At 36.7% G+C, this 144,179-nt stretch overlaps 4 protein-coding genes across 5 annotated transcripts; 2 read left to right on the forward strand and 2 right to left on the reverse strand.

Annotated features, from left to right (window-relative positions):
- Positions 1-14,897: 14,897 nt before the first annotated feature.
- On the forward strand, positions 14,898-16,442 carry LOC128856294 (proteasome activator complex subunit 3). The gene is made up of 3 exons (XM_054091591.1): positions 14,898-15,087; positions 15,157-15,523; positions 15,598-16,442. Exons 1-3 carry the CDS (start codon positions 15,064-15,066, stop codon positions 15,963-15,965), a joined length of 759 nt encoding a protein of 252 aa, XP_053947566.1. The 5' UTR covers positions 14,898-15,063; the 3' UTR covers positions 15,966-16,442.
- A 244-nt stretch (positions 16,443-16,686) lies between these two features.
- Positions 16,687-18,942, forward strand: LOC128857083 (piggyBac transposable element-derived protein 4-like). Of its 2 annotated transcripts, XM_054092651.1 has the most exons (3): positions 16,687-16,823; positions 16,895-16,939; positions 17,001-18,942. In XM_054092651.1, exons 1-3 carry the CDS (start codon positions 16,698-16,700, stop codon positions 17,946-17,948), a joined length of 1,119 nt encoding a protein of 372 aa, XP_053948626.1. In that variant the 5' UTR covers positions 16,687-16,697; the 3' UTR covers positions 17,949-18,942. The 2 variants fall into 2 exon arrangements, with proteins under 2 accessions (XP_053948626.1, XP_053948627.1); XM_054092652.1 differs by lacking the exon at positions 16,895-16,939.
- Positions 18,943-23,181: 4,239 nt separating this feature from the next.
- On the reverse strand, positions 23,182-24,162 carry LOC128856580 (tigger transposable element-derived protein 6-like). The gene has a single exon (XM_054091888.1). It carries the CDS (start codon positions 24,160-24,162, stop codon positions 23,182-23,184), a length of 981 nt encoding a protein of 326 aa, XP_053947863.1.
- Positions 24,163-27,950: 3,788 nt separating this feature from the next.
- LOC128856581 (integrin alpha-PS1) lies at positions 27,951-103,204 on the reverse strand (the record flags this gene model as incomplete). Its single annotated transcript, XM_054091890.1, has 10 exons — positions 27,951-31,493; positions 31,570-32,277; positions 43,456-43,800; positions 43,886-44,028; positions 44,100-45,278; positions 49,887-50,098; positions 62,303-62,436; positions 67,211-67,317; positions 99,641-99,664; positions 103,072-103,204. Coding segments are annotated over 10 exons (3,228 nt in total), but the record flags the coding sequence as incomplete, so codon positions are not given.
- Positions 103,205-144,179: the final 40,975 nt, after the last annotated feature.

Raw genomic sequence — 144,179 nt, forward strand, 5'->3', positions numbered from 1 at the left:
TGATTTTGATGACCTATCGGTTATTCTATTGTAATTAAAAGTTTCCTGCTTTGTCTACATCTTTAAAGCACATTTTCAACACGTCACTTTCTGCCGGCGCTTTATTGCTATATTACTTGAGGAGTGCCAGACCGGAACTTCAACCATTTCACCTATTGTTTCTAAATTATTTGAGGGTATAGCTAAAAACAAATTATACTTTGCTGTTAAACATTTGTTATGTCCCAATCAACATGGGCTTGTTCCGGTAAGATCTTCGTTAACGAATTTAGTTGTTGTTATGGAGAATTGATTGGATACTTTCCAAAGGGATTGTCAATTGGTTGCCATCTATATAGATTTCTGTAAGGCTTTTGATAGGATATCTCACCCAATATTAATAGCTAAACTTGAAGGGTTTCGGCTTTCACTCTCAATTTCTTAAGTGGTTCATTTACTATGTATCTTAAAATAGACACTGTGTCGTTCGACTCGATAATGTATCGTCTTAATCTTTTGTTGATTCGCGTGGTGTCCCCCAAGGTAGTGTACTAGGTCCATTACTATTTTTCCTCTTCAATAATGATATTTTCTCCTTTTTTTCGACGTGTAATTTTCTTCTATACGCGGATGGTCTGAAAACCTATTATGAAATAAAACGTCCAGAAGAAACATCCATTCTCCAGAGCGTGAGTTGAATAACTCATGCGTAATCCTTTGATTCTTTCTTCTTTTCTTTCTTTGGTCAGATTTGAGGTTTATGGCTTTTTTGATGCACCCATTATGTAGCCATTTCTACGTGAGTAGATAATTCAACAGAAGCAAAATATCTACCTTGTGCGTGACTTTCAACCGATCAATTCACTTACGACTGAACGGTACAAATGTGTGACCAAAGCAACATGTCAATCATTGAGTTTAAGCGATAAAAGGGCGAGGTGGCAACTAAGTTTATATGTGTATGAATATGTGTATATATATTAACGAGTATATGTATATACCTATGTATGGTATATATTACAGTAGGGCGCCTCACCAAAAAAGAGTTGAAAGTGGTATGTTTATATCCTTAGCTTCTTTATTTAATCTTTCCAGACACTAAAATTACTGATAAATAGATAGATAATATTTGTGGTCAGCAGTTCATCAGCGGAAATCTTTTGTATCCAGGTAATACGTTACCAGCTCTGGCACCCCAAAGTAGATGGATTTGTTTTTCTTGCTAACGTTGGCCACACACAAAATACATTAGAGCGTCCCATGGTCATCAAAACAAACTGGCCATCGCTATGATGATGATGTATAATTCGTGGACTGGTACCACAAATAGGTTAGGTTAGGTTAGCTAGGTTGGCATTAAGCCATGCATAGACCTTTTAGACCCTAGCGATGCCAGGTGGGGACCTACCTCTATGAATACTGAAAGTAGGCATCATGGTAGGATGTCAACGCATTTGGCGAATCTAAACAGAGCTTGGAGATCCGCTTTTGAGAGGTCCTCCAGACCTTCAAGCAGTAGGGCTCCCAGGCATTTTAAAGGCGTTTTAATAATGCCGAACAAACGCACTGAAGGTGTGCTAAAGGTTCCTCAACATCCTCTGTGCATTTCCTGTCTTTGTCCGTGTTAGCAATACCTATTTTGAGACCATGTAGTAGCTCTGCAGTCCTTTCGTGAGAGCGTAAGCACGAATTGAGTCAGTTTTTCGCACTTTGCTCCACACATGACTTTTGCTGCTTTGCATGTGGTCAGATTAGTCCACCTAGCTTCCACTCGCTTTTTCATGTAGTCGTCCATTTCGTTGTGTACCATATTTAGCGGTTTGAGTATGTCGTTCTCTTGCTCAAAAGGTAGTCAAACGCACCTTTTGCTATCTCATCCACTATTTCGTTTCCCATAATGCCTTTGTGACCAGGTACCCAGTAGATATGCAGCCTACTGTTTGCAGCTAGCCTTTCTATGGCCTCCCTGCTCCGTCGAACATTTTTGGACTTAATACAATATGAGCTTATTGCTCTTATTACTGCTTGACTGTCCACGTATATATTAATTGTTGAGTTCTTTCTTGTTCTATAGTAGGCTAGCTCCGCGGCCTTCCCCACAGCAAAAACTTCCGCTTGGAAAATACTGCTGTGGTCTGGCAGCTTGATAGGCTGTCTTAGCAGTACATACCCGCTCCCACTCCGTCCAAAGTTTTAAAGCCGTCTGTGTAGATGTGAGAAGTCTTATGGCCAGGCTTCATGCCTTCGCGACATCCCTCCTCTTCAATTGTAGTGCGAAACCTTCTCTCCCAACTAAAGTACGGAGTCATGTAGTCCGTGCAACCTGAACTCCTCTTTCCTATTGAGCTATATCCGAAGTTTCTACAGGTGAATACTCCAGCAGCCACTAACCTTCCCGCGGATTTCGCTACCAGATTTTCCGCCATAAGATCAATAGGTGTCATGCTGAGCATCATTTCCAGTGCCGCCGTTGGAGTGGTTTTCATCGCTCCTGTTCAGCACAGAGCAGCGAGTCGCTGAATCCTTTCCAGTGGCATTAAGTATGTCAGTTTTCTTGTCGCATTCCTCCATCTGTATTAAGGCCCATACAACAATATCGGTCTAGCTACTGCCGTGTAGCACCAATGCATCAGAGAGCGTGATATACCCCAAGTAACGCCCAGCATTCTTTTACATGCGTACAACGCATTACTGGCCTTTTTCACCCTTTCCTCAACATTGCGCTTCCACACCAATTTACTGTCCAGTATTACTTCGAGGTACCTCGCATGATCTTTGAGAAGTAGTTCGTTGTTACCTAGCTTCGGGAGGTTCCACGCCGGGACCTTATACTTCCTGGTAAAAAATATCCTGTCCGTTTTTTCTGCGTTTATCCCCAGCTCTGCGCGAAATGTCCATTGGTGTACAGTTTTAAGTGTGTTGTTCATCACATTACTAATGATACTACAAATAACTGTGAATAATTAATACTCTTGCGCTTTCTTTTGACTCTTGAGCTTTGTTTTTAATGAACAACTCACAATCGCTGGCATTTATTGGAGAAGTATCTCCGTTCTGTGAAACGAAGAATCCAGACTAGCACATGATTCATATCGCTGACCAAGCGCTCCTCCTACGATTTCCAAGCCATCTAAATCTCAATCAGACGAAGCATAACTGTCGTGTAAAACAAATGAGGTTAGGTCGAGCTCCATGAAATCGGAGCCTTATGAGGATCGTTCTACTGAAGCACGTGTACCTTATCCAATTAAAGGTGAAGATTTATTCATACAAATGTTATGCAACGCAGTTTTAATATCCTAGCCACATTTCTCTTGAATAAATAAGTCAAAAATGGATGAGCCAATATTTTTTGCATTGCCTGTGAGATGCTTTAGTGTAATCACGAAGTTATGTATGTTGACATTGGTGAGTTGAACTTTGAACTGTACTTAACTGAATTGCTGACAACGTTGACCCCAACGTGCGTGCACTGGACTTAATTTGTCAATAGAACCAACAAACAAACAAACAAATAGACAAATTCGAAAGGTGTTTGCGTGTTCGTAGGTGGGTTGCCATTGCAGACGAGTTGCGCCAGTGTATTAGTATTTTGGGATAAGCTTTGAAACGTGATGGGAAGCATTGCACGAATATAATTCAGTGTGTGCGAATAGTTTGAGGAGTTGTGCCGGCTGTTTACTTTATAAACTCATACGCAAATGCAATTATGCTGATCAAATTAGGGTAAAATTTGTTGCTGATACGCGTTTACACAAAAAATTAAAATATTGCAAAAGTTTAGATGGCAGAGCACTTTGTTAGTGCCTTAAATTGATAGTTCATTACATATTTTGGAACAATCAAATTTAGTAAAGAGTTTTGAAAACTATCAAACTATTTAAGTGGGCGTTTAATTACGAACATATAACTGGCACAAATTTTGGCGGATTAATTTTTTGTTTGTTTTTTTTTTGTCGGGATAACTAGCGAGTACTGCATTAAAACAACACTAAGCCCATTGTACTGCACTCGGGTTCCCTTTTTTATTTTCTTTAAATCTACCTGACCTAAGAAGAAATCTGAGTAGATCTTATGGTGAAAAGAAGCCAAGGTGGTCGCTTCTTAACACTTCAGTGTCAAAGTCTTGAAGTCCGATTCCAGCGAAGGCCGGGTAGACCACAGAAAGGGGTCCGCCGCCTCATCCTCCTCTCCACACGGTGGGTAGAATGCACTGTCTGAGATGCCTACCTTTTCCATGGGCTTCGCCCATAGAAAGTGGCCCGTCATCAGTCCAGCCAACTGTCTACAGTCCATTCTGCTTAATGACAGGAGGACCTGCGACAGCCGGTCGGCCATGACCAGCCTGCCAAGCTCGCTTGTGAGTTGCAGTAACCCATTTGCTAACCGTGGCTTTGATAACTACAGATGGGAGTGGCAGAACGAGATACGGGCCAAAGAAATTGGCCTTAGAGCTCATCCTAGCTGAAAAGTCAGAGATCTCGTTACCCGCGATTACCACGTGTCTCCGGACCCTCGTTAGTGTCAAGATATTGAAATTGAAATTTGAAAAGGTCTAGCCAAGGAGCACCAGGAGAGTTAGTGGCTCCTAAAACTTCTTCTTCTTAATTGGCGCGATAACCGCTTACGCAATTTTGGCCGAGCTTAACAAAGCGCGCCAGTCGTTTCTTTCTCGTGCTAACCGGCTCCAATTGGACACACCAAGTGAAGCCAAGTCCCTCTCCACCTGATCTTTTCAACGCAGAGGAGGCCGCCCTCTTCCTCTGCTACCACCAGCTGGTACCGCATCGAATACTTTCAAAGCCGGAGCGTTTGTATCCATTCGGACGACATGACCCAGCCAAGGATGCCGCTGGATCTTTATTCGCTGCGCTATGTCGCCGTAAAGCTCATACAGCTCATCGTTCCATCGCCTGCGATATTCGCCGTTGCCAACGTGCAAAGGTCCAAAAATCTTACGCAGAATCTTTCTCTCGAGCACTCCAAGCGTTGCTTCATCGGATGTTGTCATCGTCCAAGCTTCTGCGCCATACGTTAGGACGGGCATGATGAGAGTCTTGTAGAGTGTTAGTTTTGTTCGTCGAGAGAGGACTTTACTGCTCAGTTGCCTACTTAGTCCAAAGTAGCACTTGTTAGCAAGAGAGATTCTACGTTGGATTTCAAGACTGACATTGTTGCTGGTTCCTAAATAAACGAAGTCTTTTACAACCTCAAAATTATAACTGTCAACAGTGACGTGGGTGCTGATACGCGAGTGCGCCGACTGTTTGTTTGAAGACAGGAGGTACTTCGTTTTGTCCTCGTTCACCACCAAACCCATTCGCTTTGCCTCTTTATCCAGTTTGGAGAAGGCAGAACTAACAGCGCGGTTGTTAAGGCCGATGATGTCAATATCATCGGCATACGCCAGCAATTGTACGCTCTTATAAAAAATTGTGCCTGAGCGATTAAGTTCTGCGGATCGCACGATGCTCTCCAACATCAGGTTAAAGAAGTCACACGACAGCGAGTCACCCTGTCTGAAACCTCGTTTGGTATCAAACGGCTCGGAGAGGTCCTTCCCAATTCTGACGGCGCTGCTGGTGTTGAGCAACGTCATCTTACATAGCCGTATTAGTTTTGCGGGGATACCAAATTCAGACATAGCGGCATACTGGTAACTCCTTTCCGTACTGTCGAATACAGCTTTGAAGTCGACGAAAAGATGGTGTGTGTCGATTCTCCTTTCATGGGTATTTTCCAAGATTTGGTCGATGGTAGACTTTCCAGGTCTGAAGCCACACTGATAAGGTCCAATTAGTTGGTTGACGGTGGGCTTCAGCCTTTCACACAATACGCTCGCTAGAACCTTTTAGGCGATATTTAGAAGACTAATCCCGCGGTAATTGGCACAAATTGCAGGATCGCCCTTCTTATGGATTGGGCAGAGCACACTTAAATTCCAATCGGCAGGCATGCTTTCATCCGACCATATTTTGCATAGGAGCTGATGCATGCACCTTACCAGCTCCTCGCCGCCTTGTTTGAATAGCTCAGCCGGCAGTCTGTCGGCGCCCGCGGCTTTGTTGTTCTTTAGCCGTGATATTGCTATTCTCACCTCGTCATGGTCGGGTAACGGAACGATAATTCCGTCATCAACGATTGGGGTATCGGGATCTTCACATTCTCTATGACATGCGCAGCTGTCACTGTTTAACAGGTTCGAGAAGTGTTCCCTCCATAATTTAAGATTGCTGTGCACGTCAGTCACCAGATCGCCGTCTTTATTCTTACAGGAAAACGCCCCGGTCTTAAAACCTTCTGTAAGCCGCCGAACTTTCTGGTAGAATTTTCGGGCGTTGTTCCTATTGGCCAGCATCTCAAGCTCCTCGCACTCACGTATTTCGGCCTCTCGTTTCTTCTGTCGGATAATACGTCTCTCTTCGTTTTTCAGCTCTCTGTAGCGATCCCACATGGCTCGCGTTGCGCCCGATCGCAGCGTGGCTCTATAGGCGGCATCTTTTCTTTCGGCGGCAGCATGACATTCCTCGTCGTACCAATTGTTTTTTTCGGGCTCGCCGGAATCCGATTTCTTCTTCGGCGGCGGTACGTAGGGAACGAGAAATGTTGCTCCATTGCTCGCGCATGCCGGTGTGTTGGGCAGTGCTCCCCGAGAGCAGGATTGAGAGTCGAGTGGCGAATCTTCTGGCTGTCTGTTGTGATTGCAGCTTTTCGATGTCGAACATTCTTTGCGTAGGTAGATGTACGTTTTTTGCAGCAGGCGTGTGCGCAGTTTGGCTGCAACAAGGTAATGATCCGAGTCGATGTTGGCTCCTCGGATCGTACGTACATCTAATACACTAGAAGCGTGTCTTCCATCTATCACAACATGATCGATCTGGTTTCGCGTTTTTCGATCAGGAGACAGCCAGGTAGCTTGGTGTATCTTTTTATGCTGGAATCTGGTGCTGCAGACTACCATGTTTCGGGCCCCGGCGAAGTCGGTCAGCCTCTGTCCGTTACCGGATGTTTCGTTGTGCAGGCTGAATTTTCCGACTGTGGGACCAAAAATTCCCTCCATGACCACCCTGGCGTTGAAGTCACCAAGCACGATTTTTATGTCGTGGCGGGGGCAGCGCTCATAGGACCGTTCCAAGCGCTCATAGAAGGAATCTTTGGTTGCATCGTCCTTCTCTTCCGTCGGGGCGTGGGCGCAAATTAGCGAGATGTTAAAAAATGGCGCTTTGATGCGGATTGTTGCGAGACGCTCGTCCACCGGAGTGAACGACAGTACTTGGCGACGAAGTCTCTCTCCCACAACAAATCCGACACCGAATTTGCGCTCCTTTACATGGCAGCTGTAGTAGACGTCGCAAGGTCCTATGGTTTTCTTACCTTGCCCCGTCCATCGCATCTCTTGGATGGCAGTGGTGTCAGCCTTTCTCTCACGAGGACATCAACCAGCCGGGCAGAGGCACCTTCCCCATTAAGGGACCGGACATTCCAGGTGCATGCCCTCAAATCGTATTCCTTATTTCGTTTGCAGGGGTCGTCATCAGTGATGGAAATTCTCATCCGAGGCTTTGTTGCTGTTTTCATTGGGGGGGGCTTTTTAAGTGGCGGGTCCCAAACCCAGCGCACAACCAGCTATGCTGAGATGCTTCGCCTTCTCACGTTAGCTCACTCCCGAACGGGTGTTCGGAAGCTAACCAGAGGATACGTGGGCTAATCCCGGACGTTGTGAGCTGCTTGCACCATATGTAGACGAATCGTCCTGGCCACTCCCAAGTGAATGGCGATCAGTAACTTTCCCCACTTGCGTGGACTTCTACACATGGAACCATCCTCCTAAAACACTCAGTCTAAAAAGCCCATTGTATTTAGAGCTCTGGAAAGAGGGTAGATAGTTAAGGAGGGAAGAAGAAAAGTACCAGAGAAAGAGATAGGAAGGAATAGAGACAGAGATAAAGATAGTTAGTCTTCTGAGAATTTTCCAGATTCTTTGGCAAATCTTTAAATATCCTCCAGTTTCAGAAGAAATGTTACCCATTCTCACGACATCGGAACCCAAAGCTCGTAGCCGTGATCTAGCAAAGGCAGGACATTCACAGAGAAAGTGTTCAGTGCTATCCGCCTCCTCCAAGCACGACAGGCACATTGGGTCCTCAATAATCCCAATAGTGGTCATGTGCTGACTCCATGTGTTGTGTCCCGTAATAATACCTACCATCAAGCGAACGTCTTTCCTTCCAAGTTTTAGTAGAAAGTTTGACAGTTTTCTGTTCGGACTTGTCACAAAACACTTTGCAGTTCTGCAGCGTTCTGGACCGGACCATCGCTCTTTATGTAGATTGCCTACATAATCGCTGATCCAATTCATGATTCCTGCGGAACTGATTCCGATTATTGGCTCTGGTCCTTGTAGGGGCACCGCTGATCCACGGTTGGTCAATTCATCGGCAAATTCGTTTCCTTGAACACTGGAGTGTCCTGGAACCCACATAAGTAGAGGGATTTTTTGCCTTGCGACAGAATTACGCTTCTTCTCACATTCTTGAACATTCTTTGAGGTTTGCTACGCGTTCGTAAACTTCTGTTCGGTTTTTGGCCGAGCACTTCCTTCTATTTCTGGCGTGCGTCGTGATGTTGTTCCACAAATGGAGACAAGAGACTTATATAAAATGCTTCACATAGTCGAAGGGCAAATACACACGGGCTGAGAATGACGACGAATCTACACTTCGGAGTATTCTTTCATTTTTAGGGGCGGACTTGCCTGTGTGAGGGTTAAGTTAACTTCAAGGCCGCAAATTTTAAAAGAAGCTATTTTTAATGAATACGAAGTTAATAAGAAAATTAATATTGACCAAAGTATTATTATTATTATTTTTTCAATACAAACTTATATTTGGGGGTTTTTTGGGACGAATAATTTATTTTTGATACCTTTTTTTTTTTAAATAACCCCATGCTAGCCCTACAAATAATATATCTTTGACTGTATTTAATTTTGTTTTTTACATGAGATTCACATAAAAACTTGCAAGAAAACCGAAGACAATTAAATTTCCCAATATTTAAAATTTAAGCGACTCGAAATTGGCATTAGATCCATACTCTGACAGACTTTTTCCTAGAATTTAATTTAGAGCCCGAATCTGCTTGGAACGATGTCGAGTAATACACTTAAAATATACGGCCGCCGCTGTAGCCGAATGTTTTGGAGCGTAACTATCGATCAAAGGAAAGTGCGTAGGTTCGAATCTCCGTGCTCCAAATGATAGAAATAGTGTTTTCTAATAGCGGTCGGGCCTCGGCAAGCAATGGCAAATCTCCGAGTGTATTTCTGCTACGAAAAAGCTCTTCATAAAAAACTATTTGCCGTTTAGCTTGTGTAAAAAAATTCTTAATTCTTCTTAAAAAATCCTCTAAAAATCTCAGCCGGTTTTGTAAAATCGCTTGGTAAGGAATCCTCAAGGAAATACTAGAAGTAATCGATGACAGAAATTGAATTAAAAACTTTTTTTCGAAAACGACTAGAACATTTTATTAACTCTGAATGGTTAAATGATGAGTTGCAGATGAAATGAAATATCGTCAAAATGTAAAGCAATTTCGTTTAGTTCAACGCCACAGAATGCGAGGAAAGGCAAATTTGTTAACACATCTTAAGTTCGACGTCTAACTATGAAACCATATAGGTCTGAAAATCCATTCCGAAGCCGGATGCTCTTGATTGGAACACAAGACTTGGAGGTCAGGATACAAGCTCTCGAAACCAATTGAAAATATGAACCCTCCATTGGGCACTCGGGTCGAGCCAGACTGGTTTTTTCGGCTTTGGACGTGAATTTAGCATACCCTAGGATCAGAAGGTACTGGAAATGTTTAAATAAAACAAAACAGAGTTAAATTTCAGGCACATTTCTTTTATCTCCTTCAAAATATGACCCGTCTGAAGCAAAACATATGTGCCAACGCTGAACCCAGTATTCCATGCACCACTGGTAAGCCGACGAAGGGATGGCCTTCAGCTCCCTCGTCGCATTCTCTTTGATCTCCTCTATAGACTGAAATCTCCTTCCACGAAGTGGTAACTTCAACTTGGGAAACAAAAAGAAGTGGCACGGGGCCATATCAGGTGAATCCAAGAATTGCTTGGCCACATTTCCGGCCGTTTGTGAAGTACAGCATCTCTCAAACGCTTCAAAACGGATAAGTAATATTTTTTATTGACTGTCTGGCCCGATGAAAGGTACTCATGGTGCACTACTCCTTGGCAATCGAATAAAACAGTTAACATCACCTTCCCGGTAGTTTTTGATCAAAGGGTGTTTGTATTAACGCTAATGACTTGTGCTTCCAGGTAGCTTCCTAAAATTCAATTTTCTATCGATTTATGGATACAACTTTTTAAAAACTATCCTCGAACAGCACGAAAAAAGGCCATATCCAGGTGCCCAACCGAAGGTTTTTTAAAGGGTGTCCAACGGAGGGTTAATGAGGTATTGCATGCTTATTAAAATTATGGCAGTGGGTGTGCGTCTTAAAGTCATTCCTCAAAAGGAGGGACCTACTGGATTTGTCTGTCGTTTGAACAGCTAATCTCGTCTCAGAACAGCCAATGGATTTTTATGGGATGCTTTTTCTTTGCAAAAATCCACTCCAGGGGTTTGCTTTGGTCTGCCTAGGAGTGACCGCTATTAGAAAAACCATTTCCTAACATTTGATATTTCATGCCCAAAATAAGGTTAGAGATCGAAGCTTACCGAATGGCAGTCACGCACAAGCCTCTTCCACTACGGCGGCCGCAGTTCGCTATACAGTGTCTAAAAAGTTTGAGCAAGTTTTCAAATGAATGAAATAAATTAATTCAAATAAAAATGAAGGCGCACGACAATATTTATTACAAGAAGAATTATTTAATATAAGAAAGCGGAGCCCAGCTTAACAATTAAAATGTGCACTAATTTAATTAATTTAAAAATCTTTTGTTACCCTGTAGTAAAATGATGAGGGTAAAAGGCAACAGCACCAACAAAACAAAATGAACTTGTTTAAAAGGAATTAGCGCACACACATAATCCCGACGGACAACACCGCCCACAACCTCCTCAGTTGGGTAAAACGGGCATACAGCTCGTTTTTTAATCGTCCTTGCCCCTAACCGCCCCCAGCTAACTGGCATCGCTAATGATGTAACAGGAAATACAACTCACAAAGCTCCGCTGTCAACACCCTCGTTGGCTTTGTTGTGCATTTTACATAAAATGAGAGGATGTGCAGGTTTTGTTTTTAGGGAGTATAGTGCCAGAGAATTTGGGAAATGAAACAATTGCATGCAGCAGCAGCGACCAACAGGAAGAAGAAGAACAACAAATTAAGTTTATTTCACAAACTAACCGAAACTTCGATTGACTAAAATGGGGATGTGTTGAAGGGATGATGTTGGGATGTTTAAGCAGGGATATGTGCATGAACCTGTAATGACTTTTGTTGTAATACGACTCGAGTGATTGAAAACAACAGGAAGAGGTCAAGGACACAGAAAAGTATTTAGCAGTGTACACTTAAGTACATTTCCACTTTCTCAAAAATACGAATCTTCAAAAAATAGAAATAACCCGTCAATTTGGTATTTCAAATGAGAACTATCGATATATTAGGCTTGTTCATGAATCAAATGATTTGTAACAATTGTTCAACATTATCACGTTTTGGTGCTCATGTAACCAAAAAACTTGCAAAGTAGGGGAAAGTGTGAGAGCAAAATGGCATTTCATTTTAAGCGGAAGTTGCAAGTTCTACTGTATATTTTGTATACTTTTTACTTGTAAGAGTTTGCTAATTAGAAAAAATAGCTGATCGCAAATGTTGATTAAAATGGAGAATGTAAGTAATTATATTTTAGATAAAGTCTATTTGAAGTCATATATTAAACAGTAATCGGTCAATGATATAGAGATAAGGCTATGGATATAGCCTCCCGTCACCCTTGCTGCAGTTTCCGAGACACAAGTGCAAAGCATTAAAGGTATCTTTTATGTTTTATGCTTGTACTTCTTGGTTATTATCTAATTTGATAATATATTGTATATATGCACGGTAGGGGATTTTCATCGGCCGATAACTCTCCTTTCCCCAGTAGTGAAGACTCTTGAATCCCTTCTACTCCCACTCTACCCGAACCACCTGACCCCAGCCTCACACCAGCATGGCTTCCGAAGAGTGCACAGCACTCACCGTCATTAACACTCAGATAAACCAAGGGCTCAAACAAAACCGTAGCATTGCACCTAAAGAAGGCTTTCGACACTGTCAGCCACGCCATGCTACTAGATGATCGTTTCCACGGTAGTCGGGTCTACGTTACCGAAACGATCCGGATTTACATCCGGCCAAGGTTGCCACTCCAGCAGGATTCCCCGTATGTAAATATGAGGAATGTTTATGCTGCTACAACAACAACAGCTAGGTGATATTTTACAGTCGACGCTCCCGCCATTGCTGAAGAGGTGGACCGCGAACTACCTGAGTGGTCGTCATTCGTTGGTGCTATTTCGAGACCAAATCTCTAAACAGAGGAAAATAAAGCAAGGAGTTCCGCAGGGTGGTGTCCTTTCACCATTGCTTTTTAACTTCTATATCTCGAAACTCTTTTAGCCCCCAGAGGGACTCTCCCTGGTCTGCGACGCCGATAATGGCGTCGGGCAATGACATTGATACCCGGCGCCCCAAGGTAAACGACTACCTCGCCTGCCTTTCTCGCGTCTTCACTGCGAGGAACCTACAACTTTCTCCCACGAACCCTCACCCCCACGACGACCCTCTTCACCACCTGAACAAAGGAGGTTTAACTGTAACTTAAGGTAAAAGTCGACGACACACCAATTCCAACTGTCAACAACAAATCTTGGGAGTTACTTTCGACAGTTTGCTCTCCTTCTCAGCGCATACTGCCTCTATTGCCATTAAAGTTCAAAATCGCAACAAGGTCCTCAAATCGCTTGCCGGCAGCACTTGGGGCAAAGTCAAAGAAATGTTGCTACCAACATTTAAGGCAATTTAAACTGTCTCGTCGCCTGGAACCAGTGATTCGTAGTGGACGAATCACCACTCATCTAACACCCTTCTCCCTCTGGATCCAACCTGTCGAAACTGCAAGTTTCCTGGACTACCGTTAGATGAGCTAGACAAAACACTACACTGACAGGGCAAAGTTCCTGCTACAACAACAACAACAACAGGATGCTACTGAATATTTCTAAAAGCGATTGAACCTCGCTGGGCAATGGCAAGCCTCCTAGTGCATTTCCGTCAGAAAAATGTTAATGATAAATACGACGAAGTTGACTACTTTGAAGAAGTCGCTAGTAATTTTTCTTTTTCGTCAATAAAGATTGGCTTATCGATGGGTCAAATACATAAGGGAATATGTGATGGGCTCACTTTATGAATGAACGAGCTTTGCTTTGAAAGATTTGCACTTGCGTTTATTAATGAAATAGTTTTTGTTGTAGATCATTTTGGAATGCTTGGCAGCAACGGGACCATCGATTTTGATTGATTTTGTTCCTTTGTTTGTTTTTGTACGAACAATATTTGAAATTTCAACTGGATCTCATCTGTTCACATTTCATTAACATTCTTTGCTAACAGATTTTCAGTTTAGAACTCGGCAAAATGTTATTTAACATTTACGCGCTATCATTTCATTAACATCTCTGTTCTCATATTATTAACATTCTGCGGTTTAGTTAGCACACCAAGTAACGTCAACAGAGGTCGCATACTGTTTAGCAAATACACATACCTGCAAAGAGTATACAGGAATACCAAATACTTTATTCCATAAGTAGACATAACCATGTAAGGAGGTCCCTGTAATTTGGTTTGTAAATTTCAGTAAATTTACCATTTATTTCTACCGGAGGATTTTACCGGTTTAAGTTACCGGAACAACAAGTTCATATCCTGCCGTGAACTGTAACTTCAGCAACATTCAAAAATATTTACTGGAATGATTTGCTGCTAAAACAGCAGCAATTGGAGAACTTCGTTATTTGGTCACATGATACACCCTATTGTTTGCTTTATCACATATTTCTCTGCTACTTTATTGTTAATATTACCATTATGTTTAAATCAACGTTGTCTTCCAATATTGCAATTGTAATGTTAATAAAAATTATTTTGTGTAATAATTTACCTGCAACATAAAGCGGCCTCCAGCATTTGTACATATTTCATTCTTTTTTTGGAGTGATGGAATAATATAAATTGAATGCGGAGTAACTATGTTCCGTTATAACGCCGAAAGCGGATGTCGCCATAGCTATGTATGTACATACATATATTAATCAAAATCGAACGGTATTAATAAATTTTCCATTATTTTGAAATTTTCAACACTTGTTTCTATTTTGAATGTTATAAATATATAAAAAATGTTGTATTTCATAATTAAATAGCTTTCAATTTCACTTTAAATTGTGGTAAAGTAGGAGGTACGCGACGCTGCCTGCACTGATAACTAAATGTTGACTTGTTTCACTTTACATTTTTATATTCACGTTATAACTAAAACCGATGCAATACCGCCTTTGCATTTATAGTAATTTTCTCTTATTTTTACTTCAAGTTGTGCTAAATTCGAGCATTCAAAAATTTACGCCTTAACAATACGAAAGTTACACGGAATGGAATAGCGGGAACAAATTTTTAAGTATAACAACCTCTTCGCATTTACACGTATGTACATATCCATATGCAACTGGCGATGACTACCAATGTGACCGATGTCCTAATTTTTTGCTACATCAGGCACCAGCAACAAAAACTGCACAATAGCAATGTTACAATTTCCAAAAGAACTGATTTTCATTTTAACAACCCCTGTCGTCGTGGGCACAGAGAATTTACGTTCTCTGGTGGGCACATGAGTCAGCCTGTACCGTTCAGCAACGTGCTTTGTTTCGCTACAACAATTTAGAAGCATCTTTTGCACCTTTCGACTGGCTAATCTAATACCAATTGTAGAAACTTCCACGAGGACCGTTTAAACTAAATTAATATAGCAAGTAAATAATTTAAAAACCAGCGAAAATGCCAGCCGACACCACAACCAAGGTAAGTACGCTTTTTTTTTGTGTAGTACAGGCATTCTTATAACATATTCTTACACGTTTCATTTTGCAGCAAGTTCAGGATTACAAAGACTCGCTAATCAAGAAAGCCGAACAGCTTATTATTCAGGGCTTTCCAGAGAAAATTGTCGAATTAAATGAACTTCTCGCCACGCCTATGTTCAGTGAGCGCAACTTCAATGAGGTGCATCAAGACCTTAACATTCCAACGCCAGATCCTATTTTAGTAAACAACCACGCCGACTCGCCTGGCGACGGTGGTGACGCGGACCAGCCGGCGGCAAAGCGACCACGTATCGATCACTTTGTGCCTGGCACCAAAGTTATGTGCTTGCCTACCGGTTCGGTACCTTGCAATGAACCACTCTGCGAGATGATCAAAATCGTGAAACCCATCATACGCAAGCTTGTAGAAGATTGTAAGTAATGCCAACGCCAATGAGTGCCGTTCAGATGAAACTAATTAAAATATTTTGCAATTAATTTTCCACAGCCAACTTATTAAAAATGTGGATCTCATTTTTAATACCAAAAATCGAGGACGGCAACAACTTTGGTGTTTCCGTACAAGAAGATACGCTTGCCGAAATACAAGCAGTGGAATCGGAAGCTGCTGCATTCTTCGATCAGATTTCGCGCTATTTTCTGTCGCGTGCCAAAGTCGTGTCGAAAGTGGCCAAATATCCACATATCGAAGATTATCGACGTGCTGTGGTGGAGTTAGATGAGAAAGAGTACTTGAGCTTATGGCTGGTTGTATGTGAAGTGCGAAACCGTTATTCATCTTTGCATGACATAGTCATTAAGAATTTAGAGAAACTGAAGAAACCACGTTCATCCAATGCTGATAGCTTATACTAATAAGAAGCAAACGAAAACAAGATAAACCGTATTACAACCACAACAAAAACAAAACACAAGCATGGAGGCATGCGTAATAGTAAAAGAGTTGCGGTCAGGATTGAAAGTGTGTCACTCTGCGGCATTGGATAATAGAAAATTCAGAAAAATTCAATGGACTGCAAAAAGTTAGGAGAAAGCAGTTAAGCAGAAAAACAATTAATCAGTGACACCACTTAAGATACCTGGTGAACGTAACCCAAAACAACTCTATAAACAGTTTATAATCTTAATGCTTGAATTTAGTTATGTAAAATATGAAATGAGACGTTAAAATATTAGCAAAACCCGTATATTTTGATTGTACTATACAATTTTTTCCCCCCATTTTTTTTTTGTTGTGTAAATTTTGCCGTCATTTTGCATAAACTAAAAATAAGGTACGCGTACCGTACACACAGAAGAAAAGATATGAGTAAATAAAAAAAAATCGAATTTTATCAAATTTGTATTATTAATTCGGTAAATGCTGACTTGCGATTTTTTTACCACGCGCGATATGTAATTACAATTTTTTGAAGGTTTAACCCTTCGTTGCATCGTGATGGATATTTCTATCAAACCATTCGAAAGGAAAAAATGCACCCAAAACAGGCCTCCTGTCATGGTTTTTTGCCTCTGGCAACTTTTAAAAACATTTAAGAATGAAACGGAACGCACCTAATAAAAAAAAAAGCAAACGTCAACTGTCACATGACAATCAAAATTTGGTCAAGGTTATGTTATGTGTTTTGTTCTAACGGTGCATATAATTATCAAGTTTTTTTATGGTTTTGTCCAAAGAAGTCGTACAAAATATTTACTATGCATAGAAATAGGGTAAGTAATTCGGAAACTGCTATTATTTGTGAAGAAAACATGTAAAATATTACTAAAATAACGTCAAATAGGTATGGTGTAAATTTACATCATTATGCAGTATTGTCATCTGTGAAGTATGGAGAAATTTTGGTTCACATAATTCCAGTTTGTTTACCAATTTTTGTGTTCTTTCAGAATATTTTGACAGATAAAGCCATAGAAGAATATCTAACACAGCTGGAGGATGGTTGGCTGTCGGAAGACGGAATGGAGGCTGAAGATTCTGACGATGATAACTTACCTGATCCTCACTATACAAGAGACGAACCTCTAAGTATATTAGATGATGTAAATGATGATGAAGACTGGCAGGATGTTAATGAAAATGACCCTCCTCTTGTTGAAGAAATGGTGGAAGAACAAGAAAGCCAAAGCAGAGTTCCTTGTGGTGCTATTTTCAGCACATTATTGGACAAAAGAAAACTGATTTGGAAAAAGAGAAACATGGAATTTGATGAGGATAAAATTACATTCTTAGGCAGGTCAGCCTTTCCTATAGAAATATCCCAGCTTGAAACTCCATACCAATGTTTCAAATATTTTTTGGATGATGATTTTATTCAGAAAATTGTTGATCAAACTAATTTATATATCATGCAAAAAGATACCAACAGCAAAATAACTTATACTGCGTTAGATATCAAGAAGTTTTTTGGGATATTATTATTCATGTCTGTGCAAAGATTTCCAAATACCAGATCATATTGGTCTCCTGCCTTTGGTTATGGTCCAGTTTTATCCACTATGCCAGTCAACAAATTTGAAAGAATGAAGCTCTCATTGCACTTTCAAAATAATGATGATCACAAACCTGTTGGCCATCCCAATCATGACAGGTTATTTAAAATACGTCCAGTTATTGAGCACCTCAGAGCAAAATTTTCTACTGTACCAATGGAGCAAAGATTATCAGTCGATGAGCAGATGTGTGCCACAAAAGTGGCTCATTTTTTGAAACAATATCTGCCTAATAAACCCCACAAATGGGGGTTTAAATTGTATGTACTGTGTGATTTATCAGGATATGCTCATACATTTGAATTGTATTCAGGACGGGAAGACCAGAAGGAGAGCCTGATATAGGAGCCACAGGGAATGTAGCCATTCGTTTGCTAAGAGGCGTGCCAAGATATCAAAATCACATAATTTACTTTGACAATTTTTACACATCATTGCCCCTGGTTCATTATTTAGCCAAGCAAGGAATTCTATCAGTGGGTACTGTACAACAAAATCGGATACCTAACTCAAAATTACCAGACAAAAGGGAGTTTATGAAAAAGTCTGTACCACGAGGAAGTCATGTCGAAAGAACATCTACATTTGATGGTGTTGATATGTCTTGTGTCACCTGGAAAGACAACAAAATGGTGACACTTTTATCAACATATGTGGGGTCAACACCAATATCTAGTGTCACTAGGTATGACAAGACAAAGAAGGAAAAGGTTGAAATTCCATATCCAAAAATTGTTTTAGAATACAACAAACATATGGGGGGAGTTGATTTAATGGACAGTTTTTTGGGGAGGTTCCATATTCCTTTGAGGTCGAAAAAATGGTATTTACGCATATTCTTTCATCTACTTGATCTTACAGTCATAAATTCTTGGATTATTTACAAAAAAAATGCAATCATTCGAAATATACCAAAAAAGGATATACTTTCCATGGGACAATTTCGTAATGAATTAGCTCAAGTTTTGTGCTCAATAGGATCCAGCACAGAGGTCAGAAGAGGACGTCCTAGTTCCAGCTTTGTGGAAAATGAAATCCAGGCAAAAAAGAAGAGAGGACCTGCAGTTGTTCCTCCACCAAAAGACCTAAGAATGGATGGCAGTGACCATTGGCCACAAGTTGGCATTTCTCTGCGAAGCAAATACCCACATTGTAAAGGCTATTCAACAATAAGCTGTATCAAATATAAGGTTAACTTATGCCTGAACAAAAACAATAACTGTTTTGTTCATTTTCACCAAAATTGAAGGTATAAATGAAAGGTATTAGTGACTTAATTTATTATTTCAATTTTGTACTAAGTTCATATGTTCATTCTGCATAATGATGGAAGTTTACATCAAACCATTTTTAATAAAAAAAAATACTTCTATAAATCAAAGATTTTTTTAATTATTTTTCCCATTACCTAGAGGTCTAATAACATGTGTATGTTTTTTTTTACAAAGAAATATTAAATTATGCAATGAAGGGTTAAGTAGCTGAGGCAGTAATGTATTTCACAATATAATGAAATTATACGTATGAGTAAAAAATTATGCTCATATGAATGCTTCATATGAATTTCCGTTCTCTGACTTCAGCAGTGTTCGCCAAAACCAGAGAGGATGTTTAATAGAGAGGACTGCGTTTCCACGACAGTCGATTCTACGTTACCGAAACGATTCGGATTTATATCCGGCCAAGGACTGTCACTCCAGCAGCATTCTCCGTATGTAAGTATGGGGAATGTTTATGCTGCTACAACAAGAACAACAGGATGTTTAATACTGTTAAACAACATCGCGGATTTGTACTTGGAAAATTTGCTAATAAAAATAGCATGCCGTTACGACGACTGCAACTTCTAACTGTTTCATAAATTATGTGATAACATATCTACAGGGGTTTACGGAACACCTTAGGTGAAATGGTTGAAGTGCCAGTCTGGCACTCCTCAAGTAGCACTAAAGCCCCTTAGACACCTTAATTGCACAATCTTCACACCGCCTGCAGAATGCATCGTGTAACGTACATAGGTGCGCGGCCGCCGTAGCCTAATGGGATGGTGCGTGACTATCATTCTGAAACACCAAATGTTAGTAAAGGTTTTTGCTAGTGGTGATCGCCCCTCGGCAGACAATGGCAAATCTCCGAGCGCATTTCAGTCATGAAAAGGTGGTATATTCGGAGGCGGCCCAAAATTGTAAGCGCCTCCATTTGTGGAACACCATCAAGACGCACACCACGAATGGGAGGAGGAGCTCGGGTAAACGCCCAATAAAGCGTGTAAGCACCTAAGCATATAAGATAGGTAAAATTTGTATGCCTGCTGGATCGACTGAAGAGACTGTGTTCCGGTTATCGTGGGTTCTACGTCACCGGAGCGATGATTGACACTTGGTGCTGTGCTATCGGCAAACCCCACCAAAATTGAAAAAAAAAAATGAGAAATAAGTTTTTTAAGAAGTTCAAGTTAACTAACGAAACCCGCTATTACGAGTTTTTTATCCTCCGCAGGAATAAATTTCGTACTCTAAATACGGCTTTGTATAAGGAATACATTCACAAATTTGAACTTAATATAAAAAGTAATCCGAAGAATTGTTGGCGATATATTAAATCGATTAAAAAGGCCTCTTCTATTCCTATTTCTGTTTTTTATAGGGACGTTATTGGCGGCTCTGTCAGTGAGGCAGCGAATTTTTTTGCCGATTTCTTTTCATTAATCTTTGTGTCTGATGAAGATATTCAGGAAGTACATTTGGCAGCCATTCGCCATAATTTCTTGATGAAAGTGTCTTCTTCAGTAGACTTCGGTACACTTGTTGTATCAGATGATGATGTCATTGAGGGATTGTTAAAGATTAAAAACTCTGCTCATTCGGATGTAGATGGGATTTCGGTAACTTTGCTTGAAAAATTTCGCTCTTTGGTACAACCTCGAAAGCTAATTTTTAACAAATCTTTGGCTGAAGGAATATTTATTGATCATTGGAAGCGGACTTCAGTCACTCCTATTTTCAAAAGCGGTAATAAAAGCGATATTGCAAATTATAGACCAATTTCTAAATTATCTGCTGTATCTAAACTTTTTGAATGCATTGTTAAAGACAAGTTATATAATATTTTAGCGTTAAACATCTAATTAGTCCTCGACAGCATGGTTTTGTTGCTGCAAGATCTACGTTATCTAACTTATCCGTTTTTACCGATGATTGTCACACATGCTTCCAGAATGGTTTCCAAACTGACGTGATTTACATAGATTTCTCTAAAGCCTTTGATAAAATCTCCCATACGATTTTAGTAACGAAATTGGCTTGTCTCGGTATTCATTCTACGTTCCTTGATTGAATTCGATCCTATTTAATAAAGAGATGTTGTACTGTAGTTATCGATGGAGTTTCTTCGAAACAGTACACTACCACCTCTGGTGTACCTCAGAGTAGTATTTATTTTAGGACCTTTGTTATTTGTTTTGTTTATTAATGATATAATGTTTGTTCGTGCTTTTCCTTCGCTAATTTTGTTCTCTATGCTGATGACCTAAAAGTGTGCGCTGAAATAAGAAATTCTAGTGATTCAGCCGCCCTACAGTCCGAGTTGAATAATTTATTTTCCTGGTGCCTTATGAATCGTGTATTTCTTAATATTGAAAAATGTCATAAAATCTCATTTTCTAAGCTTCAAAACCCCCTCTATACCTCTTATCATATCAATTACACATATCTTGCTTCGTCTGATGTGATAAAAGATTTAGGGGTCTTCTTTGATTCTAAACTTAATTTTATCGCGCACCTAAATTATGCCATTTCCAATTCACTTGCTATGCTCGCTTTTGTTAGACGTCACTCATCGCACTTCACTCTTATATACTCTTAAGATTTTATACTCTGCGTTTGTGCGGTCCAAATGAGAGTATGCTTCTTTTATTTGGAGACCTTATCATGCAGTCCATATAAATCGAGTGGAGAGGGTTAAAAAAATTTGTGTGCGTTTCGCGCTACATTCACTCAATTTCTCAGACCCCAAACCATCATACGTCTCACGCTGTCCTTTGATTAGTCTCTGTCCATTAAGTGACAGAGGTACGTTTCAGGCTGCTTCTTTTATCTTCGATCTCGTTAATGGACAAATTGACTGCCCGTTTCTTCTAGAAAGAATACATTTTAATGTTCCTTGCAGGAATTTTCGCCGTTGCAAAATTTTTCATGTTGGCAAACTTGAAAAAAGGGAAGACGTTATTCGACATTATAAAAAGGGCAGAAAGCCAACGAAAAATTGCACAAATAAAATACTTAATGATGCAGATAAGAGGTGGATTGTTTGCAAAGTAAAAGAAAAACCCGATTTAAGCGCTCCAAAATTAACCAACGGAGTCGAAAAATACTTAGGCAAAATCTTCAACCCTAAAACTGTTCGTAGAGTTCTGTGCGAAGAAAATTTTTATGGAGGGACTGCACAAAATAAGCCGATGATTAATGTTCGTAATTGAAAACAAAGAACAGAGTTTTGCAGACAACATTTGAACAAAGACATTTCGTTCGGGCATTCATTGTTTTTGCGGATGAAAGCAAATTTAACATTTCCAGGTCTGATGTGAAGTCCTGCGTTTGGAGAAAACCAAACACCGCGCTTCAACCATGTAATTTGCGCTCTACAGTTAAACACTGCGTGGGCAGTGTGATGGTATGGGTTGGCTGTCCGATTAGGCGTCGGAAATTTAACATTTATCGATTAGAACAGAAATAAAGAGATGGATTCTGGATCTGCTAAAAGATAATTTAGTACAAAGTGCGGATAAAATGGGTACGTTTAGGTTCTACCAAGACAACGATCCCAAGCATACGTCTGGCATTGTAAAAGCTTGGCTTATCTGGAAAACTTGGCATATGTAAATAGTACAGACACCTGCACAGAGTCCAGATCTCAACGTTATTGAGAATTTGTGGTCAGTGCTCGAAAATAAAATAAGAAACCACAATATTTTTAATGCTTCTGATCTGAAACGGGCGCTACAGGAAGAATGGGATAAAATTAGTTCTGATTATACAGCAAAACTTGTAGAATCTATGACTTCCCGATTAAAAGCTGCTTTGAATTAAAAGGGATACCCCACTAAGTAACCATGAAATCGAAATATTAATGTGTTTATGTTTTTTGAATACTTTTAATTTAGTGCATCATTTAAGCTGTGACCTCAAAACTGTAACTGAATTACAGTGAAATTCCTTATAACCGGACACTCACCGTCGCATTGTTTTTGTCCGGCTATGGGAGATGTCCGCTTATAAGGGATGAGGTCACAAAATATATACCACACATATAAATTGTATTGTACATAGTTTATTTAAGAAATTTTTGGAAGTAAAGAATATTTGCATACTTTAGTATTACATATAAATACATATATGTACATACATCGATTAAGTACATTGTACAAGTCTTTACATTTCAATACTAAATAGTTTGATTGAAAAAATTCGGTAATGCTTGATTGCTTAAACATTCATTGCTTTAATTTGAAATATTCATATTCAAAGTGGCTCTAGATATTTTTAATGTGCTGAAAAGCTACATAGTCATTTTTTGCAAATTATTTCAAGCCCGCAACAAGTTTTAAAACCTCATCATATGATGTTATAGGCTCACTTATTTCTTCTGAAAATTCATCTTCTGAATCACTTATGTCCATAGTATCATCTTCTTGGTCAAATTGAATTTCTATATTGTTGTCCTCAGTGAAAACATTTTGATCCATTTGGAGAAAACCTTCCAAATCATTTGCCAAGTCTAGTCTTTCCTGAAGCCTAGTATAGATTGCCAGTGGAATATCATCTTCAGAATCAAAATCTGGAGGATCCTCATAAGTTTCCAAAAATCCTGCTTTACGGAAGCAATTTCGGACGGTTGTGGCTTCCACTTTATCCCAAGATGCTTTGATGAAATACACAGCTTCCTTTGGGTGAGAAGCCGCGTTATCTAAAAACAAGATAATTTTTCGATTCTGGGCTTTCATTCTTCGATTGAACTGCTGCAGCCATTCACTCATTACTTCTCGAGTCATCCATGCTTTTTTATTACACTTCCAATCCACTGGCAGTTTTGCGATTGGATCATGTTTAAAAGATCGAGGACGGGCTGTTTTACCTATAACCAAAAGCAGCTCCTTATCTCCAGCCATGTTAGCACAGAACAAAATTGTGAGTCTTTCCTTTGATAGTGTACCGCCCACGCATTTTGCGGATTTAAGAGCGAGGGTTTTCTCAGGTAAGGCACGAAAAAGAAGCCCACTTTCGTCTGCGTTGTAAATGTCTTGAGGCTTGTAACCGGTCAACAGAGATGGCAGTTTTGTCCTAAGCTGTTCGACACCATCCTGTTTTATATCTGCAGCTTCACCAGATACGCATTTGAAAGAAACATTATTCCTTATTCGCCTTTTGCTTAACCATCCATCTGAAGCATTAAAATTAGGTACACCCAGTTTGCCTGCAATTTCCATTGCCTTTGCTTTCAAAATGGGACCAGAAATCGGAATGTTTTGACTTCTAGCCTTAGCGAACCAATTAAAACACATCTTGTCTATTTCAGAGCCGCCTTCTTTAAGAAAGCTTCGCTTTTGATGAACATTAACTCCAGTCTCCCATTTAGAACGAATTTTTTCTTTATTTTTATTGATTTCAGCAGCTTGCGTTTTGCCAATATTGAACCTTTCAAAGCAAAAGAAACGTGTACCTACCATACAATTTTTGGGCTCACTATACTTTACCTTTTTGCGCCATATTGTTACGAACTTTGAACGCATGCAACTGACTTAACAAACTGAATGGAAAACTACTCTTAATTTAGAACACAGGGCTTGAATGTGGCCATACATGTTAAAAGGGGAATCACCTATTTCATTTTTATAATGAACAACAAAGCTTGCTTGTGATATTTTTGAATTTTGTCCGTTTATGAGAAATTTTTTTATGAAAATGGTTTGAAATACTTTGTCCGCGTCCGGTTATTAGAGTGTCCGTTTATTAGGATGATATTTGTATGAAAAAATGAATGAAAAATCTGTGTGCCCAAAATTTGTCCGGTTATTGGAGCTGTCCGGTTATAAGGACTGTCCGTAATGGGGAATTTCACTGTATTTGAATTTCCCATATCTTTCTTATGAAGAAACATTTTTTGTTATTTTTTGTTATTAAATAAAATAAGTTATTTAACAATAAAAAAATATATAATATTTCTGTAATGGAAATACCATAAAATATATTTGATATTTTAATATCTTTTTTTTTTTTTGGCTGCATCAAATAAGCAGTGAGTCACTGTATTTCAAAATTGATGGCCTCTAGTAAGGCAAAACCCGCAACTAGGTTAGCGGGTGTGGACATGCGCGTACAGTGCGAGTTAAGGCGTAAAATGTACATATTTTTCTGTAAACAAAAAAAAAAAAAAAATTGCATACCCCATCTCCATTAAAGAAACCACATTTTTAGACATATTTACAAATATATATATTTTTTTAGACAAACACATTTCACAACTCTGGTCACAATTTCAATCGCAGTTGTTGAAAAAATTTGCATTAAAAAATTGATTACACAAAATAGTAACTAATAAAAAATAAATTAGGTGTATCTTAAAATTTAATAGTTAAAAATATTTATATGAACTTAAATACAAAATAGAAAAAAATCTGCGCGCACGGCTTAAAGCAGATTTTCACTTATTACTTATATATTTTCATATATATTATATATACATACATATAGGGTAACTACATACATACCTACATTTTGCAATAATTCTTCACTGCTTCGCTATAAAAAAAAAGAAAGAAGTTCGAGCTCGTTTTTCCAATTGCTTAAAATATACAGGGTCGCTGGGGCAATTAATGCTAAATATAAATTTACAAATGTTGCACACTCTTCTGTATTTACAATTTGTTGAATATTTTGTTACTTTTCTTCTTCTTCTTCTTCTTCTTTTTTTTTTTTGAATGTTTTATTTAGTCGTTTTTCTACAATAAGCTTTTATTCTATCCCTATTTCACATATAAATTTATTAATTAAGCAAATTTGTATGCTTTTAATTTAGTTCTTAATTTTATTTCACTGCACAAAGTAAACATTTTCACGGCCCATCCACTTTATATGAAGCGTCATCGTTATCTAGATGTATTTTATAAATACGTATGCATGTATTTGTGTGTGTATATTTAAAATTCGAAACGACGTGTTTTAGCTGTGCAGTAGCTTAAACCTACAAATCGTTGCCTAACTTACTGAAATTCTATATTCAATTCGCTACATCAACTTTTATGCACTTCTAAAACAACAACTGCCCTGCAATGCTCTGAAAACCGTAGCGTCCAAGGACGGCATCGTCTATGCGTGCGTGTGCAATAAATAATATGTGCAGTTATTTTGTTGCGTGGAACCACTTCTGACCGTTGCCTACTTTTCGGCAGTGTTTCGTTTTTAATAGTATTGCAAGGCAGTTGTTGCTTTCGGGAACGGTTATGAGCTCTTAAGCTAAAGTAATTCACTCAGGAAATTTACAACAAATACTAGTGAAAACAAATTTGTAGATTGGCAGTTTGTTCATCTAAAGTTAACGCTAAACTAAGTTAAGAAGGTTTGCTTCGTGAGACTCTACTGAAGTTTTTTGTTACCGATTGTATTGACATTTGAGAAAACTTTAGGCAATGGATAGTTGAGAACAAAACAAAGTAAAAAAAAATAAAATAAAAATTAAAAAAAAATTGCACAAACCAAAAAAAAAAAAATCAAAAAGAAAATATAAAAAATAATAAAAAAGAAATAATTTACAAAAAAACAAAAAAATATTATAAAATAAAAAAATATAAAATAATAAATAAAAAGAAGAAAATATAAACAAAAATAAAAAAGACAATATAAAAAAAAATAAACTAAAAATATAAAAGAAATACATTACAAAAAATAAATTATAAAAACAAAATAATTTTAAATAAAACAAAAAAAAAAAATAAAAAAAATTTTTAAAATTAATAAAAAAAAAACAATAAAACAAAAGAATTCGAAAAAAATAAAAACATATATATGTAAATGGAGAAAATACATATTTTTCCCAGCACTCAAAAAACAACTAATTTAAGTCAAATAATAGTAAAAAATTGAACGAAATAAACGAAAAAAATATAAATATATTGAAAACAAAATTATAAAACAGTAAAATAAAGAAAAAAAAAAATAGTAATTATAATATAAAAAAATTTCAATAATTTATTTGCCAATAAATAATTTGAGAAATGAATAAAAAATTTATAAACACTTTTAAAACTCTCAATAATCAACTAATTGAACTGAAATGATCGTAAGTAATGGAACAAAGCTAAAAAATAAAATAAAAAATAGTAATAAAATAATATCAATCAATCAAATGTATAAAAAATAAAATAAAAATCACATAAAATAAAAAAAAAATGAAAAACGTGAAATAAAATTTTTATTTTATTTTATTAAATTTATATAACAAAACTAATTTTATTACATAAATATCAAAACACAGCTCTGGCTACGAGGCCTTCAGCCGCCGTGAAATAAAATAAAATAAAATAAAATAAAATAAAATAAAATAAAATAAAATAAAATAAAATAAAATAAAATAAAATAAAATAAGATAAAATAAAATAAAATAAAATAAAATAAAATAAAATAAATAAAATAAACCAAATAAAATTAAAGAAAAACAAATAAAATAAATTTAATGGGTATAAAAAGGTAAAGATAATAAGAAAATCGAAATAAAATATAATCAAAATAAAATCAAAGAAAATAATAAAATCAATAAAAAAAAAATAAAAAAAAAACTTACAAAAAAATGAATAAAGTAAAATAAAGCAAAAAATAAAAATTAAATAAAAAATTAAAAAGAAAACTGGTATTATTTTAATTACCAATAAATAATTTGAGATGTCTATAAAAAATACGTAGATATTTTTGAAACCCTCAATAATCAACTAATTTAAGTTATGCGATAGTAAATAATAGGACAAAATTATCAATTACAAAAGGAAAATAAAATCAAAACAAAATAAATCAAAAATAATAGAAAATAAAAAATTGAAAAAGTAAAATAACATAAAATTAAAGTAAAATAAAACAAAATAAATTTAAAGAAAGTATAATGTAAAAATGCAACAAAAAATGTAGAAGAAATTTAAAATAAACTAAAAAATGGACAAATATATTAAAATAATTTAAAAAAAATAAACTTAAAAAAAAAATATTTAATAAAAAAATCTAATTTAATTAAGGAAAATACAGAAAAAATAAAATAAAAATAATAATATACAAAAACAAATTAAAACAAAGTAAACGTAAAAAAAAAAATAAAAAAAATTAAATTAAAATAAAGAAAAATAATAATAATAATATAAAATAAAAAAAATTAAGAAAATAATTGGCATTATTTTATTTATATATAGGTATATACACCCTTTTTGTGTGTTTGGCCGAGCTCCTCCTGCTATTTGTGGTGTGCGTCTTGATGTTCTTCCACAAATGGAGGGACCTACAGTTTCAAGCCGACTCCGAATGGCAGATATTTTTATGAACAGCTTTTTCATGGCAGAAATACACTCAGAGGTTTGCCATTGCCAACCGAGGGCCGACCGCTATTAGAAAAAACTTTTTCTTCATTTTGGTCTTTCACCGAGATTCGAACCGACGTTCTCTCTGTGAATTGCGAATGGTAGTCACGCACCAACCCATTCGGCTACGGCGGCCATTATTTTATTTACCAACAAATAATTTGAGAATGAAAAATAATTGATAAAATAAAAAATAAATACTCGTAAATTAAAAAAATTAAAAAAGAATTAAATCAAAATAAACTAAAAAAAATTAATACAAAAACCTAAAATAATCGTCCAGACAGCTTGTGCAGAAAGGGCTTGACGCAATGCCAAGCCTCACCGCATGGACACCAGACCGTGCCCATCCGCTGAGGATACCAACCAAAATCGATAGCAGCGTCTTTGTTAGCTTTAGAAGTTATCTCGAACGCCCCCGATTTACCCGCGGCCACAAGAACCTCGCGACTTTGCACCATTGCGCACTAGCCCAGCGCTGGCTGAGTTGACGCAAGGCCCATCTTTCCAGTAGTTGACCACAGGTTCTTAAGGGAACTCCATTCCTCTCACATTGCGATGAAGTCACCTCAAGAGTTCCTTGTCTAGCCAGCTCATCAGCCCAGCAGTTTTCTTCTACGCCGCTATGACCGGTAACCCAAATGAGCCTAGTATCGAAGTATTCCGATGCAATCGAGAGGGAAGTTTGAACACCTAAACCTTCTACAAATGTTTGTATTTAACAAATGATCGCGCGTTTTGCGCTATCTGCTCCACTACTCATTTGTTCAAGTTCAGAGTAGCGGCGAGAGCAAAAATGAAAACTGGGAAGTAGCGAAGCAATTTCAATCAATCTTTTCAAGTAATCTTTTCTTCATATTATCGCGAGTGTATTGTGTGCGAATGAAGGTTGGTTAATTCCAGAGTAAAACCCCTAAACAGGCTACAGAGAAGTGTGTGCTTGGCTATCACAGGTGCTATGAGACCGACATCTGGTGATGCCCTTAATGCCATTCTGAACCAGTCACCTCTAGATCTTCAAATTCGAAAGGAAGCAATGAAGGCGGCGTACATACTCAAGTTAAACGGAGTCTGGGGAAATGAAGAAAGCACTGGCCACTGTCAGATATACCACCAGTTGTCGGAGCTCTGCACACTATTCTCGATGCCAATGGACAAACGGGTGGCTTTCGATAGCTTCTGTAGGAAGTATGATGTTTTGATTTCAGATAGAGGTCAACGGCTAAGCACAGATAACCTATTAGCGGGATATCAGCACACTTTCTACACCGAAGGATTCAAAATCAATGATGATAGCGGATCTGGATGGTACTTAGACGAAGGCACTAAGCACTCCTATGCCACAGGACAGATGGCCACGGTATTCTTTACAGAAGTCTATGTCATCTTGAACGTGGCATACTGAATAATTGAGAAAAATTACGGCGGTTTAGCAGTATTGGATTTTGCAGGGACAGTCAAGATGCACTGAGAGACCTTGCTAACCCTGGCTGCTCTTCGAAGTTAGTCGGTGTAAGACAAAACTGAACAGTGTTGCAAAAGACAACAAAGTTAGTCTTATTTGGGTGCCTGGACATTGTGGTATTACAGGAAACGAGTTAGCTGATAAACTGGCTAGTGAAGGCTCTGCAAGTATGCCACTAGGCGCTGAACCCTTTCTTGGTGTCAATTCTGCATAGATTCAACTATGGATTGACGACTTCATGAGGTCTGGTTGGTTAACCATAGAGGACGTTGGTCTGGGTTCAACTCATGCAGAGTAGCCAAGTGCTTTGTGAAAGAACCAAACAGGAAAACAGCGACCTTTCTTCTAAAACTCAGCAGAAAGGACCTGAGAGTGTAATGGGTGGGTGTAATCACAGGGCACAACGTCTGTGGTCAGCATATGGCTACCAAGAGGATCATCGACAGCCCGATGTGCCTATCCTGTCTTGTGAATGACGACACTGCAGAGCATTTTCTCTGTAGCTGTCCGGTGTTTTCCAGAATCAGAGTTGGGATATAGGGTTGCGATATACTGAGTATGGACAAAGTTCATACTCTTTCTCTTCCGGATCTCTTAAAATTCATCAATGAATCCCAGAGATTTGTGGAAGAGTGACCTCAAACTAGTTTATCCGTTTTTACCATCCACTTTTTATCTTTTCTATCTCTATTCTTTCTACTGATATCTATCCGGGTGTAGTACAATGGACTACTGACTGAGTGCTTGGACTTGTCCAACCCAAATCTAATCTAATCACTGTGCCGTACATAAAAAACAAAAAAAAATTAAAAAAAAAACAAAAAAAAAAAAATAAAAAAAAAGATAAAAAATAAAAATTAACAAAAATAACAAATAGAGTTGCTTAAATTTTCAACTATTCACACCAAGCGAGTCTCAACAAAAACAAATCACCTTCACAGATTCCTACAAATTTACATCTTACGCAAACAAGGTTTGAAATCTTACAACTAAGTATAAACAATTTTTTTGTTGCGCATTGAATGCCAATTTTACTGCCACTTGCTGCTTGCCCACTTGCCAATCGGCGAAAAGCAGCATTTTTATATAGTTACTAGTTTTATATTTACTTATGAATCTCCCCTTAAGAATCCTGCAATGCAATTTATTCTATGCCTACGTTAAGTAAAATGGCACAGACATTTACCACCCAAGAAAAAAAATATTTTATATGTAAAGCGCGACACCTCAATTTGCAACTTAACCAACTCCGACTTCCTCGCGACGATATCGTCGCCAACAATCGCGCCTTTTACCAATGCGACCCCCAATCAATGACGGCTGCATCTGTGTGACCACTACTGCTCCAAGTGTGCTTATAGCTTTCACTGCCATAGCCATTTGTGTTGCAGTTGTAGTTGTAGTTGTTGTCGATGGCACTATTGTTATTGTTGCAGTAAATGCTATTGTTGTTGGCAGCAGTGGCGGCGTTCGCAATAATTGCAGGTTCCGTGCTTTGTGTTAGACAGCAAGTCCGTTGCGCTTTAGGCGGCGCCCGTTGCGCGAGATCCCACCCGACAGTCCCCTCTTGTTAGAAGCCACGACCATTACTCGTCGCATCATTGAGGAATGGCTTCTCTTCGCTCTTCTTTACCAAGTTGCCGCTTAGCGTTGGATCGGGTCGTCGTCGCTTGAAGAAGCCGATGTGCCATAGTACGAGCACGACCACAGCCAGCACGATCAGACCGCAAATGATGGCAACAATGTAGATCCATATGGATGTGGGTTGCTCGCGTTGCTGATCAAGCAATTCGGGATAGGCGCGTGTCTCCACCTTCAAAAACAAAAGAGCACGTTAACGATAGTTTAAAATACTTCAAAAAAAAAAAGTTAAAAGCACCGCTACTCACCAGTATGTGCGCTTCCGTTTGCTCCACCGAGTACTCGAGCGGAATTTTGACTTGCGCTCTCGACATAATGCGCACCAAATCGGCGCGTGGATACTCCGAAACTAGCGTGGAGTTCCACAGACGCGCTCTTATATGAACATACGCTTCCGTCTTGGCGGGCATATTGTAGATGTCGCATTGAATTTTTATACAAGACGCCGTCGCTTTATTGCAGTCCAACTCCACAATGTCCCGCTTGCGGTTTGTATGCTCGCCGCCAAGGTCCATGAAACGTTCAGGTCGTATGATACGTTCGAATGTGTTGCGCCGTACGCGATTCAAGTAACGCTCCTGGCTGTCATCATCGTCCTCATCGTCGTGTAGGCCCGGCCGCTGTGTGGCTTTTTGCTTTGTGTACATACTTTTCTCATTGTAAGTGCTGTAGCGGCTTATGTATTGCGTCTTGTTGGTGGGTCGCATCATATAGGGTGCTGGTGCCATTAGCAGTGTGTCGAATAGCTCGTTGGATTTGGTTTTTGAGGCGAGCTTGAGCGGATTCACATGTTCCGGTGCGACAAAACATTCGCTCAGCTCTACGTTCTCCACAATAGGCATGGCTTCGATGTAGAGCAGCCATTTGTCTTTTTTGCTCTTCTCGCTGGTCAACTGATGCGGCCAATATATGGTGAGTACGACCTTTGGCGCCTTCCAGGGGCCATCGTTGTATATCTAGGGAGAGGGGGAGTTAATTGAATAACTTTCTACTAAATTATTTTTATATTCTACTAATATTTTATTTTATTTCACATTTCGCTAATTTTATTTTATGTTTTTTGGACTCTTTTTTTAACTTTTTTGTTCCAGTTTTTTTAATTTAATTATGGTTTATTTTGTATTCTTTTTTATTATTTTATATTATTTCACTTTGTTTAATACAACAAATTAATACAAAATTCTTTTCCTGCCTTGGTTGGTTGGTTGGTTTAAGGGTGACCCCGCATCGGAGTGCCACATAGACCGCAAGTTGCGTCCGTTGTGTTGCCCTAGAGCTCATTATGTTATATGATTTCCCCACCTAACCGAGATTTTTATTGTAGATTTTGGTCAAAGATATTAATTCGCTTCGAGAATTTGATGAGAGATTCGATTTTCAGGTTCGAGAGTACTGAAAGATTGTCAATTGTTGGAGAGCCAAGAAGAGCGAGTCGACTTCTGGCTAGACCTGGACAACTGCACAACAAATGCCTGCTCGATACTTCCTCATCTTCGTCCTCGCAGTATCTGCACAGGTCGTTTTGAGGAACCCCGAGCCGACGTGCGTGAGTGCCCAAAAGGCAGTGACCGGTGATGAGAGATATTATATGCCTTAGTTCGTGTTTCGAAAGACTTATAAGGGTTTTTGTCTGTTTCAGATTGTAGGATGGCCAGATTTGTCTGGTCGTAACGCAGGTAGTTTCCACTCGCCACCTCCGATCAGCAATGCTGTGAAATTCTCGATCAATAAGCAATTTACATGTTGAGAGCGGAATGTGGATTGTGGGTAAGTTATTAACATTTGATTGCGCAGCTCCAGCTCTTGCGAGCTCATCAGCTTTGCAGTTACCTTCGAATCCACTGTGACCCGGTATCCAGATAACTTGGACAGAATTCTGAACACTTATCTCGTTAAGAGATAAGAGACAGGATCGAACCACATCTGAGTGGGTATAAGAGGAGCTGAGTGCTCAAACGGCCGCTTGACTGTCGGTGAAAAGCGGATATCCTCTAGTGATATTCTATTTTCTAAGAGAGTTTTCGCAGCATACCAGATAGCGCATACTTCCGCTTGGAATACGCTACAGTAGTCGGGTAATCTAAATGATAGATTGATGTGAGGGGAATTGGAAAAGATTCCAAATCCCACTTTGCCGTCCTGTTTTGAACCATCTGTATATATAATCAGAGGGCCATCGATTTCGGTTAGATTTGTCTTCCATTCTTCCCTAGTTGGGAGTGAACAGGAGAATAGCAAGAGCCTTAGAGCCTTAGTAGGTGTTGTACTTAAGCATCCTGTTATCAGGAGGCAGGCTGTTCTTTGGACTCGATCAATTGTGGCTACTCTACACCGTTTTTCGAGTGCTGTCCTCCATACAACCACACCGTAGAAGAGTATCGGTTTGATGATCGAGGTATACAGTAGCGTGCAATAGTGAGCACATGTTGGGCGATTTAACTTTAAAGTCTTTGAAAAAATCTAAGTGCACAACTTAATGAAACAAAACTTTCAGCATTTATTCGTTGCTCAATTCTTAAAATAACGGCATAAAACAAAACAAAAAATACAAATGTAGGAATGAGAAGGAGGCAATAATATAAAAAAGTACGTATTTACTCAGTTTTGCACGTTTTGTTTATCTAAACCGAAAGAAGCTGTAACATTTAGTACAGTTGTAATTATATACCGTTATAGTTTTTGTTTCAAGTTACTATGTTTTTACTTTTGTTATTAGTAGTAGAAAGGTGTTCGAAGTTAGACAATCGCTTTCTGATTAATATTAATATCAATTATGAAGAAAATAAGTGTGGAGCTCGAAAACAGCGTCGTGGTTTTGACTAATAGTGGAAATTCCTCAAGAAAAATTGCTGAAATATTAAATATTAGCCAACGCACAGTTATTAATGTACAGAAGCGAAGAAATGTAGCGCATGCACCGAATGTTGGAGGTCGACCACAACTTCTTTCGCACTCAGACGCACGCCTTATGGTACAAGAAGTACGCAAAAACAGTTTTGTGACACCAAAGAAGGCTGCAGCAATGTTAAATAAGAACGTTAGCGAGTGGACCGCGCGTAGAGCATTCCATAGAATCGGGTATAAATCAGCTGTAAAGAAGAAAAAGCCGGCGTTGGTTGGTTGGTTGGTTAGAGTGGTGATTCATCCAGAATCCAACTAGCGCTTCCGCACCATTTTGTTGCCACATCCTCGTTACCAAATTGTTTAACAGTTATTTGCAGCAGGACTATATCCAGTCTGTGCGGTTTAGGAACCTTATTAGGTTGTTGACGTCTACGCCAGACAGTTGCTCGAGACTCTCGAACAGCGGTTTGCCCAGGGTTAACATTCTGTCCTTCCATAGGGCAGGGCATTCACAGAGGAAATGGAAGATTGTTTCTTTTTCCTCCGGTTGTTTACAACTATGACAGTATGTGTTATGAGGGATGCCCATTTTGGCGGCTTGTTCTCCGATAGACCAGAAGCCAGTTATGACTGCCGTAAGTCTGCAGGTGTCCCGTCGTTTCATGTTTATTAATGTCAACGATTGCTTGAGGTTGTAGGTGGGCCATAACGTTCTGCTGATTTTGCATTTCGTTTGGTCTTTCCATCTACAATCTGCAATTCGAAGGTATTTTAGGGAAATTGCATTCTTGACCGCACCTAGTGGAGTGAATACTGGTACTGCAAGAGCGCTATTCATGGCAGATCCCCCTCTTGCCAGTTCATCAGCTTTTTCGTTACCTTCTATCTTCCGGTGTCCCGGGACCCAAATCAAGGTTACTCTATGGTTTTCACTCAAGTTGGTGAGGCTATTCCTACTTTGCTCCACCACTTTAGAGGTTGTTCTAGTCGCGTCCAGCGCCTGGATTGCGGCTTGGCTATCCGAAAGAATAGCGATATTGCCCTTAAAAGAAAAATCTGCAATTAGTAACCTACAGGCTTCCCCAATTGCTAGTACTTCCGCTTGGAAGACGCTGCTGGTATTAGGGAGACGCACAGATTTTTCAATTCCAAGTTTATGAGAATATATACCAGCTCCGACACCACAATCCATTTTACTGCCATCTGTATAGACTGTGGTATCGAAGTTGTTTAGAGAGAATCCCTTCTTCCATTCTTTTTTAGATGGAAAGAGTGTGGCAAAATTCCTATTGAACGTTACCATCGGGACGATGTAGTCAGTCCTCTCCGAGGTTAACTGAGTTTGTCGCAATAATAGACTAGCGTGACCATAAGTTTTTCCTTTCCAGCGACCCGCTTCATTTAACCTAAATGCACTTATGGTTGCCGTCTTCTTTATGTGTAGGTCTATTGGAATAACGTGTGTCAGTGCATTGAGAGCCTCTCTAGGGCATGATCTGATTGCACCGACCGTTATTGCACAGGCTGATCTTTGTATTCTGCCGAGTAGTTTGGTATTGTACTCTCTCCCTAGAGCTTTCCACCAAACTACCGAACCATACGATAAAATGGGTCGTATAACCGCCTTATACAGCCATAATGTATGCTTAGGTTGAAGACCCCAACTTCTTCCAAGCATACGTTTGCAGGCATATAAAGCAATTTCTGCTTTCCTTACCCGTTCTTCGACGTTTAACTTCCAGCTAAGTTTGGAGTCCAAAATTACCCCTAAGTACTTTGCACTGGTTGATAAAGCCAGAGTTTGTCCGTTGATATTTGGTAGGGTAAAAGTTGGTACCTTGTATCTGGTGGTAAAAAGCATAAGTTCTGTTTTACGCGGGTTTAAACTTAGCCCACATCCTGTGGCCCAAGAGTTAAGCTCGCCTAAAGCCCTTTGGATGATCCCACTGATCGTATTTGGACACAGTCCTGACACCATTAACACCACATCATCAGCGTACGCCACCACTTTTACCCCACCTCCGTCAAGTTTTGTTAAGATTTTGCTGATCACACATAGCCAAAGAAGTGGAGATAATACTCCCCCTTGTGGAGTGCCCCCGTGGACCTTCTTGGTTATGTTGATATTACCCATATTAGCTTTGATGATCCTCGTTTCTAGCATGGAGATGACCCAGTTACTAATGCAACTGTCCACCTCCAGGTCTATCAACGCCCGTTGGATGGCATCTGTGCTAACATTGTTAAAGGCGCCTTCGATATCCAAGAATGCCGCCATGGTATAATGTTTGCTCTCTAGAGAGCCCTCTATTGTTCCGATAACCTCGTGAAGCGCCGTCTCCGTAGATTTGCCTTTAAGGTATGCGTGTTGTGCAGTTGATATACCAGAGCTCTCCAAAGAGCTTCTGAGGTGCGTATCCAAAAGTCTTTCAAAAGTTTTTAACAGGAAAGACGAAAGACTGATTGGCCTGAAGTCTTTCGCTGATTCATGTCCTCTTCTACCTACTTTTGGTATGAAGACGACCTTGACTAGTTTCCAGCTGTCTGGAATATGGCCTAAGTTTAAACACGCTTTAAAAATTTCCTCTAGCCATGGTAGGATACAGTCCAAGGTTTCCTGTAACATCTTTGGAATGATCCCATCTGGCCCCGGAGATTTAAAGGGTGAGAAAGATTTGATTGCCCATGCAACTTTTTCTTTGGTAATGATTTCATTTGCAAGATGCTGTGGATTATATTGGCTCCGCCTAATGTTTTCCCTCTCCCTTTCGTAAGGGCTGCATCCCGGAAAATGCGTGTTTAGCAGAAGCTCTAGCGATTCTTCTGCTGTAGCAGTCCAAGTTCCATCAGGTTTCTTGACCCAAGAAGCCATAGAGTGGTCTTTGGAAAGAACCCGGCTAAGCCTAGCAGAATCCCTAGTGGATTCGATTGACGAACAAAATTCCCTCCAGCTCTCTTTTTTGGCGGCCCTGATTGCCTTCTTGTACTGTCTCCGACTTTCTCTATACAATTCCCAATTTCCCGTCGAGTAGCTGAGGTTAAACGTTGATCTAGATTTTTCCCTTAGTTCTAAGAGCTCACTGCTCCACCAAGGAGGGTGAGTTTTTTTGCTAAATTTTATGGGGCAGGACGTTTTGTAGGCCCTACTAAATGCCTTTTCCAGTGTTATGACCCTACTCTCAAGGTTTTCCGTGAGAGTGATTTGAGGGATAGGAGTCCCTCCTATCCTCTTGTTTACTGCATTTTTGAACCTCTTCCAGTTGGTTCTTAAAGGATTTCGATACGGTAGGGGTGGATCTACCTTAAGATCCAAATCGTAGAGAATCCAACTATGATCAGAAAAGGACCTTTTATTGGATACCCTCCAATTATCTACCCTTACTAAGCTATTTTCAGACAGTAGAGTAACATCAATCACTTCCTCCCATCCTCTGAAGTACTCCGTACTAGGAAAGGTGAAAGTGGGAGTGTTACCCCTGTTACATACCGATAAGTTAGTATTAATAATAAAATTATATAAAGACTCACCTCGGTCGTTTGTCTCGGAACTTCCCCACAACGCATGCCTCGCGTTGGCATCGCATCCGAGCAGCAGGTTCTTGTTTCTGGCTTCACACACCAGCCGACGAGCCTCCTCGGGTGGTGCTGGCCGATCATGTGCCATGTAGATGGAAGCCAGTATGATGCCGACACCGTCAGCGGCTTCTACCTCCACAGCCGTCACATCCTGTGAACAATATGATGGGATTAAAAATATGTTCAAATGTTTCTTAGCTACAATACAAGATCTGGGGTTACCTTCAGTCCGTTTGTAGAAAAGGTTGTGGTTGTTCCCAGTGAACCCCTTCACCTCGGTGCTCCGCACCCAGGGCTCCTGGATTAAAGCGATGTCGACATCCTCCTCCGACAGGAGAACGGTTAGGTTGTCCGTTGCAGTCCGCGAGTGCTGCAGGTTTATTTGGACAACCTTGAGACCCATGCTGCTGGTCGCTTTACAATTTGACGGCGTCGCTAAGCTGCACTCCCGGGTGCTGCTCATTAGCGCCATCGTTTTTGGTAGACGCGGCGTCGTCAAGTTGCATGCCTGTGAGCAACTCGTTGGCGCCGTCAACCTCGTCCTGTTCATCCTCCGGATTAGCAGATCGGAATATCTTCAGTTGCGTTTTCCTGACGCCGAACCGAAGTTTATTGTCCACTTTCCCGAGTGGCTCGATACTCTCCTCCGATATTTGGAGAAGGAAGGACACACTGTTCTTTTGCGGAGCCTCCGCTTTGATGATGCTCCACTCATCCATCGGAACAGTGCGGTTGTGTGCCTGCAAGTATGGAATAAGTTGCTTAGCTTCGAATTCCATGTTCGGGATCCAGATGCGAGCCCTCGGCCGTCGAGGGATTTCGCTGGCCGGGATTAGTTTGAGCCTCAAACCTTCCCAGTCGTTCTGGATCTTGCCCACAACTGTTTGCAGGAAGTTAAGGGAGAGTTGATCATCGCACTTGATCACCCTGTATCCGCGGACCACCTCCATTGAATCAAATCCTGGCACATGACCCTCCGGGTTTGCCATGACGTGATCGACGACAATGCGGGACAGCCGTGCCTCGATTTCGGACCACTTATCCGATGCAGGTTTACCGCGGTTTGTTATTTCATCAACCAACGCTATTTGCAGGTGATCCCGTGCCACCTCATTAAATGAGCGTTTGGTTGGTTTTGGTATTGAAGCGGTGTGAACCGACACTTTGTGCTTCTTCGTTGGTTTGTCGCTTTCGTCCTGCGAACGATTGCGTTTTACGGCTTCTGCCTTCTGGGTGGCCTGGAACGCCAGGTACTCATCGACCACCTTTTGGCACCTTGCCTTATCGGCCGCGTCCTTGGGATGAGTTTTACCTTCAGCCTCATTTTTATTTATTCTTCCGAGAATAGTCAGAGACCTCTGGTAAAGCTTATACCTGGACGGGCCTTTTTTAACGTTTTGGCGCTTTTGCCCCTTGGCATCAGCGGATGTGGATGGTTGATTAGATGTTGATGGCGTGCTGTGGCCCACAGCTTTGCCATCAACCGTCTCTTGGCTGGAGGCCAAGAGTTCGTCCTCTGAGGAAGTTCCCAACTTCCTCAGTTCGTTGGTGTCGGTCCGAGTTGTCCATTTGTCCGTCTGTTGTGTCAATGGGTGCGTCCGTTTATCCGTTCGTTTTGGGTCTGTGTCCGTCCGTTTGTCCGTCTTCTTTATAACCTTATCCGAAATTTTTTGTTTTTGTTGTTCGTTCATTCTGTTTCGTACGGTCACCTGCCCTTCCAGAAGGCTGCACATGTCGCCATGTGCGGTGACCAATGAGGATTTAGGGGAAATAAACAGTCCGCCATGGCAGCGCCCCATACCATGGTAAGGCCACCGTTACAACCTGAGGCGGCCTGGTGTCAGGAGGGCTCCGTTAAAAGACAGCCTAGTTTTATCCCCCGGCTGCCAAACCCACCCAGTAGGCACGGGTCGCGTTACACCTTGGGTTGAGGGAGTTTTTTAACGAAGTTTACGTCTTCGACCTGTGTGGTTCGCGGGAGACCTACTCTCCTACCTTCCATATCTGGGAGGCGTTCCCCTATCCACCACCTGGGGACGCGCCCTATAGGGATAACAGGTTCCCCCAAGGGACGGCGTTATCGCTCAAAAATATTAAGGCCCGTCGAGCATTTGCTCGAAAATACAGAAATTGGAATGTTGAAGACTGGAAACGGGTAATTTGGTCGGATGAAGTGAAAATTAATCGTTTTCAGTCCGACGGAATAAGCTATTGCTGGCGCCGACCTACAGAAAGGATTCAAAGCCATCACGTGAAGCCAACTGTTAAACATGGCGGTGGTAATTTGATGGTGTGGGGTTGCTTCACTTGGTGGCACATCGGACCACTCGTTAAAATTAATGGTATTATGAAAAAAGAAGATTACGTACATATATTGCAGACTAATTTGCCAGAATTTGTTGATATGAGCGCTTACCCAGAAGAGGAAGTTATCTTCCAACAAGACGGCGATCCCAAACATACCGCCAAAATTGTTAAAGAATGGCTGTCGCAACAAAATTTTCAGGTAATAGATTGGCCTGCACAAAGCCCGGATCTAAATCCAATTGAAAATTTGTGGGCAATAACCAAACAGCGGCTGGGAAAATATCGCAGGGCTCCTGAGAACATGACAGAGCTATGGGACCGGGTACAGCAGGAGTGGAACCAAATTCCGCGCACATTTATCGAGAATCTTGTCGAAAGTATGCCCAAACGCATTAAAAGTCTAAGAAAAAATAAAGGCCTATGGATTAACTATTAAAATATATTAGTTTTTAGCCATGAGTGCCAGACGTGCAAAACTGAGTAAATATGTACATTTTTATATTATTGCCTCCTTCTCATTCCTACATTTGTATTTGATGTTTTTATTTAAGCCGTTATTTTAAGAATTAAGCAACGAATAAATGCTGAAAGTTTTGTTTCATTAAGTTGTGCATTTTGATTTTTTCAGAGACTTTAAAGTTAAATCGCCCAACATGTGCTCACTATTGCACGCTACTGTATATCCAATAAATGATCCGAGGTGAAAAACCCCAGGTTTTGCCTATAGCTTTCTTACAAGTATAGAGAGCTATGAAAGCTGTTTTACATCTGTTTTCGATGTTCAATTTCCAACTCAACTTCCTATCTAGAATAACTCCTAGATATTTAGCTGAATCAGATAGGAGTAATGATTCCCCTTTTAAAGTTATTGTGTGCAGTGGAGGAGATTGTTTTTCCTATTGAAGAGAACAAGATCTGTCTTTGCTGGATTTGCATTTAGTCCGCATTCGGTGCACTATTTTGACAGAATATTGATTGAGCGTTGCATGAGCTCAGTGAGGGTATTCAGGTGTTTGCCTGACACGCAGAGAGCAATATCATCTGCATAGGCTACAACCTTGCAGCCTGCTTTTTCGAGATTTCGAAGCAAACTGCTTACAGCGAGATTCCAGAGAAGTGGTGAAAGTACTCCGCCTTGAGGAGTGCCTTTGACGGCGTACATTCTCATGCGGCTTAACCCAAGCTCTGAAGTGATTATTCTATTTTGGAGCATTTGTTCGATCATCTTTCGGATGGAGTAATTAATACCCAATTTGGCAATTTCAGACAAAATTTTTTTAATTAAAATAATTTTTTTTATTTAATTTAAATTTATTGTACTTTATTTTATTTTACTCTACTTTTTATTTCATAATTTTTTTTATTTTATTTAATTTATTGTAATTTTATTTTATTTTATTTTAACCGAAAAAAAGTTTAATCGTATTGAGTTTACTTATTATGATTTATATTATTTTATACTATTTTATTTATTTATTTTTAACTTTTATTTCGTAATTTTTTTCTTTAATTTTATACTTAATTTAAATTGATTTATTTTATTTTATATTAGTTTACTTTTTTAAATTTAATTTTGTTCTTCTCCTTTTTTATTTTATATATTTTATTTTATTTAGGTTTTAATTTATATTAAATATATTTTCTTATTTCATTTTTTTTTATTTCGATTGAGTTAATTTTGTAATTGAATTTAATTTATTTATTTTCCTTGATTTAATTTTAACTTAATTTAATTTATTGAGTTTTATTTTATTTTTATAATTTTCACAAAACCCATTTTCAAATTTTTATAACTTCACTTGACTTTGTTTTATTTTACTTTTTCCTTTTTTTAAATTTAATATATTTTTTTAACTTTTTTTATTTTTTATTTATTTTATTATTTGAAATTATTTGGCTGTATTCTTCTACTTTAATTAAATTAAATGTACTTTATACAAAATACTTCTTTTATTTTTTTACTTTAATTTTAATTTAGTTTAATTATATTTTTAATTATGCTTCATTTTATTTAATATTATTCGTTTTATTTTTTTATTTTTTTTATTTTATATTATATTTTTGATTTTTTTACTTTAATTTTAATTTAGTTAAATTTTATTTTTTATTATTTTTGATTTTAGTTTATTTAATTTATTTTATTTAAATTTTCTCTAAGTTTTACTTTATTTTTAATTTAAATGAATTTTATTTTGAAAATTGTTTTATTTAGTTTAATTTTGTTTTTACTTTATTTTATTCAATCTCAGTCAATTTTGTTTTATTCGTTTAGTTTTTTTTTAAGTTTTAATTTTAATTTAATTTTGATGTATTTTGTTTAGCTTTTTTTGTATTTTGTGTTTTATTTAATTTAATTTAATTTTATTTTATTTGAGCTTAATCCATCTCGGCTATTGCCGGAGATTACACATCCCGGATAAAATTTTCAGGGGATTGTGCTCTGGTGGGGCATATTTATTTTATTTTAATTTATTTTCTTTTATTTTATTTAATATCAGTTAATTTTTTTTGATTTGTTTAATTTTTTTTTAATTTTAATTTAATTTCAATACATTTCGTTTTCTTACAATAATTTTACTTTAATTAGTTTTATGTAAATTTTCTGTATTTTTTTACTTTAATTTAAATTTAATTTTATTTTATTGTTTTATTTGAACTTTCTAAATTTAATTTGTTTAATTCATATATTTTAGTTTATTTTGGTTGGTTGGTTGGTATAAGGTTAAGGTTAGTTTATTTTACTTTAATTTATTTTATTTAAATTTTCTCTATTTTTTTACTTTATTCTTAATTTGATTGAATTTTGTTTTATACATTTTTTTTATTTCATTTAATTTTGTTGTATTTTGGTTTTTATTTTATTTCATTTCAGTTAATTTTTTTGATGCGTTTATTTAATTTTATTTTTAATTTGAATTTAATTTCAAATTAAAAAAATTTTTTTTTAATGTTACTTCAAATACTTTTATTTAAATTTTCTGTATTTTTTTTAGTCGAATCTTAATTCAATTTAATTTAATTTTATTAATTTATTTTAAATTATTAAATTTAATTTTTTTAATTCATTTATTTTTACTTCATTTTATTTTAATTTATTTTATTTAATTCTGTTCTTATTTTATTCGTTAATAAAGCATTTCATCTTATTTTATGTAATTTTCTTTTAATTTAATACAATTGGATTTTTTTTTATTTAATTTAATTTTATTTTCGTCCACTTTATTTATTATTTGTTTTATATGTAGTTCATTTTATTTCATTCCTTTTTTATTTAATTTATTTTAATTTTCATTTCTTTTACTTTTATTTCCCTTCATTTTATTTTATTTCCTTTTATTTAATTTAATCCCATTTTCATTTATTTAATTTTTAATTTTATTCCTTCCGCTTAATTCTAATTCCCTCACCTGGTACGTGTGCATCAGTGGCGAGCCGACGTCCTCCATTTGCATTACTTTGCTGTCTTTTTTCACCTCGCCACTGTAAAAACTTTGTTCGGGCTTGGCCCAACCTTGCAAACTCAGTTCAGCCCGTTTCACCACGCGCACTTCCAGCTCAGTTTCGGGTTTCACGTCTCCAATAAGGCGGGACGTTGTGTTGGCAAAGACGTGAAAACTTAGCTTGCGTTCGTTCACCTCCAAACCGCTGGGATCGAATCGCAGTGAGACATAAACAGCTGAATTTCGGCGCATAGGATTGCCCAGGCTACAGGCGACCACAGTGTCATTGAAGCGATTGCAGATCACAGAGTTCTAGAAGAATTTGTATGTATGAAGAAGAGAAAAACACGAAAAATAGTAAAGTTCATAGGTCAATCAATCAAATTATTTGGCTTACCGTTTTTTTAGCTGCAATATACGAGACACTCTTCTGATGCACCACAAACAACTGTGTCTCGTATGCTGAATCGGCTTTGTTCAATACATTCACATTCACACGCATCTCATCCTTCTCGCCCAGTATCAAAGCGTAATTATCATCTGAATGAATATCAAAAGTATTAGAATATTCTCCTCATCATTCGCCTCTTTGAATCATTTATCGCACTTACCCTCCATATTCAAGTCTAGTTCGGCATTCAATATCAGATTACTTTCGCAAATATCATCATCGCCGCAATCCTTTTGGAATGTGCCTTCGAACTCAACAAACGCCTGCGTTTGATCCAAAATCGGATTTAATAGTTCCAAACCCGAACGCGGCAGTCTTGGCTCCACAATCGTATAATTCAAGCGGAACTTTATGGGACTCTGTATATCTTTGGTGTTCTCCTTGATATACCCGGTCACCTGTTGACATGCCATACGTCCATTGGTGCGCACTGTCACTTCACGCTTCACCACATTGCTACGTTTATTCTCGCGATCGAAAAGCACACGTGAGAACTTCTTATTGCCAGCAAAAGTCTCTGCTTCGACTGTGTACAATAAACGCAAGTCTTTATTCGCGGAAGATGGCTCGTAGGGATCGATGGAACAGCAAGCTTCAAAGGTGAAACAGGTTAAATTCGTTGAGGCATCATGTAGACAACCCGATTTAGCGGGATCAATATTCCTCAGCTCATTGCTGCGCGCCGTGGTTTGTATATTAATGATTGGTCGTGAGAGCAACGCAACCACAGCCGAGGAATTGTATGCGCCAACAACTATATCCGGGTACGAATTACCGTCCAAATCAGTGCCACCACTTATCGAACTACCAAAGGTGAGTAACGGATGTGGCAGCAAGCCGAGATCGGCGGCTTGTATACGCTGCGCGGGCTTACTAACCAGACCGGTACGTGAACCCAAATAAATATAAACCACACCGTCCCCTTCATAAGGCGCTCCCACCGCCAGATCCTCGCAGTTATCCTTGTTGATGTCGCCAATGTTGGCGAGCGCAAGTCCGAAATGGCTTTCCACCGTGCCGGTCAGCTTCAGTGTCGGTTTCTCTGGCAACATGTCCTTGTCGTTTTGGTAAATGTACACTGCACCGCCTTCGGATTTGTTGAAATAGAATGGCGCGGCAACGATAAGATCTGGCTTTGAATCGCCATTTATGTCGGCAGTGGTGAGTTCATAGCCAAAACTGGAACCAAATTGTTCGCCTTCGAGTATCATTTTGACGGGTATGGGATTCGTATTGGCTTTGTTAAAGATCACAACTTGTCCGTGCCCGTTTGAGCGCGGCGCACCCGAGGCATACGACATATGATCACCAAAGTAACGACCACCGGTAACGGCCATGCCTGCAGAGAAATGTATTTGGAATTGAAGTGAAAAGTCAAAATGGGTTAGGTTAACGGTTTAATGATAAACACTTTAGGTAATGGACAAAAGTCTGTTTAACCAAAAAGAACTTTGATATATCAAATTAAATTGAAAATTTGTGGATTGATACAGAAATTAATACAGTTTCTGACGACTTCTTACAGTGTTGTATTGCCTCTCTACACACCTAAGTTGGAGTCTTCGTCACGTATCCACAGTTCAAGATTCAGTAGCGATTTCATATGAGTACTATATATGACGGAACGGAATTAATCACTGGCTGAGAAAACGCGTCAAGATAGACCCCCTACTTCCGAACTTTTTTTATGCTCACGAAATGGTAGAGTCGCCGACACGTTCCCACAGAGGAAACTGACCGATAAGTTACGTCTGGTTGGACCTCCGAAGGTCATCGTGAGCACTACGAAACGATCTAAATTATTCATCATAGGACCTCTAGTACCACTAGAGACCTCGGTTACGTATGCTGGATCATGTCGTCCGAATGGTAACAAATTCTTCAGATCTGAAAGTATTCTGGTATGAGGTACCAGTTGGTGGTAACAGAAGAAGTATAAGGCCTTCTTTGTGTTGGAAAGATCAGGGGGAAAAGGCTTGGCTGATGTGCCCAACTGGCTCCGGGTGTCGCGAAAAGAAAAGTTAAACTCGGCTAAATTCGCGTAAGCGGTTATCGCGTCAATTAAGAAGAAGAAGAGGGCTCTAGAGATCCATCTCTAAAGCTAGAACAAGTTTTTCATTGAGGATTTTTTTAGGAATGTAAAGTCAATCAAGTCTTCTTTAACTGTAGAAGCTGAAAGGTTAAGCTAACTAATGGAACTGCTTCTATGGATACAGATGATTTTGTGTCGAGTACAAAAGCAGTACATTAAAATAGTAGGGTAGATTGTTGTTGTTGCAACAGTTGTCCAATCCCTATTAAGCGTGGTGAAGCCGCTGTCAGGTCCATTCTGGATAGGTAGGAGTTTACCTGGTCCCTTAACAGGAACGTAATTGTGTCAAGGTAACGCGGGGCTCACGACACAGCTGAAGCTCCTCATCAGACTATGTATATTCGGGGAGGGGGAGTTCTTAAAGGTAATGAAGGACTCCTAATGAATAACGTTTGTTGCCCACCTGTATACGGGTAGGTCCCGTGACTGTTGAGTGTAGTCATAGATATCGTTAGTCAAGCGAAACAGATGCCTCATGACGTACCTAAGAGGTACCTCGGCCCCCCAGAAAATGAATGTAGACGCAGTTTCTACAATAGCACTCCAGTAGATACTTCTTTCTGAGCATAATATTGTGTTCTCTAACTGGGAGCATAGATGCCTTACTATGTAGGTGTTTAATGGGAAAGATCAGGAGACATCCTGTAACCGTACTGATTGCAGTTTATTTTGATAGGCTTACAGTTTCTTCCAATGTGAATGTATCAGATGGGGTGGGCGCTACATAGTTTAAAACCAGTCGGCCGATTACATTAAATTTCGTCAGTAACTTTTCTCTGTCTTTGCTCTAAGTGCTACCGGCTAGCGATTTGAGGACCATCTTGCGGTTTTCAACTTTAGTGGCAATTGCGCGTGCATGCGCCGCGAAAAAGAGCCAACTATTAAAGGTGACACCTAGTAATTTGAAGCTATTAACAGTCGATATTGAGTAATCGGTTGTGATATTTACTTGTAGTTTGACCACCTCCGTCCAGGTCATAAATAGGATAACCAATAATTTATTGTGGAAAGTTGTAGGTTCCTTGCAGTGAAGAACATAAGCCATCAATGTTATTGCCGGTCGCCGATTTCGAACGTATTGTCAGCGTATGAGATCGAATAGGTTATCTTCCTTTATGTGGAAATACCAGTATTGGCAACGACTGTATACCCAGCCCTTGAAGGAAAAGTAAATGTGGAGTTCTGCCATTACAGGTTAATTTGGCTCCCTAAGTAATGGTATTAGCGAATAAAGATCCAGTGGGTACGGTGGCTGGGTTATGTCGTCCGAATGGATGCATACGCTCCGGCTCTGAAAGTATTGGATGCGGTACCATCTGGTGGTAGAGAGGAAGAGGAAAGCCTCCTCTAAGTTGGAAAGATCAGATCCTATGGTAGACTTGGCTTCACTTGGTATTCCAACTGGCGCCGGTTGCACAAGAAAGAAATGACTGGCGCGATTTTTAAAACTCGGTCAAAATCGCTTAAGCGGTTATCGCGCCAATCAAGAAGGCTGAGGATTGATGCACGAAGGTCAAGGTGCAGCTTTCTTTCGGCATAGAAGACATCAAAAATAGTGATAAAAATATGGTTGTAGGTCAGAGGGAGAATAATATTAATATGAGGTATCTGATGTGTTTAGTTATTTTAGGATGAAGGTACAGGTTCGGAAGCTTCTGGTTGAGGGGACAACTTTTTTCAAATAGAGGTCTTGTTGTTGCTGTTCTTGAAGTGGTTGAGTATTTTTGCTAAAATATTCCTAATTAGCGACCAGCACCGTCTTCATACCACTGTCCTCGTGAGACGATGTCTTGCTTGTTTTTTGTCAGATCCTTCTTCTAAGTCAGATCTATTTTTTGAGATCCAAGCATAGCTGCAAATTCTTTATCTCGATGTCTGAGATCTCATTAATTGGCTGTAAGAAAGGTTTACCGAAAGAGCGAAGTCGAGCCCTAACTTTCCCTGGACATTCACATAAGTAGTGGAAAAGATTTTCCTTCACTCCTTCCGCTTGACAGCTTCTGCAGGTGGAATCGAGGTCTTACTATCAACTTACTTTAAGGTTAGTTGAGTCCTGTAAATCCAGGCCGAACTGTATCGGTAGACATAATATCCTGATGCTTACATGGGTCTCGGGACATTGGGGGTATCGGGGGTAACGAGATGTCTGACTCTTTAGCTAGCCAAAGAAATTGGCTTCGGAGACCGTTCTGTCACTCCCATCTGCAGTCATCAAAGCCACGGTTACTTTAACCCACAAGCGAGCGCGGCAGGCTGAGAGAAGCTACAGATAGACAAAACTGATGTTACCTGTCATGTCCGACCGACTGTTGTAGATCCTGCTATCATTAAGCAGAAGGCAGCTGGTTGGACTGATGACGCGCCACTTTCTATAGGCGAAACAAAAGTTAGGCATCTCAGACATTGCACTCTGCCCACCATGTGGAGAGGAGCACGAGACGCTGACCACTTTATGTGCGCCTACCCGGCCTACGCTCGAATCAGGCTTGGGATATCTGGCAATGATGTGATAAGAAGGCACTACAAGTACTACTCAGATTTCTTCGGAGGTCGGGCAGATTTAAAGAAAATTAAAAAGGGAATATGAGTGCAATACAATGGGCTTAATGTTGTCTGAATGCAGTACTCGTTAGTTGCCTCGAAACAAAAAAAAAATAATCAATTGACTTACTATCTACACCAGAAGTGATACTGAGATTGCACGTCTCTCTGGCTTGTGTCACTTTTAGCTTCATAGTTCACTATTTATAAAACAAACCTGCTCAGAATTACCGGCGCATTATTGGCACATGAAAGACCTACTATAAAATAAAGGGTGGTTAAATATCAAGTTGTTGAATGTGAACCACACCTAAACGTCAATTTTTTTTCTGCATTTCATTTGACATTTTTCAATTTCAGACAAACTCAATTTGAACCATGGAAAGATACATAATCGAGCAACGCGTTAAAGTTATTCAGGCTTATTATGAAAACGGGCGTTCAAATCAAAATGCATATCACGCACTTCGTGAAGAAAATCATCTTCAGTGTTGAGGCACATTTTCACCTCAGTGGATTCGTCAATAAGCAGAATTGTCGCATTTGGGCGAATGATAATCCAAGAGTGATTGCCGAAAAACCAATACACCCACAAAGAGTGACTGTTTGATGCGGTTTATGGGCCGGCGGCATCATTGGGCCGTATTTTTTTGCAAAATGAGGCCGTTCAGGCAGTTACTGTGAATAGTGTTCGCTATCGTGAGATGACAACGAACTTTTTATGGCCCGAATTGGAGGATATGGATGTGGATGATATGTGGTTTCAACACGACGGTGCCACTTGTCACACAGCTAGCGAAACAATGGCTCTTTTGCGCGAAAAAAATTGATGGCCGAATAATCTCACGTCGCGGCGATGTCAATTGGCCGCCAAGATCACGTGATTTGACACCGTTGGACCTCTTTCTTTGAGGTTATTTGAAAGAAAAGGTGTACGTCGATAAGCGAGCAACAATTCAAGAGCTAAAGGACGAGATAATTCGGCACATTAACGGCATGGAACCTCAATTATGCTTCAGCGTCATCGAAAATTTGGACTATCGGATGGAGGTGTACCGCCGAGGCCACGGCGGCCATTTGAGCCATACCAATATTATCATAATAAAGAGAAATGACGATAATTTCCTAAAAGAATTGTATTTTATTCAAAATCAAAACCAGCCTTGAAACTTAATCACCCTTTACATACGAGAAGGTCGGCCGCAACCACAGACATTTGAAAATATTGCTTGCAAATTATGAGTATTTTTTTAATGTAAAAAAATGTATATGAAATCGAATTATCCTTTTTATTTGCACCAATTCATCACTCACCTAAGTAACTGTATTTGTCGACCGGCGATGTATTCTCCAAATGATCACCGTAATACATTGTCTTATCGCGCTCCAGATATTCACCGCCAATTTCCGTAACGAACACAGTGCCGCGCCAAGTAAAGGGACCAGGTGAGCCCAGCACCATGGTGTTGTCATCCAGTAGAGCGCCTGAAGTGCCCACCTGACAGAAGCCATAGTCTTCGTGTTCTCTGTAAAATGAGAAAAAGGAATATGTATACAGTTAGAAAGGAAAAAAATGGAAGAACAAGAAAAAAATAGAATTGCATTTAGCCAATTTGAGTCAGGTCATGGAGTTTGGGGTGAAAATTCAAGTGAATGAATTAATTTATATTATTACGAGCACTTACTTATCCACCAGTATGTCGGTGACGGAGGTGGCACCTTTTTTTATATAAATGCATGTATGTGTGTGTGTTTGTGTGTATGTGTATATATGAGTTTGTATGCCTTTGTTTATGAACCACAACACGAACGCGCAAAGTCATTTTGGGGTAATGAAAAATCTACATTACTCCAGCGGCAGTTGACAATGGCAAAGATTGGAGTGGTCATAGACAAAGGGAATTGTGTGGACTAGAAAATTAAAATTTAAAATAATTGAATATAAAAATGAAAAATTGCGCTTGCATATACGAAATTGCTAAGTGCGACCAAACCTAGAAAATGTTAAGAAAAAAGTGAAGCAAAAATAAAACAATGCTAATAAAAAACCGAAACGCTGCGCTTTGAAGGAAGCAGGCAGGCAGGCAGGCAGACAAACATACAGACAAGTTGGTGTGTCTGTTGTTTTTTATGGTTATAAATTTAAACAATTCCAGCTTTATGGCCGAAACATCAAAGCCCAATTGAATGGAGTGTTTGCGGCTGCCACAAATTGCGAGTCGGCAAATGTGTTGTTGCTACAACGTCGGATTATTGCCGTTGCGAATAGTTTTGTAATGACTTCATTGCAAATTGAATTGCTTGCTCCAAATTTGTTGCGGCTATGCCACTGGACACCGGCGCTAGGCTGCGCTAGTAAGCGTGGCAGCTATGCAAAATGATTTATGTGGCATATTGTCACAGTTTACCTACTCGGCTAGTTGAGGTGCTGAAATTAATTTTCGCAAATTACACTATACACAAAATTTCTGACCTCAATGTGCAAATAAATGGCACCAGAACGGAGGAGGCATGGAAAACGTGACATGTTCACAACTTTTTATGCGAGTAGTTTAAGGTGTGTAATGGCTTCGTTAAAGTGCTAACTTTAATTATTCGCAGTATGAGTATATTTTGCACTTCTTTTTGCAAAGGACAACGGCAAGTGTTCCCAGCGGGATGCAACGCGACCTTCATTCAATAAGGCGCCACATTATTGTCACGCAAGTGTGCGGGTTTTAATTGCATGCGAATGAAAACAGTTGAAGGTTTACAGTTAATTACGGGTACGGGATGAGCAAACAAAAGGTCAACGAAAAGCACATTCGTTGAGTGGCACAAGCAAGCAAGGATATTTAGAGGTTTTGTGGACGTTGCGATGGGTTGGTAGTAGGGATGACAGCCCCGGAATATAAGGGGTCCATTTTATATGCTTCGTAAGAAATTAAAAATCAATTACAAGCATATTTCACATGTTTCGCAGGAAATTAATAATCCCGAAAATACCGGGATTGCAGTTTCTTTTTAAGCACCGAACATTTTGGGGATTATTCCGCTTAAAATGCATAATAGAAGAATTTTTAACGACGAAATATGCGCACTGATTTGCTTTTTCAGTTTTCTGGCATCTATCTGCTTTTGTCACACCTAAAATTGCTTCATCAAATACGCAGTTCCTTTTGTAGGGCCGAAAATTTCTCGAGAGTTTTAATTTCCTACGAAACACATGAAAAGTGAAAAGGGAATACGTGAAAAGTGCTTCGTAAGAAACTACAAATCTCGAAAATTCCGGGATTACAGCTCCTTTTTAAGTCCCGAAAATTACGGGATTTTTGGGATTTGTAACTTCTTACAAAACACGTGAAGAGTGCTTCCACAAGCATGAAACCCAGGACCTAAAAAGGCGATGCAATCCCGGGATTCTCGGGATTTATAATTTTATACGGAGCATATTTTACATGTTTCATAGGAAATAAAAAACCTTGAAAATCCCGGTATTACAGCACTTTTTTAAGGCCCAAAAATTCTGGGCTTTCGGGATTTGTAATTTCTTACGAAAAATATGAAGTGGACAGTGGCAGACAAATTCCCTTTTATAGTAAAAAAACACATTGACTTAAACTTTTTTGGAAATATACAAGGTGAAGTCTAAAATAAACAAGACTGGCGTACTAAAGAGGTTTTTGATGGCGCCGTCTTTTTAATGAGTCACTGCGTTGGAAGTAACATCCCCAGCTGATTTCCAGTGAAAACTTGGTCACATTCGGTTCAGTGAAAGCGAAGTTTTTGCGTCTAAAGTGTACGAATGTTTGTGTCATCGGTACAAAAATGAGTTTCGAGCAAAGAGTTAATATAAAATTTTGATTTAAAATCGGTAAAACCGAAAATTACCGAAACATTTGAATTGATGAAAAAAGTTTATGGCGATGATGGTCTATCTCGAGACAGAGATGGTTGTGAGGACATAAATGGCAATGAACATACGGGCCGCCCAAAATCAGTAATCACCGAAAACTCCATCGAAATTGTTCGTAAATTCATCAAAAATGAACCGAAATCATCGTTGAAATTCATGGAATCGTAGTTAAATATCTCCAAAACATCGATTTATCGCATTTTAACTGATCATTTAGACTTACAAAAGGTCTGTGCTCGTTTCATTCCGCACAAATTAACTGAGGACCAAAAATTGCTCAGAATTCAACATTCGAAAGACCTCGTTGAAACTGGCGATGAAACGCGGTGTCTCCAACATTAACCTGAAACTAAGCGTCATAGTGCGAAATAGAAGGCCCCAGACGAGCCATCACCCAAAAAATCGCGTTTGGAGAAGTTAAAAATTGAGTCGATGCTCATTTGTCTTTACGATTCCGAGGGAACTGCCCACAAGGAGTTCGTGCCAACGGGCCAAACCGTCAATGCAATTTCCTATCTTCGCGTTTTGAAGCGTTTGTTGCATCGCATTCGTCGAATTCGCCTTGAATACCGCGAAGGCGGAGGCTGGCGCTTATTGCATGATAATGCATCGGTCTTGTGACTGATTTTTTGCCTAGAAATCGCATTTTAACCATCAATCACTCACCGTATTGGCCTGATATGGTTCCTTGGGACTCCTACCTATTCCGAAAATTGCATTTTTACTTGAAAGGAAAACGTTTTGCGTCCGTAGAGGCCATTCAAAAGGCTCTTACCGACATCCTCAAAGACATTCCAGATTCCGGTCAATGACCTGAAACACTCTTTTGAAAAGCTTTTAGATCGCTCAAACCAGTGTAGCGAGGCCAGAGGGGACTATTTTGAATAAATAAACCCGAAGTTATCAGAATAAAGTTTCTGTCGTTTCTAGTTTAGCTCAGTCTTGTTTATTTTGGACTTCGCCTTGTAGATATGTTTGAATGTTTTTGTTTTTGTTTTCTTAAAGCAACATATGCCTCTTTTGTAAAATGCTGCTGTTGTTGACTTGATTGATTTTTTATTTTAACAAAAATGAATATGAATTAAAGCTAAATGATTCCTGCTTATTCCGCATAAATTGTACGGGATTAAAAATAGAAGAACTTCTTTCAACTACAAAATACATTAGTTTACTTCCTTAGTTTTTTGGCATCGATCTTTTCCCATCATACCTTAAATTACTTTTGACTCGTGAAAATCGAAAAATTAGCATCCCCATTTATATTTATTTATTTTTGATTTTTTATTGTATTAAGCCAATGACTATAACAAGTTCTTATGAGCCTAGTGGCATATTTTAAGTTAAGAAAAAAAAATTTAAAAAAATATTATCAAACTATGTATAAAAAATATGAAAAATTTCACAAGGCGATCTTTTGAAAATGAAAAATCTATCTTAACAAATTTAGATACTTTTTTAAATAAACTCAATTAAGGCTCTAGTAATAGGAGCATTTCGAGTACAAAGACGTTTTCAGAGACCAACATAGAAAAACTCCGAACTACGAAGAGCTCTGGCTGAGATATTAAAGATAATCTTCTCAAGAAGCACCGGACAGCCAACAGCACCACGGAACAAATCAAAAATGAAAGACAATGAATTTAACTTAAGGGGGGAGCCTGCTTTAGAGGCTTCAAAAAATCTATTTTTTTTTACATAAATGTCTTCCCAAACTATCCAAGAATGTGTCCTCAAAATTCAGAAGCAAATTCAAAATATTTTCGGAGTTAGAAAAGAAATTGTGAGCAAGCGTCGAGCAGGTACTGTATACGAGCGGCCGGATCGCTTTGACGCGCGATTTCTCGGTTTTTTATTTTTACGATTTTTCCTAATTGGCGGGAAAGATAGGGGAAAAGTTAAACGTCCTATCGAAACGAGATAACATTGATTGTATTCGAAATTAAATTCTCTTCTAGTTGAACCTAAAAAAATCTTAGGAAAGTTATGATTAACCCACTTTTTAAATAATCTAAAGTGAATTTGTTTTTCCAAAAAAAATATTTTTGCTTTAATTAGCGAAAAATTGTTGAATTTCTCACTTTTTATTTAATTTTCGTGGTTTAACTAGAAGCTATACTATACTAAAATAAAATTTGTTTGGGTTTTTGGTTTCAGATGAAAATTGCGACCTGCATCTTTCCCGCCGCACGACACATGCACACTTGAGGCGCCTCGGCAAAATGCTTGTATCAGGCATAATATGACATATATTTTAATGAAAAAATTTGAGAAGACTACTGAAATATATAGCAATAAAACCTGAAAGTTTCGTTTCAATCAAATATTTCTTTCTTTCCCAAAAAAATCCACGAAAGAATCGATTTTTTGAAACCTCTAAAGCAGGCTCCCCCCTTAATTAATAAGCATCGCGCATCCAAAAAAATTTGTGCATGCATCAACAAAGCCAGGAAATGGGATTATCCACAGCTAATATAAATAATACTAGATGCATCTATGCTATACATCGACGACCAGCCGATAAAGGCTATCAGAGAAATAAACTGTAGGATACTCTAGAGATTCTGCACGACGTCTCGCTGCTTTCTGGCGAAAGTGAGCGAATTGGATAGAATTGGGTAATAAAAAAAATTCAGGGTAATAAGAAAATTTGTATGTAAGTAATGTGGAGAAAAGGCTTGAGAGGCTCTGCACAGAAAAGACAGCATAAATGTGTTTTTGCTTTTACAGAAAATCAAAAAACGGAAATTACGCACTTCCTAAACGATGACGACGTTATAGAGCACTAATGGCATGACGATATGGCATTAATATTAAAGAAGAATTAGTAGTAGTTCTGAGCTCATCATACAATTTTACAGGCCTATAATATTAAATTCAGAAAACAAAAAATTATTGATGGCGTATCTACTTTAGCAGAGATACCGCGATTTTGATATAAGGTACGTTTCATAATCATAAGACACCTTTGGTATAAAATTTTTGAAACTACCATAAGCTCGCTTTTACTTTCCGGAGTAGCTTTTATTTGGCGTCATTTTAACAGTTATAGACTTAAGACATGCATCAATTGTTTCTGGTGCGAAAGCTCACTCTATTTTGTAGAACCGTTATCTTTTTCCAAGAAGCTGCACTTTTGCTAGTCTTTTCGGGGTTTCATAATGATAAGGCACTAGTCGAAAATAAGCCTTTGAAGAGATAGAAGGTGCTGATTGTCATAATTTTATTCAATTTAGCCTAAAATGCCGAGGGGTTTGGCCTACAAGGATTCAGGCTTGTCAATCAAATTAATTGCAAAAAAACGGGCAGGAGTCCTTGTGTTATCCGGAATTTTTTGCGGAGTCCTGAGAATCACAACATTTTGAAGCCCGTTGGAAGAAAATTATCCCTATCAAGTCGAGAACAGCGCGCAATCATAAGTAAAGCTTCTAACTCGACTAATTCTTGCGCCAACTTGGCCGCTGTTGTTCAAAATAGGATTTAAAAAACAACAGTCTGGTGCACATTACAGAGGTGCAATCTTTTAAAATTATGAAAAATAAGAAAAATACCTCATCTTTGCCACGGCACCAGCTAGCGCTTCTGCAGTTTGCAGAAAAACACCTAGACACCAACTGGGATACAGTAAAATATTTGTTGAATGTTGCCCCATTTCATATTATTGTTTAAAAAGGTTATATTTTCGGATGAAAAAAAAATTAATCCTTGACGGACCCGATGGTTTTTTAAATTATTGGAGAGATTTGCGCAAGAGCCCCCTCTTATTTTCCAAGCGCAACTTCGGTGGAGGTTCTGTTATGGTTTGGGGTGCATTTATGTGTACATCGAAAGCAACTCTTGATATACAGTTTACATCATCGCGAATGAATAGTGGGGCCTACAAAAACGTTTTGAAAAATAGTCTCCTTCCTTTTATTCAGGATAATCGGGAAGTGCCCTTCATTTTTCAGCAAGACAATGCCCGAATCCACGTAAGCAGAGAAGCAAGGCAGTATTTGATCGATTGTTCCATAGACACTATTGACTGGCCGGTGTGTTCTGCGGATCTAAACCCAATAGAAAGCATTTGTGGTATATTAGTCAGAAGAGTTTACGCCAACAATCGCCAAATTAGAAACAACAACGAGCTTAAAGCGGCAATTAAGGCAGAATGGGCTTCTCTGGATGTAAATTTACTTAAAAAGTTAGAAGAATCGATGAAAAAAGGTTATTTTCTGTCGCTAAAGTAAATGGTGCTTCCAGAGAATACTAAAATATTCTAGACGACAGAAAAAAAATTCGAAAAAATTATACTTTTGTTAAACGATCACTTCAACTAAACAGTGTCTTATAATTTCGAAAAGCCTGGAAATACGTTTTTGCTAAAAATTATTAAAAAAAGTTCTAAGTTCTGTAATGAAATCGATAGCTTTTGTTACTTTAATGGATGTGAAAAAAATTTTTATTTTCCTCTGAAATCTATAAATTAAAATACTTTGAAAACTTAGGGGTGCCTTATGATTATGAAACGCATCTTACTTGTATATGTGCATACACCCTTTATTTGGTATTTGGCCGAGCTCCTCCTCCAATTTGAGACGTACGTCTTGATGTTGTTCCACAAATTGAGAGTCCTACACTCTTAAGTCGACTCCGAGCGGCTGATTTTTTGGGTTCTCATCAAGAGATTTTTCATGACCGAAATACACTTTGATGTGTGCCATTGCCTGACGAGCGGCGATCGCTAATAGAAAAAACTTTTTATATCTATTTTGCTGTTTCATGCACGGAGATTCGAATCTTCGCACTCCCGAATGATAGTCACGCACCAATCCATTCGGCTAAGGCGGCCATCGGGCTTTGTAATTATTTTATATTTGAAAATTTTTTGATACTCATGCATGCTTTGAAAATAAAATTCTCAACTTCATTTCTCCAGATAGCCACTTAACCTAATCCAGCCCATTATCAGGGATGTTTCATATCCACAGTAGCCTTTGAACCCGTGACCAACCTAATGGTGGTTACCACAAATCCACTTAGCTAGAACGGACTTCTTCACACCACCATGGCCACGATTAATAGACCCTCAAGGTAAATGTAAATTTGACATGCTATGGAAGTAGTAAAATAAGCAAAAGTAATGGCTGCAAAGGCATGTCATGACGTAGATTATTAAAAAGGACAACTAACGGCTCATTTTGTACGGTGAAAGCAGACGTGGTGCTTGAGTGTAGTCAGCTGTTGGCTACTGCCGTAAGCATAAAATTACCCATCATACAAGGCAAAAAGGTAAAAGCAGCACACAGCCGTGCACTGGACATTATCAGCGGAAAATCGAGATGGGAGCACACCCTTCTTCACCTTTCTGTCATTTCATTCGGTTTTTCTAACGAATTCTGCCGCAAAGTCATAATTGAGCGGCGCGTAGCACCTCGCTGCTTTGCCTTGACACATTTTTTAAGCATAAATTTATTTATTCTCTCCTCTCTCCTCTACCATATCCCATTATAGTTTTATCTATTTATGCACATATTTACTTTGATTCCTATACAAGCACAATAGCTGTCCGAGCATACACATCCTTTGGGGTCAGTTTAGTGACGTTTGTGATAAATGAATTTGATTTTAATTACGCAAAGGAGTTTTGGTCATTATCCATTGTTCGCGGTGTAGTTTACCAAACATTTTTTTTTATCCTTTCTTATTATTTGTGTCCATTTCACAATCAAATTGGTGTGAAAATTTATTTTATTTGCTATTGTCTCGGTTTGACTGGGTGTGGGAAAGTCAAAAGAAATTATGAATGTATATATGTATGCATATAAAAGCATAACGAAATTTATGTTCTAACAGTAATTCTTTCAAAGTGAATATGAGCACGTCAATATATTTCATGACGTCATGTTAGTTAAGTAAATACTACGCTTTATAACTACGCAGCAGTTGGTTAGGCTACTTTTCCTAGTAAATCATTTTTATAGTTGAAAATTCAAATTCGAAGAAGGACCTCCCGCCTAGGTACTTTTCTCCATAAGGTTTATTTGACTGATCACACGTGACTACGGTCAAACTAAATACAGTCGTCTCCCGTTAATTCGAAATTCGAGGGACTCCTAAAATATTACGAATTATCGAGTGTTTGAAATATTCAATAGCTCGAAATTTTTGAGAGAAAATAAATACAACTTCGAATTATAAAGTGTTTTTATTTAACTGCTAAAGTTTTACATATTCATAATGTGAATTAATTAATCTTTGAAAATAACTCATTCATACGGATTTGCTTCGAAGCACATTGCTACCGCTCAGACTTTTCAATAATTTTTTAAGGAGGAAAAGTGCCTGATTTGCTGTCCCATCAATTTCGTTTTGTAGAAAAAAGCTTTGTAAGTTATCGAATGAGGCTCTTGCTACCTTAACAGACACCTCTGCCAAAGGTTCTGATGCATCGTCTTCATCTTCATCGTTGCTCTTTTCATTCGAATATGTCGCAGATAAAATTTCGCTATCGGTTAGTGATCCTGAGACAGCAACATCTTCATCCACTTGAACGTAGTCAGAAAAACTCACACCGCTGATGCCGATTACTGGTACCATTGGTGGTTTTCGTCATCCATAATTATTTGCGAATTGTCCTGATCTCCTTTTACAGCTCTCCATGTCAATCAGTAAAATAGCTGTCAGAACCGTGATATTCGTAGTTAGCTGCTTGCCGCGAGATTCCAGCACGATCTTTATAATTTCTTTGCGATACAACGTTTTTAAATTATGGATGATCCCTTGGTCCAATGGTTGCTGTTTGGAAGTTGTATTTGGTGGAAAGAAGTAGAGTTCTACGTTGGACAATGTAGGAGGACTGTTTTGGGTACAGTGCAATTCTCTAAAAATAGTCGTTCTCTCTTTTGTCGTTCCATGCTTCCATTAACTGTTAAAAAGTTCTGTTGCCATCCAAGCTTTTTTGTTAGCACAGTAATCAGTAGGAAATGATTTCACTCATTTAAAACATTGCGGTTTCATTGCTTTTCCTATTACTAAGGACTTACATTTTTCCGATTCAGTCATATTTACTGCAAGTAGAACTGTCAACCTCTCTTTACTATGTTTTACCCCAAGACACTTTTCATCTTTGAAAGCAAACGTCTTTTCCGGTAAGCATTTGAAAAATAGGCCAGTTTCATCATTGAAAATGTTTCGGGCATCATAGTTTTCAATCGATGTCTTCAATTTACCAAACCAATCTGAACAAACAGCATCATTAACCGTTCCACTTTCCCCACAAAATTTTTTAAACACGACTCCATTTCTCTTTTTGAAATTTGTAAGTCGCCCTTGCCGCAAAGTTTTGTATGTTTAGAGTAGACGCGAACTCTTTTGTTTTTTTTTAATAGATACTTCTTGCCCTCTACACTGTCTAAGCCAAATGACCAGGCTTTCTTCCAGACGAGGAAATTCACCTTTAGTTTTTGTTTTCCGTGCTCCAGCAGTTTGAGTAGCAGGAACTTTCTCCTTGTTCTTTATTATGGCTGAGGGAGTATTGAGAGGAATCTTAAATTCGTTTCTTCTCACCTCCTTCTACTTTTTCAATTAATTTCTTCTTTTCAGCAATCGTCAAACATTATCCTTTTTAGGACTCATATTTAATACAAATTTTTAATCGGTATACCAACGAAGCGATTCGTGCTGAGGCGTGCGTCCAAATGTACCTATGCATGTTTTATGCGTAACACGCAACCACGCACAGTTAAGGTATTTTCAGGGGAGTCCCAAAATTCAAAGTTCTTATCAACACTCCAAGAAACTTGACAAATTTGAATTGTTGAGTGTTTGACCATATGAATTCGAATTACCGCGTCGTACCAATGATTTTTTCCTTTGAATTACCGAGTGCTGAAAAATGTATGGACGTACAGGCCATGTAAAATTTACCTTTTTGAATCGGCTATAAAAAAAAACTAATCTATATTTTTTCAAACTTTTTTTTTATTTTGAAAATTGAACATTTTCATTTATGAATGAAAAATAATATCGTTCAAATGACTGCCACGCCTGGCTTTACAGTAGGCCACTCGATCAACCCAATTTTCAAGCACATTTTCGATTTTTTGGGCTCCAATTTCATGAATGGCAACTTCGATTTCGTGTTTTAAAGCATCAATCGTCTCTGGATGGTTCGCATAGCATTTGTCCTTAACGGCTCCCCACAAAAAATAGTTCAACGGGCTTAAATCACAGCTCCGAGGCGGCCAATTGATATCGGAATTTCGGCTGATTATTCGGTTTTCAAAAACGGTAGCCAAAAGTTCGAGTGTAACTTTGGCAGTGTGACAAGTTGCATCGTCCTGTTGAAACCAAATGTCGTCCATGTCATCCTCTTCAATTTTTGGAAACAAGCGCGGCTCCTCGCTTATTTTTGGAAAAAAAAAAAAATGGCCCGATGATGCCACCAGACCAAAAACCGCACTAAACAGTGAGTCGTTGTGGCTGCATTTGCTTCTCTACAGTAACGTGTGGATTTTCTGAGCCCCAAATCCGACAATTTTGCTTATTGACGTAGCCACCGATGTGAAAATGAGCTTCATCAGAAAAGAAGAAGAAGACTCACCACTTTGGAAATAGGTTTTCAATATTTCCCAATTTTGTTCAAGCGTGTAGCGTCCCATTTCGTAAATGTCAAACCTTTAAGTAAATTATGAACACAGTTGACATGTCATTTGTGTTACCATTCTCAAAAAAATAGGTGGTTCAAAAAGCAAACGCTATATGGCCACCCTGTATAACTAATATTCTTCAAAATAGGACCCTTGACCGTCAATATACCGCTGGTAGCGGTCCTTCCACTGCAGGAAACATTTTTTAAACTCATCCGCCGGAATCGCGTTCAATTCGGCTGTCACAGTTTTTTGGATCGCCTCGTTGGAGTCGAAACGCCTCCCCTTCAGCTTTCTTTTCAGGCGCGGGAACAAGGAGAAGTCCGAGGGGACAGGCCTGGGCTGTAGGGAGGGTGGGGAAGCACCGGAACCCCCATGTTTCGGTACTCGTTTTGTTTAGCTTTACGCAAAATTTGATCGAGTAACGTTGCTCAAACGATCGCTGCATTTTCGCCATTGCAAAATCCTAGCACACTTTTAAAACAGCTTTCACGCGCAGAGCGATGTTGACTGCAGCGCTGTTGCCAGCGAACTGGGACCGGTTTCTAGTGGAAGGGGAAGGTCCAACGATCATTTCCCCCCCCCCCCAGCCGATTCGGTTGATCGCTTGGCAGACGCTCCGCGCGGGAAGGCTCATTACTTTTCAATCAAACCCTGTAGTAAAGCGTTCGCTTTTTAAATCATATAACCGAACCTGCTTCAAAATGCCTGATTAGGCTCATCAAACACATCGGCTCATTCAAGAGGAGCGTTAAAACTCAACCGCTGTATCGCAATTAGCTTTTATTTTTTGCTCAAATGCACACTTCTGTACAGCTACCAACCCAACTGAATTTTTTTATTCCCACTCGATGACTAGACTCATTCACACACATCACTTTAAATTTTTGGGGACAAAGCATCAAATAACACAAATTTGGCCATAAATTTGATTATTATTTGTAGGCATACAAATTCGGGCGCAACAAATTGAATTTGAACTTGAATTAAAGGGCAATAGAAAATTTAATAACAACCAACCAGAAGAAACATAATTAAAAATAATAATGTACCTTAGGGCATTTAGAAGAATTGTTGGCGTACATGAAAGCCAAAATTATTGTTTATATACAATACATAATTGTTTTTTTTTTTTTTCATTCAAACCCAAAGTATTTCCATAGGCTATAAAAATAATAAATTAAATTAAATACAATCGCGTTACCCACCTTTGCACGGTGCGACCTTTACACGGCTCGTACACTTCATCATAACTCAACTCATTGGTCAATACGTAGCACAGCCCTTGGCCATAACGATTCTCCAGCACTTTGGTGATGTAACGATGTGCGCACACGAGTACCTATTGAACAACGATAGAGCGTAAATTTGGATGATAAATTTGACAATCAAAGAAGTTGAAGTAAGAACAAAAGTGTTTATGTTACAAAATTGAAGAAGAAAAACCGAAAAATGTACGGTTCACACGCACAATCAGTTGCTACTTGGGCTGATATAAAAAAAAAAAAATATGCAAAACAAATATTAAAAAAAATATATATAAAAAAATAAAAAAATGTAAAAAAAAATATTACAAAACAAAATATTAAAAAAATATATTCAAAGAAAAAAATATTAAAAAAAAATTTCAAGTGTTAAAACATGATTTATCGTCTTCAATGCGGCTAAAGAAAGCAATGTTTACCTAAATTAAGTCATTAACAGTGTTTACGTTAACCCACTAATACAATGACTGAATTTATGACTTCACACACATACACACATACATATGTTTCGCTTTTTGTTCGGTCAAGTGATTAAGTATTTTTAGGGTCATAGAGAAGTTCAATGTTAGGAGTGAATGAATTCAATTTTGAATGCGATAAGTTGCCTATTCCTTACTTTCTATTTGGATTTTGTGGTTAAGTTAACCGGAATTGTCGATATACTCGTATTTTCTAGGGATATACTTTTGAAGTGGATTGGCCACATCATAAGAATGTCCACATCAAAGAATACAAAAAAAGGTGTTTACTTTGCGTCCAATTAGAGGAAGAAAGAGAAGCCGACCAAGAAAGAGATAGCTTGATGACGTAGAAGCAGACTTAAAAGCGATGAAAATTCGTAATTGGCAAGAGAGAAACTGATTTGGAGGAGGATTGTTAATGAAGCTATTGTCTACCACAGACTGTGAAGCTAAGAGAGACAGAAAGAGAGAGAGAGAGATACATTTGAAGTACTCACGAACGTTTTCAAAATTACTCTGAGTATTCGTGTAATTTTTTTAAATTCTTTTTTTATTACTCCTATACAACTAATGATAAAAATAATAATTGACGCTTGCGCCTTTTGTTAGGGATTTGGCTGAGTTACTCCTCCTAATTGTGGCGTGCATCTCTATGTTGTTTCACAAATGGAGGAGCCTACAGTTTTAAGTCTTCTCCGCACGACGGACGGCCCTTTCATGGATGCGCAGCTTTTTTATGGCAGGAATACACTGGAACGTTTGCTTTAGCCCGCCGAGAGCGATTGCTATTAGGAAATATTATTCTTGGTGTTTCATGCAAAGGGTTCCGAACCCGAGACCTACTAAATGGTAGTCTGGTATCAACCTGGTTAACGGCGACCGTTATAAAATTAAAAAAGGTTATAATATCTACCGACTAGAAACCTTTGAAATTTGGTGCAATAGAAAAATGATGAGAACAAGCTGGACTGACAAAATATCAAATGGCATTGTGGTAAATGGAATGCAAACTTCAAAGCTCCCGTCTAAAAGCTTTTCGAAAAAGTGTTTCAGGATGTCGGTACAAGCCTTTTGGATGGCCTCTACGTACGCAAAACGTTTTCCTTTCATGGCCAAATGCAATTTTCCGAATAGAAAGAAGTCACAGGGAGCCATATCAGGCGAATACAGTGAGTGACTGGTGCTTAAAATACGATTTCTAGTCAAAGAATCAGTCAGAAGAGCGGATCGATGGGATGGTGCATTACCGTGCAACAAGCGCCAATTCCTCCTTCGCGGTATTCAGGGCGAATTCGACGAATGCGACAGTTCAGAACGCCAAGATAGAAAATTGCATTGACGATTTGGCCCATTGGCACGAACTCTTTGCTGACAATTCTCTTGGAATCGTAAAAACAAATGAGCATCGGCTTGACTTTTGACTTCTTCAAACGCAATTTTTTGGGTGGTGGCTCGTCTGGGGCCTTCCATTCGGCATTTGACGCTTAGTTTCAGGTTCATGTAGGAAACACCACGTTTCATCACCAGTTACAGTACTGTAAAGGAAGGTCTCGTCTTTTCTCGTCACTCTACTGAGGTCTTTCGAATGTTGAGTTCTGAGCAGTTTTTGGTCCTGTGTTAACTTACGCGGAATGAAACGTGCACAGACCTTTCGTAAGCCCAAATGACCGATGATTTGGAGATATTCAACTCCGACTTCATGGATTTCAATGATAATTGCAGTTCGTTTTTGATAAATCTACGATCGATTTCGATGGAGTTTTCGGTGATTACTGATTTTGGGTGGCCCGTATGTTCATTTATGTCCTCACAACCATCTCTGAAACATTTAAACCACTTAGGAGCTCCTACACGAGATAGACAATCATCGCCATAAACTTTTGTCATCAATTCAAATGTTTCGATTTTAAAATTTGATATTAGATTTTTGTTCGAAACTCATTTTTGTACCGATGACACAAACATACTGACACCTTAGATGCAATAACTTCGCTTGCACTGAACCGAATGTCACCAAGCTTTCGCTGGAAATCAGCTCACTAAAAAGAGACGCCATCAAAAAGAATTGTATGACCTCAGTTTTGTTTATTTTGGGCTTTACCTTGCATCTTTCTTTTAAGGCTTTTAAACATTTTAGCACATTCTGGGGTTTATTGTTCCATAGTTTATATGGAGGCCCGGCAGTATTACCAAGGTCCTGTAGCCGTTTTCTGCCTAGTGCAGGACATTTACAAAGAATGTGTTCTGAATTTTCTGTGCCCATTTCATTCCCGCCCCTGCTCTACCCATATCTGGGATCCGGGTTTGAAGGTGATGGAATTATTTTTCGAGGGCGCACGTTCAGTGATGATTACTTGGAAGTGCCTGAAGATAATGAGTTGGGGAGATAATGCATCCACCTTATAAAGAATAGTAGTATGTCGGAAGTCTTCTAAGATCTTTAGATATTCTTTCATGCCTCCACTTTCTAGGTCGGAATTGCCTTTTAGTCTTAAGGCGTTAAAACGTGCCTCGTTTTCAGTTAAGATGGGAAGCGGTGGTATGCATACCGACGTAGGTGAGGCGGTCATCCACATAGCCATGAGTGTGGAATTCTAGATTGCTCAGATTGTAGAGAAGTTCTCTATTACTAGTGTCGACAGTGAACTGGCAAGAAGGGCATCTGCCATGAATAACGCTCTTGCAGAATCGGTATTCACACCATTAGCAGTCAAGAGAGCAATTGCCCTAAAATAGTTCTGAATCGAGGATTGTAGATGGAGAGACCAGACGAAATGCAAAATTACCAGAACATTATGGTCCGCCTACAACCTTAAGCAATCGTCAACGTTGATAAACATGAAACGACGGGACGCCTGGAGACTAACGGTAGTCATAACTGGCTTTTGGTCTGTGGGAGAACAAGCAGCCAAAATGGGTATCCCTCACAACATACCTATAGTGTCGCAGTTGCAAACAACCGGAGAAAAAGGAAACAATCTTCCATTTCCTCTGCGAATGCCCTGCTCTATGGAAAGACAGAGTGTTAACCCTGGGCAAACCGGCTTAGATGTCAACAACGTGATAACCTGAACCGCACAAACTGGATATAGTCTGTATATATAGTAAATAACCGTTAAACAAGTTGGTAATGAGGATGTGGCAACAAAATGGTGCGGAAGCGCTAGTTGGATACCGGAAGAATCACTACTTTAACCAACCAACCAACCAGACAGTTAACAAAACCAAGAGTCTTTATAGTCCAATCGTCAAATAATACGTCACTTTTATGTGAAGCAATTTGCCAAAGAAGATAGGATTTGTGGGAAAACAAGTCCTAGATTTTGCACCATAATAACGCACCGTTGGACAGTGCCATTATTAACGGTGAATTTTTGATCGAGATCGAAACGAATACCAAGCAACAGCCATCGAGTTATCCGGATATGGTGCGCTGCGATTTTTTTCTGTTTGAAAGAGTCAGAAAACCACTACGGAGTAGGCGTTTTAGCAGTCGAATCAGCCGAAAAGAAGTAATGGTAAACTCGAAGACGACTCTGATGGCTATACCGAAAATAGAGTTCCAAAAATGTTTTGAGACTTGGAGCAAATACTGGCATAAGTGCGTCCACTTCATGGGGAGTACTTTAAAGGCGCTAATCTCACTTTTTAGGAATACAATTTTATTTTGAATTTTCTGAATATATTCCGGGAACTTTTTGACCAAAGTGTTATTCAGTAAAATAAAGGGTTTTCTAATAGCAGGTGTTGCAAGTGAATGGATTGCGCTATCGAGAGATGATTAACGATTTTTTGTGGCCGGAATTGGATGGTATTGATCTGGACAACGTTTATTTTCAACAAGACGGCGCTACGTGCCACACAAGCAACGAAATCATTGATTTTTTAGGAGAAAAGTTTCTGGACCGTCTTATCTTTTGAAGAGGAGAACACAGTTGGCCACCGAGATCTTGTGATTAAACACTTTGTGACTTTTTTCTTTGAGGCCACGTGCGAGGGGAAGTTCTACGCCAACAGCCCAGGGTCGATTCAAGACCTCAAAGATGGAATTCGTGAGGCTAGCGAGGCCATAGGGCAGCCACTTTGCAATTCGGTTATGGAAAATTTCATGAAAAGGATATTGTCCTGTAAGCGTGGTCGTCGTGGTCATTTGCCTGATGTTATTTTCCACTATTAACGGTATACTTTCCTATTTATAATGAAATAAACATCTGATCATTTATATTAAAAAATAGATTTTTTTTTGAATATCAAAATAACAGCTCTATTAAAACCCCTTTATTAACTTAAGCACAAGTTGTATCGCGCGTTGTTGCGCAAAGTTTTATAAAAAAGTAAGTATTACTACAAAATAATTTTAATGCAAACTACTAAATATTTATTAATTTACCTTTCCACCGAGTCCCTGCGATCGCACCGTCACACCCAGCCATTGACCCTCCTTGATTTCATCGTCGGATGGCTCCTGCAGTTCTTCGATGTCGTCGCTGTCGTATGCTGTTACCAGAAAGCGTGGCGTGAACCAATACAAATACCACAACAACAACATGTGCATTTATCACATAAAGCAGCATGAAAAAGATAGACAGTGGAAGAGGGAGAGAGAGAGAAAAGAAAAACAAAAGAAAAATGCAAACGCAAATATTAGTCAAAAATACAATTTTTTTTTTATAAATATTTAGTATACGAATTTTTGTTTTAATTTTGGTTGCACGGTGATGAATTAATTAAACAACAATAAGAACAAACGAAGAATTTCATGACAACAGTAACAATAAAAAAATAATAATTAATTGCATTAAAACTATGAGAGATACAAGAAAATTATTAGGCACAAAAATATTTAGGAAAATATTAAGTAAAAAAAAGTTTTAAAAAACAGTAAATGTAAAAGTAACAGCAAATCTCAGAACAAAAACGAAACAAGATTTTGAATGCAAATAAGTCCAGAAAATATGCAGCGCTCTTTTATGAAGCCGAAATGCATAAATTCAATGCAGTGAAAAGTTATTAAAAATGAGTTAAAGAGAAATGGGCAGTCGCAAGAAAAACAAAATAAACTATGAGAACACCAATAAAATAATGTGTTTATTTACAACAAAAAATGGAAAAAAATTGTAAAACAAGTATAGTAAATTATAAATGGAACGGTGAGCGTAACGTGATTTCGTGAAAGTCGTGTTGGCAACACTGCCATGGTGGCGTAGTTGACGGTCGTAAAATATTAGTTGATGATGATTGAAAAGAAATGTGGAACAGCAGCAAAGAAAGGCAAGCAATAGAAAAGTGATTGTAATACTTTATATTTATTTATAAATTGGGTGATCCAATAAGTGCGATAATCAATTGGCGATTTACGACTTTGAAGTTGAATAGCTCTTGGTTATGGCACAGACTATCTCGTGACACAAAAGAGTGATTCCAAGTCAAGTGGTCCAAGTATGCGCGACATTGTCGTACATTTTTATGAAAATTGGTTTATTTGTGCGCTTGTGTATAATAAGAAGTAAATTGAAAAACTTTTCCAAAATTTTTTTTAAGTTTTTAATAAAAAATATACTTCACAAAATTTTTTGCTTTGGAAAAACTCTCGCTTTTTTGATCAAGAGAGGGCATTTTGCTCTTAAATAAGAGATCTCTAGGCAGATAGGTGGGATGGCTGTCACAATGACTCATCTACACCTTTCATAGGTCCACTGTGATACCACTGGAACTTATCCTTACCCTATGGGTTCCTTTTCAAACCATCCGGTAGTTTAAACAAACGAGCAAAGCTTCGTTAGTTTTAGATGCGCTATGTCCGCTACATCAATTAAAAATGCCATGTCAAGAGTGCAGAGCCTCCTTGTCGCTAAGCTTTCACACTCACATAAAAGGTGTCTGACTGTTTCCTCTTCCTCTGTATTTAGACAGCTTCTACAGAAATCGAAGTACGGGAGTCCTAACCTTCTAGCGTGGCTGCCTATTAAACAATGGCCAGTTAATACACCTATCATTTTTCTTACAGCTTCTCTGTTAAATCTTAACAAGCTTTTAGATCGACCGCTGTTCCATTTCGGTCATGTCTGGCTGCTTAGTTCGCATGTTGAGAGGTTTTGCCAGCTTGTATTTACCTTGTTGATGGTTTCCCTATGTATCAGTAGTTTACAAGTAGCTAAAGGAATGGGTATCGGCGTCATATTCACTTGGAGGTCGAACGTTGTACCGGTTCAAGCAAGTTCATCTGCCTTGCAGTTCCCTGCTATATTCCTGTGGCCTGGCACCCAGATAAGGGGCACCTTGTAGCACTTAGATACGTCATTTAGTAGTTTAAAACATGCTATGACTGTTTTTGAAGAGTGTGTTTTAGAGTCTAGCGTTTTTATTGCTGCTCGACTGTCCGAGTGATATTTGTGGATAATGCTCTCGTTTTTATTACCGTAAGTCTCTCTTTTATGGCAGTGACTTCCGCCTGAAATACACTGCAACGATCAGGTAGGCGAAAAGATCGGCTAAAGATCGGAGTTTATCGGAGTAAACACCTCCACCTATTCTGTTGTCTAGTTTTGAGCGATCTGTATAGATGTTTATATCATTTTCCCTAACAATAAGCCCATTATCCTATTCCTCTTTGGAAGGAAATACTGTGAAAGAGATCCCTAACTACGAGAGAAGCAACACATGGACTGAAAAGTCCCGGACGCAACACACAGATGACACTAGTTTTATTGCATTCACATCTTTTTTAATTAGTACTAACCTTAAAAATATAGCTGTTAAAATTTCATGATATTCTATTCACTAGTTCGTGAGTTATTGTGCTAAGAGCGACGCTACTTTTGTTAGTTTCTAAAAAATGGAAAAAAAATGTTCGTGCTTTAATTTGTCACAGCTTCTTGATGGGGGAAAACACCGTTTAAGCGAAATAGCGGCTTGGGAAGGGACTACGCCTCAACAGAAACCACAATAAAATTATGGTTTGTTGACTTAAAACCTGCTCGTAGGGACACCAATGATCCGATGATGCCAATCCAGTGGACATCCACATGCGGCGGTAACACCAGAAAGCATCAAAAAATTCCACAGCATCATTTTGAATGATCGAGAAGTGAAGTTGCGTGAGTTAGCTGACATCGTAAAGATATCAAAAAGGATATAAAAAAAAGGCTATATCTTGCATGACCAGTTGACTATGAGAAAAGTGGGTGCCGCTTATCGTTTGCTCACTGTTGGCCAAAAACAGTAACGTCACAAGACAATCAAACTCACTTGCCATTAACTACATGAATTGAAGTTCGAATTGCTCCCACATCCCCCCTATTCGCCAGATGTGGCTTCCAACGACTACTGGCCGTTCGCAGACCCAAATTTTGTTCGCCGGTAAGAAATTTCGCTCGAATGAAGAGGTTATCGCTGAAACTGAGGCCTACTTTGAGGGAAAAGATAAATCGTTCTAAAAAAGTGATATTGAAATGTTAGAGCAGCGCTGGAATGCAGTTGATAAATAAAGCTGATTTTGAACAAAAAAAAACGTGTTTTCTTTGTAAGGATCAGGACTTTTCAGCCCATGTGTTAATAAAAGGTAAACTAAGATTAACTAAATGCTGAAATTTTTGATATTGAGTTTTCTATAGTGACTTCACTCGCTTTTTTCGCTTTTGTTTGCCATTTATAAAATTTTTTTTTGTAATTTTTTTTTAACTTTTAGGGAAAAATTTTTTTTTTAACTTTTAGGGGGAAAAAATTTATTTTTTATTTTTTTTTTTTAACTATTAAGGAAAACTTTTTTTTTTAATATTAGGGAAATTTTTTTTTTTTTAATATTTGGGAAAATTGTTTTTTTTTGTTTGTAACTTTTAGGGAGCAATTTGTTTTTAATTAACTTATAGGGAAAACATTTTTTTTTTAACTTTTAGGGAAAAATTTGTTTTTTATTTTTTTTTAACTTTAAAGGAAAATTTTTTTTTTTTTAATATTTGGGAAATTTTTTTTTGAAATAGTTGGGAAATTTTTTTTTTTGTATGTAACTTTTAGGGAGCAATTTGTTTTTAATTTTTTTTTTTTACTTTTTTTAACTTTTAGGGAAAATTTTTTTTTAATTTGTTTTTTTTTTAACTTTTAGAAAAAAAAAATGTTTGTTACTTTTGAACAACACGTTCATTTGTAAGCAGATACATGATATTTTTCACTGATTTGATAAAAAACCAACAAAAACAATCTTAGAGGTCGGAGGTTATTTAAAAACAAAAACATGTTTTTCTAAACATTTTGAAAAAAAATGCAGTTTATTTTTTGAAAAAAATGCTTTTCAAAATGAATATATACATATAACCCTAAAGTTTATAAATAGTTTTGAAGTTAACTCAATGCTGAAATTTTTGATATTGAGTTTTCTATAGTGAACTTTTTCGCTTCTGTTTGCCATTTATAAAAAGAAAACTATTTTTATTTTTTAACTTTTAGGAAAATTTTAAGAAATTTGTTTTTTTAACTTTTAGGGAAAAATAAAAAAAAAAATTTTTATTTGTTTTTAAAATTTTATGGAAAAATTAAAAAAAAAATTTCTGAAAGGACGACGCTACGCTACGATTGACAAGATAAAGACGGCATCCAGGAGGAGCTGAACAAAATAAAAAAAATGATTTTTTGAAGTGCTTCGAAGATTGGAAAAAACATTGGCACAAGTGCATCATATTACTTATTGAAGAGGACAAAATAGATATTAATGAATAAATAAATAATTTTTGAAAAAACACAAAATTCGCGATACTTTTTGAACACTTCGTACTTGACTTTGTACCTTAAGCCAATCATTTGTTGCGACTTTTGCAAAATATTCTTAATGAACTAAAGTTGATTTGAAGTTGAGTCCCGTAAAATGTATGTCAACCAGGGGTTTTGCTCAAAAATCGCAGAAGCTGCATTCTGGCGATATAATGGCTCAACCCGATAAATTATAGAACAAAAATCTAAAAAAAAAACAAAAAAAATAAAAAATTAGAAAGATATACAAAATTGCCTTAAAATTTAATACTAAATAATTTGCTACAAAGCTTTTCCGAATACCCAATAAATATTTTTATTTACTCAGATGAGTGTGACGTGAAAATGTATTCAGCTGGCACACGGAAAAAGTGATAGATCGAAGGCGTGAAAGCAAGCATTGAATTAACATATTTTCTGCTTATTTTTTCCTGTTTTCCTACTGCAATACCCACACGTGGGTGTATTAGTGGTGTAGTCAAAATTTCCATGAGAAAAAAATTAAAAATGTGCTCAAAGCCTGCTTTCACGCAGGCCAACAACAGAAGCTGTTTGTAGCGTAACAAGTTTTTATAGAGTGGATCAAAAAATATCAAGAAGGTATGTGCGACACTTTCATATATTAGAAGGTGATTTCGATAAAGCAACAAAAACAACAACAACAATATTTACATGCATTTAGTTTTTGCAATTTTACTTTTTGACACCAACTCGTTTGGATAAAACCTTTTTTCCGCCAGCCAGTTCTTCAAATTAGGGAACAAATAGTCGTGAGACGGAGCCGAGGGAGACAAAACTGGAGTGTAGGAGGGATGTGAAATGGGTTGGAACCTTATTTCCATTAATTTTGCGTGAGTTGGTGAGTTTTCGTGATAGAAAAGGAAAATCACTCGACTTCCTCGCTTCCAACGAATGCCAAACACAAAGAAATATAAGCCGATCTGGCTGAAACTTGGTGTGTGCTCTTCCAAGAGATGCTGCGAACTAAACATAACTCCGAAACGCACCAGTAGTGCGATCACTCTTACTTTACACGGACTTTCGAAACGACGTGACAGCGAGTTCGCCTGAAAATCTCTGAAAGCAAAGTGTAAGAACTGTCCTTCTAGCCCATCTACGTGTATACAAATTTGGTACTATGGGCTCCAAACTGCCTGTCCAACCTAACACATTACCTTTCGCCATATTTTACATCATTTATGAAACTCTAAACACTGACCGCATTAGCTATTGAATACCTTCATCATTTACAGGAGCTTTCCAGATGCATCTGATTGTCGATTGACGGTCATGAACACAAAAACTAATTAATAATACACCAACTGTTTTGGTGCGGTAAAGGAAAATGCAAGCTGTAGCGTCGTAAGAAATGCAAGCAAATAACAGCGAACGAAATCAAATTAAAGCGCGGCACTGAAAAGCGGCCACAGTGTAGCGAACGAATAAATGAACGAAGCTAAATGATGAATGATTATTTGTTGCAGCGGAACTACTAAAACAATCAAAATTAAATAAATGATTGAAGGAATGTTTATAGGTATAAAATATGGGCGCTGAATGATGCACATACATACCTACATATGTACATATACAGATCACAGAGAGTATTAACGGGCAACAACAACTAACCACAAAGGCAATTTGTCTTGGAAATTGTGCTTAATACTTTTATGCGTGAATATCGGAAGAGAAATGAGCTGTAATTGGTGCAGTTTAAAAGAACCTTGCAGGAATAAGCTTAAGTAGTGGAAAAATGTATGTTTTAAGCCTGGTGGAATTTACCCCTTTAAACTCATTTAGCTGAAGAAGCCACTTATCATTTGAATGCTTAAAAGCAAAAGCAATTGCTGAGTTATCTGAAGACGGCCCAACTCAGCTGGCTTACTGTGGGTCTTAGGCCCACAATGAAACAGTTTTTAACAGTTGGGAACGCAGAGGTTAGTAGATCTCTTTATACAGGTTGGTCTATCAAGCGTTTGAAATTTGAATTATGCACTTTTTAGGCTTTTACATTTCTTATGCATCAGAAATGTGATTTTCTGCTAGAGTTTTACAACATGAGCTGTACTTCGCTTGAACAAGTATGAGAAATAGTAAAATCGAATATCGAATATCGAAAATCAGAAATGGAATAACTAGCCGAAACTATGTTATTAAGTGTCCGCCAAGACATTCGATAATTTTTTGTTGGGTGCTGTTAAGGATAAATATCAAGCGGCCATGAAAAGATTTTTCAAGAATTGAAATATCAAATTAAATTGCAGTTTGAGAGATAAATGGCGAAACTAGCAAAATTGTACTGAAAATTGGGTTGAAAAACTGGCCAACTGTAAAGACAAACGTGGGATTACTGAGCAAAGTCTCAGTTGTTAATAAATAAAGTAAGAAAAAAATCCGACCGGGTTGGTTTTCCAGAAATGGTGAACAAAATTTTTTCTAAACATTTTAATCAAAGAAAAAAAACAATTTTTCTCCTAACAAAAAAACAAACAATATTAAAACAAAATTACTCAAAGTTTTCCAAAACAAAAATTCAATTTAATTTTGAAATCAATTTAATTTTTTTCCGAAAAAAATCCTTTTTATAAAAAAAAACTAAATTGTTTTTCAAAAAAACAAATTAAAAAAAATTTAAAATTTTTTCTAAAACAAAAATTTCATTTAATTGTTTGTAAATGCAAAATCCGACCGGGTTGGTTTTCCAGAAATGGCAAGCAAAATTTTTTTTAAAAAAGTTAATCAAAGATAAAAAAATTTTTTCCTGCCAAAAAAAAAAAACAAATTAAAAAAAATATTCAATTTTTTCCAAAACAAGAATTTTATTTATTTTGAAACTAATTTAATATTTTCCCAAAAACAGTTTTTTTTCTTAAAAAAAAAATTAAATTTTTTCCCAAAAAACCAAATTAAAAAAAAATATTCAATATTTTTCAAAACAAAAATTTGATTAAATTTAACTTTTTAATTTAATTTTTTACCCCAAAAAAAGTTTTTTCTAAAAAACCAAATTAAAAAATATTCAATTCAAAAATTTAATTTAATTTTAAAAATAATTTAATTTTTTTCCAAAAAAATGTTTTTCCCTTAAAACAAACGAAATTTATTTTAATTTTTTCCAAAATATTAAATATTTAATTTTTTCCAAAACAAAAATTTTATTTAATCTTAAAAATAATTTAATTTTTCCCGAACAAGAAATGTTTTTTCTAAAAACAAAAACTAAATATTTTTCCAAAAAACCAAATTAACAAAAAAATATTCATTTTTTTCCAAAACACAAATTTGAGTTAATTTTGAAAATATTTTAACTTTTTTCCCAAAAAAAATTTTTTTCTAAAAAACCAAATTAAAAAAAATATTGAATTTTTTTCCAAAACAAAAATTTATATTAATTTAATTTTAAAAATAATTTAATTTTTTTCCAAAAAAAATGTTTTTCCCTTAAAACAAACGAAATTTATTTTAATTTTTTCCAAAATATTAAATATTTAATTTTTTCCAAAACAAAAATTCTATTTAATCTTAAAAATAATTTAATTTTTCCCGAACAAAAAATGTTTTTTCTAAAAACAAAAATTAAATATTAATTATGAAAATAATTAAATTTCTTTCCCAAAAAAATTTTTTTTCTGAAAAGAAAAATTTAATGTTTTTCCAAGAACCCAATTTAAAAAAAAATATTCAATTTTTTCCAAAACACAAATGTAATTTAATTTTAAAAATTCTTTTAATTTTTTCCCCAAAAAAAATTTTTTTTCCAAGGAAAATTAAAATAAATTTTTTTCCAATTTTTTATCATTCATTTTTTATTATTTTTTTAATTTATTTTTTATTACTTCTTTTATTAATTTTTTTATTTCTGGTTGCCTCTAGAATATCCAGATTTATATTTTATTTCTTACAATCAGATGACTTTAAGAATTTTGAATGAAAACACACAAAAAGAGGGAATAAATCTCGAAATTAATATATAAATATTTTTTTTTATTTTTTCGCCTTATTTCTTATTGTACTCCAGCCCACAAAAAACCAATTTTCAAAAAAATTTCTGACTATGGATCATTTGACATGGGCAAAATTGAATTAAAAGAAAAAAAAAAATGTTTTCAAAAAACAAAAAAAAATTTTTTTTCAAAAGAAAATTGTTTGACAAAGTGTATTTTGCCCTAAAAATATAAAAGAATTTGAATGTTAAAAAGAACCGAGAATATTTCACTTTAGGTTAGGTTGACCTGGCTGGCTGAAAGCCATCACATAGACCCGCTTAATATTTCATTTTAGAAAACTATCAAATTTTTTAAAATTGAATAAATCTCAAAATTATTAATATTTTTTTAATTTTTTCACCTTACTTTTCATTATGTCCAGCCTACAAATAAACCAATTTTCAAAAAAATCTGATGCAATGTCCACAATATTTGGATCACATGACATGGAGTCGCTCACCAGTGAATTTACCTGCAGGGCATACGCATTTATTCGCATAAGTCCACATGTATGTGTGTGTGTGTGTGTGCGCAAAGCAAAAGGCTTTGAAATTATTACACTAAAGTATATTTGGGGGCATAATGTTTGTAAATATCTGCTTGTTTATTTCAATGATTTTATGTAGGCGCGACCGGATCATCATTTTGTTGTCGTTGCTCATTTCTTGTTGGTACACTGCTGTTGATGTTGTTGCTGCAATGTCACTAGGCATTTCAAGTGAAAGCGCTGCACAAAATGATTAACATTGTTTGGATTACTTTTTATTTGATAGTCTTTGTTTTCAAGTAACTTTGTCAACTTAAGTCTTTCCTTAGGCCCACACACGCCAATGATGCCTCAATAACAACACACACTCACACACATATGCATGTATGCATGCCCATAGAAATGCAACTGCCAGTGAGCGTAATAAATCTAGAGGCTGCGGCAAAATCAGTTGGCGAAAATAAATAAATAATAGGGATTTTTACAACAGGTTTGACTGATTGGTGCTGTTGCCGCTTGTAAAGCCGTCGTCTACGTTGGCGGCCAAAAGTTTGAACCTCCTGCCTCGTCTTCACATGACAGACAGTGTGAAACATCTTACGGTGCATAGGCGTTAGGGAAATAATGTTTATAAGCTGGTCGTGGAGAATATGTTGGGTTGCTGCTTGCGTGTGAAATTGAAAGTGATTTGCTTACATACTAACAAACAAATGCGTGAGTGTATCGAAATGAGTGGACGAGTGTTTAGACCAATAAATTTGTGAAAGTGAAATTTTTTTCAATAGAATATGAAACTTAAAAAATGAAAAGACGGATTTACGAATTTATACGGATTCTTATGATTATAGAGACAAATTTGTTATATTTACAATGTGTGTGTATGTATGTATGTGTGTACTTTACTCGTAGCTGGAAGTATTGTTTGTTATCTTATCTAATGTTTTTTTCATACAAATGAAATGTGTAAACGTTAGTAATATTGAGAGAAAAATATTAGTAAAAGCCACTACAATTAGGTTTACAATTTTGTTATGTATATTTTGAATATATGACTAGGAAAATAAATATATGTACATATATACACCTTTTGTGAGACAAGTAAAAAAATATTAGTTCTGATTTTTCGCTTTATTTCTGCAATGTCATAATCGAGGAGGTCGGTTGCTTTTCAAAACTACTTTTGTTAAGTATGTACATTGTACATAATATAATTTTCTGCCCTAAAAATATATTTTGTTATTTATTTAAAAAAATTTTAGTTCGTTATTTCTTAATTTTTAAATTTTATACCATTTTTTTATTTAACTTTTTTCTTGAATTATTTATTTTTAATTTAATTTTATTGCTAATTTATTTTTTTTATTAATTTTCTCCCCTAAAAATATATTTTGTTATTTATTTAAAAAAAATTTAGATCGTTTTTTGTTTATTTTTAAATTTTATACCATTTTTTTATTTAACTTTTTTATTGAATTATTTATTTTTAATTTAATTTTATTACTAATTTATGCTTTTATCAATTTTCTCTTTTAAAAATATATTTTGTTATTTATTTTAATATTTTGTAATACGTTTTTTGTTAATTTTTTAATTTTATACCATGTTTTATTTAATTTTTTTATCAATCTAGGGAAGAAGCTGGAAATATAGTTTCTTATCTATTTTAAATTTTTGAATACGTTTTTTGTATATTTTTAAATTTTACACCATTTTTTGCATTTTATTTTTTGTTATTTTCTTTTTATTGCTTTTCTAAAAAAATTAAGATTTTTTCTAATAATATACTTTGTTATTTATTTAAAAATTTTTAATACGTTTTTTATTAATTTTAAAATTTTATAAAATTTTTATTTTATTTTATTTTTTAATTTAATTTTTTATTATTTTTTTATTAATTTTCTCCCTAAAAATATATTTTGTTATTAATTTTAAAATTTTTGATTGCTTTTTTTCAATTTTCTCCCTAAAAATATATTTTGTTAGATATTTTAAAATGTTTAATACCTTTTTAGTATGTTTTTATATTTTACAGCTTTCTTTTATTTTAATTTCCATCCCTAAATATATATTTTGTTATTTATGTGAAAAAATTTTAATTCGTTTTTTGTTTATTTTTAAGTTTTATACCATTTTTTTATTTCGCATTTTTTTAACTATTTATTTTTAATTTTATTTTATTTTTTACTTATTTTTTTACCAATTTTCTCTCCTAAACATATATTTGGTTATTTAGTTTAATTTTATACCATTATTTTCTTAATTTTATATCATTTTTTAATTAATTTTTTTATAAATTTTCTTGCCTAAAAATATATTTTCTTATCTATTTTAGAATTTTTTGATACATTTTTTGTATTATTTTATTTTTATTAATTTACTCCCCTAAAAATATATTTTGTTATTTATTTTAAAAATTTTTAATGCGTTATTTGTTTATTTTTAATTTGTATACCATTTTTTATTTAGTTTTTTTTTATAATTTTTCGTCCCTAAAAATATATTTAATTTAATTTATTTTTAAATTTTTTTGTACTTTTTTGCATTTTAAATTTTATGCCATTATTTCATTTTTTTCATACATTTTCTTCAATCAAAATGTATTTTGTTATTTATTTTAAAGTTTTTAATAAGTTTTTTGGTGATTTTTAAATTTTATACCATTTTTAATTTTATTTTTTATTATTATTTTATCAAATTGCTCCCGTAAAAATATATTCGGTTATTTATGTTAAATTTTTTAATACGTTTTTGTTATTTTTTTAATTTCATACCATTTTTTTATTTACTTTTTTTATCAATTGTCTCCTCTAAAAATATATTTATATAACATTTTTGCATACGATTTTTGTAGTTTTTAAATTTTATACTATTTTTTATTTAATTTGTTTTTTAAATTAATTTTCTCACCTAAAAATATATTTTGTTGTATATTTATTATTATAGATTTTTATTTGTTATGTTTTTATTATCTATTAATTGTTATCATTAATTTTTATTCGTTTTTTTTATTATTTTTTTATTTTTTATTTATTACTTTTTAACATTTTATTCATTTTTTTTATTTGTTGATGTTATCAGATGAGCTTAAGACTTTTTAATGAAACCCCCTTTTAGGTTCCCACTATGAGTGATTTTTTGAAGTGAAACTGCTTTACGCGCGTCAGAGTATAATTTCTAGGCCGCGACACACGAGCCAGCATTACGAAAAACCGTCACGAAATGTAGATATAAGCCTGCGGCAAACAAGCTATTCTCTTTTTCCGCTATTCTATGTCTCCGCTTCGTAGTGGAACATTGATGTAGACGATGGCTTAGCAATGGCGCCGTTGGTAAACTAGTGCATATAGATTATGACAACGCTGGAGAAGTGAGTTTTGTATGGCTTGACTTTCCTGGTACTCCGAAAACAGGACAAAAACTTCGAAAGAAATGCAGTGCACATATGACAGCTACAAAACGTACACATTTTCCTGTAGTTTTTGCATGTACCAGTACCATACACAAATCTCAGGGCGGTACATATTCTGAAATAGTCTATGAGTACGATAAAAAGCAGTCACAATCGCTAGTGTATGTCGCACTGTCACATGTCACTTACATTGATGGATTGTTTATAATTACACGCAATGATGATTTGAGATTCTACCATGGCGGCCATGGAGACCATAACCAACAATGACATCATTACAAGCAGAATTTCGAAGACTGTCGATGAATTGTTTGGAAACTCTTGATCAACAAATAATTCAATTCATACAACAAAGAGAAGGATTGTCGTTATACTCTTTTAATTATCAAAGTCTACGTGCTTATGCTACTGACGTATTGAATCCACTTATGGAAAAATGCAATATGGTAGTTTTTCATGAGACTTGGTTGCGTGAAGACGGGGAAATCAGTTTACCAAATTGTAACTGCATCATCCAGTGTAAAAGAAGTAATGCTCGAACCGGAGGAGTCGCTATCTACCACAACAAAAATGATACCGTGAATGTCCTAACACCACACTTACTATTTACCGCTGTACAGTCAACATCAAATGCAGCTAGAGCAGAAGATGTCGGTGATATTTTTATTTCTGTGTGCCGTGCGAACAAATGAACAAAACATAATTAGTAATTGTGGGTGTCTACATAACTCCGAATTCATATATCAACGACATTATCGCATTTTTACATGGTTCCTTATTAAGATACACTCGAGATGGTGGTAAACTTCTTCATCAACGTGACGATCTGAAACCTCTCATATTAACTGGAGATTTCAATGTAAATTTTGCATATTACAATTCCATGAAATTAATAGAATTTTTAGAACATCAACTGAATTTACAAATGAGTAATGACCGCTATATTTCAACAACAAAATCAGGAACAACGATAGATGCCGTATTTTCTCGCTATATCGACACAATCGAGTCAAGAACATATACATACATATATCCTATTTCAGTTACCACAAACCGATTGTATCCACTGCTGCTATTGCACCATCAATACAAAATGTACAGGCTATTGAAGCACCGACTAATGTGCAAACTTCAGAAATAAATTAATAATAATATTATCCACTATTATTGTATGTAATTTTATAAAAAACCATTTCAATCCTGATAAAAATATTTAAATTTAATCCAGAAATTAAGAAGTTTCACTTCAAATATGCGCACATAGTGCGGCTGGCCCTTTCTTTTTGAATTTTTGTTTCCCTAATCGATTGGTCTATGCTTTATGAAAGCTTAAAAACATGAACCACTTCTTGAACAAAAATTAAGGTAACAAAATAATACATATGCTATAACGGCCTTTAAACAAATAATTCGAATGGATTAATATTTTTTCGCTAATCAGTGCTCACATGCCTGCCCTCTGGATCAACAAACAGCACAAATTGTTTGGTTGCCTACTCCGACTTGTCAGCTTGGTTGTTGTGATGTTGAAGAACGTAATAAACTCTTTAATTTTTTACCTCCATTTCGGAACGTTGCAACCCCTAACTGGCTACATAAAACGCAAGGCTGTCAAATAAGTGTAATGCTAGTTTTAAATCTGCTTTTACCATTCGGTAGGGTGCGGGTGGGAATCCCACTGGGAGGAGGAAGCACCGAATAGACAGAACATATTTTTTTCTAGTAGCAGTTGCCTCTCGGCATTCAATGACAAATCTCCGAGTGTATTTCTGCCATGAAAAAGCTCTTCATGACAAACCATCTGCCGTCGTTCGGAGGAGGTATAAAAATGAAGTACTCGAATAAATTTTTGAATTTTTTTCAAACACTTTTTTTTATTTAAAAATAAATAAATGCATTTTTTTACGTTTAACAGTTTTTGAGTGTATATAGTATTTTAAGTTTTAAAAATATTTATAAATTTATATTAATATTAATTTCTTTAAGTGATCAATAATGCAATTTGAATAATCTCCGATTTTGAATTGCATTTGCATTTTAATTTTTACATCAGAGATGTTCAGCCTAATTTAATTATAAAATCTTAATTAACACGAATATGGACAGAAGCTCTTCACAGCTGCAGCTCAACAATAAATCGCTTTTATTGGCTTAACCGGGCAAACAGTAGCCAGTTGGTCTAATTTAAACAAAGAAAAAAAAAGATGTTTTTGAGCGGGCGCCTATCAATGCAATAAATGCATACAAATACCTGAATGCATGTGTGTGTGTGTGCCTATGTCTGTATACTAATGCATTTTCAGGCAACAATGGACCACCAACAAACCAAAGAGCCGAAACAAGTGCCAACTAGCGCAGCTGGCCAAACCCATTTCCATTATCCAAATGGGCAAATAATACAAATTTGTATTAATGAAAAATTCAAAACTAATAATAATAATAATAATGGCCGCAGTACGAATTGTCGGAATGACAATAATCAACTGCAGTGAATGGAAGCACGAAAATTGACTCGAACTAGTTGGACATGTGTGTGTGTGTGTGTGTGTGTGTGCATGTGTTTATGTGTCAATGTGTTTTCATAAAATACTAACTGGCAAAGCAGCCGCAAATGGCAAACGAGCTTGTTTTAAATTGGTAATAACAAAAACAACTGATGAAATTAAATAAAAATGCCATTTGTTCGGTGAAAAAATGCAAATGCAATTCAACAGTTGTCGCCTGTAGGCAAACAGAGCAGCAAAAGCCAAAAAAAACCAGCAAAAACTGCAGCGACATTCAACAACTCAGCCGCAATGCATTCTGCAGATCTGGCACTAGCCACCAAGTGCCAACATTTGCTGCACAACAAACACCTCTGCAATTGCCCACTCATACGCGCAGCAGCTGTGGCAAGTGCATGTGTGCGTGTGTGTGAAAAATTTAAATTTGAATTTGAAACTCGTGCGACACATACGCTCGCTGCCGCCGTCTGCGGAGTGTTGTTGACTCGTTCACAAGGCATTGCTCGTTATTTGCTTTTTGGGGGGTTTTATTTCGTGTAGATTCTGAAGGCTGATAGCGCGCAAATGTACGACACGCGTTCGAGTAAATTTCAATCAGCAAGCAGCAACAGTAAACAAAATTTAAGTTGCAACAGTTGTAGAGGCAAGTTAACGTACAAGAAAAAAAAAAAAAAAAAATGCCAGCTTGTACACTTGTGTTTAAAATAAGAGAAGCGGCACGAATAATTTTTTTTAATATTTTTTATAACTTTTTTTTTCAGGTTTTCGTAAAGGTATATATTTCAAAGCTCCAAACTTTGTACAAAAAGTTTAGGTAGGTAGGTATAGTGGTTGTCAATTAACACATCTAGGCCCGATGTAGGCCCATTGTGATACCATCAGGGCTGTCCCCTCTCCTCACTCTACATTGTCCTCATTGAACCAACCTGTGGCTTTAATATGATATATCTAACATGGCTTGTTATTTTTAAATTGGCTACTTCTGCCAAGTTATTCAGGGAACTTTTTCCTAAAATATTGAACCTTCTTCTATCCAGAGCCATGCACTCGTAAAGAAAGTGTTCTATAGACTCTTCTTCTTCAATGTAGTTGCAGCTTCTGCGATAGTCGTTATAAGGTGCTCCCAATCTACTGGCAATCAGACAGTGCCCTGTTAGAACCCCAAGAAGAATTCTTATGTCTTTCCTGTTCAGATTCAAAAGTCGGTTCGTGCGACGTATGTTCCATTCTGGCAACGTCATTCTACTTATTGCACAGGTCATGGACTGAGTCCATAGCCCGTGGGCAGCTCTGATAGTGTGTTTGTCTATAAGCATCTTACAAGTTGCTAAAGGTATGGGTATGTTCGCTTTGTCTAGTTGGATGGGTAATGTGGTGTCCAATCTCGCTAGTTCATCTGCTTTGCAGTTGCCTACTACAGGTATGTCTGTCTCTGTGGCCCGGCACCCAATGCAGGTTTATTACAAAGTACTGTGACAGTTCTGTCAAAACGTCGATACATTCATTTACTGTCTTCGAGTTAATATTAGGCGATTGTAATGCTTTCAGGGCCGATTGGCCATCTGAATATATATTTCTCTTTTGTGGTAAGATCACTTTTACTACAGTGATCTGGTAGCCGGAATGAAATGTTGGCACTCATTTCGTAAGAGTGAAAGCCTCTACCTACTTGTACATTTAGCTTGGAACCATCAGTATAGATACTGGTTCCACTTCTATTGTCCATTACCCAATTGTCCCAATCTTCTCTCGTTGGGAAAGTTGTTGTAAAGGATGCAGCTCTACAGAGTTACAAAAGTCTGTGGATTGATGTAAGAAGGGTGAATACTTTCTAAGCGTTTTACTGTTGTTCTTTTCTCAAGTGTTGGTCACCAAACTGAGACACCATATGTCACAAAAAGTTTAACGAATTAAAAAAAAATCCAACGTTTTACTGAGAATTTTTCGAAAATTTTAAGATAATCAGTTTTATAACCCATTCACCTTATTCTTATTATCTATACCCCTGCCTACAAACAAACCAATTTTCAAGAAAGTTTACGACAATGTCCAAAATATTTTAACTAACAATTTAACCTAGACGTTCTCTGCCTCAGATTGGGAATTGGTTGCAAGCCAAATTCTTTCAGTAAATTTTCCGAGTTGCTTACAAATTACAGAATATCTGAAACAGAAGCATTCTTAATTTCATTCGGACCCATTTGATATCGTTTAAAGGTGTGCAATCTTCTCTTTTTCCAAAGAAATAAAGTTGCACAAAGTATGATCTGTGGGTTCATCACCCTCCGGATCATCATCCTCCACCCTGTCTCATTCCCAATCTGAACTCTTGAGACCTGGCAATTTAAGTAATAGTGACAGTGGCCTGCCAGAATGCCAACCATTTTCCTGATGTCTACTTTACGCATGTTGTGCAGTTCCCTATTGTAGGTAAAAGGTCTTATTAGCCTTTTGGCTCGACGGAGTTCTTGTGCGACTTCCCAATGGGTAATTCTTTGTGTATTCTTCCAACTATTTACCCTACATTTAGCTTCTGCCCAGTTGGTATGTTTCTGGGTTGTTAAAATCTGCTGCCGACCCCCCTCAGGCCCAATAGAACTTGTTCAAACCATGTTAGTCCTGGACGTCCTCGAGCTTTAGGCGCAACGTGGTTGCGTGACACGATTGATTTCTGGGGGCGGTCATCTCTCGCGCGCATGTCCTCGCCATTACATATCTGCAGCTCTTTTCGAATACTCTTAGACACGATTCATCTTTAGAAACAGTAAAAACCCTACAACAGTAAAAAACCTACGTACAAAAAAAAAGAATAATTCAAACTTGGAAAGTCATCGCGCTACTAGTATCTTGCACAGAAGTGTATGTATGATTGTACACATGCAAATGTGCAAATCAAGTACGTACCGATAATTTCAAGAAAATGGAAAACTAATACTAGCGAAAAAACTTCAAATTAGCAGCAACTTGAGTGGCCCGTAAATGCTTTGTATGCACACTTCGCACTTCTTCCGCCCCACAGTAGGAAAATTCCACACAAATTTGACCATTTTGAATATTAGTTCAAGTGAATGATGTAAGGAATGCATTATGTTTACACACTCTAAATTTTGTTGTATGTCCATGGAAAAGCTTGGGTATATGGAAACTCGAATTTAATATCCATCTATCCGTCCATTTTCTTTTATAATATTTTCAAAATGTTTAAAAACACTGCCTATTCTGACACTCTTCGGAAGCAATACGTGAGCTATAGAAAAACCCTGCCGAACGTCAAACTCAGGTGACTATCAGCTGTTTAGCATAAAGCCATCGCTTTCGAATGCAGTGGCTCTCGTTTTTCCATTTAATCAGTAGAGTCATAGCCTTCATTTGCAAGATGGGGTACTGATAAGCTGCACGTCAAAAGAAAAAGTACGTAACGAGAACGTGTCTAACTTCAAAAATGCTTGAGGTGTTTGCAGTGTGGCCATATGTCGCCTAGCTGGGCTAGAAAACTCGATAGAGGAATGTGGGAAATGTGGCGACTATTGACACTTTGCTAAAGACTGCGAAAATAATATCTCCGAAAGAAGACCCACAATAACGCTTAAACCCACCGACCCCATGATGAGGGACACTACTTAATAGCGAAGTTCTATCTTACATGATCGATGTAGTAACCAGTAACAACTGACTCCGTGGTGAATGTTGCAAATAGTTTAATGTTTAATACCAAATTGTGAGATTTCTATGGCATCAAACCAATGAGATCAAAATGATTTGACGCTAAGCACAAGATGCAGCGGAGCAGAAGGAGACCCTACTGAAATTCTGGTATCGCAGCACTCATAAGTGTTTCCCTTTCAGGCGCGACAATGCCGAAAAACATAAGATAAAGTAATAATTGTTAAAAATTACTGCTAAGAGTCGTTTTACAACTATTATCGATTATTTAAAAAAAATTGAATGGTTAGAAAGAATCTGGCCGATGGTGAAAAAAATATTATTATACGCAAAAAAAAAATCTTTTTTTAATAAAGTTTTTTCTAAGAATTTTTTTTTAAGTAGGTGCGAAGAGTCCTTTTAAAACTCTAATTAAAAAAAAATTGAATGGTTAGAAAAAATCTGAGCGTTGGTAAAAGCACCACAAATAGCAAAAAAAAATTGTTTTCCAAAAACTTTTCAACAAAAAAATTTTATCATATTTTTTTTCTAAGATAAATTTTGCAATTTTTGTAAGAAAAATATTTTTTTTAGTAGGTGCTAAGAGTCGTTTTACAACTATTATAACTATTATTTAAAAAAAATAGCTAAAAACAAATGTTTTACAAAAAATTTTCAAGAAAAAAAAATTTATCATACAAAAAAAGTTTTTTTTTCTAACAAAATTTTTTCTAACAATTTTTTTAAGTAGGTATATTTTAGTAAAAAAAAAATCTAGCAAATTTCTAACAATTGTTTTGTTTTTTATTTAATATAAAAATAACTGAAACAAAAAAAAATAACATACAAAAACAAAAATTTTTTTTCTAATAAAGTTTTTCTAACAAATTTTTTTTTACGCAGGTATATTTTATCAAACAAAAAAATATTTGTTTTACTAATAAAATGTTTTCTAACAATTTTTTTGTTTTTTAAGTAGGTATATTTTATCTTATAAAGGAAGAACAAAAATTATAAAAAATGTGAAAATACCTTAAAATATTTGGCCTTAAAAAACCATGCCAAAATTTTAAACATTGAATAAATTTCAGAATTATTAAACTTTCTTCAAAATTGTTTCGGTTTACTTTTCATGATACCCAACCCCACAAATAAACCAATTTTCCGCAAATTTCAGACAATATCCAAAATACTTGGATCACTTGACATGGATGCCCATGGATCTACAATTCCACAATCAGCCCCATATCAGCTATACCAAAACACAACCAATAGCCTCTGTAAGCTTGGCAAATTCCTTCACTGTACGCCGTCCGAAGAATGTCTCCATTCTACGGGTGATATCTTGCGGTACTCAGGTACTTTGAACATTACAAGCACATTGTTGTTGGCCTCTACTAAAGTGTTCGTTAAAAAAAAAAACAAAAAAAAAAAATATTGTCGGCATTTCTATTGTTTCTTTTGGTGCTGGTGTTTTTGATGTTGTTAATATGAGCTCGTAATTGAATTTAGTGGCGTTTTGTTGCTTTTCTTTTGGTTTTGTATTGCATTCAAATTGGTTGCATTGCTGTGTTGATTACTCTGCTGAAATGTGGAATTGCTTACCACATTTCTGAAGGTTGAATTGCATTCTACGTATTTCCATATTTACATACTTATTTGAGTAAATAATAAATAGTAATAAATTTGTGGTAGCGTTAAGTGAAAGGAAATTTTGGAGCGCATTTGCGGAGGCCCTGGTGTGGTGCAGGCGTCTGTGGCATGGCATATCAGAATTATTTGCAACTTGAACCAATAGAACATTTGAGAACAAAGATTTTTTTTGCATAATTTCTTCCCAGCTCTTGACTGAGACATTTGCTTTTCGGACTTTTGAAAAGGAAACCTTTATCGAAATTGATCTTTTCTACCAAAGACAATCTCAATATTGATGATTTTGAATTTAAAGTTTGTTTATTTATTCATTAGTCAACAGTCAGGATTCTTACTGACTATTAGATAGGCAGATACAAGCAAAAACCTTAGGACAAGAGTGTCATACCCTATGATCAAAAAGCACCGGGAAGGTGATGTTGAATGTTTTCTTCGATTGCCACGGCGTAGTGCACCATGAGCACCTTCCATCGGGCCAGACACTCAAAAAAGAATATTATTTATCCGTTTTGAAGCGTTTGAGAGATACTATACGTCACAAACAGCTGGAAATATGGGCTAACAATTCTTGGATTATGCATGATAATGACCCGCCATCGTACCGATCCCAAATTGTGCTGGCTTATTTGAACAAACACCTAGTTAATACGATCGTCCAAGCACCGTATTCACCTGATATGACCCCGTGTGACTTCTTTTTGTTTCCCAAGTTGAAGTTACCACTTTGTGGAAGGAGATTTCAGTCGATAGAGGAGATCAAAGAGAATGCGACGAAGGAGCTGAAGGTCATCCCTTTGTCGGCCTACCAGGGGCGCATGGAGGACTGGGTTAAACGTTGGCACAAGTGTGTTGCTTCAGACGGGTCATATTTTGAAGGAGATATAGTAAATTTGCCTGAAATTTAACTCTGTTTTGTTTTATTTAAACATTGCCGGTAGTTTCAGATCGTAGGGTAAGTAACTTCTCAAAAGTAGACTTAGAGTAAGAAAAATCAAAGTCTAAGGAAGAAGAAAAAGCATCAAATTGAGCAAAGGCATTCATTTTACGGTTAATATTTCGGGAATGTTTTTCCCAAACGTCTGAAGTGACAGACACAAAAAGAAGTGGTCGTCCTCATCTGGTTCGAACCAGTGCAGCCATAAAAGCCGTTCGAGAAAGAGTTCGCAGAAATTCGCTTAGAAAGCGGAGAATCGTGTCTAGAAAAATGAATCGTGTCCATGTCAAGACCAATTAGAGATGATCTGCACATGAAAGACTTCCGTCGCTCAACTGGTCATCTTTTGACAACGCGCTTGAAGAAAATTAGACTCGACAGATGCAAGCAGCTTCTTCGCTGCGATGCGGTCAACGTCTGTGGAAAGACGATGAAATTTTCACTGTTGAAGAAGTTTTAAACAAGCAAAACAACAAAATCTTTGCCAAAATTTCTAAAGACACCAAAAATGTTGTTCCAAGCGTTCAGCGGGGTCACCATCCAGCCTCCGTAATGGTTTTGTGGGGAGTGTCTTGTAAAGGCGGCGAAAAAGGGATTAACACCAGGGCAAAAGTGTACCAGGAGGATGTCTCAGAAGGTTTGGTGAAGCAGTCTCTTTCCAATAGAGAGCGTTGGATCTTCCAGCAAGATTCCGCTCCAGCGCGTAAGGTAAAAACCAATCAGCAGTGGCCAAGACAATATTCCTCGGTTCATAGCCGCAGAAGACTCGCCGTCTGGAAGTACAGATCTGAATCCACAGTTTGTGTTCAGAATTAAAGAGCGTTACCTGTCGAAGACTTCACAGAAATTTGGTGGGTCTCAAACAATCTTTGGTTCGAGTAGCGACGTCAATATCCATGCGTGCTGCAAAAGTTGAATGGCCTAATCGTTTGAAGGTTTGAGTAAAAGCAAATTGTGATCGTTTTGAATGAAAATTACATTTTCTTTAATATTTGTGTGTTTAAATAAAACTAACTTTATTAAAAAAACGATTATAATTTAATATAGACAGTGGAATTAACTTGTAATAGAACTGATTTTAAGTATAGCCAAGTGATTTCAAGGATACTTCTTTATATCATACTCGGAGGGTGCTTTAGACCTTTTACAAAGGAGACTTTAGATCCTAATCGTGATGTACCATCTGGTTAGTTGTAGTAAAGTTCTGCTTCTTTTCCAGTGCAGACAAAGTCAACTGACTTAAAAACTGCAAAATAACGGGCAGTGGCACAGAAGGTCTTAGAAAATACTCATGAAAGGTGATTCGATACGCACCATCGTTTCGTCGACTTCAAAGTACCTACTTCTCCAGGCCGTTTGATACCAAACGAGGTTTCAGAGAGAGTGACTCGCTGTCGTGTGACTTCTTTAACCTGATGCTGGGAAAGATCGAACCAGTCGTAGAACTTAATCGCTCATTCACAATTTTTTATAACAGCGTACAATTGTTGGCGTATGCCGATGATATTGACATCATCGACCTCAGCAACCACTGTTAGTTCTGGTTTTCCCAAACTGGGTAAAGAGGAAAAGCAAATGGGTCTGGTGGATAAAACGAAGTACCTTCTGTCATCAAACAAACAGTCAGCTCGTCGGCACCCATGTCAATGTTGACAGTTATAATTTCGAGGTTGTAAAAGACTTCGTTTATTTAGGAAGCAGCATTAACACCGATAACAATGTCAGTCTTGAAATCCAACGTAGAATCTCTTTTACCAAGAAGTGCTACTTTGGACTAAGTAGGCAACTGGGCAGTAAAGTCCTCTCTCGACGAAAAAAAACTAACACTCTACAAGGCTCTCATCGTGCCCACCCTAATGTATGGTGCAGAAGCGTGGACGATGACAACATCCGATCAGGCATCCCTTATAATGTTGAGAGAAGGGTTCTGCCGAAGAGTTTTGAAGCGTTAGCAACGGCGAGTATTGCAGGCGATGGAACATTGAGCTATATGAGCTTTACGACGACATAGGTCTAAAAAAAATGAATAAGTGACACTTTTGTTAGGTATTCGGCCGAGTTCCTCCCCCTACTTGTGGTGTGCGTCTTGATGTTGTTCCATAGATGGGCATAGTGCAACGAATAAAGATCCAGCGGTTCGGCTGGCTGAGTCATGTCATTTGACGATAGTAATAAGTATCACTATGCTATGGGGGAAATGGCAACTGCTTTCCAAATGGAAATTTTTGCTACCCTGAAGATAGCCGCATGGATAATTCAGAGGAGATGGAGTGGAAACAGGACGCGAAGAATGTAAGAAGAAGCTTAATTCTGTCGCAAGACAAAACAGGCTTGTACTTATATGGGCTCCGGGACACTCCGGTGTTCAAGGAAACAACATTGCCGATGAATTGGCCAAGTGGATCAGTGGTTCCCCCACAAGGGCCCGAGCCAATAACCGGAATCAGTTCCGCAGGAATCATGAATTGGATCAGCGATTATGTATGCAATTCACATAAAGTGCGATGGTCCGGTCTAGAACGCTGCAGAGCTGCAAAGTGTTTTGTGAACAGAAAACTGTCAAACTTTCTACTAAATTTTGGGAGGAAAGACGTTGATGGTCGGTATTATTACAGGACGCAACCCATGGGGTCAGCATATGACCACCATTGGAATCATTGAGGACCCAATATGCCTGTAATGCTTGGAGGAGGCGGATAGCACTGAGCACTTTCTCTGTGAGTGTCCTGCCTTTGCTAGAGCAAGACTACGACTTTTGGGTTTCAATGTCGTGATAATGAGTAATATTCGTTCTCTGAAACTGGAGGGTATTTACAGATTTACCAAAGAATCTGGAAAATTCTCACAGGACTAGTTACCTCTGTCTCTACTACTACTACTACTACTACTACTTTTCTCCTCTCCCCCTTGACTATATGCCTTCTTCCCAGTGCTCTAAATACAATTGGCTTTTTAGCCTGAGTCTTTTTGGAGCCACCAAATCTCTTGGTGCTCCTTGGCTCGACCAATTCAAATTTCAATTTTAAAATTTCACCATCCCGTGGTGCCAGAGAAGAGGAAGGAAGGCCTACTCTGCGTTAAAAAGTCAGGTATTCACTTGGCGTTTTCAACTGGCGCTGGTTAGTACGAGAACCAAACGACTGGCGCACTTTGTTAAACTCGGCCAAATCAAGAAGAAGTAGTTACATGCTGGGAAATCGAACCTAGCACTACCGAGTGGTAGTCATGCACCAAGACATTCGGCTACGACCGCCGCCAAATATAATTTGACAATTAAATATCGGCTCTGGAGTTAGTTTAGATCAACTTGTGTAGAGGTTTTAGACATACATAAAGAGCAAAAAAAAGTTCCTTCCTCCTACAACCATCTTGCATCTCACTATTATTATGTGTGATGACTCTTTGAAGGTGACCTGAAGAATGAGATAGTTCGCGTTGCCGTTCAGACCTCTGTAGAAGAATACTTTTTATAGTCTTACTGTAGCCGAAATCCGTAATACTAAATGGTCTGCTCCCCTCAGTTCAACGCTGACTACGCTACTGGGATTCCAGCTCCCCTCATTCTGTTGGTTATAGGCTTAGTATTTTTTCTAGTCTTGCTGTGGGAGTGAGCTTGTGGCGACTTAAGTCTTAATTCAATCTTTTTGATAAATTTCCTTAATGTGACTGTTTATATCGATTATATTCTGTAAAGTACTATTTTTAAAATAAAATAAATTTGTTTTTTCATGACTTCAAGTTGCGGACTATAAATCTAAATTCACAAAATTCCAACGCTTCAAATGATATATCAAGATTTAAAAGCCAGCCCCAACTCACCATTTAAGAATAGTATCGACATCGATGACGACACCCTGAATGTTGCGCGCACGTGAATTCGAAGAGGATTGGCGAAAATAATGTTTTCGAACGCAAATGCCTATAATTAAATGAGCCATGAATTGGATTAAGCGCGTCAAATATGCATGAAACACCAGTGCGAACGAAAAATAAATAAATCAAGCAAACCCAAAAGCGCTCGAGCGTATCCCGGCGAAATAAGCGCAATGAAATTGAAAGCGACAACAGACGCCCAAAATCACTAACACAAAAAAGGGGGAAAAAAAAAAACAAATCAGCTCAGAATTGTTGAGTGCTACGCAACAAGAATTAAGAAGAGACAAGCGAAGCCCACGAAAAGGTAATAGTTTGTTGGCACTAAAATGGAAGAAGAGACGCGACCCAACCCATAAAAATGGCAGCGTTTAAGTTGCATAGCGAAGTGCTGCGCGGCGACATTAATCCACGCAAAAATCCCGAACAATATGCTGCGTCTCACAGCCAAAACAACCACTGCAGCTGTAAAGGCTAATAACAATAACAACAACAACAAAGCAACACCAACACGAATGACACATATCGACATACGGAAAAAAAACCAATGCAAATCCAAAGTATAATCAGGCTTTTGTACTCGCGCTTGATGCGCTAGTAGACACTGACACCAAAATCTCAAAAGCATGGCAAAGAACAGCACATCGAAATTGGGTTGCCACTATGCGTCTGCCCGACTTGCCTTGCGCAAAGATCGCGGGCAGCTCCACGGCCAATACTTGGTGGCAAAAATGTTGTTGTCACATGCGTGGTTGAGTGACTGCGCCGACTGAAGCGCGCATGTGTCGACTGACAAAACGCCTAGGGAGCAGCAGTGCACACACACACATACATACACAAATAGCAAAGAGGCTGACGGCTGGCGGCTGGAGGCGTTGCGATGGTGCAGCGTTAGGTGCTGAAAGACGGACTGCACGGTGAAGGGCAGACACGTAGCGACAACATAAGTTATGATGTTTCTAAAATAAGAAGATGATCATTTACGCGAAAACGCCTTGAAAAGTGGCTCAGCAACAATCAAATAAAAGTGCCTTTTCTTTGCTGCGCGCCGGGGGGAGAGGGGGTAATAAGGGAAGTAAGAAAAAATATGGAACCAATGAAACGGCTAATGGGCACTGGAGTACATAAAAATGCGTCTGAAGTGGCGCTGAATCATTTTGCGATCCAGAAAAATGCAAAGGAAAAACAAAAAAAAAAAAAAAACGATGAAAAGACTGTCTGACTTTTAACGAGTTACCTCGTATATTCGAACAAATGTTAGCATACGCATATACACATTTATGCTCGTATAATATCATAGGGTGGCACTTAAAAATGAACATTTAAAACTTGCAAGCGACACCCACATATTTTATGCTAAGTATAAACTGTGGTAGGTAGGTGTCGTGGTCGGCCAAAGCTCACTTGGAGAAGGGCGATGTTGCGCGAGTTAGCAGATGCAGACATCACATGGGGTGACGAAAAATAACAGCCCAGAACCGCGTACGATGGATGAGTCTTGTTGAGGCCCTATGCTCCCGAGCGGAGTGAACCACGATATGAAAATAGGCGATGAAATGGTTCAAGTACCAACCTCGCACTCTCCAAGTAGCACTAAAGCGCCGTTTTGATACCATTATGAGACCTCCAACAGGCAGATATCTACGGCCAAAGCCGTTGATGTAATGGAGAAGATTGATGGGATTAAGGTTGGCATACTACCCCAAGCATCACCCAGTGACCTTAATAGTCTAGTTGCCAAACCTGGACAATTACAGAGAAAGTACACAGCAGTCTCCTCCTCTAAGTCCTCACAGCTGCTGCAATGGGAGTTAAATGGTAAAACTAATTCGATCATCCAATGATCGTGCAACAGCTACGAGTTTGGAAATTTAATGGCGTGGAGTTCCCAGAACTTTCTGATTCTTTCCTTTATTGTATTGGGGCCGCAGGGTTTTCCAAATAACACATGAAGAAATAGAGTTCCATCTTTTCTGCACTTTGCTGGTAAATAAGTTGGGCAATTCCCTTTAACAACAATCAGGGGGTTGACGTTGACCGGGCAGGAGATCTCTTAGATCAATGTTACCTTATCATCATATTCCTACTTAGAGAAATGTTACCTGCACGCCTATCTTTGATCTGGGTTGGAGAGAAATCTTGCTAGAAGATCCAACGCTCTCCATTAGAGAGAGTAGTGCCAACTTTTCCCCCCTTTTCTTAACCCCTTTTTCGCAGAAATGAAGAGATGTAACGCCTTTACACGACACTCTCCACTAAACCATTACGAAGGCTGGATGGTGGCCACGTTGAACTCTTGAAACAACTTTTTTGCCTCTTTAGAGGTTTTAGCGTAGATTTTGTCATTTTGCTTATGAAAAACTTTTTCAACAGTGAAAATTTTCTCATCTGTGGAAAGAATATTTTCAAGGCCGTTGACCGCGCACCACCAAAGAAGCTGCTTTCATCTCTCGAGTCTAATTAGTCTCTTGATCTGGTCGACATATTAATTTCCTTGGATTTCCTGTTTTCCAAGGGAGTTTCTGCGAATTCTTCCTCGAACGGCTTCTAGGGCTGCACTGGTTCGAACCACACGAGGACAACACACGAGGGAAAAATGATTGATCGTGCGGTAAACAAACATTCTCGAAACATTAAGTTCTTTTAGCAATTCGTAACCACACTTTTGTAATGCAATGCGATTTTCTTTTGCTGTAGAGTTTTTAATATTAAGAACTTTGTGAAATAAAACAAATTGAAATGCGCTATCTCGGGCGAAGAAAGATATTCGAGCAAACTTAAAGGCATTTAAAGGAAGAAGACTTTTACTTAAGACGATGTGTGCGGTTTTTTGTAGAGAATAAGAAATGGCGATGCTACATAATTTCAAATATAGGCCAGAATCGCGTTTTTACACTTTTAGATTGAAACATCGAGAAAAGCTGAGTCACAATTATTATTATTAGTTGATTTCGCGCCGGCTCTGGGCGCATGATGCCAAATTTTAATGCAGCATGTCGAAAACCGGCCGCCGTAGTCGAATGGGTCTGTGAGAGGGACTACGTTTCGGGAGTGCGTAAAAAATCATTTTCTGTTCGAAGTCGGCTTAAAACTGCAGGTCCCCCTTAATTTTTTATTTATATTTTTTTGTGTCGAAAATTAGTAGAATATCATACTCTGGTTTTTCATAAAATATTTTCGCTTAATTTACTCGGGCCGTGTAATTGATTATGTACTAAAATTAAGTTTCATGGGAACTGAATAAAATACACATCACTTAATAAGTCTGCTAACAATATTTCACTTCATATTTATGTAGAATTGATGTATTACTCCCATCGAACTTGAAAGGTAACGAAATTATAAAGAAGAGTATTTACAGCAAGGCGAATGCAAAGGTGGTATCGTTAAACCAGCTGATTTGTTTATTTTTCGCCGTGCCCAACTTGATGCCAGCATAAAATGAAACGACGAAAAGCCGTTCCATTTACACTACCGTCGTATGCTTCTAGCTCCGACTTCATGTCGGTTGTGTAATATGGTTTGTCCTTTTCTTTTTCTTTAGTACTTTCTTTTTTCGTGCTATTCCAATGTACAAAATGTTGTTGTTGGTGTAGTGCCACCACCTTTAATGAATGCGCCTTGATTTGTAGGACTTGTCACAAGAACTAGTAGATTTTGCATTTTTTGATCAAATAAATATGAGATAGCGAATATAGAGAAGCGAATTCTGATGTCCCCCAATTTGGGTCGAACTTTTAGTGTCTTTTGTGGGGAGTGCCTTTGCCGAAGGAACCATACCTCTAAAACGAATTCTGATGTCCCCCAATGTGGGTCGAACTTTTAGTGTCTTTTGTGGGGAGGCAAAAAAATCGCTCATTGCTCTGAGAAAATCGTATTCTAGGGATCAAAATAAGAAACTTTGCCGAAGGAACCGTACCTCTAAAACGAATTCTGATGTCTCCCAATTTGGGTCGAACTTTTTATGTTCTTTTCTCATATAAAGGCCAAAAATGGTGATATTTTGAAATGATTGTATGGGGAACCCTCCAGGGGAGTTCCAGGGGGTGTGCCACTGGCATGGGTGGATGACCGTCCAAAGTTAGTGGGGTCGGTCCTACATTTGGACTCGATTGGAGCACTCTAAATGGGACAAAGTGGGATTTTTCGTTCGACCCAAATTGGGGGACATCAGAACTCGTTTTAGAGATATGGTTCCTTCGGCAAAGTTTCTTATTTTGATCCCTAGAATACGATTTTCACAGAGCAAAGAGCGATTTATAAATCGACCCGCCCTAATATATATATATATATAGAAACATTGACCTGCAGCTATTCTAGCAAATATTGCATACTTTTTTAATAGTAACTCTTTTTTCATGAGCATAAATTGTGATCAAAAGATTTACTATTTTTTATGGACCACCCTATCGTACATGCTGCTGTGGTACATTTGCTGGTAGTTTTTTCTCACTACTATCCCGTCTGTAGTTTGCAGCTGAGAAATGGTAAAGAAATACATATAAACCTTTCTGGTTTGCAGCAGCATTCACTCACTGCATTGTCAGCCCGCCTTTGCTGGCTCTCTGCAGCTACAGCCCATCGAAGGAGTGCCAGAATGCGTGTTCTGGAGGTCATACGGTCGCATACATTAAGTGTGAAATTTATGTGTGAGCTATGCCAGAGTAATAAGAATTATATGCACATGTTTGTATGTACATGAGCATGAGTGTGGGTATGAATGTGTGTAAGTCACTGTAAGAGAAGGCGGCATAACAAGATTGTAGTGCGTAAGCAACAAAACGTGTGAAGTTTCATGTGCGGTCATTAATTTATTCCCTATTTTGTAAACATTTATACAGGGACGTAAGAAACAAGCAAACTCTTTGAAATTTGTCTTCTAAAAGTGAAGGCGCGAAAATTTTATTTAGAGAATCAACGGTCGATTCATATGCTACGTCTCATGGCGAATAATCTATTTGAAGGGGGAATAAGGCGTCCAGGTCCAATAATGGACACCCAACTGATTCTGCACCCAAATAATATTGTGACCTGTTAAGATTTGTTGGATTTTTTTAAATTCTCCTGTTAAATTTTCTAGCCTTGTTGATGGTAGAACTCCACAGAGTAGATGATCGAGGTTGGCCGCGCACAACTTTTTACAAATAACTAGAAATAGTAGACTAAAGTGGGAGGTTGCATGTTTCAAAATTTATTTCGTATGAATTAAGTCCTCTTAAGCCCTCAAAGAAAGCGAATTAAAGAGTGCGTCATTGGCTGATTTCATTTTAAGCCACATTTCATCTTGGCACTAAATTCTATTACTTCGCCGCCCGTCCATTGAAACGGGTAATGTTAGAAAATTCACAAAATATGAAATACATTCTATCAAAAAAGTAGCGGGAATTGTTAAATACAACGCAAAATAATTCTTTAATCATCAAATTTATTTTGTCGTCTTCAAAATAGGCTCCATTTGAAGCAATACGATTGACGATTAGTCCAGTCATCAAAGCACTTTTTAAACGCGTTTGAAGAGATCTTCTTCAGCTCCTTCAGCGAATTCTCCTTAATGGCCTTTATCGACTCAAAGCGGCGTCGCGGAGTGGCAATTTCAGTTTTGGGAAAAGGAAAAGTCACAGGGGGCTAAATCCGTTGAATACGGTGGTTGTTCGATGATATTTGGCGAGTTTTTGATCAAAAAAGTGTTCACAATATGAGCTTTGTGAGACGATGCGTCATCATCAAGATCCATGAGTTTTCTTCTTTTCAAAGGTCGCACAACTTCCCAACAATATTCTTTATTTACTGTAGAATCCTTTGAAATGAATACCGAGTGCGCAACACCAAGATAATCAAAGAAAACGAGTAGAATGACTTTCACTTTTGACCGATTTCGACGAGGTTTTTTTGGTTTCGGCTCATGTTTACAGCGCCATTCAGCCGCCTGTTGATTGGTTTGCCTTTCAAACTCATATACCCACGTCTTATCACCTGTTATGATGTGCTGGAATTGGATTATGGTTGGGCCCGAATTCACTTGCTCAAGCATGTTTTCAGCCACCTTTTTCCGATGCATTTTTTGAAAGAAACTCAACTCTCTTGGAACGAGTCGAGCAGCTACGCGTCTCATGCCCAAATGATGCTGTAAAATGTGGCGAATTGATTCGTGAGACACGTTAATGTCACGACCTACCTCCCACAAACTTAAATGATGATGGTTTTCCAGCACCATTTCCTTTTAACCGTTGAAGACGTTAACGGGCGACCAGATCGGGGCAAATCTTCTACGACTTCTCTGCAAAAGTCTTATACCACTCGTAGACCCATGATTCTGATAAAGCACCATCGCCATAGGCTTTCTGCAACATTTTCAACGATTCGACATACGAAATCCCGTTGAAAACACAAAATTTAAGACATATTCTTTGTTCGATGTTTTTAGCCAATGTGAAAATCGCAGAGCACACCTGTGGTTGACTGACATAAATAAAGGCCAAAAACAAGCTTATTTGACAGATCTCGCTCAAACTCTGCGACACTATAGAGGCCAGTTGTGCCAACATTCCAGATATGTGTAACGCGCGCTTTTTAAATGAACAGTTCCCGATATTTTTTTTGACTGACTATGTTAGGAAATTCACATGGCGAAATGATCAAAATTAAAAAATTTCTCAACGCAACAAATGCTGCAAGAAAGTTACATAGGTATACTCGTATTCTCTGACCGACTGGAATGCTGGACGAAGTAAAAAGAAATTCTTAAGAAATTTTTGTTAGCCCCCAAAATTTGTGTGCAAGAAATGTGCAACGCGAAAATATGATCTTAATTTGGCTACTCCCACTATTTTGTATGTGCCTCTTGTGCTGTTACACGTGTAGTTCCACCAGTAGAGGGACCTACAGTTTTATGCTCCCGGACGGCAGATGGTTTTCGTAAATGCCAAAACGCTTCCTTGACAAACTCTATATTAGAGAAGATTTTAGGAAGTTGGCGTAGCGTCGAACACTAGATTTCAAAAGTAGTTCAAATAAAGAATCTAAGTGAATTGACAAACCCAGTTATGATTGATTCCCAATTCCCGTTCAAATGATTTCACTGGACGCCCTTATTCAAAATTAATCACACAAAATTTTCTACAAGCAATTATTCTACTACATTCCCTTCTTGGTGAGTGCTGTGCAATTAAAAACCGGTGAATTTGATAAATTATAGAATTCCATACAATACAGCATCGTTAATCAGCAGCGCCGCATGCTTGCATTATTGAGCTCAGCTAAGGCAAGTGACTCAGTGGGTTAGTGCAGTTTTACTTTCTTCATTACAATAAGGCAGCCATTAATGTGACATGAGTAATATTTTTAAATTGAAGAAATCATTATTTGAGATATTTTTGAGTGTATTTATATTATTGTTATCTTTCAAGGAAGTGCATAATTTTTTATTTGTTATTTACCATATGCAAAGTATTCAGAAATTAGCAGCAGAATTAACAACAAAAAATAAGTGAGCAGTTAAAAGTGAGAACAACAACGAAAGTATGCAATAACAATAAGAACAAAAAACTTGGTTAGCAACTGGTAAACAAGTAAAGCACCCATACCACTTACTAGGTTCATAAACTCCTTCAGGCGCTACAAAGTAAGCAAGTTTTTTTTTCGTTGGAGTTGTTTAAAAAATATAAATATTTTTTTTGTTTTTACAGTTTTAGGGAATCCATGGCGTACCGATTATGTGGAAGAAGTATTGTATTTTTTAATTGATTTTTGTATAAAGGGAAAGAAAATAAAAAAGAGAAAAAATCAAAAAATTATGAATTGCATATTTCGTTTAAAAGGTAGGTAAATAGGGAATAGTAGGGGGGGGGGGGGGGGGGTAAAATGTATAAAATAGGGAGAATTAATTTTGTTGTAGGTATACGAAGATTGGTAGATAAATAAATATAATACAATATATAAATTAGGGCTGTTCTTATTTGCGATTTTTAAATGGAAAGATGGGAATTTGCGCATTTGTCGCCTTATGCTAGTGAAAAATTAAGTGTTCAAAATTTCAGGTAATCGGTTTGTTTTTAATGGAATTGCATAAGAGAAAATTTATCGCTTTTTAGGTAGATAATTTTAAAAATCGATTTGTAATTAATTTGTAAGACAAGATAAAAAAATATCTCAATAAATAATTTTTATGAAGGTGTGGATGAGCTAAAACTTTTTTTTTTTTTTTAAATTAAAAATCAGGTTTTCTATTACCGCTTTTTAAGGCAAAGAAATAAATTTGTAAGAATAAAATTATATTAAATAAGATTAAAAAAATCTGAAAAAATAATTTTTATGAAGCGAAGATGTGCTAAAAAAAATTTGTTTTGTATAATTTTTAATTTCTTTTTTGAAAAAATTTGTTTCGGATTTTTTTAAACAGCTGTTTTAAGTATTTTAAGAAACCAATTTAAAATAAATTTATGAGAATAAAATTAGAAAAAAAAATTTGAAAAAATAACTTTTATAAAGCTTTGGAAGTGTGAAACAAAACGCTTTTCTGAATTTTTTTTATTTTCTTTGTAAAATTTAAAATTTTTTATTACAAATTTTTTTTTTCAGATTTTTTTATAACGCCTTTTTAGGTAATTTAAAAACCGATTTATAATAAATTTGTGAGAATTATATTAGATTAAATAAGATAATTTTTTTTTTTTAATTTATTTCAGATTTTTTTTAAACAGCTGTTTTAAGTATTTTAAGAAACCAATTTATAATAAATTCGTGAGAATAAAACTAGTAAAAAAATTTGAACAAATTAAAAATAATGTTTTTGTGAACTTTAACATTTTTTTTGTAAAATGAAAAATTTTTTTTTCACAAATTTTTTTTCGTATAATTTTCTACCGCTTTTTTTAGGTAATTTAAGAAACCGATTTATAAGAAATTTGTGAGAATAAATTTAGATAAAATAAGATAAAAAACAAATAAATAACTTTTATGAAGTGGATGAATGTTTTTTTGGTAAAATTTAAAATTTAAATTTAATTATTAAACAAAACATTTTTTCTGCGAACTTTTAATTGTAAAATTATCTTTTTTTTTCAGATTGCTTTATACCGCTTCTTCAGGTAATTTAAAAAATTTTTTGTAACATTTTAGGTGCTTTAAAAAACCGACTTATAATAAATTTGTAAGAATGAAATTTGATTAAATAAGATTTCAAAAAATATATGAATAAATAACTTTTATGAAGTTGTGGATGAGTTAAAGTAACAAATAATAAAATGTTTTCGACAAAATTTTTTTTCGAAGAAAATTATTTTTTTAATATTTTTTGATATAAAAAACTTTTTCTTTTTTTTTTGATATTCTTTTCGTTTTTTTAAATTTTTTTTCTACAAATGTTTTTTTGTTTTTTTTAATTTTAAATTGTTTTTTATACCGCCTTTTTAGGTAATTTAAGAAACCGATTTATAACAATTTTGTAAGAATAAAATTAGATTAAATAAGATAAAAAGAAATCTGAATAAATAACTTTTATAAAATTGTGGATGGGTTAAACATTTTTTTTCGACTAAATATTTCTTTCTTTAATAATTTAAAAAAAAATTTTTTTTTTTGTGAATTTTTTTTGTAAAATTAAAAATTTTTTATTGAAATTTTTTTTCATAGTTTTTATACCGCCTTTTTAGGTAATTTAAAAAACGGACTTATAATAAATTTGTGAGAATAAAATTAAATTAAATGAGATAAAAAATATCTGAATAAATTACTTTTATAAAATTGTCGATGTGTTAAAAAAATATTTATTTCAACAAAATTAAAAAAAAAAGTTTTTTTGATTGTTTGAGATTTTTTATACCGCTTTTTTAGGTAATTTATAATAAATTTATAAGAACAAAATTTGATTAAATAAGATAAAAAAATATATGAATAAATAACTTTTATGAAGGTGTTTGTAAACAATATTTCTATTTTGTGAAAAAAAAAAATTTTTTTTTAATCTAGATTTTTTTCATTTTTGAAAAATTATGTCTTTGAAATCAATAAAAACTAATTTCACACAAAAAAGTCTTGGTGTTTTGAATAGGTAACACTTCATATCGTTCACCCTGTAAGTAGTCAAAACTCGGAAATATGTCGTGCTGCTATTATTTTGTCCGTCACTGTGAATACACAATATAGGTGAAAAAAAATATTTCTGAGATATATTCAACCAAAATAAGAAAAAAATTTATAAAAAAATGTATATCAAAGAAATCCCAACAAATAAGAACATCCCTAATGTATATAGAAATACGCATATAAATGTAAATTTAATAAATTATAATTAAGCACTGCTCCTTCAAATAAGCATAAATATTTCTTATAATACAATGTAAAAATTTTAGTCACAATGTTTAGGTTGTTTACTGTACAAGAAAAACTTTCGAATTTTTTTTTTCAAGCGCATAAGAAATACAATTTACACAGTTAAAATTCAAGTAATTGACAGAAATATTATTTACTGCCAATTAAAAAAAAACAGTTATTTACGAAAATTGGCGTCAAATCAGCTAACTACATTTTTCTTAATAAGACAAAAAACTAACGTAGCACCCTTTGTTTGGGGCGGGAGTTAGAATTATTTACAATCGTATAGACTACAGAAAATATTAATTATCGATTTTTTTTTTTAATTAGAAAGTTATAAAAATATTCATCAATTTTGAACTAAATTTTGGAATGAAAAATTTTCGGACAAATAACAAAACATTTCACTATGCGATAGTTCGAAAGAAATACAAAAACCTTCACCAGCTGACAGAATAGTTTTGAACATAAAAGTATTTTCATAACACACAAATAATTAAAAATAACTAAAATTTATCTGCTTAAAGTAAACAGAAATTTTGGTTTAATTTTTGTAGTCACAATTAAGAAACAATTTCAATCGAAGAAACTATCTACGAAGCAGTTAAATAATTACGTAATTAAAAAAAAAAACAAAAAAAAAACGATTTTCCAATCTTTTTTTTTTCTATTTAAAAAATTTCGTTACTTTTATGGGCCTCAAAACTTACATCTTCGTCCATCGGTTATGATTTGCTCACAATCGTTGAGGGTCTGCGTAATCGGACAGCGATAGAGTGCACCCGTTTGATTTGTACCAGGCTGGAGATTTTTATCCAAAGGAGCACCAACTAGTAGCCTGTAAGTAAAAGGAGGAAAATATTATAATAGAAATATAATAAAATTTATTTAATTTAATTTTAATAATCTAGAGTAAAAACTAACTTGAAATTTTTTAAATTGGAGAAGTCGAGCCAAGAAGCACCGAGAGATTTGGTAACTCCTAAAACACTCAGGCTAAAAAACCAATTGTATTTAAAGTGCATGGAAAGTGAAAGAGTAGATAGTCAAGGAGGAAAGGAGAGAAGTAACAGAAGAAAAAAGATAGGATAGAATAGAGAAATAGAGGTTGCTAGAGCTGTGAAAATTTTCCAAATTCTTTGATAAATCTGAAAAAATATCTTCCAGTTTGAGTAAACGAATATTACTCAGTCTCATGACATCAAAATCCATAATTCGCAGGCTTGCTCTAGCAAATGCAGGGCATGCACAGAGAAAATGCTCATTGTTATCCGCCTCCTCTAATAATAATACCCCATCGATTTTTACCACGCACCGTCTGTCCGTCAAATATGACTTAGGCCATTAGAGTGAAATTCCAAGCAAGCTACTACTGGGTTGCCCATATTCGACGGACCCATGAGTTTTTTTTTAAATCAAAGAAAAACACAATTTTTTTGATGTTGACGATAATAATAATTTTATTTGGTTCAAGTAGATTTGTTGACATCACTTTTTGAATATGATATCTCTCAAATGGCCGCCTTGAGCCTGTACGGCGTATTGTGCCCGTTTTGCAGCATTTTCCATAGTTTTAGCTAACATTTCGGCTGGAATAGCGGCTATTTCCCCACGGATGTTGTTCTTTAGCTCTTCTATGGTCTTTGGCTTATTAATATAAACCTTTGATTTTAAATATCCCCACAAGAAGAAGTCAGGTGGCGTTAAATCGGGCGAACGCGGTGTCCAGTCAAAATCGCCATTTTTCGACATCAAACGACGAGGAAACAATTTCTTGAAAAAATCGATTGTGGTGCGAGCAGTGTGTGGTGGAGCGCCGTCTTGTTGAAACCAGAACTGCCTCATACGCTTTCGACGAATAATTGGCATCACAAAAGTGGTTATCATATCGCGATAAGGCTCCTGATTGACGGTAACAGCTTGACCATCTTCAAAGAAAAACGGCCCAATAATCGTTTTCGCACTAGCGCCGCACCAAACAGTGGCTTTTTCGTCATAAAGGGGTACCTCGTGAGGATTTTCAGTGGCGTAAATACGGCAATTTTGCTTGTTTACCGTCCCATTCAATAAGAAATGAGCCTCATCGGACATGATGATTTTGTTCTTCTTCTTCTTCTTTTGACTTCTTTTGTTGAATGTAAATTTCAACAATTTGGGAGCGCTCGCGTGGCGTGTACTGTTAATACCCTGGCTGTAGAGCGGCCAGTTAAAAAACCATGTTGCTTTGGGTGAATTAAAGACTTCACCTCAAAAAAAATTTGTTAAAAATAATCTCAAGAGTGATTACCAACGCTGGACAATTCTTGAGTAAGATAGCTGGAAGACCCTCAGCATCTGTATTTGACGAAGCTTTGAGAGAAAGCATCCACTTGAAAATGTTATCAGATGAGTTGTCTCAAGGGATGAAAGGTCAATGGACGCTTAATCAACTGGCACATAATTTGACATAAAAATGTCTGTAAATAAGTTAGCTGTTTCGGCAGGTGTACTCGTACTTGCAATTTTCATTCAACATCACCGAAGCTGTTATACTCGAATTGGACTTTTTACCTTTGACAAAATTCCAACACGAATTTGGATTAGCTTTGATGTTGCGCCGAGTGCTAAGAATATAAATGACTGACTATAGTTTAATTAAAAAAAAGTAAAATTCATAAGAGAAGTGGTGGCAGGGAGAGAAGAGCATCTTAGAGCCGCCCATAATTGCTTAGTCGATTAAAGCGCCATTTAAACACCAGAATTTGGTGTGGGTCTTAACTTAATTAATAAATAAGCTTAAAAAACACGTAAGCCCTTTGTTACTAATTTTAATTTATGTTAATTAGTGTTAAATTTCAATACTTGTCAACACCAAGGAGGAATATGAACAGCGAAACCTTCAAGCCATCAATACCTTTTTAGTCGTCTAAGCCGACACAGCCTACTTTATCTAATCATTGAATTTTCATTGTAGAATTTTAATCAAAAACACCAGTCGTATCAGGAAACAATAATCAAATTGGTCAATAAAAGATGTTCACTACTGATATCCAACTAAGCTGATTAACCGAAATGTGTTAATGTAGTTTTAATCAAAATATACGAATCTTATGCTTTGCTCGAAACTACTTTACATGGAGTCCCAGCAGGGAAAACCGGAACATAATTTAAAACTACCGAGTATGTGAGTTTTTCAAAGGGACAATTGCCCAAAGAATCTTCAGGGTGCAGGCAGAGGAAGATCTTCTAGTGTCATCAGGGGTTAATAGAGGCTGCCCCCAAGGTGGTGTGCTGTGTCCATTGCTCTGGTGCATGGTGATCAATCCTCTACTCACAGTCTAAATGATGCTGGATAAAGATTCTGTTGAAAAAGATCTGTAGAAAAGTGCAGAGAATTCTGGATATGACTGACACTTGGCGCTGTGCAAATGGGCTAACGGCAAACCCTACGAAGACTGGTATTGTCCTTTTTACTAGAAGGAGGAAGCTTGATGGACTCGTTCTGCCTAAGCGAAAAGGAGTCACAATCCAGCTATCCAAAGAAATAAAATATCTTGGAGTAACTTCTTTGGAAGTCCACAGTTGAAACAAAGACATCCAAAGCACTGACAGTCTTCTGGAAGTGTAAAGGTGGGAAAACGTGGGGTCTTTCTCCTAGCAAGGTCATATGGATCTACACGGCTATGATAAGACCTATTATCACCTATGGATCAGTGGTCTGAATGAGTAGACTCTCTCTTGTGGGAGTCAGGGGGAACTTATCGAGACTACAACACGCTGTGTCCATCTGTTGCACCGAAGCTTTTCCGACTACTGCAGGCCTGGCATTAGATGCTCTCATTAGTCTACCACCACTTGATGCTTTCATCCAAGGAGAGGCCTTAAAGGCCATCTGCAGGCTGAAATACAATGGAAATTAGTAGGGTCCCTGTCAGGGATTGGACAACAGAGAAGGTATGGACTCCATGCCATCAGGAGTGGTACTTGAAACGATATGCAGTGTGGTGCTGCTAGAGGCTCAATTGTGGTCAAACTCTGAAAATGAGCTCGACAAACACTGTTTTCGTATTTTTACGGACGGCTTCAGGACCGAGCACGGTTCCGGATCTGTTGACTATGTGGAATTCAGCGAAACAAAACTATACTTTGGTCTCAGCACTGGTCTTGGAATGTATATATCTGTGTTTCAAGCCGCGGCAAATAGTATTCAAGAAGCACAGAACTTTGTTGTGGCAAACAGGTGGAGAGGCAGATCCGTATGTGTCTGTAGCAACAGCATAGTTGTGCTCATGACCATAGACACGCCCCCAACCACTTCCAGGGTAGTTACATCCAGTAAATCAGGCCGACCTATGCCGGTAGACACAATATCCTGATGCTAACATGGATCTCGGGTCACGTGGATATCGTAAGTAACGAGATTTCTGACTCTTAAGTGTCGGACCTCTAACGCTAACTCTGTTACCTGGTATCTCGACGGCGCCTGTGCGAGTATTTGTCAGTAAGCCGAGTTGATATTGCGTAAGCCGAGTTGATATCCATAAGCGTGTAGAGAACCCACTTAGATCTGTAGGATAATTGCAATACCCCTTGTTTGGGCTCAAGTTCTCTCTAATTCCCAAAGTAGTGAACCCACTTCGTCTCTTATAAACGGAGAAATATTGCAGAGGACTGCCAATTCTGCAATAGTCTGCCAGACATCCAAAAAAAAGTAAGAGTTTAGACAGCAATATTGTATTGTGGCAAAAGCAAAGAGCTCCACTTCCTCCACTTTTTTGCAGCCGCGACAGAAGTTATTAGTGGGAAACCTCATACGCCTCTTGTGTATTCCCATTAGGCAGTGAGCGGTGATGATACCAACTACTGCAGTAATGGAGGGTCGGCCAGGAATGATGAGGGACCTGGTTCAGTTTTCCTTTATTATAGACCAGATCAGCCTAGTTACCTTACAGGTGAGATGCGTGATCCATCCTTTGTTAGCCTGCGGAATGTAGATCGAGTTTATCCAGAGCGTGCTTGAGGATGAAAATATGCTCCTCATACTGTGAAGAGTCAACTTTTGGGAGTTGGGCCCAGCTTCTTCTCTTATTTGTTGTGTGGGCGTTGATTTTGTTTCACAAATCGAGGAATCTACAGTTTTAAGCTGACTCGGAATGGCAGCTATTTTTTATGAGAAGTTGTTTCATTGCAGTAAAACACTCGGAGCTTTGCCATTGTCGGCCGAGGAGGGACAGCTATTAGAAAAAATTTGTTATGCGTTTTGCTGCTTCATGCACGGAAATTCGAACCTACGTGTTCCCGAATGGTGGTCACCCACCAACCCATTCGGCTACGACGGCCGCCTAACCACGACGGCCTCTATAACCAACACAAAATCTAATCAAAGCCTTCTCTAAATCATAACGTATTCGTCCACCAAAAAGCTATGTGATTTCTTCATCAGACTGTTGCGAATCATAATTTTGAACTCCTCGTCAATACCGCTGATTGACAGCTTACACTTCTTCCTCAGCACCGATCTTATGCTTGACAAGGTGGCCTCGGTCAAATACTTCTGGTGTGGGCTTATTTGTTCTACTAATTAATTGAGCTAAAACCTGAACTCGCTTAACAGCTAACTCGCAATGGTTTCCTATCACAAAAAATAATGTTCCACTATCACTGCTATCCTCGGAACGCTAGATGGACTCTTATGAGGAATTCTTTTATGGGAGGAATATAATCGTAGGTGTACCATAGAAACAACTTTTCCTATCATTTGGTATTATATGTCCACAGGGCTGTGCCGAACGCTAGTCACGCTCAAACCCATTCGGCTATGATGGCCGCCCACACTGTTGCCATTCTGATGAAACCAGGAATACTGCAAGCTTTGATGCAATATTCGTTATGAAGGGATAGCTTCGAGGCATATCGGAAACACTTATGTTTGGGCGAGTTCCTCCTTCTATTTGTGGCGTGGGCCTTAATGTTGTTTCACAAATAGAGGAACTTACAGTTCTAAGCCGACTCCGAAGGGTAAATGGTTTTTATGAGAAGCTTTTCCATGCCAGAAATACGCTCGCAGGTTTGCAATTGAAAGCTTCATTTCGCTGCTTCATGCACGGAGACTCGAACCTACACACACCCGAACGATAGTCACCCACCAACTCATTCGGCTACGGCGGCCACTGCTTTGATTGTCACATGAAATGTGGCCTCCGCGACTGAACCTTTAATGCCTTATGATGCAACAGGTTGAGACATTTTGCAACAAGTTTGAGGCACATTTTCCTACTGGGATGCAATAAAATCCATGTAAGCAATACATACAAATGTTCGAATGCAAACAATATTTAAAATGTATGCTTAGAAATGCCGAATTATCAAAATTAATTGGATTCTTTGCTTCACTAGAATTCAGCACAAAATGCAGTCAAACAAGTTTTCTTCCGTCCCTTTGCACTTCAACAAGAAATTTAATCTGATACCCCGATACAGATATCGATGTACTATAGTGACAACAAAGACTATTTGCTTGAGTAGTGGAGTGTAAATAGTTGATTCATTTTACTTTTATCGCGGCAATGTGCCAGGTGAATGAACAGAATAACAGCGGACACCTGATAGTAGTCGTCGAGTTATGTAGATAAATAAATGGGACCGTTGGATAAAACGACTTAAGACGACTTAGCACTTTTGGACTGCCAAGCGCAGTATCGCTGAGGGGAAATGCAATAATTGAGCTTTTAATTATGCTGAGAGTTTCCATAAGAATCTGACTTCATAAGAGGTGACTTGAGTTGAAATTTTGCAGTTTGAAATCAGTATAAATTGACTCTAAAAGGAAGAGTTGATAAAGTTAGTTAAGTGGTTTGGTATCAAGTCCATAGATATGCGAGAGTATAGAAAAGTATATGATGGCTTTACATGAAAAACAGCAACAGAGTGCGCGCAATCGTGAAACTCTAGCGCACAATCAACTGTCGACGCACAATCAACTGCCTCAATCAGGTGTAAAATCGCCAGTTTTCCACTAGGCGTACCCGATAAGGTAACTTCAAAATATTACTGCGCTGCGCATGCGCGATGTTTTCTGTGTTTTTTTTTTGTTTTTTCAGTATGCAATGCAACACACTTTCACACACACACACATCTACGAGTAGCTATTGGCTGTACGCTGATAAGCAGCTGATGCAGTTTTCAATGAAAACTGTGGTAAAATTTTCCGGCGTACATCAAAAATGACACTTTATGAGCCAAAACTCAGCAGCTGAGTGGTCGACACGCCGCTTACATTTTTTAATATTTTTTTTATTTTTTTTTGCTTTTTGATTTTTTTTATAACGTTATCGTAAATACAGCTATGCATAACTCGTCGTCTGCCCGTCATTATCTGTCAAGCAGAATTTCGTCATTACTTTTGCCGTGCCACATAAGCGTTGGCTCACAAGTGGCTCCAGTCAATGCCCGATAGGCTGTGCTACATAATTTTTAATGCGTCTGCGTTGAGGCGTCAACGTTTGTTTGCAGTGGAAATTAACATTTTGACTTGACAACAAACTACGAAAGCGAGAAAAAAACAAAAACAAATTGAAAAAAAAATATAGATACATATTTTAAAAGCAATGACATATAGTTTTTAATAACTTTTATTGCCATTCATTTTCCTTTGAAACGGTATTTACTTACGCAGCTAATTTTGACAGTGGGCTACAGTGGCTAACTTGGCAAGCGATTTCGGTGCAATAAACTCATTCAGTACACACACACACATACACAGACACAAATATGCATGCGTAAGTCTACAAAATAAGTAAATATGAAATACTTCATTCACTTGGATATCATTTCCCACCCCTTTCACGCCGCGCTCTCAATGCCGGCCGCAGCACTTTACGCGCTGCTACCGTCGCCCAATAAATGAATTTCGTATTTTGATGATTTCAAGTGGCTCGAAAGGCAATTAAAAATTATGAGCCACAATCGTTACAAATTGGTTTTGGGGTCTCTTAATAAAAAAAAAAACAACAAAATCAACAAAAGTGCAAGAGCTGCATAACGCCACAGATTACATTGGCTGCATTCCATCAACCCTTCGATTTGCCCCTTTTTCTTACAATACTAGGTGTGGCTATTAAATAACGAGATTGTCTCTTCTAGGGGAAAATCACGTATGCGATAAGCACCAGCTTAGAGAATGCGCAAGATTGCGTTGCCATTTGGCTCTCAATGAATTTGATAGAATCAGCTGTTGTGATGTAGTAAATGTAGATTTTTGGTATGGGAATAAGTTTCCACCCTCGTAAAAGGGGTGCCGCTGCTGATATTATTTTTGTGTTCGGTTTCGTAATATACTGGTGATTTGAAGGTATATTTGTGAAGTCTCGATCGCAGTAGTTGGCATTCGTTTGAAGCGTAAAGATCCTTTTTTATCTGACGTCAAAAATGTCTACATTCATCCGGACAACATCATTTGCGGGAAGCCATGCCTCATTTTATTTTATTTATTTCTTGTTTACTGCTCTCGGGCCTCGACAAGACTATTCCATGGTACACGGTTCTGTGCTGTTGATTTTGCACCACCCCATGAGATGTCGGCATCAGCCAGTTCTCCAAATGTTTTTGGTCGACCGCGACCTCTGCTCCCTTTGCTGGTTCCAGTCCAGTGACATTCTCCTGGTGGTTTTCTCAATACTTCATTATTACCTTTAAAGAAAAGTGTCCAGTGACAGTCTCCTGGTGGTTTTCTCAATACTTCATTATTACCTTTAAAGAAAAGTGCAGGTGAAACGTGTCGAATACTGATAAAATATTTACGGTAATCACGCTCCATCAAATACAACTTGTCAAGAGTGGTTTCGACGTTTCCAAAGTGGCAATTTCGACGTGATTGATAAAGATCGCACGAGCGAAGGGCCACCGAAGAAATTCGAAGATACTCAACTACAACAATTATTGGATGAAGACGCATGTCGAACCCTTGATGATATGTCTAAAGAGTTGAATGTTGACAGATCAACCATCGGTAAACGTTTGCACGCGATGGGAATGGTACATAAAGCAGGTAACTGGGTGCCATATCAATCGAAGAAAAGGGATATCAAGAGACGTATGGTGACGTGTGAGATGCTTCTTGAACGACAGAAAAGAAAAGGTTTTCTGCATCGCACCGTCACTGGCAGTGAAAAATGGATCTATTATGATAACCCTAGGCATAGAAAATGGTTGAGCCTGCCAGGTGAACCAGGTCTATCGACAGCGAAAGAAAAATTATGCCTCAAAGGTTATGTTGTCCATCTGGTGGGATTAGTGGAATCAGAAGAGTGTCATATATTATAAGCTCCTTAAACCATTTGAAACCATCACTGGCGATCATATTGCGTTTAAATCGAATGCGATCAGTCAAAGAAAAGCGGCCGGAATGGGTCAGTGGACACGACAAACAGATTTTGCTGCATGACAACGCCAGGCCACACGTTGCTAAATCGGTCTAGAAATATTTAGAGGGACTGAATTGGGAAATCTTGCTCCACCCGCCGTATTCCCTAGACATTGCGCCTTCGGATTACCATCTGTTCCGATCAATGCAGTCAGCCCTTATTGGAGAGCGGTTCCCTTCTTACGAGAGCATCACAAACTGGCTCAATGAATGGATCAAATCGAAAATCTCGAATTTTTTGTCAGAGGAATCCGTAAAGTTGGAGTCAAGTTTTAGCTTCCAATGGCACATACTTTACGGAGTCTCATTTATTATTTAATTGTTTAAATAGTTCGCAACTTTGGCTAAGAAAGGACGGAAACTTGTTCCCATACTCATAAAATTAGTTTTTTGATAGATCTCTCAGCTTCTGGGATTGATTTGTGGAAAACCGCACGGCTGATAGATGGTTCGTCATCCTCGCGGCCGTGTTCCTCGAAGAGTGAAACTTCCGCCTTAGATGGCACCCCCACTGTCCTTTTGTTGTTGTTGTTTTTTTTTCTTTTTTATTTGTTTTTGTATTCATCTTGTTCTTCCGAAAGAAACTCAGCAACCTTTAAATTTTGTTAAGGAGGCGCCGGTTATTATACCGAATACAACCGATTTTAACTCCCGGATGGAAAACGTCCAATCGACACGGTGACGCATAATACCCTGGATAAAGAGATGACAGCTCTTGATCATCGTTCTCAATTGGTACCAGGCATCTGGGTGAGTCAGCGCCTAGACGACAATTTCTTCCGGCGTTTAGATTCGATTTGAGATTCGATTAAGCTCCTGCACCGCGTCAATCTTCCAACTATCTGATTGTTAATTTGCGTCTATTGATCAACTTTTCGTTTACTTTATTGATGTTTTTATCGGTTTTCGATGTCGACGGCCTGCTACTCTGTTCGTCATCCTCGATGGACTGATGATCTTCACGCCACTCGGAAACGGACCTAACAAACAAGAATAAAATGATGGTTTGCTGACTTCACACTTGATCGTAGAGACACCGATGATGCACTACGCAGAAGACGTCCAAAAGAGGCGGTAACAGAAGAAAATATAAAAAAAATCCACAAAATCGTTTTGAATGATCGAAAAGTGAAGTTGTGTGAGCTGGCTAAGATCGTAAAAATTTTACTACGAAAAGGTTCAATTCAAAGTGGGTGCCGCGTTTGCTCAATTTTGACCAAAAGCAAGACAACGCACCACAAGTCAATCAAACTCACTTGCCATTAACTTACATAAATTGAACTTCGAAATGCTCCCATATCCACTGTATTCGCCAGATTTGGCTCCCATCGACTACTGGCTGTTCGCAGACCTAAGAAAAATGTTCGCCGTTAAGAAATATCGCTCGAATGAGGAGGTTATCGCTGGCACTGAGGCTTATATTGAGGCCAAAAAAAAAATCGTTCTGCAAAAGTGGTATTGAAATGTTAGAGCGGCGCTTGAACGATTGCATTGTTCTTGATGGAAATTACGTTGATGAGTAAAGCTAATTTTGCACAAAAAAATTCGGTTTCTTTGTTAGGCCCGGTACTTTTCAGCCCATGTGTTAGAAGTTCGAAAACACGTGCATAGGTAGATTTACTCAAGTCGCCATAACTTTCACAAATGTCAAGTAATGGCAAAAACATTTTGAGAGATATCTTGATCGCAGATGTGGATAACTTACAAAGCAAAAAAAAAACAGAATTCGAATCATTTGACTTAGAGCGTCACCTGGCGGTTGCTCGGGGTTCCTTTTATCAAGGCGATTTATGATCAAGGCGATATATGTTCCTATTGCGTGCGCATTTAAACATTTTAGTGAGATCTCGAATTCTATTTCGCCTTTTTTCTGTCAACTTTTTGTTATCAAAGAAGAAATTTTATGAATTTGTAAACTCTTTTTTTTAATCTACATAATAACTTTTTAATTTAAGCTCAAAAACCAGTAGCTTTAAGAAGTCAGTAAAAACAATTATTATGTCTTACACTTGAAATAAATGAATTGAAATTAAAATGGCTAAGTCTGAACTCAAAATAAAATGTCTTTCAGCATCAGTTTCGTTATTTAATAGCCACCCCTCGTACTCGTAGCTTCTATACTTACATTTCTTTGCTTTACTAGCACGAGAGGAGCCATTTATGCTCACTTCGCTTGTTTATGGTTTCTGCAGTCTGTTAAACTGAGCAATGCTGCGCTGCATTTTGTACTTATGGTAATTAGCATAATTCATTGTTCAAGTGCGAGAGTATTTTTGGTTTTTTTCATTTCTCTTTTTCAAACGAAATTAAACTGCTTGTGTTTTAACAGCTGCTTTTTGAAGTTTTATTGCATTTCTGCTTTTATTTCTTTGTACAATAATGAACTTTTCGCTTCGAATGCTTCGGATTCTTTTGTCTAAGTGGAAATTATTGCTAATGTAATAACTGTGAGTGACACTTAAGTAGTACTTGACATTAGCGGAAAAGCTCGAGTGTGTAGATAAAGGGCGTTTGTAGTAATTTATACAAATTTAGATGGGAGTCTATTTTCTTCCATTTCAAAAGGGAGATAATTTGTTGAGTACTGAATGGGGAATTGGGAATTTAATTCAGTTTCATAGCGTAACTGCGAGTGACACGAAAGGAAACTAAAGGCTTTGAGACTAGTAATGAACTTACCTATTGTATATCTGAATTTTCTATACTTAACTACGGCATGGTTGTTGTTGTTGTTATAGCAGTTTATAAAGCCATGACAAGCGAGGTGAAGTTACAGATTTTCTTTGTCTTTTAACGGTAGGCCCAAAGAACAAGCGGTTTTGAAGCGCTGGGTTATACAGGGAGAGAGATGTTAGATAAGTGGATTTAGGTGATCGTTAGTGCTGTTGAGTTGGTCGGGCTACATTCTAGATAGATAGAAGTTAAATAACCTGCTAACCGCGTCATCTTGGAACACAAGTCATCGATGTCATTGCCGGTAACTAATACCGAGCAATCGTCAGTTTAGTTTGGTAAAGAAAGAGTGATATTGTCCAAGAGCATGGTATCTTTAAGCCTGGAGCTCCTACTTGGAGCTGGTTAAGGTTACTAAATTTGAGAAGAAATTCAAGATCGATCTGGATCTTAAAATGAGCTACACTGGTATACAGATGACTCCAAAACCCCTGAAAGTATAAGCATCTTCCAAGAAGAACTTTATGCCATGAGCAGAGATCAACTTAGACCGACACCTCTTGAATGAGTTAATTGGCAGCACTGAAGGCATTTTTATTCTTTGAGATTAAGTCCTCATTCGTTTTTGAGTGCATCGAAGAATTTAATTTGATAGGAATGCACAATCGCATCCGATTTATGTGGGTCCCAGGACATAGGGGTATAACTGGGAATGAAGTACCGGATGCACTATCTAGAGACTCGTTATTAATAGAACCCGTACTCTTCCTTGCTATGGACCTGTGCTCCTCCTACCATAACATTAAGGAAGAGCTTAGAAGCGAAGAACTAAGGCTCAAAGACGTGAGTTTGCACCAAATTTTGGAGCTAAGCCAGCGAAATCCTTACAGGGGTGTATAATTAAAGAAGGTTCATGCAACTCATAACTCTCCCTAAGGACAAACTGCGAATGCTTACGGGCATCCTTACAGGTCACAGCAGATTGCGCAGACATCTGCACGGGGTTAGTATATGGCCCATTGACTTCTGTCGATTCTGTCACTAGTCCCCGAATACTCCAGCGCACCTTGTTTTCTAATGTGATGCTATACCGCGAAGAAAGATAAGATATCATAGCCGGTTGCGCCCAGAAGAAAGGGAGTGCACGTGCCCAATCTAGCTCTATCTTAGCTCTTAGGTTCAGATATGATACTGTGATGAGTAGGAGACACAAAGCACTATGCGCCCATCGGACAAGAAGCTAGACCACCTGTAGGAGAAGTGTAATGATGCAACAGCTAGAGTCTATCTATGGCTCTCTACAGCGGGTCTAAAAATAGTTCATGAAACTGCGGATGGGTAGCCACGAAATTCTGTCGCAAGAGACAATAAAGTATCTAAGCGTGATGATTGATGCACGGCTCAGCTTTAAGTAACATGTAGCAACTGTGAGTTCCAAAGCAGCGGCACTCAACGGTGCTCTTACAAGAATTCTCCCAAACATAGGCGGCCCTCAAGACGCCAAACGACACTACCTGTCAAGGGTGGTGGGTTCATCATCTTGTATGCTGCTCCTATACGGGCAGGAGCTAAATCCTCGAATGTTAGACCTGTAGCTCAGGCGCACCGACGAAATGCACTTAGAGTCGCGTACGGATATAGGACCGCATCACATCACCCGACTTGCATCTTCGCTGGTAAGCTCCCAATAGAGATACTTGTGTAGGAAATGGGACAACTTTATGACAGACAAGGAGTAAAGCGAAAGCTGCAGGACGTCTGCATTCGTTAGAAAAATGGCAAAGCAGATGGGGTTAGACTGTTAACGGACGTTGGAGCTATAGACTTATCCCCAAAATTAGGCAATGGGTATCCAAAAGATACATGTCAAGGCGTACCTGAGAGCACGCCCCAAATAGCACTGGTATGACGGCACATAGGCATTAGAAGACGAGCGTATAACAGGAAGCTGGCTACAAAATTGGTGGACCCAGACGTGGATGAATAGTATTGGTCCATTTCATTTTCATGGTCATCGTTCTGCGCCCTCCCGAAGTAATGCATCCGGTAAGGTTTTAGTGGCTACAGCACTCAATGCAGTTGACGATGGTCGCTGTAAGAGCGAAGGTATTTTGAACCCTACCACACCCAACAAAAAAAGAAAAGGCACCATGAGGTCGACGTGTAAACTCATTTTCATTCATTCACTCATAGCCACGGTTTTTGTTATCTTCCTTTGGGTTGTGACTACGGAGATAATCTAAATGTCTTTGAATTTCCAGCCTCTCAGTCAGAAGTGACTGCTTCCCATGAGCCTCTATTTATGCTAACATATTTTTCCCGTTAAGTACATAATTACCATTATCACACCCATCAGCATCTGCATTGCAATCATAAGAAAATCAAGTGATTCACACAAATTAAAAGTATTTCGAAACCTCAAATTAAAACAAAAAAAAAACACAAATTGCGTTTTTGGCTTTGTTGAGTGATCTCATTCTGTCGGCTTTTCGTAAGCTCTTTCGTAAGCGAACGCCTATCTCACATGTCAGTTTATCTGTCGACTTTATCTACTTTGGTCTAAATACGTGAAGCCATAAACACAACACGTTGATATTTACTGCACAACTTCACCTTAAAGGTCGCGCGTCAGCTGATAATACAGCTTCTCAAACATGAAAAGAAGGCGTCTCCAATGACACAGAGACAACAGTAGCACGACGACCAACTGAGCGGCGGCAATAAAAGTTTAACTTCAGCGATCAAGATAACCATTTGCGCCAGCAGTAAGAAGCGATTAAGCAGTTTTGGGTGAAAACATATATTTATGGGATTAGTTACAGGCGAATGGTAGTTAAAAAAAAAACAAAAAGTGGGTCACTGGAAATCGTAACGAAAAACGAGCACTATAAAGCGCCGACGAATTACGGACCTATGCTAATTACATAAAACAACAAATGCGTTATAGAAGGAACAACAAAACATAAAGCAAAATAAAGGCAGTGGCGTGGTGATGAGTCCAAGAAGGTGGAGTAGATGAGTAGGTGGATGAAATCGAGCGGCTGTGCATTACAAACATACTTGCGCGTAGTATTACATAAACATATGATTAGAAGCCCTTGAGCTAACGCAGATGTGAAGTTATGCAGACAAACCGAGGAAAAAGGAAAGTAACAGACATAGCGGCGCACAGTGGAGCTGATCTGCGATTGCAGGGCTAAAATTTTAAAAAGTGAATAAAGCTTTGCAAATTCATGCTCAAATCGAGTTTTTTGAAAAACCAAAATGGCGGTGCAACCATAAAATGCAAGAAGTATCTTAATTTTTATAAAAACTTATTTACTTACTGGGGTTGTTTGAGAGCACAGATTTCGAGTTTGATGGTATTAAAGAAACCAAAAAAAGGGAAAGCAATGTGCGGGCATGAAATCCAAAAATAAATAAAATTTTAAGAGATTGCTACTGCGCGGATTTCGACATCACTTATTTCGATTTTGAAATTGGTTTAGTGGAAGAGAAAAATAAAATGGCAAAAATTATTATTATTTTTTTTTCATATTTACTAGAAACTTCTAAGGTTACAGAATTCGAATTTCAAATAATTTTTCGAAAAAAAATAAAAAAAAATATATATATAAGTTATGAATTCAAATAGTGGAAGGCACATTTTTTTATTTTTCTTTTTAGAAAATCCACTAATTTTAATTTAGAAATTGATTGAAGTGAAAGAGAAAAAGACATAAAGTGCAAAAAATTATTTATTTTTTATAAAAGTACAATATTTACCTTTTACTATTTCACTTTTAAGGTTACAGAAATCCAGTTTCAATTAATTTTTTGGAAAAAACACTGAATTCAAATAGCGTACATAGGAGGTAAATTTTTTTTTTTTTAATTTTTACACAAAAATATTATTTCTAGTGTTTTAGAGGGCTCTGGTTCCCTTTTTGAATTATTTTTTTGAGATAAAAAATCTAATACAAATCATACAAGAATTGTTGAATTTGTATAAAAATTGTAATTTTTGGAGTTTCGAGGTCACTGAAATCGAATTTGGTAATACTTGAAAAAAAGAGGCTGACCCAATAAAACGAACATAGATTGCATAAAATAATTTAATATTTTTAAATCATTAATTCTGATTTTGAAATTGGCTTATTGGAAAAGAAAAATAAAATGGCCGACATAAGCGGCCAACAATAAATTAACTTTTTATACAAAATGTTACTACTATAGTGACACTAGTTTCTAGGTGAAGAAAAAACGTTTATGAAAAAAAGAATATGAGAAGAATATACCGAAGCGACCTCGGTAGTCTAGCGTAGGTGCAGTAGTCTGCCATCCCCACTCACGCATAACACGGTCCTCGCACTTTTTCAAATTTATCTATTTGCCTGTTTATGAAACGAAAAATAATCTCATTCCTCAAACCCAAAAAAAAAAAAATCCTTTCCATCCTTTATCAAAAACAAAGAAAAGCACACAGTTACACATAGCATCAAGAGGAAGCGGGCAGCCGTGGTAATAGCGCAGACACACTAAATTCAGCGAAGTTCTCAACCATTTGTGCGATCCCTCTGCCAGAAAAATGTGAGGTACAGATGGCGCTCCAAATACTAAGAAGGCGTTGTTCCTGTCGTTGCTTATTTGTTCCTAAGCAACGACAGGAACAACGCCTTCTTACTATTTGGAGCGCCATCCAGTCCACTATTTAGGACTGGTAGCGGAAGGCCAATCACCTACCCTGCCAGAAATCAAATAGATTAATGAAACCAACGCAAGACTGAGTCTTGTCGAGGCCCTATGCTATGAACAAGGCAAAAAAAAAAAGAATATGCGAATATAAAGTGCGAAAAATTATTTTTATTTTTCATTAATTTTTTTTAGTTAAATTTAAATTAATTTATTTAAAAATTATTTAAATAAAAAAATTACCATTGGTGGCTTCGAGGTCACTGGAATCGAATTATCTAATAGAATTAAATATATCGAAAAGTGTTGAAACCACTGCGGACTTTCATAAAAGTCTGTTACAAATTCAGTTTTTGAAGTCACTGATATTGGAATTGAAATTATAAAAACCAAAAAAACACAAATGATGAATTCAAAAGAGCGAATAAAATTTTATAAAAATTGCTAGTACACGGATTTCGAAATTACTTACTTCGATGTTGTCTTTTAAACTTTAGTATAAGGCTTTTGCAGAGGGCCGAGAAGTCGTGGAGGATTTGCCCCGATTTGGTCGCCCATCAACGTCTTCAACGGATGAAAACGTCAACAAAGTCAAAGAAATGGGGTTGCAGGAGATAGGTCATGACCTTATTGCGTCTCACGAATCACGCAACATTTTACACCATCAATTGGGCATGAGACGCAAAGACGCGTGGCTGCTCGACTCGTTCTAAGAGAGTTGAATTTTTTTCAAAAAAAACATGGGAAAAAGGTGGCTGAAGACATGCTTGAGCAAGTGAATTCGAACCTATCGTTTATCTAGCGCATCATAATAGGTGATGATATGTGAGTGTATGAGTTTGGCATGCAAACCAGTCACCAGGCGGCTGAATGGCGGTATCAACATGAGCTAAAATCTAAAAAAACAACATCAAAGTTGGTAAAAAGTGAAAGTCATCCTACTCGTTTTCTTTGATTATTATGGTGTTGAGTACTAGGTATTCATTGGTATTCATTATTGAACAATTCCCGGCACTTTTTTGACAGAATGTACAATATATATAAGTAACTAACGCTTGTTATAGCGTATGTCACAATACTCTGTAACACTTTTAATTTACAACTTTTTATATAAAAACTTTGTTACTGACTTATTTGTTATAGATAAATGTAGCTGATTTTAGTTTTTTGGAATTTGTTTATTATCAACAAACCTTCTGTTTATTTACATTTCTTAGCTGAGCTCATTAAAAGTATTGCATCAATTGAATCTGCACTAACAAAGAATTCTTTTTCCGACACGGCACGGATCTAAGCGTGGAACTAACCATACAAAAATATTCAACCTCTAATCATAAGTGATAACAACTCTAAGAATACCATAAAATGTATGAGAATAAATTTTCCCCTTTTTTTAGTTTTTTGACCACTGTGCGGGTTTGCTTGGCAGGTCAGGAAGCTCTAGAAAGGGACATAAATATTTACATAAAAATTGAAAACTCATTTGCAATAAATGACGCCACATGAGCGGGTAGCTTAGCATGACTTTGAAGTTCGCTTTGACTAACGCAAAAGACGCCGCTACATGACTCAACGCGGCGGCATAGCGTGGGAGTGTTGCGCACGTAAAAAGGATGCAGGAAGGAAGGGGCGTATGAGTAATGTTTTGTTTTTCCATGCAAACAACTGGGTACTGCTGGCTAAGACAAACCTAATGACGATTTTGCATGAAATGGTCGAAAGGACAATGGATAGCAGCAGCAGAGGAAGAAGAAGACCGGAGCACGAAATAAAGAAAAAAAGAGAGGGCAGCAGTGGCGGTCACGCGGTGAGCTGTAAAGTACAAATTAGTGCAATAACGTGGGGAGAACGAAGAGGAATGCAGACATCGAACATAAAAAAACATACATGAAACAGAAACAATAACAAAAGCGGGGCAAAACAAATAAATAGCGCCGCGCATAGTTGCATTTTTTGACGCCATTAAAGCGCAGCAAAGGCAAGTGGACTGCTAGTAGGAAGAGGAGGCGGCGGTAATGGGCGCATTCACGTTGCATGGGGTCAAACGCAAAACAAATGCGAAGGCAATAAAGGGCACAGATGGAGTGGATTAGGGAAGTTGGGCAAAGAGGTAAATTTTAATGCGCTTTAGTAGGGGGGTAGAGAAATAGAGGGTGGTGGAGAGGGGCAGAAGGGCGCAAGTGTAAAAAAGAATTATAGTTGAGAATTCATAACCAAAATACGAATAGCAATGTTTTAAATCTTTTTCGGCAGAAGAAGAATAATAAGCGCAAGCTAACAGCAGTCAACTCTGGATAGAAGGAGGCGGACGTGGCAGCTTATCTTCGCATAGACATTCATGCACACTCGCAGTAATGCAGTAATAAATACAAGAAAATATATACATATGTATGTATGCACACTCACACACATGCAACCTTAGTTGTATTTGCCAGCAGTGAGGCCGTTAACGCTGCTAATAGCCGCTTATTGCCGGCCGGAATGTGCTAAATCATGCAACGAGCCGTAGTAATTTCTTACTCTTTTTCTTCTTCTTATTGCTGTTGTTGTTGTTGTTGCAACATTTTGTAGCGTTTAACCTAAAGTGGCAGTAAATCGTGCAACATAGATTAGCATTGCTGTGTTGCATGTTGGCTAAATGCAAGTCTGCTTGGCCGGCCAGCGCCATTACTGGCATATTTTCATTCTCGTTTTTCGTTTTTCATTTTTGTTATGACTACAGCTATTGTTATTTTACCGCTCTGCTTGTTATAGCCAAAGTTGTTACTGTTTTATGCTCGCCAGTTGCAAGTAGGAAGACACTTAACATTTATTGTCTGCAATATTTGCTTGCGGCTTTATTACCAATAGCGCGCTGACTTACAGCCAAAGCCGAGCTGACTAAAAACGCCACAGTCGCTGCCGCTGCCGCCACATTATTTTTGCCCACATAAAAATCGGCGGCCCACAAGCAACGCCTCGATCACACCACCAGCTAATGGGCGAGGGAAAAAGAACACAAAAACAAAGGGGAAAACAAATAAATAGCGAAATTAGTAAATACTGGGAATACATAGACACACACACACACACACACATACATACATACAAAAGGTACTTAGATACATAGATAAAAGCGCCGATCGCCTGCGGCATGAAACAAATCTTCGTGCTTACTTAATAATAATAACAAAATACATGCAATCAATTGTGCAACGAACAAATAAATATTTGCTTGGATTAGAGAGTAAAAGTACCCAGTAGGGAAATTGGCTTATAAAGCATTGTTTGTTTAACTAGGGTGGTGATGGTTTTTATGGGTTCAATTCGTCTTGGCCGCCGTAGCCGAATGGGTTTGTGCGTGACTAACGTCCGGAAGTTCGAATTTCCGTGCATAAAGCAGCAAAATGATAAAATTTTAAAATTTTTTGGAAATTTGAAAAATTTTAAGAAATTTGAAAAAATTTTGAAAATTTGAAAAATTTTAAAAAATTTGAAAAATTTTAAGAAATTTGAAAATTTTTTGGAAATTTGAAAAATTTTGTAAACATTTTTTTATTTAAGTTTTAAACAGACAGTCATTGTCAAATAATGTTTTAACAGAATTTATTGAAATTTTCAAAACCTTTAAGCAATTTGGAAAAATTTTAAGAAATTTGAAAAATTTTGTAAAATTGTTTAATAGAAAAAGTTTCTTCTAATAGCAGTCACCGCTCGGCAGTGGGAAATGGCAAACCTCCAATTGTATTTCTGCCATGAAAAGAACCCTCATAAAAAATATCTGCCATTCAGAGTCGGCTTAAGACTGTATGTAGGTCCCTCCATTTGTGGAACAACATCAAGATCCACGCCACAAATAGTAGGAGGAGCTCGGCCAAACACTCAAAAATAATCTCTTAAATCAATGAAAAGAAAAATAATTAATGAAAATGTTCTAACCCTTCGGCGCTAGGCTCAAAGCCGATATTTCAAGACAAAATTGCTTCTTGAACACCATAAAAAAGGGATTTCTACACTTGGAAACCTACGACATAGGGAATAGAGAAAGTGACACTATTCGAAAAACGCTATTTAATTTTTGGCGAATTTGACAATTGGATGAAGGTAGTAGTCCGGTGTAGCGACCGAAAATGCGACGTTTTTTCATGAATATTTTTTAAAAAGAAAATAAAATGCGATCGTTTTAAAGTTTTTACATGTTTTTATGGGTGTTTTGAAGTATATAAAAAAACAAAAATTTTAAGTTAAACTTATATAATTTGTTTAAAATGTTTGACGTGAAAGTCATCTGAAATAAAAAATTCAAAGAGATTATTATTCTGTAGACTTTATTTTAGGTCCCGAACCTAAAATATACATAAAAATAAAAAAACAAAAAACAAAATGGCGGACTTGTGAAAAAAGTTCACAAAATCTAATTTTTTTTCTTTTGTTTTAAAGGTCCGGGATCTAGATATGTGTGTCTAGAATAACGGGTTAAATTTTTAGCCAAATCGGTTGAATAGTTTTGAGTCAGTGATTCTCCGAAATTTCGAAAACATGGTTTTGAGAAAAACGCGATTAAAGTTTCGACAACAGCTGCTGCTGGCGTGTCACACGCTTTCATACACACTACGGCGCGCTCTCTTATTTTAGCTATAACTTTAAAAATAATTAAAATTTCTGTCTGAAATTTTTACAGTATATTTTTAAGATGTTTTCCTTCCGAAAAATGTAAAAAAAATTCGATTTTTTGAACCCGTCACACCGGGCTACAGAAAGTTTAAAAACCTTTGTGTGCTAATGCATGTGCTTGCAGTTGAGTTCAACAAAGCGCGCCAGTCGTTTTTTTCTTTAGCTAAAAGGCGCCAGTTGGACACATCAAGTGAAGTCAAGTCCTTCTCCACCTGATATTCTCTCATTCCTTCCTCTTCCTTTGCTAGCACTAGCTGATACCGCATCGAATTTTTTCACAGCCGGAGCGTTCGGACGACATGATCCTGTTAAAACGAAGCCGCAAGATCTTTATTCGCTGCCTTATGTCTATGTCGTCGAAAAGCTCATGTAAGTTATTGTTCCATCGCCTGAAATAGTCGCCGTCGCTAACTTACAAAGGTCCAAGAATCTTCCGCAGAATCTTACTCTTAAACACTCCAAGTGAGGCCTCATCGGATGTTGTCATCATCCACGTTTCTGCGTCATACGTTAAGACGGGCATGATGAGGGCCTTGTAGAGTGTTAGTTTTGTTTGTCGAGAGAAGACTTTACTACTCAGTTGCCTTCTGAGTCCAAGGTAGCACTTGTTACCAAGAGAGATCCTACGTTGGATTTAAAGGCTGGCCTTGTTATCGCTGCTAATACGCCAACAATTGTAGAGTCTTATAAAAAATATTGTGCCTGAGCAATGAAGTTTTGCGGCTCGCACGATCTTTCCAGCATCAGGTTAAAGAAGTCACATGACAGAGAGTCACCAAGTCTGAAACCTCGTTTGGTATCAAACGGCTCGGAGAAGTTCTTCCCAATTCTGACGGCGCTGCTGGTATTGAGTAACGTCATTTTGCATAGCCGTATTAGTTTTGCGGGGATATCAAATTCAGAAACTCCTTTTCGTTCTGTCGAATGTAGCTTTGAAATCGACGAAAAGATGGTGTGTTTCGATACTCCTTTCATGGCTCTTCTCCAAGGCTTGACGTATTGTGAATACCTGGTCGACGGTGGACTTTCAAAGTCAAAAGCCACACTGATAAGGTCCAATCAGTTGGTTGATGGTGGGCTTCAGCCTTTCACACAATACGCTCGCTTGAACCTTATAGGCGATATTTAGAAGACTAATCCCGCGGTAATTGGCGCATATTGTAGGATCACTCTTCTTATGGATTGGGCAGAGCACACTTAAATTCCAATCGGCAGGCATGCTTTCATCCGACCATATTTTGCATAGAAGCTGACGCATGCACCTTACCAACTCCTCGCCGCCATGTTTAAATAGCTCAGACGGCAGTCACTCGGCGCCCGCGGCTTTGTTATTCCTTAGCCGCGTTTTCGCTATTCGCACCTCGTCATGACCGGGTAGCAGAACCACCGTCCCGTCGTGAGCAATTGTGGTAACGGGATCTTCACATTCTCTGTGACATGCGAAGTTGTCCCTATTTAACACGTTCGAGAAATGTTTCCACAATGTTTTCACAATTTAAGCACGTGCTATATGTCAGTCACCTGATCGCCGTCTTTGTTCCTACAGGAAATTGTCCCGATCTTGAAACCTTGTGTAAGCCGCCGAACTTTCTAGTGAAATTTTCGGGCATTGTTCCTGTTGGTTAGCATCTCAAGCTCCTCGCAGTCACGTATTTGGGTCTCTCGTTTCTTTTCTCTTATTATTATTACTACTCTCCTCCTTTCACAGCTTGCGGTAGATAGCGTTCCGACATGGCTCGCGTTGCGCCCGTTCGCAGCAGTGCTCTATAGGCGCCATCCTTTCTTTGCGCGGTAGCATGACATTCGTCGTCGTATCTATTGTTTTATTGGGAACCAAAATCGAACATTCTTTGCGTCATTAGATGTACGTTTGTGCTGCACAGATCCGAGTCGATGTTGGCTCCACGGATTTTACGTAATTCCAAATTTACAAACTCATATATGAAGCCCAGCGAACCCGCACATTGACTCGGAAGTCATATATTCATTGGCTCAGAAAAAAAATGGCAACTAATAACAAACTTATGGGAGGGCAGATGTTCCGTAAACAATTAATTCGTTTGAAGAAACAACAGAAAACTACTAAGAGTGCTTCACTTTCCATCAGGACAGTGCTCGCCTCCTTGTCGCAGCATCGGGTAAAACTGTTATGCAAGGTGGCACAAAATTAATCATTCAATTTTGTTTTTGACCAACTCTTTTACTGAATTTAAAAGAATTGTTTTAGTAATGGAAATGTTTATTTTCACCTCGCGCGTTCCCTCGCTTGTCTATTTGTGTGAAATATCATTGGCGTATTTTTAAAAAATTCCGATGGGGTGATTAATTTTGCGCCACCTTATATTTACAAAACTATGGGTGGGAATAATCTGAATATGAAAACTAATGAAAGATAGTGTAAAATTTTTTGATCCAAGCAAATTTGATTATACTTCCCAGTATAATTTCTGTAGTCAGTCTTCAGCTACTTTCAATGCAAGCAAATGTCTCCTCTCCTATTATCACTAATCAGCTTACTTTGCTCCTACAGGGTACATGCACAGGCATATACATATCTACAGCCATATTTACATAAGTATGCATGCATGTAATTGTTTTTCTTTACAAATTGAAGCGCTTGTCAGCTAAATGCTTCGGCTGTGTTTAGTTAGGTGACAAGATTTATGAGTTTTATCAACTTTAAGCCATGCAGTTTATTCAACCTTTATTCTTGTGGTGCTGGCAAGTAATTGGAAATCATGCTTAGGTCGGTAAATGCTTCAAAACGTCCAAGGTAAAAAAAAGTTAGAAGGGAATGGGAATTAGAAGTTAATTTGTAGATTAACCAGCATAAGACTAATAAATCATCTTTAGATTTTATTGCATGCCGCTTTTTGAGTAATGCCGACTCTATTTCTTCTATTCTGTAAACGGCAGCGCACATGAACGAACTAAATGCCAACGTTTTGAAGTGTATCGAACTATACGAGCGGGGTAGCTTTCGATTCGACGAGATAAATTTAGCTTTCATAAAACAAAATTAACAAATTGCAAGAGGTGGCCACAGCCTTAGGCAGCTTAATGAACGAAAAGTTGGGTATTACATTTTCTTCAATATAGTCACTTCTAGTGAGATATTTTCTTTATGTGAGGAAGATGAAAATAACTATGTTTTAAACCATTCATTTTGTTCTGCTGAATGGCTATGAAAGACGCTTTCATTTCAGTGTCGAAATTTCTACGATACATTCATTCCTTGCGAACCTGCAGGATTTGTATATGTCGTTGACCAATACAAATTTCTTAATATTTTGAACATTTTCTTCAGTCGTTCTTTAAGTACTCCAGAATCTTGTAGACCGATGGTATCTTTAATTTTAAAATTTCATAGGAACCTGCCGTGGTTCGTGTTGAGATAAACTCTAAAAAGCGGTAAGTCAGGGTTTTTCACGAGCTCATGTGAAAATTATTAACATCTAATTGAAAATAGATTCTTCATTCGGATCATTCGGATCCATTTGATCGCGATGAAAGATGTGCAGTCGTGTCTTTGCGAAGGAAATACAGTTGTACAAGAAATGTTCTGCGGTTTCATCATCCTCCAGATAGAGTCGACACTTTGTCTCATTCCCATTGTGAATTTTTGAGTGATGGTAATTTAAGTAATAGTGACCTATCAGAAAGCCAACTATTTTCCTTATGTCTACTTTACGCATTTTCTGCAGTTACCTATTGTAGGTCAAAGGTCTTGTAAGCCTTTTGACGCGATGAAGTTCTTCTGTGACTCCCAATGGGTAATTCTTTGAGTAGTTTCCCAACTATTTACCCTACATTTAGCTTCTGTTCCGTTGATACGACAGTGTGGTTTTGGACCGTGGAAATCTGCTGCCGACCCCGCCTTAGCGAGTTCATCAGCACTTTCATTACCTTTTATTCCAGAGTGACCCGGAAACCAGCAAAGTGAGTAATTGTGTCATTATATACGCACATAAGTAGAATATATACGAATTATCTTCAAAAGTAAGGCATTCGCTATTGAAAAAATGTAATTTTAAACATTTTTGTTGGAAGACCTCAAACTTCTTTACATTTAGATATAGAATTCCCTTTGGCTTTTTGGTTGCGGGAAATCAAATTTTGATTTGTCATTGTCTAAATATTGATTATCAGCTAATTACTGACTTCCTTTCTTGATATTGGAGATAAGAATCGAACCTGTCGGCCATTGGGCACACTACAGATGCTAAGCATCAAGCGCAGGAGTTTCAAACACTAAGCGATATTTCTTTACGTGCTGAAGTTTCCATATTAGCGTAAAAAAACTTGGCTCTTTTCTTATCGTTCTCACATTCTAGAGATTCTATTTTTCATGATTAACCCTCTTAGAGGAAATGAGTTTTTTGTTCATGTAATTTAAAAATATATCCTACTAATATTATAAATGGCTTTCCCATTTATGTATTTTTTTGTTTGTGGGTTTGTGAGTTTGTATGCTTATGACACAATAATACGAAAGTGGCCTATCAGATTTGCATGCAATTTATCACACGGATAGTTTATAACCTCAGTTGAAAAATAGGCAACTTTTTAAGAGTGTTGCCACTTGTTAAAACAGGTAAATTAAATGAAATTAATAACTTTAATCAAGTATTGCAAGAAAGGTGTTAAATGAAAAAGGATTAAAGAGAGCTAAATTTTCAAAATAATTTTGAAAAAGGTTGTCACCTGTTTGAAAAATGAAGTTCAAGTAAAAGTAATAAAATAAATGAAATATTACAAATGAGTGTCAAAGGAAAGAGGTTTAAAAAGGCTTAATTTTGTTTTGCCAACTGTTTAAAAATTAAATTTAAAAAATTATATATTTAATAATAAATAATAACAATAATTTAACACATACGTATGAAAAATTTCAAGATATATGAAATAAATTCAAGATCGCTTGTTTTGAAAAATATTTTTTGAGATAGTTGCCACCTGTTTGAGTAATAAAATTCAAGTAAGAATAATCAAAGGAATGAGATAAAACAATATGGGTATCAAGGAAAAGGGGTTTGAAAATCTTAATTTCGATTATGCTTTGAAAAGGGTTGCCAACTGTTTAAAAATTAAATTCAATAAATTACATATTGAATAATAAATAATTGAAATAATTCAGTATAGACCTTAAATTCAAAAAACATTCAAGGGAACTTAATTTGGAAAATAGTTTTAGACATGGTTGCCACCTGTTTCAGTAATGAAATTCAACTAAGAATATTCACATAAATGAATTATAACAAATGAGTGTCAAAGAAATGAGGTTTGAAAAATCTTAATTTCGAATATGTTTTGAGAAACATTGCCAACTGTTTAAAAATTAAATTCAATAAATTACATATTCAATAATAAAAATTGAAATAATTCAGTATAGACTTTAAATTCAAAAAACTTTTAAGGGAACTTTATTTAGGAAATAATTTTGGAGATGGTTGCCACCTGTTTGAATAATGAAATTCAAGTATATTCATTCATATTCACATACATGAATTATAACATAATGGGTGTCTAAGGAAAGAGGTTTGAAAAAGCTTAATTTCAAATACGCTTTGAGAAGGGTTGCCAACTGTTTAAAGATTAAATTCAATAAATTAAATAAGTAATAAAAAATAATTAAAATAATTAAATATGGGTTACAAATGAAAAAAATATAAGGAAGGTAATTTTCAAAATATTTTTGGAGATGGTTGCCACCTGTTTGAAATTAAGCGCAAGTAAAAATAATAAAATAATCCAAATACATATAACAAACCCAAGAAAAGAGGTTTGAAAAATCGTTATATATTAGAAATTATTTTAATAATTAAGAAGGATTGCCAACTGTTTAAAAATTAAATTCAATAAATTCTATTTATTAATAAATAATTAAAATAATTCAGTATAGACGTAAAATTAGAAAAACAATTAAAGGAGCTTAAATTGCAAAATATTTTTGGAGATGGTTGTCACCTGTTTTACTACTGAAATTCAAGTAAGAATAATCAAAGAAATGAAATATAACATAATGGGTGTCAAAGGAGAGAGGTTTGAAAAATCTTAATTTCGAATGGGTTTAGAGAAGCGTTGCCAACTGTACAAAAATTAAATTCAACAAATTAAATAATTAATAAAAATAATTAAAATAATTCAATGTGGTTAAAAATAATTCAGTATAGGTGCCATATAAAATAAATTCAAGAAATCTTATTTTGGAAAATATTTTTGGAGATGGTTGCCACCAGTTTTAATACTGGAATTCTAGAAAGAGCAATAAAAGAAATGAAATATAACATAATGTGTATGAAAGGAAAGAGGTTTTAAAAATCTTATTTCGAATATGTTTTGATAAGGGCTGCCAACTGTTTAAAAATTAAATCCAATATATCTACAATTAATAATAAATAATAAATAATAATTAATTTAGTATGGGTGTCAAAAGATATTAATTTAAGATAGCTTATTTTCAAAAATAATTGAAAATATACAATATATAAATTTGAGAGATGCTTGCCCCCATTTTGAAAGGGTTTATTCAGTTTAATAAACAAGCTAACTGAAATACTACTATATGAGTGCCAACCGGAAGAAGTATGAAAAAAATATTTATTTTGAATATATTTTTGAACAGGGTTGCCACCTGTTAAAACACTGAAATTAGCAAAATGAGCATACTAATGAAAACTATTCGGAGGTTCGTAAAATTATTCAAAGCATTCAACGCATTTTGGCCCTCAACACTGGCCAGTACAAGAGCAATATTCTCATCCGATCGCCTTGGTCGGTTTTGATTTGGCCTCTCTGGATTAGAAAAAGCATCACCAGTCGAAAACCCTTCGTACAAACGTTTAATGATGTTCTTAGAAGGCGCACTTTTCACATTATTTAATTTTTTATACGCACGTTGCGTTTTCTCAATTGACAATTTCAATAATTTGGGAGCGCGCGGGTGGCGTGTACTGTTCCATGGTAAAAATCTGCTTGGACTGACGCTTCCAACGGCGTGTGTCATTAAGCGATCTGACGTCTCTGTCAACAAATACAGGGTTGCCAGATGGGTACGTCGAATATGGACAACCCTGTATATAGACCAATTATGAAGTTTTCATATTTTCTAATAGTCATTTACAGAAGATTGAATTGCACTTCAAAAGTCTTTGTTTTTCCAATTACCAATTATTTATAGCTTATGCTCGACTTGGTGCTTTGGATGAATTGTTCACCTATGCCCCAAATGGGAAGCCTAAAATATGAGGTAGTGTTAAAAAATTTATAAAAATAATTTTGCGCAATACTTTTCTAACTGGTTGCATTTACTTGATTTATTGAGGCGTTACTGCCGGGTATTAGTTAGTATTTTATATATTTAAGAAGAGGGTAGTAGGAAGGAAAATAAGAGAAATTTCTTGAGATCTGTGTACTGACTTAAGAAAATTTTGCAAGTGAAAATTTCTTTGTCATGCATGCAGTTTCGTCTTTTTCTAGAGAGCTGCATACTGACCTTTAGCCATTGGGTACCGAAGTGCATTGTTACTTGAAAAATATATTACGATGCATTTGAAATTACTTTATTTATTCGAATGCACCCATATTTTCTCCAGCCAATTCTTTGTCTTAAAACTTCAGCGACTTCTGGCAATTTTATTTTATTCAACAATTATATTTTTCACTTAATTAAGTCCGACATTCAATTCATTGCATTTTCGATTTTTTTTTTTTTTTTGCCTTTTGTTTAGCGTTTCTTTTCTTTCCCCGATCGCTGTAGTTCAAGCCGTTTTTTTCAACGCCTACTGTAAAAATTACCAAAATTTAACCCGCAATCGTTTGCTGAGTCGTGCGCAGCCGAGGAGGCAACTCACAAATGTTGTTGTTGCCTCACCGTTTATAGCCAATAACAATTACCGGAATCAAGGCAACCTCTACTGGATGTGAATGAGGGGCCAGCAAGTGTGTTAGCGCAATGTGCAACAAAGCGCAACGAAACAGGCACAGAATCACGCTTCAGGTGTGAGAATTTGACTATAGAATTGCAATAATAACAACAGCAGCAACGGTAAAAGCGTGCAACATAAGAATAGTAATACAGTAACAAGAGAAACAACAACTTCAAGTACCGCAAAGTACAACAAAAACAGTTGAATACAAGAGTAGCAGCATCCCCAAGCATCAGCATTAACAAAAACAACAACGCACCACCCCCAACATTATTAGTGAGGTTAGGGCCATGTCTAAGAAATTTTTGCTTTTATTGCTTAACAATAAAAATTACAATAAAAGACAGCAAAAACACAGTTTTTTGTTTTTTTTTTTGTTGTAAGCGCAGTGGTGCTACACATAAGTGGCAGCCAAAAAACTATGTTGCACGTAAATGAGAGTCATGTTGTGACAAGAACAACAACAACAAGAGGCATCAAGAAGAATGGAAGAAGAATAGCGAAATGAGAGGCAAACAACTGATTTACACAGTCGTGACACGAACCAATAGTGTTGCAACACAGAAAAATGTGGCACATACACTTGAAGGCATGTTGCACAAATAAGGAACAGCAGGATGCAGGGCATGGGGGAATAAGTGAATTCAAAATCAAATACACACACATACATATATACATACACATACACACTAGGGCGGGTCGATTTAAAAATCGCTCATTGCTCTGTGAAAATCGTATTCTAGGGATCAAAATAAGAAACTTTGCTGAAGGAGCCGTACCTCTAAAACGAATTCTGATGTCCCCCAATTTGGGTCGAACGAAAAATCCCACTTTGACCCATTTAGAGTGCTCCAATCGAGTCCAAATGTATGACCGACCCCCACTAACTTTGGACGGTCGATCCACCCATGCCAGTGGCACACCCCTGGAACTCCCCTGGGGGGTTCCCCATACAATCATTTCAAAATATCACCATTTTTGGCCTTTACATGAGAAAAGAAACTAAAAAGTTCGACCCAAATTGGGGGACATCAGAATTCGTTTTAGAGGTACGGTTCCTTCGGCAAAGTTTCTTATTTTGATCCCTAGAATATGATTTTCACAGAGCAATAGGCGATTTTTTTGCCTCCCGACAAATCGACCCGGCCTAATACACACATACATGCAATCTATACCAAACAAAATTTAAAAGACTGTGGTCCACCAGCTCAACACGCTCGTATTAGTGGCAAGAAGTTGGCAAGATGGTAATTTACGCTGATTGTCATGTTGACCTTAAGGGCACAACAACAATGCAGCCTTTTATACCTAAGTACACACAAATACATAGAAACTTATAGGTGCAACATGAATGCGTCTCGAGTGCCACAGCAGCAGCAAACACGATTCTGTCAGAACCAACAAAGAGCAAAGGAGAGCACAACAAAGAGTGGGTAGCGAGGTCATCAAATATTAATGATAAAATCGACGCTACTCAATACTCTGCTGAGTGGCCTCCACTACATGCACTTCTGCGTTTTGTTTTTTTCTCGACCACTTTAAGGTGGCTGCTTGAAAGTTTAGCAGTAAAAAAAACTAGACGTAGGTTGGTGGCAGTAAAGCATCTACAAATCCTCGTGTCACAACAAAGTTGCGCTCAGTAGGTGGTGAGGGAGTAAAGCAAAAAACAAAAAATAAAAAAAATAAAAAAATAAATAAATAAATTATGTGAAGTTGCATGGCAGTGCAAATATGTAATTGCACTACCACCGCTAGAAAGCGCAATATGTTGACGGAAAATGATTTTTTGACATTTAAGCTGTCAATCTTGGCCTTACGACTGAGTTGAAGTTGGCTTTGACAAGTTTGCAAAGGCAACTACTGACAACTTGGAAGCGCAAATAATGACCGGCGCGCACACAAAACGATTACAAAGTTAGCTTGGCCGTTCAATATAACTGAAATGCTTAATGGACTATTCTGCAGCAGCGTCTCTTCTAGCGAATGCTTATGCCTGTGTGTGTGTGTGCGTGCCCATATGTTTGACATTTCGTGTCTGTTCGAGTCTCAGCGCCAATAAGCGATTTTTTACGAGCATTTCGTGTTTAGTCAATTTGCGGCGTTGTTAATGAAAATCGCGTGGAAAAGAGCAAAAAGCAAAGAAAAGAAAGAAAAAAGAAAAAACAAAAAAACAAAAAAAAGCAAAAAAATAAAAACAAAAAAATCAATAACAAAGAAAAAATCACCAAAAAAGAAGCTAAAGCATGAAAACCTCAAGTGCTTGAAATGGCTAAAATGACACGACATTGGCAGTGAAATGGTTGGCCATTGTCAAGTTTAGCTCAATGCTGCTGCAGGCCATCACTGCCGGTGATAATGACCAAATTGGCAGAGCATGAAATTACAAGCACCTAAATGTGGATTGGCTGCTCAAGGCGTTGAAGCTAATGTGACCACAGCCACTTTCAACCAAAAATTTAGTGGCCAATTGGAGAATATCGTTCAACATTGCGTTATCTCAAGAGCAAGGGAAATTTTATTAATTTTATAAGTGAAATAAATGAAATGTTGTAACACAAGCCTTAACAAAAAACAAAATAAATAAATATTTAAAACTATTGTAGAATTAATAACTTCTGAGGTCTGTCCAATCATAAGAAGAAGCCACGATGGAGTTCGTAGCGTTTCACCGCTTCCCATTTCTCACCAATTTATTGATGCCGTTTCGCAAAAAATCTTCTGATCTGGTTATAAAGAAGTTGTTAAACTAATTTATAAGGGGCCCTTTGTTATCGAAGGAGCGAAAAAGATGGTAATCGGTAGGTGCAAGGTCCGGAGAACACGGTGGATGCTGAAAGGCCTCTCATTTGAGCTCTTGAAGCGCGGCTTTGACGACTTGTGCAACATGGGACCTGGCATTGTCGTGACGGAGGATTTAGCATGTCGATCAGGTTTTTTTCAGTCGAATAGCCTCATTCACACGGTGTAGCTGGGAAATGTAGAGCTCCTTGTTGACCGTGGCATTTGTTTCAAGCATTTCCTAGTGCACCATACCGTCCCAGTCCCGCCACACACATAAGTTGACCTTCTTTGGATGAAATTCCGGTGTAACTCTCAGCTTTGGTGTATCTCCCTGAGCCGCCCACTCACTTCTTTGCTTCATACTGATCTATAGGCACCAATTCTCCTCCCTCGTGACGATTCGGTACAAAAGGCGCTGTTTATGACCGCGTGTTGCTCGATGCTGAGAAACAATTTCAAGGCGACTTTTTTTATTTTCTTTGGTGAGCTCCTGAGGCACCCAGGCTCCCAATTTTTCAGTACATCTCATTGAATGAATGTGATTGAGAATCGTTTTATGATCGCAGTTCATTTTTTCCACCAATTCACGACTGGTTTGGCAACTGCTTTCCGTTCTCCTTCAAAAGACATATGAGACGTTCTTCATCGAGTTCTAAAGTCGCTATTCGCCATTTTTGAACTTTGCAAACCATTTCCGTGCTGTAGACTCGTCCATGACACCTTCTCCATACACGCCGCAAATGTCGCGGGCTGCTTCGGCAGCTTTTTGTCCTCGATGAATAGCAAAGAAGCGCAGTTGTCGAAAATCTTGATTTTTGCCTCCTGGGTATTCCATTTCCAAGCCTCAAAACTAATAAAAAATTATATACAATTAACATAGTTTTGTAGAGCAGAGAGAGTTCCATCGAAAGAATACTTAACTTTGGCTAAACAGCAAACAAATCGTTGTAAAATAAAATAAAATATAAAAATACTATGAACTTATTCCCCAATCTAATATAAATAAATTTTGTATTTTTTTTTTTTTTTTCAAAATAAACTTTTGAGGATTTCTTTATTATTTTTAGCATTATTATTAAAATTTGTACTGAGAGTTTTTAAAACGATTATTTTTAAAGTAAATTTACACATTCTCTCTTTGAAAAAAAAAAACAAATATTTGAAGATTTGAAAGAAAAACAAAATATTTGAAGATTTAAAAAACAACTATTTGAAGAGTTTTTTTTTATTCTATTTATTTATTTTGTTATATTTTTTTCCTTTTTTACGGGCGGAATGCGTTAGGTGGAATGCGTTGGAAAACCAATAACGGATCTATATAGAAATTTTGTAATTTTTTTTCAATTATATTTTTGATTTTTTTTTTAGTTTTCCTGTTTTTTTATTTTTATTTTTGTAATGTGGTTTTTGCTCAAAATACATTTTTGAAAATATTCTTTTATTATTTTTCAATAAGTATCATTTTTATGTATTTTTTTTTCTTATTTAAAAAAATTTATCATAAAAGTTTTTTGAACGATTGTTTTAAATTCACTAAAATTTTAATACGTTTAGAAAACCAATAACAAAGATTTTTTCTAATTACATTTTTGAGGATCTTTTTTATTATTTTAGTGTTTTTTTTAATTTTTATATTTGTAATGCTTTGTTTTAACAATTGATTTATGAGGATATTTTCATTATTTTAATGTTTTCTTTTATTTTTGTAAAGCTGTGTTCTAATAAATCTTTGGAGATTTTTTTATTATTTTAATTTTTTCATTTAAATTTTTGTAATGTTTTTTTTTTTTTAATAAGCTTTTAAAATTTTTTCCTTATATTAAGTGCCATTTTTATTTTCATTTAATTATTTTTTATTAAAAAAAATTATCATAAGGTTTTTTAGAAATTTTTTTCAAATTCACTAACAATGTAATAAGTTCAGAAAACTTATAACGAATATTAATATTTTTTTTTCGAAATACATTTTTGAGGATTTTTTAAATGCTTTCTTTTATTTTTATTTTTCTATGGTTTTTTCACAATTTTTCAAAAATTTTTTTTTATTACTTTAATTTCTTTATTTATATTTTTGTTTTAAACTAATTTTTGAAGATATTTTTTATTATTTGAAGTATCATTTTTATTTATTTATTTTTTATTTAAAAAAAATATCGTGCAAATTTTTTAGACTATTATTTCGAATTCACTACAATTTTAATAAGTTTAGAAATCCAATAACAAATATTTATAATTTTTTTTTAATCCTGATCTATAAACAAATATTTTTTTATTATTTCTAATGATTTTTTTATAATTTTATGTAAAATTTTTCTTTATTTATTTTTATTGATATTATTTACTGATACTTTTTCAAGTAAAAGTATTTTTTATTTCTTTGAAAATAAGATTTAATGCGACCTTTCTTATTTTTTTTTTCTATTCGCCAGAGTTGTCTGTAAAGGAATGCAATCCTTATGATTGAAGATGAATTGATGAATTAAGGGCACATTAAAAGAAGGAATATGCTGATAAATTTAATGAATTTGAAATACCTAAGATTCGCCATATCGTCAATATTAATTTTATTCTTTCATCCCACAAAATTCAAGACAATTCAGAAACAAAAACAGGCGTTGAGTCCACTCGGTTTATTTGTACTCATATATTTCAAAAAAAGTGCGCTGGAAACTCAATCAGTTACTTAAAATTCATAGCCAGAGACGACTTAGGGTTGGGCAAAATTAGGTATGTATATATGTATGTATGTGGATATGTATGGATATCTAAAAAATAACAACGCACATTAAAGTGAGCCATAAAATAAAACCTCAAAGAAAGTAAATCAGCTTAACTACAAACCAAACCAAGAACCGTTGGCTGAGTGATCGTAAAAAAGTTTAAAGTGAACAAAACAGAAAATATACGAGGTACAGGAAGCTATGTGCTGCAGATCCCGAACAGCAGTGCCAAGCAATAACAAAAAAAAAAAACTCTCAGTAACATAAAATAAAATGAAATATAAAAAAACCAACTTTAAGTCAGCTCCTCTATCTGCTTAAACTACAAACAGGCAGCGCAAGAGCCCAAGAGCCGTGTAGCGCAGTTAATGTTCTGAAGTAAAAGAAAAATCAGTTAACCACTAATGCAACGCGTAAGCTTCCTGTTGACGGTTTACCGCCTTTGGCGTGCGCTTGAGGAGGAGCACCCACGTCGTCATCAAAGTCAGGCTGCTTGACTGCCTGAAATTGCTGGCAACGGTCGGGCAGATGTGCATGCAAACATGCAATACATACATGCAAATACACACACACATAAGTATATTTATATGGCACACATACAAACACATTTACTACATAAGCTAAACACTGTTATTTTTGTTACTTTTTTGTTGGGCGACGTATTTCGTAGTCCCTATGTTTTGGCTTTTGTTCTGCTTATTTTTGTTGCCCCCAGCGCATTTGACACGTCAGAAACGACATTAACATACACACACACACACACACACACTCCCGTATGCATATATGTGAAAGCAGTACTGACAGTCAATTTCAGATGCAGACAGTGGAAAACACTCCTGTAAAATTAGCAAGGAGAGGTGCTCACATGCACACACACACACACGCGCGCGCGCTTATAAAAGATAAACAATAAAAGTTAAAGAAAAGCACCCACACATATGTCGGTATGTAGTTGTGCTTGTACCAGCAAATAAAATAAAATGTCAGAACATAAACAGATGTGCGAAAAAAATTCACAAATTCACATTAAAAGTCATGTAAAAAGGCGTGCGCTGTACAACCGCAAACGCGCCCATCTGTGTAAATGTAAATATTTTTATGACATCATAGGAGAATAAACCTTCACTTGGAATAAGAACGAGCAGTCTTAGCGCATATTGTTTTCTATTTATTGCATATAAATACATACCTACATCCATAAATATTTGATAAGTTCACTTGTAGAAACTATGAAATATATGTATGTATGTGTGCTGCACCACTCAAATTATCACAATCATAAATTAGCACATTTAAAGCCCATCTCCGGTGGTCACCACTAATAGATAGTTTGCATTTTTATGCTTGACTTATCTGCACTTTTCGCTCATCCTTAGCCTTATTCCCTGTTTGCTCAATTTTTATATTTATTTGTCTTCCTCTTCCGCTTTGACACCCAAGTGCACAACGGAAAATGACTGCACTCTACTGCACTCAATTGCTTTCATTTGTGGTACACCACCCAGCGCGAAACCCAGAAGTATTAGAATTTTCATATTCGTGTATTTTTTTATTAATGGGAGTATTGTTTTTCTGTCTTTTATTGTGCGACCTTTTCGTTATGTTTAATACACATAAAAGATGTATGGGGTAAACGAAAGTACGCTGCGCTTTCCATGGGCGATTTCTAAGGCTAATTTACCATTTGAGCCATTCTATTGTGTTGGGAAATAAGTTCATTGCGTAAAATAAAAAGTATATTTACTTTCAAAAGTTGTTGGTTGATATACCCTTATGATTATACAATACAATGTTTTAAATACAAAAAAAAAATTAAAAAATTATGCATAAAATGATAAAAAAATCGGCCGCCGTAGCCGAATGGGTTGGTGCGTGATTACCATTCTGAATTCACAGAGAGGTCGTTGGTCCGAATCTCGGTGAAAGCAAAATTAATAAAAACATTTTTCTAATAGCGGTCGCCCCTCGGCAGGCAATGGCAAACCTTCGAGTGTATTTCTGCCATGAAAAAGCTCCTCATAAAAATATCTACCGTTCGGAGTCGGCTTGAAACTGTAGGTCCCTCCATTTGTGGAACAACATCATGACGCACACCACAAATAGGAGGACTAGCTCAGCCAAACACCTAACAGAAGTGTACGCGCCAATTATTTATTTATTTATTTTTTTTTTTTTTTAAAAACCTATGATAAATTTTTTTTAAATAAAATAATAATAAATAAAAATGATACTTAAATTAATATAAACATATATTCAAAAATTTATTTTGAGAAAAAAACACTTTACAAAAATAAAAATAAAAAAAAATATTAAAATAATAAAAAATATTCAAAAAATTTATTGAAAAAAAAAACATTACAAAAATAAAAAGAACATTAAAATAACGAAAATATGCTCATAAATCAATTGTGAAAAAAGCAATACAAAAATAAAATCAAAAGAAAACATTAAATAATAAAAAAATTCTCAAAAATTTATTTTAAAAAAATCTTAAATATTCGTTTTTGATTTTCTAAACTTATTAAAATTTTAGTGAATTTTAACTAATATTTTAAAACAACTTATGATAAATTTTAAAATAAATATAAATGACACTTAAAATATTAAAAAAAATATATCTAAAAATTTATTTAGAGAAAAAAACACATTACAAAAAAAAAAAAATCAAAGATAATACTGAAATAATAAAAAAAAGTCTTTAGAAATTTATTTTGAAAAAGAAAATCGTCATATTCGTTAATAGTTTTCTGAAATTATATTAAAACTTATGGGGCTTTTAAACTAATAGTTTAAAAAACCTTATGGTGAATTTTTTTAAATAAAAATATTCAAATATTTTTTTTCTTCAAAATCATCAAATAAAAAATTATTTTTTCAAAATTTTCAAATATTTTTTTTCAAAGAAAGAATATGTAAATTTACTGTAAAAATAATCGTTTAAAAACACTGTCATGTCAAATTTTAAAAATAATACTTAAAGTAATAAAAAAATCTTCAAAAGTTAAATAGTTCTGAAAAAAATGACAAAATTTTTTTTTATTAGGTTGGGGAATAAGTTCATAGCATTTTTATATTTTCTTTTATTTTACAACGATTTGTTGCTGTTTGGCAAAAGGAAGTATTCATTCGATTGAACTCTTTCTGCTTTACAAAACTGCGTTAAATGCATTTTTGAGTTATTTAAGTTTTATTAGTTTTGAGGCTTAGACATGGAACACCCAGTAGGCAAAAATCAACATTTTCGACACCTGCTTTTCCTTGCTTTTCACCTTGCGACGTGTATGGAGAAGCTGTCATAGGCGAGTCCACAGCACGGAAATGGTTTGCACAGTTCAAAAATGGCGAATGGTGACTCTGACGTCGATGACATGTCCCGCAGCCGCAGGCTTTCTGAATTCGATGAAGAACGTCTCAAATCAGTTTTGAAGGAAACGGAGAATAATAATATAAATTTGTTTTTGAATAATTTTTTTATTGAAAATTTACTTCACCGAATAATAGGTCTGAAAAATAGCCATTGAATTTTTTTGAAAAAAAAAAATGTTTCGTAAATTTTCTTTTTAATTTTCCATAAAAATAATATTTTGAAAAAAAAATACATATTAGTTTGAAAACAAAAAACTTATGAATTAAATAAAAATTATATGGAAAAAAATCACTTGGTGAAATTTGTGAAAAAAAATGTTTGCCAAAATTTTTTTAATTTTTTATAAAAATAACATTTTGAAAAAAAAAACTTTAATATTTAAAAAAAATTATATATTAAAAAAAAATATTGGGAGAAAAAGTTTAAGTTCTTTGTTTGGGAACAATTTTTTCTTTTAATTTTATTTAAGTGAGTAACTCACAGAAATAAAATTAAAAATTGTTTTCCCAGCAATTAAAAAAAAAAAACACAAATTCACTGGCACTTTCAAATTAATAAAAAAGGCATAAAATTAAAAAAAAAAATGTTCCCAAAACAAAAAACACTTACATTTTTTCTCCCAATATTTTTTATATACATATATTTTTTTTAATATTATAATTTTTCTCACAAAAAGTGATTTGGAGCCTCAAACGTGCAAAAAACCATGTTTAAAAAAAAAAAAATTATTGAGAAAATAAATGTTTGAAAAACTTTTTTAATTTTATTTGTCATTTGTATTGTATTATTTTGTATTTTTTTGAAAAAAAAATGTTCGGGAAAAATTTTTTTTAATAAAAATAATATTATGAAAAACTCACTAATACAACCTCAGTTTTTTCGTAAATAAGCCCCCGTCATGACACCGGTTTATATCAGCCAATCAGCTGATGCTTTCAACTTCGCTGAGAGCCGGCTAACGGTCTGTTATTAGCCACACCCTTAAAAATCTTTCCACTATGTCTATGCCAAATAAAAGAAAAGAAACTAAAAACGGAAATTCATAATCAGTAAGTTAGGTGGCGCAAAATTAATCACTCAATTTTGTCTTTCAATATTTTTTTCTTAAAAATGTACTTCATCGTATAATAGGTTTTTGTCTAAGTTTGAAAAAAAGCCACTCAGTTCTGCAATCACCTCCTCGTTTACATAAAATATTCTTCACGCCAGATATTTCTTCAAATTGGCGAACAAATAGTAGGCTGAGGGAGCCAAGTCTAGAGTTGGAACGCTATATTAATTAATTTTGTGACCACAATTGCTAAGGCATGAGCTGGTGCGTTGTTGGGATGGGAGAGGAAAACCACTCGACAAAAAAATACAAATAAATTGATCAGGCTGAAACTTGATGTGTATTCTCCCAAGAGATGTACTAACTAAGTATGACCTCGATACGCGTCAATAGTGCCATCTCTCTAACTTTTCACAGACTATTCAAACCACCCTCGTACTATAGCTGATACATGATGTAAATTGAAGTCATACCCATGAGGTTATTTTCTTAACACAGGACTTACTGAATGCTTCCCGACAGTGCTACTTAGTGCCAACCAATGCTCTACTTAATTTCTCCTCGCCTAAGATAGGTGACGGTGACTTTGTGGAAGACAATTAGCAAAATGAAGTTAGAGGCAAGGCCATGTCTGCAAAACAAATATGCAAGAACAACAACGGTAATCGAAAAATAAGGCCACCATGCTTTTTTGTGTTATTATTATTTAATGAAAAAGTCCCCATACTTGGCTCGATATGCTTCTGAGGAAACCCTACAAATGTTAACTATCGGACTGCCATTCTTATCGCTTTGCAGTCCCGTAACCACAGTTGTTGATTATACTGTCCCATGTAATTAACCATCCTATCCTTTGGCTCCTTTTTTCGCTTGCTTTGGCATTTTCCTTATCATTTGGCAGTTGCCCTAACACAGGAAAAATGTGTTTGGCTTGGCTCAATTTGTTAACATCATGACCTTTGTCATTGCAAAATTAGCTCCATTTAATCATAGGTGGATGAGTAATTTTTCGTTTTTTCACAAAGACCAACGCGCTCACGGATTCCAAATAAAAAAAATGTGGAGAAAAATAAGTGTGGCATGCAACGGATTGTGCACGAAATGCTGACTGGTTATTTATAGGAAAAATGCATGCACCACATCTTCTATTTTTATGAATATGCAAGACACAGGCACACATACATACGTATGCAGAAAAGTTTGCATGTCCTTTTTATAATATTTTACAAATTAGTTTTCCGCATCTGCGCCCATTTATAACGTGCCTTGTTTGCTTGCCTCAGCAAACGTTCAGCTCAGCCATGAGTGCTGGCATTTATTCATTTTGCCAATTGGTGGGGCATTCTAGCGTATGGCTGCGCGTGTGTTGCCGTTTGCCACATTTGCGGCATATGCCCCGGTAGTGAAGCCTGCCACCGTGCTTCAAAAGTCAACCGCCTGGCTTGTGGCATGTATTTTTGCGGTCCGTTTGCGGCGGCACCTACTAAATACACTAAATGCACATGGAAAGTCTGTGTTGTGCCACATTCTGGCACTTTTGTTGGTGGCATTGCAGGCTGCTACTGTTTTTATTTTACTCCATTTAATTTCATTTCCTTTTTTTCCTTTTGCCGCTAATTGAATTAGGCGTCCGTTCGTGAAATTGCGAGCATTTGCCTTAGACGGTTTATAAATGTAATATTTCTGTTGTTACTATTTTCGGAAAAAGTGCCACTTCGCGTTTGTTCTCATTGCGCCTACATAAATATTTTTAATTAGTGGCGAGATGATGAAATTCCAGTGGCTACTGCAATTCTGACTCTACTGATAGTTTTTTGGGAGCATTTGGAAAATGAGTTGCATCAAACAAAGGCGTCTGTTTCCTAGCGATTTTTTTGTCACTCGAGCGATTCCATTCCAAGGGATCAGATTATTTTGTGCATTGTTGTTAATTTTTTCTGAAAATTGACTTATTTGAAGGCGCAAAAAAGGTGAAACAATTTTTGGAAACTTTTTTAATTATATTTGTGAAACTGCCAAGAGAATTTTTTTTTGAAAAAAAAGGTTTGGAAATTTTTGTTTCTATTTTTTATGAAAATAATATTCTGAAAAAAAAAATTATTATAATATTTTGGAACAAAAATTTTATTACTGGGAAAAAATTATTGGGAGAAAAATAATGTTGAAAATTTTTTTTAATTTTATTTGTGAAAGTGCCAAGTGAATTAAAAAAAAAGCAAATCTGGGAAATTTTGTTTTTTTAATTTTTATAAAAATAATATATTGAAAAAAACAGTTGTTATATTTAAAAAAATATATATATATTGAAAAAAATTATTGAGAGAAAAAATTTTTGGGAACAATTTCTTCAACTTTATTTTGAAAGTGCCAGGTGAATTTTTGTTTGAAAAAACAAAATGTTTGGGAAAAAAATTTTTAATTTTTTATAAAAATAATATTTAAAAAAAAAATACTAATAATATTTTGAAAAAAAAAAATCGTATATTAAAATAAAAAAATTATTGACAGAAAAAATGTGTGAACAACATTTTTGGGAACAATTTTTTTAAATTTTCTTTGTGAAAGTGCAAAGTGAAT

Source organism: Anastrepha ludens, chromosome 3, assembly GCF_028408465.1.
Source record: "Anastrepha ludens isolate Willacy chromosome 3, idAnaLude1.1, whole genome shotgun sequence".
Lineage (NCBI taxonomy): Eukaryota > Metazoa > Arthropoda > Insecta > Diptera > Tephritidae > Anastrepha > Anastrepha ludens.

What these genes read in the sequence shown, in the direction of transcription:
- LOC128856294 (XM_054091591.1), top strand. Translation starts at nt 15,064, where the DNA reads ATGCCAGCCGACACCACAACCAAG. An exon ending in CAGCCGACACCACAACCAAG is followed by an intron (nt 15,088 to 15,156) that starts GTAAGTACGCTT and finishes TTCATTTTGCAG; the next exon opens with CAAGTTCAGGATTACAAAGA. An exon ending in ACGCAAGCTTGTAGAAGATT is followed by an intron (nt 15,524 to 15,597) that starts GTAAGTAATGCC and finishes AATTTTCCACAG; the next exon opens with CCAACTTATTAAAAATGTGG.
- LOC128857083 (XM_054092651.1), top strand. Translation starts at nt 16,698, where the DNA reads ATGACAATCAAAATTTGGTCAAGGTTATGTTATGTGTTTTGTTCTAAC. An exon ending in TTACTATGCATAGAAATAGG is followed by an intron (nt 16,824 to 16,894) that starts GTAAGTAATTCG and finishes AACGTCAAATAG; the next exon opens with GTATGGTGTAAATTTACATC. An exon ending in GCAGTATTGTCATCTGTGAA is followed by an intron (nt 16,940 to 17,000) that starts GTATGGAGAAAT and finishes GTGTTCTTTCAG; the next exon opens with AATATTTTGACAGATAAAGC.
- LOC128856580 (XM_054091888.1), bottom strand. Translation starts at nt 24,162, where the DNA reads ATGTGTTTTAATTGGTTCGCTAAGGCTAGAAGTCAAAACATTCCGATT.